Here is a 140,855-nt window from a genome sequence, read left to right on the forward strand (position 1 = left end):
ACCGTCATTAACTGAAACAGAATCAGCTGTGTAGGAGACGTAAAAGTGGGTAAGGAACAGCCAGGGCCGTTTCTAGACTATTTGGTGCCCAGGGCGAAGTTCAAAATTGCGCCCCCCCCCCCAAAAGGGGTGTGGCCTCTTAGAAAGGGGCGTGAACTTTGGAAGGTGGTGTGGCTTTGCGGAAAAAAACTACTTTACACCCCAGTTTCGCACAGACAATGGTCACCAAATGAAAAAATATGTTCTGATTCATGCCCCTTAAATTATTTATGTTTCCTCAAAAATACCACCAATACTTTAAGGCACATACCATTATGCCCATGATACATTATGCTTCACAGTATGATATCGATGCCATCATATACTATGGGTGAAAATGAGAGATTCAGAAAGTGAGAGATTTGGTAAGAAATCTCTAGTTTTTTTATAGCTGCAATCATTTACACTGCAAAATCAAACTGGTTTTGCAGTGTAAATGATTGACGCTTTAAAAACAATGGAGATTTCTTACCAAATCTCTCACTTTCTGAATCTCTCATCCTATTAATTTTCACCCAATGGCCCCTATTCTGATCTGATCACAGTACAATTTTTTTGGGGGAAATGTGCCAAACCAGGTGCACTGCAGGTAGGGCAGATGTAACATGTATAGAGAAAGTTAGATTTGTGTTATTTATTTTGTTTCTGTGCAGGGTAAATACTGGCTGCATTATTTTTTAACTGCACGTTAGATTTCAGTTTCAACACCCCACCCAAATCTAATTCTCTCTGCACAAGTTACATCTGCCCCACCCGCAGTGCACATGGTTTTGTCCATCTAAGAAGGATTTTGTCAGAAAGAATGAACTAGAATAACCCCCATTGTGAGAGATTTTGCTCAGAAGCCCCTTTCAGAATTACATCTTTCACAATATCCTCTAGTACAGTGGTTCTCAAAGTCGATTCTCAGGACCACACACAGTTCACGTTCTCCAGGTCACTCGACAGGTGCACTCATTACTTACACATTTAAACATATCCAGAGGTGCAGCTAATTATCTACTTGATTTGGTGAGGAGACATGCAAAACATGCACTTTGTGGGTTCAGGAGGACTGACTTTGACAACCTGTGCTCTAGTGTGTGGGGGCGTTAGAATGTCCTCATACCTTGAGAAGTGCCATATCCACTGCACTATGAAAGGCAATATTTCAAAATAAGGTCAAACTCTAAGAAAATTCAATCTGACAGGGACATAAGCGATGCTCATCACTATCACCTGGCGATTGATAACCAGCATGCTGTATAAATCTATATTTATAGGTGTCAGCGCCAATGTTCTCACCGGAGAATACTGGCCCTGACAGATTGCTCAGCACACATTGCTGCATGCTGAGCAGTCTTGCCTACACACAGGGAGATGCTAAAACGTTGTGAGAGATGCTAGATCGCTCAGCACACAGCGATGTGTCAGCACTGTGTGCTGAGCGATCTGTCGGGCCAGTGTTCTCTGGTGACATCAGCAATTACAGATTTATACAGCATGCTGGATATTAATCGCTGGGTGATAGTGATGTGTGAGGCCGTGCATCAATTTGGTCCCTACACACGGATGGATGCAAGGGCATTTTCAAGGCAATTTCTGGTGACAATGACATTGTAAATGGTGAGTGGAGCAGACAACACTGCGATCTAATGAGGAACAAGTTGTCCCACTCCCACTCTACCTCTTCTACACCCAGTGATCATATACACTAGCCCCATCCCCCCAAGTAACATACAGCACCAGCCCTACCCCTCCCCAACGAAATGCACTACTCCCTTACTACCGTAGTGCATGTCACTTGGGCGGGGTAACAGGGTGGGTGTTGTATGTCACTGGGGCTGGTAGTAGGGTGGGTACTGTATGTCACCCGGGGAGGGGAGGGGGAGCGGGTGTTTAGTATATATGATTGCGGGGGTAGGGGGGAGGCAGAAGGGGCTACCCCTTCTACCCCAGTGATCATATAAACAAAAAGCCTCCCGCCAAAACCTGACCTGACCCCCCCCCCCCACGCCACGCCACAGCAGTGAACACACTAATAGTCATAAACTCACCAACAAAGCACCAGGCTGCGGTGAGGCAGCAGCAGTGTGCAGAAAACAGCAGTAAGGTAGGGAATGGACAAAGAGCCTGAGGCTGAGTGACTCTGGAGCAAGAAGTAGAGGAGCCAGCAGCAGACTAAGTGCGCAGTAAAATATAAAATGGCGCCGGCGAAAAGACAAAATCCCTCACCCTCCCCTACCCCCTCTCCCCAAGGCCACAGCAGAAGCACAGTCATCATAATTAGTTACTTACATAAATTTAGTCAGCGTCAGCGTGTGGAGTGGGTCACCGTCTGCTGGCTGCTGGCTGTGTCCCTCCGCACTGCAGTGACAGCCTGCCTGCGCATAAGCGCGCGGGTACCTCCCTCCTCTGTCCCCTGCTTGGCTAACAGAGGAAGGGGGAGGCACTACCCGGCAGTCACCGCTCGGTGACACAGTGACCGAGCTCCGCCTCCACCGCCGGGTCCACTCTGCTGTGAGTGGTCTCCCCGGCTGAGGCTCCCCCTATGCCCGCCTCCGCTCCTAGTTCAGCCACCCAGACCACCAGTCGCCGCCCTGTGCGCCGCTCGGCGCTCACAGACAGCCACAGCCGCCTGTCAGTCTACACATTGTCATTGAGTGACAGGCGGCTGTGTCTGTGTGAGCGCCGAGCGGGGCACGTAAATAACACTCACACACTGTTTGCAGCAGGCAGGCTTGTAGCCGCTGCCCGGCGCCCGGCTGCTCTACACAGCTACAGCCAGAGCAGAGGCAGCATACAGGCGCCCAGACTGTCCTGGCAGCATTTAAAAAGCGGGGACGAGCCGTGCGGCGCCCCGGGCAGATGCACGGCTCGTCCCCCTGTAAAAACGGCCCTGGGAACAGCCAAACTACTACAAAGGTGAGGTTGTGGAAGAGTTTCATGTCACAGATCATACACCATGGGAGATTTGAGGTGTCCTGTTCAAGCTCTTTTAAAGTACAGAGAAACGGGCAACGTTGAGGAATTACACCGCAGTGGCCGGCCAAGGAAACTTCAGATGAAGCATAAGATGAAGACTGAGGTCATGCGTATTTCCTTTCAAAATGGGCAATGGGGCCATCAGGTCAGAACTAACAAACCAGTGAGACCCAAGGCCGACGTGGAGACCACAGGAAAAAAACAAACAAGAAAAACAGCGCAGATAAATGGATGATTGACAGTTATTTATAGTAAAGATAAAATTATTATTATAATCAATCGGATTGGTTATAATTCAATGCAAAAAACAATATATAAAATCTATTGACTAGTGTATTGGCTTGCAGTATAATTCACAATGACAGATAACCGAGCATCCCCGGTTCTTCAGTACCTGAATGATAAACTGCAATCAGTCCCCTGGATATGGAGGTGTATTGTGCGTATAATAGTCTGGCACCAAATTGCATCATAATTTGGTGCATGGTCAACCGATATCAATCAAAAACTTGTCCACCTTGTCAATGTTGACAAGGTTCCGGTCATCCTTTTGCTTGCGATTATCTTCTTTTACAGTCGATCTAGATGCTGACAACTTTTTTTTTAGGCATCTAACTAGATAATCTTCAGTGGTCAACCACGTTATTGTGGATCTAGACATCGCTGACCCGCTATACCGGAACCAGCTGGAGAGCGGTAAATAATGATTGCAGGCAATAGTGAGGCCTGGTGGAGGTTCCTTGCAAGTTTACAGCAAATGGAGTTGGGTATTTGGTCAGGATTAAGGACTTCAAAGTGGAGAAATACAGGTAGGCACTAATCCATCATGCAATACCATCAAGGAGGCAGCCGGTTGGCTCCAAGTTTATTCTGCAGCAGCACAATGACCCCAAACATAGAACCAATGTCATTAATTTCCCTTCGGATCATTCACTCTGAATTTTGTGAATTAAAAAAATATCCATTAACACTTCCTTTACACCTGTAATAAAAGTGCACATTCATCTGTACAAGCCCCGCATGGTCTATAATACCCATCATGCATCCAGAGGCCTACTCCCAAGTGGAAATGAGGTCACCACTGCGCTCCCACTGTCACACAAACCACCACCTAAGATCTAAGCATGTACCAGTCTTAAGAAGAGGACTGATTACATCTGTGACACATCCAACACGTCGCTGAACATTCCAGGCTCGTACCATATGCAATAGTTGAAGGCCACAACACGGTACTTCTGGTTTGCAATTCAAGCCATAGAAGTCCGTCACCCGCTACATACAAGCAAACCAGCCACAACGGCATAGAACAGAACAAGCCTCAGACACGTTAAGCCCACACAAAAACACCTGTATAAAAACACTACGAACGTTCTACTGAAGAGCATAATATACAAGACTTTAAAATAAATCTACGGGAAGACCTTGGACGTAGACTGGCATTACACCCCATACATTAAAGTAACCACCCACACAACAAAGACCACAAAAAAAATTTCAAACTGTAAATTACCACAAAAATAAGGCTCATCCAGCATTGTGTAAAAAAAATAAAAACAGAAAAAGGATGCACACAATGGGGTAATTCTGAGCTGCTCGCTAAGCTGCGTATATTCAGAGCAGGTTAACGCCGCCCCGCCAAATGCACGCCCTCTGGGCAGACGAATCCCCTCGCTACACTGCGAGCAAATGTGTACGCTTTCACGTTCTTTTGCAAGCGCCCGATGATAAATCATTTGCTTGTTACTCACCATGGAAGGACTTTTCCGCTTACTTTTCTTGTGCACGGTTTTCTGTGAATTGGGGGCGGGCCCTGTCGTCATGTGACATCATCCACCTGCCTCCGCTGACATGTTGGATTCTTCAGCAAGGTGTTCAAGAAGTCCTCATAAGAATGTTCTAGGCTTGGATCTTAGGTGGTTGTTTTTAATGCGGTTCATGTATAAGTGACCATCAGAGCAAGGTGAGGTCATTTCTGGGGGTGTGGATCGTATTGTCGACCAGAGTTCGGTCGACAGACATTATGTCGACACCATTCCGTCGACAGGCAGCAAGGTCAACATGGTTCTAGGTCAACATGGGTGAAGGTCGACATGGGATTTTTCACTGTTTTTGACCCGAATGTCGACACAGTCCTAGAATCCTGTCGACCTAGTTGCCTGTCGACCCAATGACTGTGGACATTACGACCGTATCCCCATTTTTGTTAGCGCCACATGGAGGGGTGGGCAAGAATACAGATGGGTTTGCACATTACTTACAGATGTCAAGTGTTTTGTAATAAACTCCATTCTAATACAATCAAACGGTTAAAACCCACATTTCCAAAATACATGCAGCCAAGCCGGAATAGTGACCAGTTCATGACCTGGCTCTTTATTGCATATAAAATAGTAATTTAAGAAAATATTAGACTTTATAGACCCTGAACATAGACTTAGGCAAATTTCATACTCTGAAGCTTACTGGAGGCCAAACAGAAGATTTAATAGGGGTGTTCTTATTGTAGTCTACGAGGGTTTCCCACCAGCCACTTATTGTGCAGTATCCTGTAGGTCACACACTTGAACAAGGTGTGTGACCTACAGGATACTGCACATCGCAACTTGTTGCAGTTTTGTGACCATTTTGACAGTGTCCGGTATTTACATGGCTGTAATATACAGCTCCGGCCTAGCAGCATAACTTATGTCAATACACAACTGATGAGCTTAAAAACAACTTTACGGACATTTGAGGGAGCGATTACAAACCATCTAAGAATTTATGGGGCGCATTAGAAGTCTGAAACCCCATTCTTGCAGACAATTGATCATAAGAAATTTTAAGTTATAAATCAAATATTGTGTCCGCTAAAGAGAAAGCCACAAAGGACGAAAAAAAAAAAAAAAAGTCTCCAGCTCTGATTTGTGTATGAATGGTCCTGAGCTGTCCACGGAAGACAATTGTCCAAATGTCGATGTCTCCTAGCGAGCCCAGCTCAAGTTGGTGGTCTCAAAAACAGCCAGAGAGTCTGGAGACCATTCTTATCCCAACTGCACGTTCGGTCAATGCTGAACAATCCGCTCATACCCACACCTCTATGAGGTCATCACTTTCCAAGCCAAGCTCCTCGGCCGTGCTCTTCTCTTTCAGCTTCTTCCCTTCGAACATGAAGCACACCTTTTTGGAAAGGCCCATGGCGGTTTTGTACTGATCCATCAGGGACTGCAGCGGTTCATTCTGGGAAGAACCGGTTCCGTTAAACACAAGATCACAGAAAGTCACCTATAGACAGCTAGGAGGCGACAGCCATTTTGTGGGCTGAACCAATATCTACAGTCTATGACTTAGCTAGGAAATAGTGGTCCGTGAATACGGGTCACTAAGTGTTTGACAGCACCGGTTCCACATCAATGGGTTGCACTCTTACAGCAGTCATTGGTTCAGGCCACAAAATGGTGGCCTCTACTATGTGGACACAGTCTTGTAACATTCCCAACACATGCAGCCCTCTTACCTTCCCGATGGTGAGACTGAGGTGGGACTCCCTGTCCTTGCCCTGGACCTTCAGACAGATCTGATCATCAGCTGCATCACCAGATCCCATCTCTCTGGAGGCAGAGAGGACCACGCAGTCTGGAAGCACAACGGGCACCACAAAATCATCAGCTATGACCAGAAGCTCAGATAATCCTCAGGTTCTTAAGGATATCCTTGAATAAGTCCAAAGCATTAAATAAAATTGATTGAGGCACTGATTAAGTCACCTGTGCTCGCACAAAGATAATCTTAAAACCTGGACTGTAATGAATGTTTGGGAAGCTCTGACCTAGACTACCAGAGCGTGGAGGGTATTCTGGTTGCTGCATTTCTGGGCATGTGCTTGTTGTCGTGCGGCCTCAACGAACAGCTTGTTAATCAGATGCACGCAAGCAACCTTGCAGGCGGGGGGCGGAGTGGGGTGTGGGCCTGCCACATTACCATATGGTAACACCCACCTGTGCATTCTCATGCTAATGACTCATGACGGACAGGCAGGGGGGCGGGCAGCTGAAATCACCGGATGTCAGCTGCCTGCCTACTTCCCCCCGAACAGACACACATCTGTAAGGTAGAAAAAAAGAGAACCACAGGCACGGCCAAAGCTGCTGTACAGGGAGTGTGTAATTCTCCCAATTATATGAAAAACAAGAGAAAGGGTATGTGTACAGCGCTAGGTTTAAATCTGAAAAAAGTATACACTACCACATGTAAATATAAATATAACATTTATTAATACAAAAAATAATTAGATGAGAGCTCTCATAATAAACCATATACAGTAAAATTATATATTAAAAACAATTCATATGATTGGACAGAGGCTCTCTGAGAATGGGCTCCACAATATATTGCACCAGCACGTTATATTTACCAGAGGGGGACTGGGAGATAATGGAGTGTCTCCTTGATGGTATAGCTGCATGGGATATGTCCTGATCCGGATAAATGTCCAGTGGGTCCTGGTGTCACGGCAGATATGTTGTAGGCAGTCCTTATGGTATGTGTATACCCGGCATGATATTGCTGGTGGCTGCTGAAACGTAGAAGTCCTGGAAACAAAAGTAAAACTGGTCCGGAGTAAAGTGCCGAGTTTGTTGCAGTCCTGGTATTGTGCAAAAAGGCAATGTGGTGCAGTGGAGAGATGCTGGAAGCTGCTCAACGCGTTTCGACGCTAACTCGCGTCTTCATCAGGAGCTTGGGTATGGGGTCTTGTCCAAGGACCCTGTATATATACCCTAAATTGATTGTTCCCATGATTACAGGTGTGAGAACTCCAATAATCATTATGTTAAATACTATTAAAAACACATATCAAATACATTGAAAACAAACATGTGGTAGGCATGCACAGGAGGAATGCACAGAAGTCTATTATACATAATAAGAGCAAAAAACGAGTTTTTGAAAAACAATATAATAGTCATGTGATCATGTCACATGATCGGGGCTGATCACATGACCCCGGAAGTGACATTTGCGATCTGTCTCAATGAGATTTAAGAATATATGGCACAGATGGTAGATAGCGTTTATGCACACAAGTGTAACAGTCATCTGAGAGACTATTGTCTAAGAGATTGTTTTCAGCCATGTATATAGCGAATATATTAATCTAGCCTCCGTGGTTGGCGGAGGTGTCCGGCTATTGCACTTCCGGCTGGCGGAAGTCTTCATGGTTGGCGGAAGTAGCCGCTCGGTTGGCTCTGATTGGAGCTGATGACATCAGGAATGTGCTGCGCGGTGATAGGAGCTCCTACACCACTTGTTGATTGGGTATGTTGTACCGGTGTATGGTTTCGCCGGAAATGACGATTTTGGATGGCGGAAGTCCAATCTCGTTTTGCACATTGGTTGGCATTATCGTTTTAGAAAACTTGAATATATTGGGAAAGACAGCATAAGCAACGGGATATCACAAAAAGCATATAACCAAACAATCAACGATTGCATAGAGAGAGTATAGTGGATGGGAGATCATATGACAGAGAGAGTATAGTGGATGGGAGATCATATGACAAAGAAAATCTCATTATAGATGTATAATGCATAATATATGCAAAGTGAGGTCTATGCCTTGTCTGCAAATATAGTATGAGACAGAGATACATGCAGTTTCATATACTGTTTTAATATATGTCCTGAGGGGTCACCCACAGTGATGTATTTAATATATATCATATACATTTAAGTACCAGACATATAAATAAACTAAGCTGTGAGATCCCCAGGCAGTCGATAGTATACATAGTTCTGTACAGCAAGGGCTGTGTATAATTCAAAGGGTGTGTATATTCCCAAGACAAAAGGGGAAAGAAGGATACTGAATCATAGTACACTATTTAGCTATAATGCCTCATTGAGGCCATCCGGATGTAAACTATTTAATTTAAGGTCCAGAAGACCTCTTGGCGACAAAGGGTCTTGTACCTATCCCCCCCCTCCCTCATAGAGGGGGGGATGTGTTCTAGCCCGATAATCTGCAGACCTCTAGGGTCATTTTTATGGAACTGAGAGAAGTGTCTGGAGAGGCTGTGGCTGGTCAGACCCTTAATGATGATATCGCGGTGTTCCATGAAGCGGGTTTTTAGTGGGCGTGTAGTCCGCCCTACATATTTCAGATTACAAGGACACATCAACAGATATATAACAAATTTAGTGTCACAATTAATACAATTTCTTTGTCTGTACCTGTAGGGTTCTATGGGTAACATGATTACATGTGGTACAGCGGTTTTTGCCACATTTATAGAACCCTGCAGGTACAGACCGAAGATGAATTAGTCTCAATAAGAAATTGTATTAATTGTGATACTAAATTTGTTATATATCTGTTGATGTGTCCTTGTAATCTGAAATATGTAGGGCGGACTACACGCCCACTAATAACCCGCTTTATGGAACACCGCAGCAACATCATTAAGGGTCTAACCAGCCACAGCCTCTCCAGACACTTCTCTCAGTTCCATAAAAATGACCCTAGAGGTCTGCAGATTATCGGGCTAGAACACATCCCCCCCTCTATGAGGGGGGGGGGGGGGGGGGGATAGGTACAAGACCCTTTGTCGCCAAGAGGTCTTCTGGACCTTTAAATTAAATAGTTTACATCCGGATGGCCTCAATGAGGCATTATAGCTAAATAGTGTAGTATGATTTAGTATCCTTTCCCCTTTTCTTTTTTTTTTTTTTTTTTTTCTTGGGAGTATGCACACCCTTTGAATTATACACAGCCCTTTCTGTACAGAATTATGTATACTATCGACTGCCTGGGGATCCCTCACAGCTTAGTTTATTTATATGTCTGGTACTTAAATGTATATGATATATATTAAATACATCATCACTGTGGGTGACCCCTCAGGACATATATTAAAACAGTATATGAAACTGCATGTATCTCTGTCTCATACGATACTTGCAGACAAAGTATAGACCTCACTTTGTCTGCATATATTATGCATTATACATCTATAATGAGATTTTCTTTGTCATATGATCTCCCATCCACTATACTCTCTCTATGCAATCGTTGATTGTATTGTTATATGCTTTTTGTGATATCCCTTTGCTTATGCTGTCTTTCCCAATATATTAATGTTTTCTAAAACGATAATGCCAACCAATGTGCAAAACGAGATTGGACTTCCGCCATCAAAAATCGTCATTTCCAGCGAAACCATACACCGGTACAACCTACCCAATCAACAAGTGGTGTAGGAGCGCCTATCACCGCGCAGCGCATTCCTGATGTCATCAGCTCCAATCAGAGCCAACCGAGCGGCTACTTCCGCCAACCATGAAGACTTCCGCCAGCCGGAAGTGCAATAGCCGGACACCTCCGCCAACCACGGAGGCTAGATTAATATATTCGCTATATACATGGCTGAAAACAATCTCTTAGACAATAGTCTCTCAGATGACTGTTACACTTGCGTGCATATACGCTATCTACCATCTGTGCCATATATTATTACATCTCATTGAGACAGATCGCAAATGTCACTTCCGGGGTCATGTGATCGGCCCCGATCATGTGACATGATCACATGACTATCATATTGTTTTTCAAAAACTCGTTTTTTGCTCTTATTATGTATAATAGACTTCTGTACATTCCTCCTGTGCATGCCTACCACATGTTTGTTTTCAATGTATTTGATATGTGTTTTTAATAGTATTTAACATAATGATTATTGGAGTTCCCACACCTGTAATCATGGGAACAATCAATTTAGGGTATATATACAGGGTCCTTGGACAAGACCCCATACCCAAGCTCCTGATGAAGATGTGAGTTAGCGTCGAAACGCGTTGAGCAGCTTCCAGCATCTCTCCACTGCACCACATTGCCTTTTTTGCACTATACCAGGACTGCACCAAACTCTGCACTTTACTCCGGACCAGTTTTACTTTTGTTTCCAGGACTTCTACCTTTCAGCAGCCACCAGCAATATCATGCCGGGTATACATATACCAGTGGTAGCCAACCCTAGCCCTCGAGAGCTACCAACACTTCACATTTTCCAGACAACCTAGCTGCTGCACAGCTGCACTCATTAATCACTGACACATTTTAAAAGATACACAGATGGAGCTTATTAGCTCACTTGTGATTCTGTGAGGAGACCTGCAAAACATGCACTGTTGGTAGCTCTCGAGGACTAGGGTTGGCTACCCCAGACATATACCATAAGGACTGCCTACAACAAATCTGCCTTGATACCTGGACCCACTGGGCATTTATCTGGATCAGGACATATCCCATGCAGCCATACCATCAAGGAGACACTCCATTATCTCCCAGTCCCCCTCTGGTAAATATAACGTGCTGGTGCAAAATATTGTGGAGCCCATTCTCATCAGAGTGCCTTTGTCCAATCATATTAATTGTTTTTAATATATAATTTTACTGTATATGGTTTATTATGAGAGCTCTCATCTAATTATTTTTTGTATTAATAAAGGTTATATTTACATGTGGTAGTGTATACTTTTTTCAGATTTAAACCTAGCGCTGTACACCTACCCTTTCTCTTGTTTTACACATCTGTAAGGTTCTGCTCTGAGGCAACCTTACAGATGCGTGAGGCCTTCACCATCATTCAAATGATGGGGGGGGGGGGCGCGGATTTAACTAACTAATGAATATTGACTGATTTTGAGATGAGATGATATGAATAGATTATTTGGTACTTATATGTTAGCTGGGCGCCCGTTACGTAGTAGTGTATTGAGAATACGTTGTCAGCGTAGCATAGCCGGGTGCCCGGCTAACATAAGTACCGATTATTTATTCATCTACATTTGTGTCCTGCACCCACTAAACAAATGAAGCTAAAAGATGATCATAGCTTACCAATAATGTCAGCCACTGATAGGTTTAGGGCTTTTGGGGTGTCCTGGGTATCGAGTTCTTTGTCCCCCTGCAGCAACATTATCTGCGACGAGTCAACTTCGAGGCGAGACGCCATAGACTCCACCAGACTCTGCAAGGGTTCTGTCTGCATAGGTACAGCATAAGTCATGTAACACTAACCATCCCAGTACACAGGGACAGTCACAACACCCCAAATCTGCCACGTTTAAGCTAAATACGCCAGGCCTGGATGATCTGATAGCCAGCATGCCCGCAGCCATGCGAAAAAATGTGGCTGCATCTGGCACGGGCTGTTCAGGAACATCTGATGTACTTAAATTCTTCCCCAACAAAAACCCTGGTACTTGTGCAGTTTCACGGCGGCAGGCTACGCTACATTTACAGCATTTACACTACGCCGATTCTGACAGGGACACTGACTACGCCGATTCTGACAGGGACACTGACTATGCTGGCCGCGGGAACACCACGCCGATTCTGACAGGGACACTGACTATGCTGGCCGCGGGAACACCACGCCGATTCTGACAGGGACACTGACTACGCCGATTCTGACAGGGACACTGACTATGCTGGCCGCGGGAACACCACGCCGATTCTGACAGGGACACTGACTATGCTGGCCGCGGGAACACCACGCCGATTCTCACAGGGACACTGACTGCGCCGATTCTGACAGGGACACTGACTGCGCCGATTCTGACAGGGACACTGACTGCGCAGATTCTGACAGGGACACTGACTGCGCAGATTCTGACAGGGACACTGACTGCGCAGATTCTGACAGGGACACTGACTGCGCAGATTCTGACAGGGACACTGACTGCGCAGATTCTGACAGGGACACTGACTGCGCAGATTCTGACAGGGACACTGACTGCGCAGATTCTGACAGGGACACTGACTGCGCAGATTCTGACAGGGACACTGACTATGCTGGCCGCGGGAACACCACGCCGATTCTGACAGGGACACTGACTGCGCCGATTCTGACAGGGACACTGACTGCGCCGATTCTGACAGGGACACTGACTGCGCCGATTCTGACAGGGACACTGACTGCGCCGATTCTGACAGGGACACTGACTGCGCCGATTCTGACAGGGACACTGACTGCGCCGATTCTGACAGGGACACTGACTGCGCCGATTCTGACAGGGACACTGACTGCGCCGATTCTGACAGGGACACTGACTGCGCCGATTCTGACAGGGACACTGACTGCGCCGATTCTGACAGGGACACTGACTGCGCCGATTCTGACAGGGACACTGACTGCGCCGATTCTGACAGGGACACTGACTGCGCCGATTCTGACAGGGACACTGACTGCGCCGATTCTGACAGGGACACTGACTGCGCCGATTCTGACAGGGACACTGACTGCGCCGATTCTGACAGGGACACTGACTGCGCCGATTCTGACAGGGACACTGACTGCGCCGATTCTGACAGGGACACTGACTGTGCCGATTCTGACAGGGACACTGACTGCGCCGATTCTGACAGGGACACTGACTGCGCCGATTCTGACAGGGACACTGACTGCGCCGATTCTGACAGGGACACTGACTGCGCCGATTCTGACAGGGACACTGACTATGCTGGCCGCGGGAACACCACGCCGATTCTCACAGGGACACTAACTGCGCCGATTCTGACAGGGACACTGACTGCGCCGATTCTGACAGGGACACTGACTGCGCCGATTCTGACAGGGACACTGACTGCGCCGATTCTGACAGGGACACTGACTGCGCCGATTCTGACAGGGACACTGACTGCGCCGATTCTGACAGGGACACTGACTGCGCCGATTCTGACAGGGACACTGACTGCGCCGATTCTGACAGGGACACTGACTGCGCCGATTCTGACAGGGACACTGACTGCGCCGATTCTGAAAGGGACACTGACTGCGCCGATTCTGACAGGGACACTGACTGCGCTGGCCGTGGGAAAACCATGCCGATTCTGACAGGGACACTGACTACGCCGATTCTGACAGGGACACTGACTACGCCGATTCTGACAGGGACACTGACTACGCCGATTCTGACAGGGACACTGACTACGCCGATTCTGACAGGGACACTGACTACGCCGATTCTGACAGGGACACTGACTACGCCGATTCTGACAGGGACACTGACTACGCTAACAGCGGGAACACTACGCTGATTCTGACAGGGACACTACGCTGACTACGTAACTGCTGCTGTGAAGCTACACAAGTACCAAAGCCCTCACGTGTTCTCAGATGAACTCACCGACTGGATGTTTAAGCGGTAGATTTGCCCTCTCCGCCGCACTTTAATGGTGAGCTCTGGTGCTGGACTGCTCCCGACCACAATCACTTCATTGTCATCGCTGATGGACTTGTGTAACGGGGACAGGACAGTGCCCAAATCCTTAAGACGAGCTTCCATCTCCCTGCCAAGGAGTAAGTGACTAGATGAGTAGAGCAGGCAGGAGACCTGGCTGCACAGGATGGGTGGGTGGATCAACAACAAAACCTCCATTATCCTGCTGCGCCGAAGTCTCATTTTCTTGGCTAGATCAACAATTCAATTTTTACCACTGGCAAGAAAGCTGGATGGAACCTAAACATTTACATATCTACCCACCTGCCAACCCTGAGCTAGATGGCTGCCCATGTAGACTCAATGTAAAAGTGAAGTTAGCCTACATACTGCTACCTTTGTCCACTCATGGCAAGTCAGCCCCTATTTCCAGTAGGTACCAGTCCAACGGATCTCTGAGGAATCCAGACCGATCTATTTACAAACCTAGACAGACTCCTTCAGGTACATAACTGATACAGGAGGCCAGGTCACTGGCCAAGGACATCATGTTCATACACAACAGGCACTTGTAGGCCTGTGTAACACCCAGCGGTACTGCTCACCGACCACCAACAAGATCTCTCAGACTGAGAGCTACATGGAGGTTGTGGACAGACTCAGAAGGGGATCCAGGTCATTTTGTAAGACTGGGATGTATTATGCTACCCCATAAATACAGAGAACATAGCTGTGGGAATGTATCCAACATCATGTGTAACTTGCCTGACAGGTGAGGAAAAGTTTACACCCCCCCCCCCCCCTCATTCAGCTGACCCCCTAATCCATGCACATGGCTGTAGCAGCCTGTGCATCTCCTGCAGTCCATAGAGGAGGTGGGGCAATACCAGGTAACTGGTGAGCGCATGGTATTTTAACTGGTTTGGAGGACTAGCCCGAAGCAGTGTCTTGGTCTGTAGTGCCGTTCCCAAGAGAAAGCTACCTAATACCTACCGAGCAATAAAGGTGTGAAAAGGGGTTAAAGTGGGTGGGACCGGGGTGGAACAGAGGTCCACCACATCTAATAGTAGGAGGAACTAGTTCCCCCTCCACCACAGCCCTGCACAGCAATGCCAATAGAAAGCCTGTACCAGCAGCTTCCATTTCTGGCATGGTGTATGCAATGTCATGCCATCAACAATTTATTATTGCTGTGGGCATGATGTGTAAGGGGCAATACTACAGTGGGCATTGTGTATTAGGCAAATCTACTGCATCCCATACATGGTTGAGGAGCACTACTGTGTAGCGTAACATGAACAAGGGACACTACTGTGTGACGTAATGGTAATAAGGGGCACTACTGTGTAAGGAGTACTAATATGTGGTGTAATATGAGGGGGTTTGCACTTGCACCCTGGCACTGGCCCGGGCTCACCTAATGTGGTATCAGGGGAAATGAGTTCCACCACCTCTCCAGGACCACTTAAAGCCCTGGGTGTGAAGGAGAAAAGTTAAGACCCTGTATTCGTCAATGCAGTAAGTGCATCCTGCTGAGCACTCACTACACCACCCTGCATGAGAACTATACTGCGGGAAATGTGGCAGCCTCTGATTTGTAACCGTACAAAGAGGTGTAAACCTGCCCAACGCTGCCATCTCCTCAGTGTATGTTACCTTAACGTCTTGTTCTTACGACCTTTCCTTACTGGCGTCTCCGGGGTGGGGGGTGGTGAAGGGGAGGAGTCACGGATCCTAGGAAAGAAATAATGATTAACACACCAGTGCAGAAGGGGAAATCAAGCCGAAAGACTGGGATCAGTGGTCACCTCTGACATGGGACATCTGATTTCTCGTTCTCCGCATCAGAGTCTGACAGATCGTACGTCCGTATTTTCGCCTTTGTGGGCTGTGGTTCGGGGGTCACTTCATTATCTAGGTCAGCTGGAGGTGGAGACATCACAATTATGTCCAAGAAACTTCCAAACACAAAACACTTTTTAAAGCAAAAAAAGTCTTGTGTGCAGGGTTCAATTAATCTTTTGCCACACTACAGATACACGGTGCATGCATAGCTTTCTCCAGTCCTACTCCATACCAGTCACCTGTCATCCACCAAATCAACTGACCACTCCGCCCCGAGCAGTCACCTGACCCCCGTCAGCCATTACTGCCTACTCTATACCACAATGACGGCAAATACCATCTATTGCCGCCTGCTCCACCACAAGTGCTCATAGCTCACCATCGCAGCCTTGCTTCATCTGAAGCTCCTTCTCCATTTCAGCCAAGGTACTGAGGCCATCTGAGAGCAACTTCAGAGAACTGTTCACCTGGAGGGAATGAGACAGGCGTAAGACAGATGCTGACCAACACCACAGTTAGATAGAATGCAGGAGGACAGTTTACACCTGTACCTAGACCTCACACCCAATCATATGTGCAATACAACCGGTTAGGGAGCCCAGGTGGAAACAGGCGGCTTGGCAACGGTTTAATCCACCTGCGCTCCACAATACCATTTATTACAAGATCAGAATGCATTATGAACATCCGGTAGCCAAGCATGGAATGGTGATGCAGAGAATAGCACCGGGACTGTTGTACACAGCAGTGTCAGACTGTACAGTACCTTGTTAGAGTACACCGTGGGCCCAATAGTAACAGTTCCAGGAAGAATCCGTCTACGTTTCGCTCTGTGTGGCACCACTACCGCTACGTCACTGTCGCTGCTGCTGCTGCCGCCATCACTCTGCGGGATACAGAAAGCCACAGTTGTCATAACATAACAATGGCCTACAATTATCATAGATCTGTACGGGGTTTTGTCTCCTCCCTGATCTCAGATCACCACTAAATCCATATTATACACCGATATCTCCAGACAAGTACTGGGAGCCTATTCAGTGTTACCATAGTGCAGATTCTATTAGGACACTTGTTATGTTCCTGGTAAAATGAAGACAGGGTTACAGTCCATATATAAATGGACGACGACCCCAAAACATATTTAAGTTATAAACTGTATAATTCGATTTTAAGGTGTAGATTTACAGCTTTAAATTTTGTATTCACATCCAAATTGGAAGAAGTTTAATCATTAGATATTTAATATGTATCCCCCTCTATTTCAAGTTATTGGACAATTGACTCAAAAGCTGCGTCATGGACAGATCTGGGCTGTTGTCTTCATAAGTTAAGAAAGCAAAAAGAACATGGGGGCGGGACTTCCGGGTGTCGGAGCTATGCTCCGTGTCCCGACACCTTAAAAAAAAAGGAAACATCACTTCTCCTTTGCCATCGATGTAGGGAAACCATCTGGTACTCCCACATCGAAGGCAAAAGTATTCGACATTGGCCTCAAACCATTGAAATAATCGATGGTCATCCCTAGTTGAGTTACAGTTGGAACGGATCGAAAACGGCCTGAATATGACTGTCGGGAAAAGGATTGAGTACCCCCCCCCCCCATAAAAACCATAGGTTCTGTTGACCTCAGCAAAATAAAGCTTGTCAATTCCCGGCCATTCTCGGCATAACAAGCCCGACTGCTTGTGAAGTCGGGCTCGTTCTGCCGAGATTCCCTGTTTAATGCTGTTGAGGAAGACAGCATTGAATAGGGCCCCGCCGCCATTTCCCCTGTCGGAAATGCCGGTGGGAGATTGAATCCGTATCCCTAAGACAGGGATACGGATATACGTTGCATCGTGATGTTTCACTACCATGCAGTGGTAGTGGCTTTACCATTCAATGGCGGCATTCCGATGTTTGTCGCCATCATGTTAAACATTCGTTGGTGTCAAAGGCAATATCGCAATGGACCAGAGAGTAGCTGCCAGGAGGAAGAGACAGGAGCCTTACCATGAAGTGGATTGTGCACTTAGAAAGTGCAGTATTGGTTCAATTATATTTGTTTATTTATTATGTTTAACCTTTTACTGACCACTTATCTTATTGAAATGTTTGCAAGTGCCTGTACTATAGACCATCTGTACTGTTAAACATCAATATTGTATTCCATATAGTATTCAGAGTATAAAAATATCAATTTTTAGGGCTATTACCGCTCCACATTGCAGTGCTTCTGCACATGCGTGGCTGTGTTTAAGATGTTTGCACATGCACCAATCATATTATTTATTTTGATGCAATGATCAGTGACCATCACATCGAAAGATTCGATGGTGGAAGCCCAGCCATCATTTGATGGTGGACTTCCGATGTCCATCCCTAGTGAGGAGACACTAGATTGGCCAACCTGGGCATGCAGTGTGTGGTAGAACCACAAGTCCCAGCATGGGCTCTATAACAGGACATGCCAGCACTGGTCATTCCACCACACCTGAGGAACAGAGAAGGTCAGCCATAAGCTCTGCCTCAGCGACCACAGGGGGAGGTCTACACCCCGACATCCTGGCCACTTACCCCACTGCTCTGCACAGGGCCTGTGGCACCTGCAGGATAGACGCCAGTGCCCCCACCAGCGATATTATACCAGCACCTGCCCCCCTTATTAGTATCATACCCTCCACCCCGCTATGCGGCCGCTCTATACTCACATCAACTACTGTTACTGATCCATGATCCGCCATCGCTTTCGTTTTATAGTCCCCGCCTAACACGTTCCCCGCTCATTGGCTGAGGCAACTGCCACTCACCGGCATCTCGCGGCTAATTGGCTGCTCTCTTCCAGACGCGCTTCTCGGGCCGGGCAGCGCAAGGAATGCCGGGAGTTGTAGTTCTGGGGAAGGGAAGCAGCGTGGAGAGAGACTGAGCGCACAGGCAAGGGACCAGGGTAAGGTAAGGGACGGGTCAGCTGCTGGATTGAGGAGAAGGGGAGGGGTGGTGCGAGCTGGGAGCTGTCACACTGGGTCTGGGTATAACAAGGCAGGATATAGAAGGAGGAGCCACAACATTGCATATTTGTATAGACATACACTAATGCAACAGAAACAGGAAATAATCTGGTACTTGTGTATTATCACGGTGCCCATTACGTAGTTTCCGTAGTGGTGTATTGAGAATACCAATACACCACTTTGTTGGCTACGTAAACAAAATAACTTTCAGGAGTTGTAATACACAATGGTTCATATCCCCAGTATCCACGTAACATACCTCCCAACTTCTGGCCGGAGGAAATAGGGACACTCGCGCGGCGTCCGAAAAGGGGGCGGGGCGTATGCAAATGAGGGCGCGGCTTATGCTAATTAGCCGCGACCTCATTTTCATACGAGAATATGCGCACAGCGTCTATTCTACTAGATTGGGGGGTCTCCCAACTGCCACCCCCCGCAGCGGGACAATGCCTGCCGCGGGTGGGACAGCGGGACAGTACCCGAAAATCGGGACTGTCCCTCTAAAATCGTGACAGTTGGGAGGTATGACGTAATACCCCCAGAGGCGTAGCCGGTGGAGCACAAGCTCCAGGCGCAGGATTATCACCTGGCGCCAGAGCCCTGCATCCTGCCACCGGCTCCCCCTCGCCCTACTCGCCCGCTCCCTGTGGTGTCACTCCGGCAATCAAACCCCCCCCCCCCCTCTGACCTCTGAAGCCGCGCAGAACGTCAGCTCTGACAGAGCATCAAGAGCGGCTCCAGCCTCCAAGGGTATGCGACTGAGGAAGGCCGCCACCCCCACAGTCAGTGATTCGGCCCCCAGCTGCATGCTCCAGTCACTGAGAGAGCCTCCATGGCAGCAGGTAAAGTGCTGCTGCTGCTGGGGCGCTCCACCGTTACGCAGGAGGTTCTTCATGTTATGCTGCTTCTCTGTGGCCAGCGCGAATTTCATGCAGCCCGGACCCAGGATATAGAGATAGTGGCCTGGAACAGTTCCATCTGATCAGCGGCAGTGGGGGAGTCTCCTCACTGCCGCTGATCAGATGGCTGCTATTATCTCTACATCCTGGGGCCAGGGCCAGGCTGCGTGAAAGTCGAGCTGGCCACAGAGAAGGCGGGGGCAGGATGCAGGAACTCCGCAGCTTAATTGTCTCTGTCACACCTGCTGTAATAGAGCAACTCAGTGCTCTGCTTGTGGCTGTGACCCTGAGCTGTTAGGAGATAGTGTGTGTGCAGGGCAGCGTGCAGGGAGGGGGCGGAGCGGCTGTCACTGTGTGGACCAGAGAGTCCTGACAGCCTCCGAACTCCGATATCCAGGAGTGTCAGATAACCAGTATGTGCACTCTGTGGGGGGAGATGTGGGGGCCTACTGAGAACCAACAGTGACTGGAGATCACTTATGAAATGTGCAGAGAACTCCTCTGCGGTTGCTGCTCAGCTGCCCCTTAGAGGACCCCTTGCTGGCTGGTCTTCCACAGCCACGTGTGTGAGTACAGAGCCTGCCGACTCCTAGTAGCAGCATGATGCACCCCAGTCCCAGCAAAGATTGAATACAAAGTCAATAAGTTGGAGGAGCTCCCCTGCCCCTGCTCCCTGACCCTACAGGTGGTCAGCACCCTGCACAGGTAATAGCATTTACTATTGAAAAACGTTACTTTTCTGCTGCAGCACTGATTCAATGTATACTTTAGTATATAGGGCATGGCCTGCTCTTAATACTGTGATTCGGTGCTGCAGTTTAGGACTTTAAACCGTGATTGAGGTCCCCAATTATCATGGGATGTGGTCAGCATCCCAACAGTCAGGATGCCAGCGTTCAGTATACCGACACAGGCATCTGAACTGCCTGAGCGGGGGCTAGCGCCATGACCTCAAAACGGATCAGGATGCTAACACTGGAATCCTAACAGCTAGCATCCTGATTGGTGAGTTTGCGGGGAGCAGTAGCAGGCAGTCAAGGAAGGGGGTTTAGTCTGGGAGGGGGAAGCTTGGGTTAGCCTACGGGGCGGCGGCTAGGTTTAGGCAGCGGGTTATTTTTAAACACTAGCAGGGAGGGATAGGGTTATGGTCAGGCTGCAGGGGGAGGGACCACCAGTCTTTCTCCCTTCTTTCTGCGCACACACACACCCCCCCTCCCCGAACACATATCGGGTGCAAACGTGTTTGTATTTTCCTGCGGGCCAGTCCTTATATATTTGGTGCATGGCAATGGGCAGTGTAACTGCATTAGCATAAAGTTGCAGATGCAACTGCTGCGAAAGTTACAAGAAAGGCTGCAACTTGGAAACCTACTCTATAAGTAGGCATCCTGCCCCCTTTCACAGACCCCACACCCTCAGCAGACTCCACCTCCATTAGGGCTGCTTTCATAAATTTCCGGGCTGGTTTTCCATCCCAATCCGCCCCTGTTCCACCCACACCCCCCCCCCCCCCCGCCCCAAAGCCAAAAATGAAAGCCCTGCACTCATCCTGTCACACACTGTGTAGGCTGGGTCTTGACGCTGTGAGCACAGGAAACAAGCAGCGCCGCAATGAGGGAGAACTGTCACCTGTCAACATGGATGATTTCTAGGTATGTGTATACACACACACACACACGAAAAATAGGAAGCCAGCACATCCAATTGAATGAAGCAAAATGTTTTATATAGAAAAGAGTTCAATGAACTCTTTTCTATATAAAAGATTTTGCTTCATTCAATTGGATGTGCTGGCTTCCTATTTTTCCTAAACCATTAACCTTTAAGTGGCCTTGGCACCCGCAAGATGATATTTAAGTGTGCAGTTTGCCTTTTCATCATTATATATATATATATATAGTCAAAAACAATCTGCACACTTGTATAAGCATTAGTGGGCGGGTGCACAGTCACATAAAAGTAACTAGCAATATTGACATGAGAAACTGGCACACCAGATATGCAAAAGTAGAAAAATTTATTTCATGAGGGCCTTTTCAAAAGGGCCAAATAAAGTCCATGCAGTGGGAGTAAATGAAAAAAATCACAAAAGTCACAAGAATATACTCAACACGATCCCCTGCAGGTCCGCCATGCGAGCATGGCGGACCTGCAGGGGATCGTGTTGAGTATATTCTTGTGACTTTTGTGATTTTTTTCATTTACTCCCACTGCATGGACTTTATTTGGCCCTTTTGAAAAGGCCCTCATGAAATAAATTTTTCTACTTTTGCATATCTGGTGTGCCAGTTTCTCATGTCAATATATATATATATATATATATATATATATATATATATATATATATATATATATATATATATATATATATAGATACTAGGTGATTCATCGCGCCCTACGGGCGCTCTTCACACCGTCGTAAGGGGCTGCGCCCCCTTAATTTGTGAACGTTTGTATATGAGAAATATGGTTAGAATTGTATGAAAGATGCCCTGTATTGCAACTTAGGTGTCCGCGAATCGCGGGAGGGGGGGTCGCGGAGGGTGCCGCGAATTGCAGGAGGGGGGGTCGCGGGGGGTGCCGCGAATTGCAGGAGGGGGGGTTGTGGGGGGGTGGATGCTGCGAATCGCGGGAGGGGAGGGATTGCAGAGAATCGCGGGAGGGGGGTCGCGGGGGTGGGTGCCGCGAATCGCGGGAGGGGGGGTTACGGGGCGGGGGTTGCGGCGAATCATGGGAGGGGGGGTCGCGGGGGTGTGCCGTGAATCACGGGAGGGGGGGTCACGGGGTGGGGTGCCGAGAATCGCGGGGGAGGTGTGTGTGTGTGTGCCGTGAATCGCGGGAGTGGGGGTTGTGGGGGGGGGGGTGTGACGCAAATCGCCACAAGAAAAAATCAACACAGAAAGGTCAACACATGTAAATGTTGACATAAGTGTGGCACTTCATTGGTGTCCATGTCGACACATGACAATGAATATGAAAATATTCAAAAACTGAAAAAAAACCTTCAAAAACTCATGTCAACCTTTTTCATTGTCGACCATAGCCATGTCAGTGTTTTCCATGTGCAATTTAATTCTGGAGCTGCCGCGAATCACGGGGGGTGCCGCGAATTGCGGGAGGGGGGGGGTCGCGGGTTGGGTGCCGCGAATCGCGGGAGGGCGGGGTTCACAGGGGTTCCGGTGGGGGGTTGCCGCGAATTGCGGGAGGTGGGGGGTCACGGGGGGTGCCGCGAATCGCGGGAGGGGGGGTTGCGGGGGGGTGTGACGTGAATCGCCACAAGAAAAAATCAACACAGAAAGGTCAACACATGTACTGTCAATGTTGACATAAGTGTGCCACTTCATTGCTGTCCATGTTGACACATGACAATGAATATGAAAACATTCAAAAAATGAAATAAATCTTCAAAAACTCATGTCAACCTTTTTCATTGTCGACCATAGCCGTCCCAGTGTTTTGCATGTGCCATTTAATCCTGGGGCTGCCGCGAATCGCGGGGGGTGCCGCGATTTGCGGGAGGGGGGGGGTTGCGGGGGGTGGGTGCCGCGAATCGCGGGAGAGCGGGGTTCATGGGGGTTCCGGTGGGGGGTTGCCGCGAATTGCGGGAGGGGTCGCGGGGGGGGGGGGTGCCGCGAATCGCCACAAGAAAAAAATCAACACAGAAAGGTCAACACATGTAAATGTTGACATAAGTGTGGCACTTCATTGGTTTCCATGTCGACACATGAGAATGAATATGAAAATATTCAAAAAATGACAAAAAAAACTTCAAAAACTCATGTCAACCTTTTTCATTGTCGACCATAGCCATGTCAGTGTTTTCCATGTGCAATTTAATTCTGGAGCTGCCGCGAATCACGGGGGGTGCCGTGAATTGCGGGAGGGGGGGTCGCGGGGGTGGGTGCCGCAAATCGCGGGAGGGCGGGGTTCACAGGGGTTCCGGTGGGGGGTTGCAGGAGGTGGGGGGGTCACTGGGGGTGCCGCGAATCGCGGGAGGGGGGGTTGCGGGGGGGTGTGACGCGAATCACCACAAGAAAAAATCAACACAGAAAGGTCAACACATGTAAATGTTGACATAAGTGTGCCACTTCATTGGTGTCCATGTCGACACATGACAATGAATATGAAAAAGTAAAAAATAAATCTTCAAAAACTCATGTCAACCTTTTTCATTGTCGACCATAGCCATGTCAGTGTTTTGCATGTGCCATTTAATCCTGGGGCTGCTGCGAATTGCGCGGGGGGGGGGGGTGCCGCGAATCGCGGGAGGGGGGTCGCAGGGGGGGTGCCGCCAATCGTGCAAGGGGGGGTCGCGGGGGGGGTTCTTTTTGCCGCGAATCGCGGGAGGGAGGTCGCGGGGGGGGGTGTTTTTTCCGCGAATCGGGGGGGGGGTCACGGGGGAGGGTTTGCCGCGATTCGCGGGAGGGGGGGGTCGCGGGGTGGTGGTTATGCCGCGAATTGCGAGAGGGGTCGTGGGGGGGGGGTCTTTTTGCAGCGAATCGCGGGAGGGGGGGTCGCGGGGGTGTTTTTGCTGCGAATCGCGGTAGGGGGGGTCGCGGGGGAGCGGGTGTTTTTTCCGCGAATCGCGGGAGGGGGGGGGAGCGGGGTGGGGTGGGGTTGCCGCAAGGAGGGGGGCGCTCACCTGGTGGCTGTGGAGTAGCAGTGCTGGGCAACATGGGAAGGCAGTGGGTGTCTGTGGGCTCACTGGGCTGGTTCTCTGTCACATACCTCCCAACATGACCCTCTCCAGGAGGGACACAATGCTCTGTTTCTAGACTTCCCCTTAATGTATGATTGCCATCACCTGTTTTAAACAGGTTAATTTCTCAGAAAGGTGTTCAGCACAGATGAAGGCAATCACACATTAAGAGGAAAGTCCAGGAACAGAGCGTTATAGACACAGACACCCACTTTGAGTGACAGATGTAGCCAAATATATAGGAGATATAGATAGAGATAGAGATAGAGAGATAGAGAGATAGAGAGATAGAGAGAGATAGAGAGAGATAGAGAGAGAGAGAGAGAGAGAGATAGAGATAGAGAGATAGAGAGAGAGATAGAGATAGAGAGATAGAGAGAGAGATAGAGATAGAGAGAGAGAGAGAGAGAGAGAGAGATAGAGAGATAGAGAGATAGAGAGAGAGAGAGAGAGAGAGAGAGAGATATATATACACACACACACATATACATATATATATATATATATATATATATATATATATATATATATATTTGTGTACAAATTGGGAGGGGGGCGCGAAACATGCCCTTGCTCCAGGCACCGTGGCACCTAGCTACACCACTGAATACCCCCAGTATCCAAGTGGGCGTGGAGTAAATTTTATAAAGTGTGGCGAGCGCAGCGATCCACCATGCCCGAAGCATGGCGAGCTCCGTCAGGGGACGCGATAACGCGTCCTCGCCATGCTTCGGGCTCAGTGGCTCGCCATACTTTATAAACTTAACTACATGCCCACGTGGATACTGGGGGTATGACGTGGATAGTGGGGATATGACGTTAGTGTGTGTATGGTGCTTTATACTTACATGTCCCCAGCGGCAGCATTGTGCTCCCCCTCCTGCGCTTGTCACTATGCCCCGCTGACCGGTCACTGTGCGCCGGTGCCAGATCCCCACTCCCCAATGTACGCAATTAGCATAGTGCCGCTGGGGGAGCAGGGAAACCATGTGATGCTCCCCCAGCAGCAGTACGCTGCATTACGTACATTGCTTGCACCATGTGCCGCTCTCCCATCCTACAGTCTCCCAGCCAGGTGTGTGCCGCTCAAGGCCCACCACCCACCGAGTAAGTATAAAGCACCATATTAGCAGGACGCCCGGCTAAGCTACGTTGTCACCTTAGCCTAGCCGGGCACCCTGCTAATACACAAGTACCGATAATCCGAATATATAACATTTAATGAGGATTATTTCAAGTCGCTGTGCATGAAACCAGCTGAAATGCAATTTACCAAACCAGCTACAATTTGATTGTATTGCACATATGAATCAATGCAACATGTCCTTGATGAGTCTATATACAATAAACTTTGGGAAGCGCGTGCATAGGGCCTGATTTTACCTTGGCGTCCAACTACTACAGCTATAAATATCTATGGTTCTGTAATGCTACCATTCACAATGCATATGGAAATTTCCCAGTCAATAGGCCATCACTCCACACATGAAAAAAAAAAAAGTCCACCACATTTTTCACTTTGGTTTAATGGTCGATATGGACGACTAATTAGCATAGCACATAAATGGGAATGTTGCATTGGCTCCACACTTTACCTTTTCCCAATTGTAGTCCACATGGGTGGTAAAGCATGAAAAAGTCCATAAAATGAAGGAAAAAAATCATAAAAAACTCATGTGGTCCATTTCACATGTCAACCTTTTGTTGCTGAACTGCTGCCTAAACCTATCATCCGGACACCATTTCTAATGCAGCCCAGCACACATTGCACTTCTTCTAAGGTTTGGGAATGCGGTAGCTGTGGATGGTGAAACCGATGGGCTGCAGCGCGGTCTGAACAGGTCACTTCTGGCTGCTCCATAGAAAAGAATAGACTGAGAGCACTGTTCCCATGCTCCCAGCCAATCCAGCCACTTCCCCTTTTGCGTCTATGGAGTGTTATCAAACGACTCACAATGCCGTGACTACACAAAGGGGAGCCCCATTATTTCATATGCCCCACACACATCACCACTAGAGGTGGGAAATAGCCCTGTGCTTCCGTCAAGGGGCTGGATGACATTTTGTTGTGTGGTGCAGTCTCTGTGGGGTTCCAGCCCTGGGCTTACCAATTTGTGGCTAGTTAACAATATTGAAGGGGGATGTTACTGTAAAAAGCCATAGATAGACACATGAAAAGGGTCGACATACCTGGTCGGCATGGCCCAAAGGTCAGTATTGGAAAGGTAGTTATGAAAAAGGTTGAGTTTTTCACAGAAGCATGGCGAAGGGACACAGAACGCTTCTACGGTGTCAATGATGACGCATGTCGACAGATGCAAAAATGTTAAAAAAACCTCGACCTTTTCATGTTGACCCATTGTTTGAATCGACCTATGGCCTGTTGACCCTATGGCCCATACCCCTTGTGCCTTCCCCCCTGATTTTCCAATGGCAAGAGGTCCAGGGGTAGTTACAGCATACCCTCCAACTGTACCGATTTTGCCGGTACAGTACCGTTTTTTAACAGTCTGTACCAGCAAAATCATTTTATACCGAATGTACCGTTTTTTTGAGATGAGAGACTTTATCCCACTGTACAGTCACACGGCCGTCTAGCCCCGCCCCGTTCGGTCTCCTCTCCAGCGACCGTCGCTGGCTGTCATGCTTTGCACTCCACAGGTCAACATGTCTCTCTTGCTATTCTTAAATAAAGTTTGTTTCTGTCCCTGGTTCGCAGTGTATGTTGGGAGATGTAGTTCTTGTCTGACCGGGACGCATTGCAGGACGGGACTCGTCACTCAGAGCTCTTGCCTGCCACAGGAAGACGCCAGGATCATTCTGCGGTCACCCTGGAAACAGGTTACCAGCGTTCTGTCATGTAACGGGACCTCATATAGCCACCGGGTAACCCCTTGTACATGTGATGCAGCAGCATAGTAACCGTTTGCTCTGGTGCTTTCTGTGCTGTTCCCATGTGTTGTGCTGCAGCACAGGTCCCGTCCCGTGCAATTGGAGGACAGGGCATATACTTTTCCAGCCACAGAGAGAGGCCCTGTTATCATAGATTTACAGCCATTTCCCTGATAACGGGTGTTTTAGCTTCAGATATGCAAGTAACACCTAAATGTAAAGGCAGCTATACACTTTGCCGAGGTATCACACACAATTAGGATTGCCCTCCTCTCTTCTCCTGCATTTTAAATACATATATGATCTGAAAAAATGCCCAGTATACAGTCGGAAAGGGGGCGTGACCACATCCCTTTATCCGTGGCCACGCCCCCTTACAGTATGTGTACCGATTTCTGCCCTAAAAATGTTGGAGGGTATGTTACAGTATGGACTGGGGGGGGGGGGGGGGGTAGACCCCAAGCATTTGGTTTCCATCAAATAGAACTAGCTGCTCCTTGCCTGGAGGCTCTGGTTGGTGTCTAGCTGCAGGCTGGTCTCTTGTTTTATAATAACTGTGTAGATTTCGCTCTGAGCAAGATCCTTCACATTATCCTCTAGTGTGTATGGGGTCTAAGACCTTCATCAGGAGACACAGACGCCACTTACAACTTGTGCCACTAGCAGGTAAGAAGCCTCATTTACCTACCGCCTCGTACCTTTGAGGTGAGGTCTGTGTGCAGGTACTGGATTCAGCCTGTGTAGCTTCCACCAGCGGTTGGGTCACAGGGACGTCCGGGGCATGCAGTGGTTCTGTGACCTCTTCCAGCAGATCCTCCACCAGAGTCTCCATCAGTGCGTCAGACGGAACCACACTCACATCAGTGCCCTTCTCTGCGTCTTCTGCCACAACTGTAACCACAGTATCCTTGGGAAGTTTCTTTGGGAGCTGGGAACAGTAGAAATTAGTCAGACTTCACTGAATTACAACATATAGGGGGGGGGGGTGTATCAAATGGCAGCCACCCCTGGTAGTACACGGACGACACCTCAGCTGTATTATGTACTGAGAATTGAGTTGCTAATGGTTACCTGCACCCTGCTGTAGTGCTTTAGTTACAGTTATGTATAATTCTACATACCCTGCATTGTTCTAATGTGTGCCCTATGTGCAGCGCTGCGTACCACTTATAAATATAATAATAAGCAGCAAGAGGGGCCCCCCGCATTCACTCTGCGCCCCCACACAGCAGGAGTGGCCCCGTATTCACTCTGCGCCCCCACACAGAAAGAGGGGCCCACTTTCACATAAAAGCATATGCATACAACTAAAATAACCCATTAAGAAGAAGTCCCAAATATCCATATAAAGTTGGATGATATTTGTAATGATTTTGTTGATTCCGACAAAATCTAAATCTTGTCCAGTGTGTACACACTATGGGGGTACTCAATGATGCTCGGATTGTTCCGCTTTTCTGCCGTTCCCCTTTGTTTAAAGAGGACTTTGCATCCGCGGAAAAGGCATTTTCTACTGACACGTGGATTTTTGCCAATTTTTCTGACCGTTCAAAAATCAGCACTTGGGGTAAATTTACTTACGGTTCTGAAAGTGAAAAGAGGTGATGTTGCCCACAGCAACCGACCCAATTCTAGCTATCATTTGAGGATGCAAATCTGTTTGGCTTCCAGAGGTAGAAACACACATTTACTAACAGATGCTTTTTTTACAATTATAAAATATTAGAACACATGTGTTTTAGCCCTGGAAGCCCATCATCATTTAAAATCGACCTTTATTAAATATACCCCCCTAGTGTGCATGTACCTGTGCTAGGGAACACATATGGTAAGCTCCACTCTTACCTCCAGGGCACAAGTACAGTCGGAGACCTTAGTGAAAAGTAAGCTTTACTTGGTCTTTCTGACTTAACCCATTGGTCAGTGTAGGCATTGGCAAATGCAGGGGGGGGGGGGGTGTTCCAGTTACCCGGCCACTTCATGCTGTGTGAGGGACAGAGCAGCTTCTTCTACCAAGTTTGCTGTGTGTGGATACTGGATATGTGTTCTCAATCAGTGTACTGGACCAGAGAACAGCTGCCTGGAAGAAGAGACAGGATCCTTACCATGAGGTGGGAGGATGTGAGCTTACAAAGTGCAGCACTGGTTCTATTATCTTTGTGTGTTTATTATGGGATGTGTAATGCTTTTCCGACCACTTATTTATATTGCGTAGATTTTTTTTTATACGGTTTGATCTGCAGTGCTAAATATTAATATTCTGTTTGATGACAGCGGAATGCACATTATTATTCCTAACATCTAGTACTGTTCAAAGATATGATCAGAGCCATGCAGGCTTCCCTGTGCAGTAATTATTGTGTGCGATATATATATATATTCCGGACACATATTGATTACACAGGTTCAGTGGCAGTTTAAAATCAGGTGAAATGGAGTCTTGAAGTCAGCCAGCCACAAAACCTGTGTAATTAATGTGTCCGGAATGAAAGGGATGAGGTTGTAATCCTTAGGGCTATTTCACGCACTCCGGCTCCTGCCAGGCGGCGAAAACCCCTTCCAGTGGCGTGATCCGGCTGCAACAGTGTGGCCGTCCCGTGTGAATGGACACAATAGTGTCCATTCACAACTAATGTGTGCGGCACGGCTCCCTGGCCGTGCAGGATTTCGCCGTCCGGCAGGAGCCGGAGTGTGTGAAACCGGCCTTTGGGTTACCACCTCATCCCTTTCATTCCCAGTAGCACACCCTCTTTCCATGGGTACAAGAATTTAAAAAATTGGCCCTTGGGAACCAGAGATATCTGACTTCAAAACAGTGGTCCCCATCCAAGCCTGTTAATTGCTCTTCCCAGTCAGATATTTCAGGTTCTGTCAAACGTAGAGTTTTTCTGAGGGTATATTCCAAAAGCTGGGACTCTCCCCCTTTGATGGACACTAGCAGCTTGTCTCTACTTTTCCCAGAACCAGAGATATCAGCCTTCCAGCAGCTGGTTACTGCTCCAGCTCCACACACCTGGTATGTAGTTTTATATGCTCGTTGGCAGATTTCTCTGCCTCCTGAACTCTGATCCCCTAGTCCCCAATACCATTTGGTAGGTGGGATTCTCTCGTTTTTAATTCCATTAAAATCTAAGAAATCTATTTCCGGGAACTGGAGATATCTGCAGTCAAGAAAGCTGTCCTCCCCCAGAAAATTATGAGTAATATGCCCACTCCACTATACACCCCTCCTCTGCATATTAAACATCCTCTACCACCCTGGAAGTTATGTATGAGGACCCCTTCATTCAGCCTAATGCCCCCTTCTCCCACCCCATATTTTATTATTATTTATATACATTTGGTCTATCTGGGTCATATACTGGGTCACCTAAGTGTCCATCTCCGTGCTTTGCTCCGCCCCTCTGGAAACCCCCTTCTGAAAATCCTGCGTTTGCCCCTGATTCCGGACACATATTAATTACACAGGTTCTGTGGCTGGCTGACTTCAAGACTCCATTTCACTTGGTTTTAAACTGCCACTGAACCTGTGTAATCAATATGTGTCCGGAATGAAAGGGATGAGGTGATAACACTACTAATCCTGACCACTATGTATTGGTGGAGATCTGGGTTTCCGATAACTCTGCAACAACCAGATACCAGATTCACAGGTTGGAGCAGAGTAGAGGGTCAGCAGAGCTGTGGAGGTGTCATAGGCGGACTTGGGTTTTGAGAATTATCAACAAAGCACACAACTAGTCCTCATTTCCAAAGCACAAATGCAGTACTCACTAGTGGCCACCAGGGGCGGTGACGTCCTAGGTCAGTGCAATTTTTTTTTTTCTGCTTGATGGGAAGTACTGTGTATTGTTTTATGTAATGGGCCCTGGCATGCTGTTATGTGGATGTTCCAGGTTCACATATAGTAATTATGGAATGCCGTCCTGGGTACGGAGTACTCACCATGGAGAATGTTCTAATTGGTTACTAGATCACATGACTAATGTCAGACACATGATCTGTATCAGCAGTTAGCACACATGCAGGTTTTATACACAAACACCTAGATTATTTGTATATCCTTATAACCTGTTTAAGGGGGAGATTCTCTAAACAAGAAATGCGGTAAAAACCCCGTTTTTACCGCATTTTGGGATGCTGTAAGCATCCCCGGCCGGGTTAACGCGGCGGGGGGCATCGCCAGAAAAATCTGGCGATGCCCCATAGAAGCCAATGGGCTTCTACCGCATCCCTCCGCCGCCCCGCATCGCCCCCTCCCCCCTCACCTGTGTCCGGGCAGCACAGTGACCTCCTCCCTGCACTGATCCTCTTCCGGGTGCAGGAAGGAGGAGAGCCCGGCGCAGCAGCAGCAGCGCCGGGTGTGTGAGGGAGGGGGGAGCCGCCGGGACCTGCTGGGACCCGGCGACTCCCACCGCAAAGGACAGCTCTTAACGCAAGAGCTGTCCTTTGCCTTAATTATCGCATATGTTACAACATATGCGATAATTAAGTATGCGATGGGCGGCGAAGGGGGGCGGAGATTCTTAGAGAATCTCCCCCATTATCAATAGTCACATACCTTAAAGCAGGGATTTTCAAACTCGGTCCTCAGGACCTCACAGTTGACTTTTTCCAGGTCACCCAGCAGCTGCACAGGTGCACTCATTACTCATTGACACATTTTAACAGATCCACAGGTGGAGCTAATTATTTCACTTGTGAGGCCTGCAAAACATGCACCATGTGGGGTCCTGAGGACCGTGTTTGAGAGCCTGTACCCTAAAGCAGTGGTTCTCAACTTAGGTCCTCAAGGACCCCCAACAGTGCACAGGCTCCAGGTCTCCACACAGAATCACAGGTGAACTATATAGCTCAGTCTGTGATCTTTTCAAATGTGTCAGTGAATAATGAGTGCACCTGTGCAACTGCCAGGGGGCCTGGAAAACGTGCATTGCGTGGGGTCCTGAGGACCGAGGTGGGGAACCTGTACACTAAAGAATCAGCCTGACGTCCCACTAATATCCTTACCAATAGTCTTCCAGGCAATATTTTGTGATTTATACAGGCAGTATACCACACCCATACCTCTTAGATTGTAAGCTCATCTAGGTTTACTTTGTTGTCTTGCATATTACCCCTATTAGCATCACCTCCCCGTACACTGCTAGGTACTTGTGTAGTATCACGGCTCCCACGATGTGCATCGTATAGGAAAAAAAATGCCATTTTTCACAGAATTCATTGACATGTGTTAAAATCATGTTAAATGCACCCCCAAAGGGCATTTGTTACTGTACCACCCCCACTATGAACGCCAACCCGAAGCGTGGCGAGAGCAGCGAGCCCGCGAGGGGCAGCAGTACGCGTCCTACGACCTTTTCATACCCCCACTATCCACGTCGGCGTGGAGTTGAGAATAGAAAGTGTGGCGAGTGCAGCGAGCCACCGAGCCCGAAGCGTGGCGAGCCCCGCGAGGGGACACGGATAGCTGTGAATCCCGCGAAAGGACACAGATAGATTTGAAGGTATCCGCGTCCCCTCGCGGGGCTCGCTATGCTTCGGGCTCGGTGGCTCGCTGCACTCTCCACACTTTCTATTCTCAACTCCACGCCGACGTGGATAGTGGGGGTATGAAAAGGTCGTAGGACGCGTACCGCTGCGCTCGCCACGCTTCGCGTTGGCGTTTATAGTGGGGGTGGTACAGTGTGAAAAATGACATTTGGGGTGCATTTAACATGTTTGCTACTAATTTAAATTAATTTGTGATCAAAAACGCATGCCATCGCATGGCATGCGATTTTTTTTATCACAAATGCATTAAAAAAACAGAAAAATCAGGAGCCGTGATACTACACTGTACCCACTGCTATATAACAGGCCAGCACATGATATATATAGAGGCGTGCATAACACTGACCTCTCCGGGACAGGTATTACAGCGCTCACCATGCTCTGGCTGGGACCCATGGGAGTAATGGGTCAGTAATACTGGTTTCACATTGCAAACCTGCTTTCAACCCGTTTTTGTAAACATGTCTTAAAATGGGTCAAAAGCCAGTTAAACCCCTTTCATATTGCATGTTGTAAACGGTATATTGCAGTTTCAATACCGTTTTTGTACCTTTCAGATTCAACTCGCGCTCGCCACGCTTCGGGGTGGTGTGGATAGTGGGGGGTGTGCTAAATCGCATCACATGCGATCGCGGGCAGGGGAAACTTGAAACTACAAAAGTACCATCGCATGTGATCGCATGCGATGCGATTTCCCTGCCACCGTGATATTACACAAGTACTGATTTTTTAACTTTTAGCCTAGAGTTTCCTGAACTCTGCCATTACAATCCAGGTTAAGGATTTCCATGCTTTAGCACAGCTGACTAAATGAGTACCTCAGTCAATTTGATTTAACCACCTGGATTCAAGCATGGATACAAGGGTGCACTGGCTCACAGGGGTGCTCCCATGGCTTGGGGCCCACCTCCTCAAAGGACCAGGTTCCAGACTGTGCACATTATCACAAATATATAACTTTATACTGCACAGGAACGTACTGTACCTCCCTACTTTGAAAATAGAAAATTGTGATCTGCCGCGCTTGTAGCGTAGCCAATAAGGGTGCAGGGCCTCATAGTACAACCCCATGTTGTCATCATTATGGATGGGGGGTGCCAAGCACTCCCAGAGCCGGTGGACAGCCCCCTGGCTTACCTCCCCAATGTAGGATGACGCACACATGCACCATATGCCCGGAGAGGAGACTGTCAGGGGGCAGGGCCTGATCTCCTCAAGCCCCATCCCCAGTACCGCTAAGGTGCCTATGGAATTATAATGATTGGCATTTAACCTAACTCTATATTACCCCTAGAAGTAAATCACGCTGACACATACTAAAAATAACGACACGGACAACAACTGCATAAGTTAAAAGGTCATGGATATTTATGTAAGTGGTATGACCCTATTGTAAAGGGATGGCTAGGAAAGCGCTTGAGACCAGCTCCGGTCAAAAGGTTAATCATGGCAGCGACTACAACGCCCCAATTTATAACCTGGGCGATGAAACGCTCCATCTATTTAAGGTGCAGCCCATGCTGTGACGGTCTTACCGACCCTTCTATGGCATGATGAGGACACTTCCGGGAAGTGGCCAATGTCCCCCGTGGAGGCAGGACTCACCAGCCGTCCTGTCATAGGGGGGCAATACCGCGCAGCGACCACCTGTGCCTCAAAATAGCGCCTTCCCGCCTATTTTAATTAAAGATTTTGTAAAGCCAAATTAGGTGATGGCCAATCGGCCGTGTAGCAATTGAGAGAGCAAGGGAAGGGAGGGTGGGATTCCAGACTCAGAGAGAGCAGCATTAACTGACTCCTCCTAATATACCCCTGCACAAGCTACCACCCCCTGGCTACCTAATTGGCTGAACCATCTATCAATCACATCTAAGCCTCTATGGGTAATATATAGATCTACAACAACTTTACAGACAATCACAAAATTGACAGGCTCTTAAATGTCCTCATGCCTATGCAGCCCTCGCTTAAATGCCACAATTCATGGGTCTATGAGGAGGCAAGGATAAAACTACACAATTATTATTTTAGCCCCACTCCACAAAAATACACAAATGGCGACAGGTCAACAGCAATCTGGGGAGGTCCGAGGGCATGCAGGAGGTTTGCTCACCCTTCCGGAAGGACCAGGAGGGGGACCTAATTTTCAGGAGTCTTTCGGCCATTCCAGGAGGGTAGACAAGTATGACATGCATGGCTACAGATATCTGACACTGCAAGCATATCCTTAATAGCTGTACTGTGACCACAGAGTTTGGAAAACTGTTTCAGGCAATTCTCCAACAAGAAAAAAACACCAGAGTTCCAATTTTCCTCCCACACCACCTACAGCGCCTGCCAACCCCATATAGCGGCATGTGGTAAAGCCATTCATTTACTCACAGGTTTTCTCTGCTTCCTCCGTTTGGCCATGTCTCTGCCTGCCTCACTCCCCCTCCACTGGCCTTGGCCGTGATCACTCACCCCTTTTATTAACTATCCCATAAGGATCCCTGTCTATGATTGGCTGGCCCGAGGAGCCCCGCCCCCAGTCACTGGCAGCCTGGAAAAGCAGGAACGGCTGACTCAGCTGTTATGTCGGGGGGGGGGGGGGGGGGGGTTATTATAAAATTGTATTTGCACAAATGTGTGTAGTTCACACCATGCTCCAGCACTCGAAGAATTAAATCACCTAATGCGCTTTTGTTACCGGCTGTAGGGACTTAAGCTGGTTACAAACTAGACAAGGGGTGGCCAGCCCGGTCCTCGTGATCTACCACCGGTCCACGTTTTCCAAATCACCTAGCTGGGGCACAGCTGTAGTCATTACAAACTGTCATATATCCCAGATCACCTAGCTGGGGCACAGGTGTAGTCATTACTGTCACATATCCCAGATCACCTAGCTGGGGCACAGGTGTAGTCATTACTGTCACATATCCCAGATCACCTAGCTGGTACACAGATGCATTAATTACTAACTGTCACATTCACAGACCACCTAGCTGATGCACAGTTGTAGTCATTACTAACTGTTATATTCCCCAGATCCCCTAGGTGGTTCACAGGTGTAGTCATTACTAAGTTTCACCTTCCCCAGATCCCCTAGCTGGTGCACAGGTGCAGTCATTACTAACTTTCACATTCCCTAGATCCCCTAGCTGGTGCACAGGTGTAGTCATTACTAACTCACATTCCCAGACCACCTATCTGGTGCACAGCTGTAGTCATCACTAACTGTCACATTCCCCAGAACACTTGGCTGGTGCTCAGGTGTAGTCATTACTAACTGTCACATTCCTCAGATTCCCTAGCTGGTGCACAGATATAGTCATTACTATCTGTCACATTCCCAGACCACCTAGCTGGTGCACAGCTGTAGTCATTACTAACTCACATTTGCCAGATCACCTAGCTGGTGCACAGGTGTAGTCATTACTAACTGTCACATTCCCCATATCCCCTAGCTGGTGCACGGGTGCAGTCATTATTAACTGTCAAATTCCCCAGACCACCTAGCTGGTGCACAGGTACAGTCATGACTAATTATCACATTCCCCAGATCACTTAGCTGGTGCACAGGTGCAGTCATTACTAACTCACATTTCTCAGACCACCTAACTGGTGCACAGATGCAGTCATTACTAACTGTCAAATTTCCCAGATTCCCTATCTGGTGCACAGGTGTAGTCATAACTAACTGTCACATTTCCAGACCACCTATCTGGTGCACAGCTGTAGTCATTACTAACTGTCACATTCCCCAGACCAAGTAGCTGGTGCACAGGTGTAGTCATTACTAACTCACATTCACAGACCACCTAGCTGATGCACAGTTGTAGTCATTACTAACTGTTATATTCCCCAGATCCCCTAGGTGGTTCACAGGTGTAGTCATTACTAAGTTTCACCTTCCCCAGATCCCCTAGCTGGTGCACAGGTGCAGTCATTACTAACTTTCACATTCCCTAGATCCCCTAGCTGGTGCACAGGTGTAGTCATTACTAACTCACATTCCCAGACCACCTATCTGGTGCACAGCTGTAGTCATCACTAACTGTCACATTCCCCAGAACACTTGGCTGGTGCTCAGGTGTAGTCATTACTAACTGTCACATTCCTCAGATTCCCTAGCTGGTGCACAGATATAGTCATTACTATCTGTCACATTCCCAGACCACCTAGCTGGTGCACAGCTGTAGTCATTACTAACTCACATTTGCCAGATCACCTAGCTGGTGCACAGGTGTAGTCATTACTAAATGTCACATTCCCCATATCCCCTAGCTGGTGCACGGGTGCAGTCATTATTAACTGTCAAATTCCCCAGACCACCTAGCTGGTGCACAGGTACAGTCATGACTAATTATCACATTCCCCAGATCACTTAGCTGGTGCACAGGTGCAGTCATTACTAACTCACATTTCTCAGACCACCTAACTGGTGCACAGATGCAGTCATTACTAACTGTCAAATTTCCCAGATTCCCTATCTGGTGCACAGGTGTAGTCATAACTAACTGTCACATTTCCAGACCACCTATCTGGTGCACAGCTGTAGTCATTACTAACTGTCACATTCCCCAGACCAAGTAGCTGGTGCACAGGTGTAGTCATTACTAACTCACATTCCCAGACCACCAAGCTGGTTCACAGGTACAGTCATTACTAATTGTCACCTTCCCCAGATGACCTAGCTGGTGCACAGCTGTAGTCATTACTAACTGTCACATTTCACAGACCACCTAGCCGGTGCACAGCTGTAGTCATTACTAACTGTCACATTTCCCAGACCACCTAGCTGGTGCACAGGTACAATCATTACTAACTGTCACATTCCCCAGACCGCTTAGCTGGTGCACAGGTGTAGTCATTACTAACTGTCATATTTCCCAGACCGGGGAGTTACCAACGTTGTGGTGAACTAGGCGCGTGATATAAGTCACTTCTCAATTTCCTAGTAGCGGCTGCTTGTTAGTGGTTATAGCGGACCACTAGAATTTTATACAACAGGAAAAAACAAACAAAGAAGCAGCGCTTGTATGTAAACACTAATTACAATGGATTAAATCGGCAAAATGTAACACATTTATTATATATAAAAAATGAAGGTACTTGTGTAATAGCACGGCGCCCACTAAGCAAATAGCTTAGTGGGCTATTCTGCGTAGTGAAATCGTATCGCATCGCATGCCATTATTGTATGGCATGCGATGCGATGAGATACGATTTTCCTATTTCATTTATTCACTGCTCTCTGTGTCAGTGAATAAATCAAAAAACTTGTATATGATCAAAAAATCAGGTCCGATATCGGACCCGATTTTACCTGTTATCATGGCATTTTATGTACTAAAAAAATCTTGTCAGATGAAAAATCGGGTGTCCCCCCCCCCCCCCCAATATTAACATCATCCCGAAGTGTGGCGAGGAGCGGCAGTACGCGTCCTCCGACCTTTTCATACCCCCACTATCCACGTCGGCATGGAGTTGATTTTACATAGTGTAGCGAGCGCAGCGAGGGGACGCGTAATACATGTAACATAATACTCGTCCCATCGCGGGGCTCGCTGCGCTCGCCACACTATATAAATTCAACTCCACGCCGACGTGGATAGTGGGGGTATGAAAAGGTCAGGCGGACGCGTTCCGCCGCCCCTCGCCACACTTCGGGATGACGTGGTTATAGGGGGGGACCTAAATAAATGACATTATATGTAATTTAATTGTATACCACATTAAATGCCATTATAACATTTAAAATCAGATCCGATATCGGATCCGATATCATACGATATTTCGGATCCGATACTGGATAGGATTTTTTTAGTACATAAAATGCCCTTATAACAGGTAAAATCGGGTCCGATATCGGATACGATTTTTCCATCGGACCCGATTTTTTGATCGTATACGAGTCTTTTGATTTATTCACTGACAGAGAGCAGTGAATAAATTACATAGGAAAATCGTATCGCATCGCATGCCATACAATAATGGCATGCGATGCGATACGATTTCATTACGTTAGCGTACGTAGGGAAAGTGGGCACAAGTACCAAAATTAAAAAGAACAAATATATCACAAGCAAATTTGACATAAGAAATAGTGATTTAAAAAGTACCCTCACTCTTTATATTAATGGCTTAGCTGGCTTTGGGAGTCGTCTTATAAGGGCTGTATTTTGGGCATAGTTTGTATAGTTGGTATCATCTGACAACAAATGTTTGAAACGGGTTTCCAAATAGGTCCAATTGTCCTCTCTATGATGCGGGTGGGCACTTGTGGTAGGTCGCCGCTGGAGTTGATAGTGGGGTGGCGTTAACAATGGGGGGGGGGGGGCATTTAACATAGGAATCAGACATCAGGGTGCCTGTACAATGTAAAATCAGCCATGATAATGGCATGCGATGTGACGCGATATAAAAATTGTACAGTCGCCCCTGAAAACCCTCAAATCGGTTCCCATCACATCCCTTAATTAGTGGTATGCGATGCGATGGGCGCCCTGATAATATACAAGTACCTAAAATAATCTTATTTTTATTATGCTAATAATTTTTATAGTCAAAACTTTGGAGTAAAAAGTCTATGGCAGGTGAGGCAGTGCCTCACCTACAGTGCCTCACCTGGCTACCTTTTCTGCACATCTCTTATCAAAACTCATCGAATCTCTAGCAGTGTATACTGTGTATATTGCTGGTATGTACTCCATGGCTCATATATTGTGTGCAAATCTGGCTCTGGTACTTGCCAGGGACTGTTGAGCCATTTACCTCACCGCACGTCTCTGCGCTGGGAGTGTAAGGGAAACCGCTGTGAGTGTCCGGGGAAACCGCTGGGAGTGTAAGGGAAACCACTATGAGTGTCTGAATTGGTCCGGAATGTAACTCATTATCTAGGGGTGTAAGGAAGTAATGCTAACCACAATGCCAACCTGGCTGCCCAACATTTCCACATTCTGCCGCGCACCATATAGGCCACTATGAGCTGCGGCAGTGCTTTTCAACATCACTGTGCCTTTGGCGGTTTTGGTCACTATATTAAATGCAAAACCAGGCATGTTACCATCCTAACATCTCCATCGCTGTTGTCAACTCGACAATCTACCCTACCCCACAAGCTCGCTGCGGGTGCCGGACGGCTCTCCGACAGTCGGGATTCCGACAGTCATTACTCCGACGTCGAAATCCCGACTGCTCCCTCGTGGGGGTCCATGACCCCCATAGAGGGAGAACAACCGTACCCGCAGCGTGGCGAGCGCCCAAGGGGCTTCATTGCGCTCCCCCCCTGTGCAGTCGGGATTCTGACATTGGAGTAATGACTGTCGGAATCCCGGCTGTCGGTGTGTTATACCACACCTGCTCGCTGCTTAGGGGTCATCCTCGACTCTGAACTGTCCTTTGTTCCCCACATTCAATTTGTCTCCAAATCATGTTACATGCATCTAAAAAACATCCAAAATACGACCGTATCTCACACAAGACACTACCAAATCTCTTATCCATGCACTCATTGTATCCCGCATTGATTATTGCAATAGTCTCCTAACTGGTCTTCCCAAGAACACTCTCACCACTGCAATCCATTCTAAATGCTGCTGCTAGGCTGATCTTCCTAGTTAAGACGCTCATCGTCTGCTGATCCGCTCTGCCAGTCCCTCCATTGGTTGTCTGTATCTTACCGTATTCAATATAAAACACTTCTACTTGCATATAAAGCTATTAACCATACTGCACTAGCTTATATCTCTGCACTTATCACAAAATATCTCCCATCTCGGCCACTCCGCTCTGCACAAGATCTGCGTCTCTCTTCTGCACAGATCACCAGCTCCCATTCACTATTACAGTACTTTCATCGGGCTGCTCCCACCCTATGGAATGCCCTTCCACGCACAATAAGACTGACCACCAGCCTCCAAACTTTCAAGCGTTCCCTGAAAACTCTCCTCCTCAGGCAAGCCTATCATATTTAAGTTCCAGAAGCATAACCCTCTGAGGTTCTTATGTATTATATAGCTTCCCTTCTGGACCTACAAGCTATGCTGTTACTGCCCCTTAAGATCCAGTGGCAAAAACATCTGAAGATGCAATGGAAATTCCTACTTGGTCAATTTAACCCTACGCATTTCACTTAAAGAGAGGCACGTCCCTCGGATCACTTTGCAGTTAAATAGGTCTACAGGCACCAAATGTCTGAAGTGTCTGCTGTCATGTAGATATTAATATCCTACCTGTGGTTTTGGAACAGGAATCGTCCCTCTAGGTTCCCTTTATGCTATTTTCCAGGCAGAAGCGAAATTACATTACCTGCATTGTTATTAGTCACAACCTAGCAGACGTACTCAGCCGGAGGATCCGCTCTGTTCATCGCCTTGGGTTGGGGCATTAGATGCCACCATGGTGTCTACAGCTTTCCCTCTCGTCCTCATCTTCTGCATAAAGACATCGAGAGGTAAGAGGACTATAGGGGGATGTGATGACTACTTCTGTTCAAGCTCTTCCTTTATGTCTCTGTGGTGGTTCATAGAATGTGACGGCAGATAAGGACCGTTTTGTCCATCCTGCCTGCCAATGTACATGTAGACCAGGGGTGGCCAAACCTGTCCTCAAGTTCTACCAACAATTAATGTGTGTCAGGCCACCCGTGGATCTATAGTAGGAATGAATGCAGCATGTTTGACAATGTGACAGTTAGTAATGACTGCACCTGTGCACCAGCTAGGGGGTCTGGGAAATGTGACAGTTAGTAATGACTGCACCTGTGCACCAGCTAGGTGATAAAAATGTGACAGTTAGTAATGACTACACCTGTGCACCAGCTAGGTGGTCTGGGAAATGACAGTTAGTAATGACTACACCTGTGCACCAGCTAGGTGATATCGGAAATGTGACAGTTAGTAATGACTGCACCTGTGCACCAGCTAGGTGGTCTGGGAAATGACAGTTAGTAATGACTGCACCTGTGCACCAGCTAGGTGATATCGGAAATGTGACAGTTAGTAATGACTGCACCTGTGCACCAGCTAGGTGGTCTGGGAAATGTGACAGTTAGTAATGACTGTACCTGTGCACCAGCTAGGAGGTGGTCGGGAAACGTGGACAGCTGGTAGATCTTGAGGACTGGTTTGGCCACCCCTGATGTAGACACTTACACTATTGTTATTTTTTTTTTGTGGGAGCTAATTAACCTACCAATATAAATTTGGATTGTGGGAGGACATTGGAGTACCTGGAGGAAACCCATGCATGTATGGAGAGAACATATAAACTCCACAAAGTTGAATTTGGGCTACCATCTGGTCCTGGCTCCTTATTTGGTTAATAGAGGGGAATTCTTATTCCTGGAGACTAATAATGCTGAGCTATCCCTGTCCCCCCAGGATCTCCCGACCAGCTGGTCTGGCAGTCCGGCGCGGTCACTGTGGAGCGTAAAGGTTCTGTGAAACTGAACTGCACCTTCTCGAAGACGCTTCATCCGCAGAAACCGTCACTCACGTGGATTAAACGGTACCGGAATGGGGTAGAGGTCCGAGTCTATCCGCCTGACAAGTACTCAGATCAGGAACGTTTCCAGGTGGACCCTGAGGGGTTTCAAAACCTCCTGGATGCAGGGATGCTAATAACAGATGTGAGAAGACAGGACTCAGGGCTGTACCTCTGCTGTATCACTACTCTACAGGGCAGCATGGCCAAGGAGTGCGGAGGAGGCACTTACCTCACCATCCAAGGTAACCCACCCCAGTGGCCAAATAGTGTGTATGGCAATGCCCACAAGCAGGGGCGGAACTAGTACTTTGTGGGCTGCACAGCAACATCTTAGAAGCCCCCCAACATTGTCACTACAATCCCCCCTGGAGGGAGGGGGGGGGGGGAGACAGAGGGCCAGGTGCTCTAAGCTCCAAAAGTGGTAAAATGGAGAGAGATAAACAACCAGACAATCAGCTACTGTCTGACATATTGCAAACACAGCCTGTGACATGGCAGGTAGGGGCTGATTGGCTGGCGGTTTATCACTCTCCATTTTATCACTTTGAAAAGGAGGGAATGAGAAAAAGTGTAGCGCGGGAGGAAGGAAAGGGTGCGAGCAGGAGAGATCTAGGACCTTATTCTGGTTCACACGCAAAGCTGCAAAATTCGCAGCTTTGTGTGTGCTTTTAACGCCGCCCGTACGAACGGTTGCCTCCCATGCATGCCGAATATCATGCAACCGTCAAATGATTTGTACAGCGCTCGCAAATATAAGACACCTCTCTTAGCATGGGAACGCCCATGAAATGCTGGACATTTATATGGGTGTGACCCCTCGCCGCCGCCCCGCGCTGCTAGGTGCAAACGGGATGGTGAACAAGCAGTTTGCCGAGCCTGCTCACACCAAGCGGCTGCACATGCTCAGAAATGTTTATGCGCAGTCGCTGAACATCGCTCCCCTGTGCGAACGCGCAGGGGAGCGATCGGACCAGAATAAGGTCCATAATGTCAGAGAGGGAAGGAGAGAGGAAGATGGAAGCAAGAGAGAGTGATAGTGGGTACACACGGTGAGATTTCCACTATATTCCTATTACAGAAGCAAAACCAGATCGGAATGGAATCGGAATCGAATGGGCATCGATCCGAATGCACACTCCCATGTAGCGTACATCAAATAGAAAAATTGTCCTGGCAGGCAAGGATATATAGTGTAGATAGAAAAGGAGCAGAAAAATCGGATAGAACAAGTCGAATCTAGATGGAATCTAAAACGAAATCTCACCATGTACAGTATCGCCATTTAAAGACTGTCAGAGAGAGAGAGTCAGGGATAGGGGGAGTGAGAGGGTGCCAGAGAAAAGGGGAAAGACATGGAGAGGTCAGTGAGAGAAACGGGGAGAGAGGGAGTGACAAAGGGTGTCAGGGAGAGACAGGCAACGAGAGAGAGGGTGTCAAGGAGAGAGAGAAAAAGAGAGAGAGTGACAGGTAGAGACCGGCAGAGAGAGAAAGAAGAAAGAGGTGGGGAGGAGAGAGAGAGAGAGAGGAAAAAGAAGGGGAAGAGATAACGGGAGAGAAAAAGAAAGGGAGATAGAGAGAGAGAGGGGGTGGAGGTGAGTTAGAGGAGGGAGAGGCAGGGAGAAGGTAGAGGTGGGGGAGAGAGAAGAAGGCAGAAGGGGGTGAGGAGGGGGGAGAGAGGGAGATAAGTGGGAAGGGGGAGGAAGAGGAGGGGGAGGGAGAGGAGAAGGGAGATGAGAGGGAATGGGGGAGGGAGAGGAGGGGAAGAGAGCGGGAAATGGGAAGGGAGATGGGGGAGGGAAGAGAAAGGGGAGAGAGAAGGGATTGGAGGGGAAGAGAAGGTAGAGCAGGGAGAAAGTGGAGGGGGAGGAGAGAGAAGGGTTTGAAAGGGTTGCGGCAAGCAGGGACTTGCTCTGCCCCTCCCCCCACCATACATACGAATCTGTGTACCTCCAACAGTGGCAGTGGTGGGTCTCCCTTTTGCCGGAGCCGGGTTTCCCGCTACTGCTCAATGGCTCCAGGTTTGACTCTCACTGGGTCCCTTCCTCCAGCAGAGTGGCATCGGGTCTCCATCTCACATGCAGCAGTGGGTCTCCTGCAGACCACCGCTGTGGGCCTTTTGTTTTATTGCACTGCTAAAAGGGGGCACAGGACAGGGAACACAGCCAGAGGCGGAACTACAGTACCATCGGTGCAGCAGGTGCAATGGGCCCCTATGGTCTAAGGGACCCACTGCTTCCCCTTTCACCCTCTACTTGTCGGCCACTGTTTTTCCCTGTCACACTCTGCCTCCCCCTGTCACCCACTTCTGTGCTGCATATTGTGGCCTAGGATTGGTGGGGGGCCACATTATATTTGTGCACCTGCGCCAACCACTCACAAGTACCGCCCCGGGACACAGCCACTGCTATTGGTCTTTTTTTTTTTTTTTTTACTTCAGGAGGGTGCAGGGGATTTCCTTATGGTTAGTAGGACGCAGTAACATGCACCAAATTACAAAACAATTACGTGGTTTGCGCAATTTTGGCCCCACCCCTTCTCAGTGCCACAATTGTTGTTTTTTTCATCTCAGCGGAGGAGGCCGGGGTGGATGACTTTATCTCTCTCCAAGCTTTGCTACAACCCCCCACCTTTGTCTTATCAGGCAAGGGGGCCTGTATATACAATATTTAGGGGCAGATTTATTAAGCTTGGAGAAGAGATAAACTGGAGATAAAGCGGAGAAAAGGTAAAAGGAGATGAAGCACCAGCCAATCAGCTGTGTTTGAAAAAGACAGTTGGGAGATGATTGGCTGGTGCTTTATCTCCTTTTACCTTTTCTCCACTTTATCTCCAGTTTATCTCTTCTCCAAGCTTAATAAATCTGCCCCTATATTTTATACTTGAAATCATGTGGAAACTGCAATTGCCATTTTATTTACGAATCTGGATATGTGCAATAGATATTACAGCGATCTCCAGGAAAAGGCCCATTTCCGTATCAGAGTGCAGTCAGCGACAGTGATCCTCACAGGCCCCGCCCCTGTAATAAGATTATCATCCCACAGATATACTGCATGTCCTGCACCAGACAGTGGTCGATTGGCTGATCAGTGACCTCTATTGTCTCTGTGACTGGCAGAAATCCGCCCTGTAGAGGACACCAGAAGGCCTTCTGCGGAAATGCTCTGTATATATAGTACTGTGCGTCCTTCCTACAATCATATAACATCCCGACCCCATAGTGTAAGCAGGAGAATTACCCCCATGGGGCAGTCAATCACAAAGCAATTCTGGGGGCAGCTGCTATATACCCCTGCCTGATGGAGCAGTCCATGGTCCGGGCAGTACGGATGGTGTAATGGTTAGCATTACTGCCTCACAGTGCTGAGGTCATGGGTTCCATCCCCACCATGTGTTATATATACGGGGCAGTACGGATGGTGTAATGGTTACATTACTGCCTCACAGTGCTGAGGTCATGGGTTCTATCCCCACCATGTGTTATATATATACGGGGCAGTACGGATGGTGTAATGGTTAGCATTACTGCCTCACAGCACTGAGGTCATGGGTTCCATCCCCACCATGTGTTATATATACGGGGCAGCACGGATGGTGTAATGGTTAGTATTACTGCCTCACAGCGCTGAGGTCATGGGTTCTATCCCCACCATGTGTTATATATACGGGGCAGCACGGATGGTGTAATGGTTAGTATTACTGCCTCACAGCGCTGAGGTCATGGGTTCTATCCCCACCATGTGTTATATATACGGGGCAGTACGGACGGTGTAATGGTTAGCATTACTGCCTCGCAGCGCTGAGGTCATGGGTTCTATCCCCACCATGTGTTATATATACGGGGCAGTACGGACGGTGTACTGGTTACATTACTGCCTCACAGCACCGAGGTCATGGGTTCTATTCCCACCATGTGTTATATATACGGGGCAGTACGGACGGTGTAATGGTTACATTACTGCCTCACAGCGCTGAGGTCATGGGTTCTATTCCCATGTGTTATATATACGGGGCAGTACAGACAGTGTAATGGTTAGCTTTACTGCCTCACAGCACTGAGGTCATGGGTTCTATCCCCACCATGTGTTATATATACGGAGCAGTATGGATGGTGTAATGGTTAGTATTACTGTCTCACAGCGCTGAGGTCATGGGTTCTATCCCCACCATGTGTTATATATACGGGGCAGTACGGACGGTGTAATGGTTAGCATTACTGCCTCGCAGCGCTGAGGTCATGGGTTCTATCCCCACCATGTGTTATATATACGGGGCAGTACGGACGGTGTACTGGTTACATTACTGCCTCACAGCACCGAGGTCATGGGTTCTATTCCCACCATGTGTTATATATACGGGGCAGTACAGACAGTGTAATGGTTACATTACTGCCTCACAGCACTGAGGTCATGGGTTCTATTCCCACCATGTGTTATATATACGGGGCAGTACGGACAGTGTAATGGTTAGCTTTACTGCCTCACAGCACTGAGGTCATGGGTTCTATCCCCACCATGTGTTATATATACGGAGCAGTATGGATGGTGTAATGGTTAGCATTACTGCCTCACAGTGCTGAGGTCATGGGTTCCATTCCCACCATGGCTCTAACTATGTGAAGTTTGTATATTCTCCATGTGCTTGCGTGGGTTTCCTCCGGGTGCTCCGGTTTCCTCCCACAGTCCAAAAATATACTGTTAGGCTAACTGGCTCCCAACAAAATTAACCCTAAACTGTCTGTGTGTGCGCGTGTACATGTGGTAGGGAATATAGGGGGTTATTCTAGTTCACTCTTCCTGACAAAATTCTTCTTAGATCGACAAAACCATATGCACTGCAGGTGGGGCAGATGTTACTTGTGCAGATAGAATTAGATTTGGGTGGGGTTTTACTTCAAAGTGAGATCTATATTGCAGTGTAAAAATAAAGCAGCCAGTATTTACCCTGCACAGAAACAAAATAACTCACCAAATCTAATTCTAATCTAATTCTCTCTGCACATTTTACATCTGCCCCCCTGCAGTGCACATGGTTTTGTCCATCTAAGAAGGATTTTGTCAGAAAGAGTGAACTAGAATAAGGCCCATAGAGTGTAAGCTCCACTGGGGCAGGGACTGATTGTTCAAATATTCTCTGTACAGCGCTGCGGAATATGTGTGCGCTATATGAGAAACTGGTAATAAATAAATCAGGGGCGGATTGGGGACTAAAAGTGGCCCTGGAAAATTTCTGAAAGTGGCCTCATGTGGGTGGCAACAAATCAATAAAAGGCGGAGCCAACATTACAGTAGGCGGGATTATTCCATCACTATACGTAGATACATCGTTGACAGGCAAAACTAATGCCACATTTTCGTAAAATATGTACAACAGGGATAGTGCGTGCCGCAGGCGCGCGCCGAAAATCCACACCGTAACGCCTATTACGTGTCACACACCCATTACACAGTATACCACATGCAACGATGGCCTGCCAGGCATGCTAGTGCCGGACCCCCGGCCCCCCCAACTAACGACTACACTACGGCACTATGGCTAGTGCCGTACAAGAACCATTGTTAGTGTTACCTATGATTTTAATGCTAGTCCACAAAGCAACTTACTGCTTTGTGGGAGATCCTGTAGAGAGGCAAGGAGAGCGCAGAGAGAGAGAGAGAGAGAGAGAGAGAGAAGGAGAGCGCAGAGAGAGAGACAAGGAGAGCACAGAGAGAGAGAGACAAGGAGAGCGCAGAGAGAGAGACAAGGAGAGCGCAGAGAGAGAGAGAAGAAGAAGAGCGCAGAAAGAGAGAGACAAGGAGAGCGCAGACAGAGAGAGAAGGAGAGCGCAGAGAGAGACAAGGAGAACACAGAGAGAGAGAAGGAGAGTGCAGAGAGAGAGACAAGGAGATTGCAGAGAGAGAGAGGCAAGGAGACCGCGGCAAGGAGAGCGCAAAGAGAGCGAGAGACAAGGAGAGCGCAGAGAGCGAGAGAAAAAAAGAGTGCAGACAAAGAGAGACAAGGAGAGCGCAGAGAAAGACAAGTAGAGTGCAGATAGAGAAAGAGAGACAAGGAGAGCACTGAGAGAGAGACAAGGAGAGCACAGAGAGAGAGAGACAAGGAGAGCGCAGAGAGACAGAGAGACACAAGGAAAGTGCTGTGAGAGAGAGACGAAGAGAGCATAGAGAGATGAAGAGAGCGCAGAGAGGGATAAGGAGAGCGCAGAGACAGAGAGACAAGGAGAGCGCAGAGAGAGAGACAAGGAGAGCGCAGAGTGAGAGAGACGAGGAGAGCGCAGAGAGAAAGAGACAAGGAGAGCGCAGAGAGAGAGAGACGAGGAGAGCACAGAGAGAGAGAGACGAAGAGAGCATAGAGAGAGAGACGAGGAGAGCGCAGAGAGAGAGAGCGCAGAGAAGGACAAGGAGAGCGCAGAGAGAGAGAGACAAAAATAGGTGAGAGAGAGAGAGAGGAGAGCAAAGTGAGAAAAAGAGACAGGGAGGAGATAGAGCAGAGAGGGAGAGAAAGAAAGAGAGGGAAGAGTGGGGGAAAGGGAGAGGAGAGAGTTGAAAATGGTATGTGTCTCCCCCCTCCCCCCTTCCTTCTTCACTTTCAATATACAAGGCAAATAGTGTACCTGGCAACAGCGGGTACCATAGAGGAGGCGGGTCCATTGGTGGAGGCAGAGGCGGCAGGTCCCGTAGAGGAGGCAGAGGCGGCAGGTCCTGTGGAAGAGGCAGGCAGAGGCGGCAGGTCCCGTAGAGGAGGCAGAGGCGGCAGGTCCTGTGGAAGAGGCAGGCAGAGGCGGCAGGTCCCGTGGGAGAGGCGGCTGGTTCTGTGTGGAGGGAGATCGGGCAGCAGTGGGTCATGTGGAGAAGACCATAGAAGATGAGGCCGCAAGTCAGGGGGGAGAGAGAAGGAGAGAACAGAGAGACGAGGAGAGCGCAGAGAGAGAGACGAGGAGAGCACAGAGAGAGAGACGAGGAGAGCACAGAGAGAGAGGCAAGGAAAGCACAGAGAGAGAGAGGCAAGGAGAGCACAGATAGAGAGAGGCAAGGAGAGCGCAGAGAGAGAGACAAGGAGAGAGCAGAGAGAGACAAGGAGAGCGCAGAGCGAGACAAGGAGAGCGCAGAGAGAGAGAGGCAAGGAGAGCGCAGAGAGAGAGACAAGGAGAGAGCAGAGAGAGACAAGGAGAGCGCAGAGAGAGACAAGGAGAGCGCAGAGAGAGAGAGGCAAGGAGAGCGCAGAGAGAGAGAGGCAAGGCGAGCGCAGAGAGAGAGAGACAAGGAGAACGCAGAGAGAGAGGCAAGGAGAGCTCAGAGAGAGGCAAGAAGAGCGCAGAAAGAGGCAAGGAGAGCGCAGAGAGAGACAAGGAGAGCGCAGAGAGAGAGAGGCAAGGAGAGCGCAGAGAGAGAGAGAGAGGCAAGGAGAGCGCAGAGAGAGAGAGACAAGGAGAACGCAGAGAGAGAGGCAAGGAGAGCTCAGAGAGAGGCAAGAAGAGCGCAGAGAGAGGCAAGGAGAGCGCAGAGAGAGAGAGACGAGGAGAGCGCAGAGAGAGACGAGGAGAGCGCAGAGAGAGAGATGAGGAGAGGGCAGAGAGAGACGAGGAGAGCACAGAGAGAGAGAGACGAGGAGAGCGCAGAAAGAGAGCTGAGGAGAGGGCAGAGAGAGACGAGGAGAGCACAGAGAGAGAGGGAGATGAGGAGAGCGCAGGGAGAGAGAGCACAGAGAGAGACAAGGAGAGTGCAGAGAGAGAGAGACAAGGTGAGCGCAGAGAGAGACGAGGAGAGGAGAGAGAGACAAAGAGAGGAGAGAGAGAGAGAGAGGGGAGAGCAAAGTGAGAAAAAGAGGAGGGGAGGAGATAGAGCAGAGGGAGAGAAAGAAAGAGAGGGAAGAATGGGGGAAAGGGAGAGGAAAGGGTTGAAAATGGTATGTGCCCCCCCCCCCCCTTTACTTCACTTTCAAAATAAGGCAAATAGTGTACCTGGAAAGGCTGGTGAGGTGGCGGGTCCATTGGTGGAGTTTGAGGTGGCAGGTCCCGTAGAGGCAGGAAGAGGCAGAGCCTCAGATAGAACAGCGGGAGGGAGGAGGCGGGGTCACTAGCTGTGACTGCAGCCACCCACCTCCAGTGACGCTGCCTGCCGCTGAGCGGCTGAGCAGCCCCTCAGCCCCTGTCACACTGTAGTTGTCAACTTGTCACTCAGTGTGTGCGCAACTGCTAGGCGGCATCCCGGCAGCAGCATTAGGAGAGGCTCAGAGCCTCAGATAGAAAAGTGTGTGTGTGTGGGGGGGGGGGGGGGGAGGCGGGGTCACTAGCTGTGACTGCAGCCACCCACCTCCAGTGACGCTGCCTGCGGCTGAGCAGCCCCTCAGCCCCTGTCACACTCACACTGTAGTTGTCAGTGTGTGCGCAACTGCTAGGCGGCATCCCGGCAGCAGCATTAGGAGAGGCTCAGAGCCTCAGAAAGAACAGCAGGCGGGAGGAGGCGGGACCACTAGCTGTGACAGCAGCCACCCACCTCCAGTGACGCTGCCTGCCGCTGAGCAGCCCCTCAGCCCGTCACACTGTAGTTGTCTGTGTGTGCGCAACTGCGCATGCGCGATATTCAGCGGCGGCGGCCTCACTAGTGTCGGCCTCCCGGGAAAGTTCCCGGTAGATATACTGGCCAATCCGCCCCTGAAATAAATGGTCCTTACATGCCCTTTTTCTTGATGTTGAATGAGTGTTCGTACATTGAGGGTTTTGCGCATGCATTATTTAATACTGGTTATAAGCCCTTCAGTATGAGGGCTTCTGCACAGTACTTTCACTTTGAGCTGTGACAGTTTTTCATACCTCCCAACCGTCCCGCTTATCGCAGGAATGTCCCTGTTTTTGGGACGTTCCCGCCTCCCTCCCACGGCCGGCAGTGTCCCACGGCGGGGGGTCAGTTGGGAGGGATTCAGTATTGAATCCCGGCGGTCGGGATCCCGGCGTTCAGAATCCAGACGCCGGAATCCCGACAGCCGAAATGCCGACAAGGGGGGGACGTGGATCGCCCCCCCTTGCGGGCTCGCTTCGCTCGCCACGCTATTTTATTCTCCCTCCAGGGGTGTCGTGGACACCCACGGAGGGAGAATGTGTCGGCATTTCGGCGGTCGGGATTCCGGCGTCGGGATTCTGAACGCCGGGATCCCGACCGCCGGGATCTTAACTGCATCCCGTTGGGAGACCCCCCCTGTTGTCCGTGAATAGATGCTGTGCGCATTCCTAAAGGGGTTGAGGGCATAGCCAGCGGCTCACGGAGCTGATGAGCATGCCCCCAGAGCAGCAAAAATGGGGGGCGTGGCCTCGTGGCAGTGTCGCGGGAATAGGCCACGCCCCATTTTCGGTGGCCCCCAAAAATTGGCCCGCATCCATGACGAAGAATGTTGGGAGGTATAATTTTTACGTTCACTTTGAGCTGTGACAGTTTTTAGCCCAGGGTTGCCTACACTGACAGTCTCCTCTCCGGGAGAAGACGGGATGAGGCTATGAGTGGGTGGGCCTGGTGGAATCCGGGAGGGTAGGCAACCCTGTTTTAGTCACAAACTCTCCACCCCACCCTCAGTCCCTATCTGCTCCTACCTCCAATCTCTGTCTTCACAGCTTCCTCTCTCCATATCCAGCAACTCTGAAACAGACCAGTGTCCCTGCAAAAATTGCTTTTACTTTCTGTTATGACTATGTATGGAATCATTCATATATATCCTTGCTGTAATCCGGTGGCATCACAACAATAGCCCCCACAAACCCTGCAGTGGCTTGGAGGTGTTGGGTGGTTTCTGGGCACTCGGGGTCTGTGGGGTCTATTGCCTGCACCTGCAAATACTTGTCTGCAGTCCTCTTGTGCCTGCCCCCGTTGAAAATGTCCTTCCCAAAATGGCCACCAGATCAGAGTGACATACTGTGCAGTGTGACATACTTTATCAGAATAAATATGGTGACAACTGATTTCTTGTTTTCTGCTTTCCTTCCAGCGACTTACTACGACAGTCTCATCGCTTGCTGCCCGTTAGGTGCTTTCATCGCCGTCCTGCTGGTCTTGCATGCTATGGTATATAAGCAGTGGGTAGAGTACCGGAAATTTGAAGATGAGAACAACGACAAGACGACGTACAGGATATGGATCTCGCTGTTGTTCTCTGGTTTCACTGACCTCCTGTTGGCTCTCCGACGCGGCTGCCGGCCGGCTGTACTCTGGGAGAACTGCGCACGCCGCCTGTAATATGTGTGATCACTGTAATAATAACACATTTAAAGGGAGATGTATCAAACCTCTTATTAAGGAGAAGTGAACCAATGACATTCTAGGTATTATTTCTCTAGTTTATTCAATAAAATAGCTGATTGGTGGCTCTGGGAAGGTCGACGTGGTCATTTCCAAGTGGACATAGAGTGAGAATATAATAGTGTGCCGAGCGTAGCGAGCCTTGCGCAGCGACGCGATACAGTTATACTTTTACTGTCCTGCAGCCCATAGGAAAAACCGCCACTGACATGACTTGAGAATTAGAATTTACAGCACAGTAACGTACTATTGTAGTGTATGTATATATAAACAATGTGGTCACAAGCCATAGGGCACCCCAAAACTAGGAAAGGTGAGTGCCGATGTTTAGTGTGTATATATATATATATATTTATATATATATATATATATATATATATATATATATATATATATGCACAGCACTGTATTGTTCTGCCTATAGTGTTACTAATGGTAACCTACTATTGTAGTGTATGTATATATATATATATATATATATATATATATATGCACAGCACTGTATTGATCTGCCTATAGTGTTACTAATGGTAACCTACTATTGTAGTGTATGTATATATATATATATATATATATATATATATGCACAGCACTGTATTGATCTGCCTATAGTGTTACTAATGGTAACCTACTATTGTAGTGTATGTATATGTATGTATATGTGTATATATATATATATATATATATATATATATATATATACACAGCGGATGTGCTAAATTGTGATATTTGATCCTGTCAATTCTTCACAATCCAAGTGGATACAAACTTCGGTACTTGTGTAGTTTCAAGGCGCCACCGCGCGCACAGTCAGTGTCAGAAACTTTGCAGATAGCCAGACTCTGTTTTTACTGTGCGCTTGCCGCTCTAGCTGTTCTCAGTGCAGCACGTGGCTGCTTTCCTTATGTAAGCTACGTTATCAGCGTAGCGCTGGGCAGCAGCAGCACACACTGCCCAGCGCTGACAGGTCACTTGTAGTTCCAAAGTGAAATAGGCAGTCCTGCACACCGCTGACAACGGGGACATGTAAACTGGACACCCCGGCAATTTAGACGCTAAAGCGTCTAAATCCGGACTCCCTGCAAACCACTAAGATGGGAGCATCTAAATTTAGACGCTAAAGCGTCTAAATTTAGTAGGGTCTAGGGGTACACTATTAAACCTGTTCACAATGACACTAGTCGACGTAACAGCTGTCGACCTTGTTGATTCCGCTATCCACGCCAACCCGAAGCGTGGCGAGCACAGCGAGCCCGCGAGGGGCGGCGGTACGCGTCCTACAACCTTTTCATACCCCTACTATCCACATCGGCGTGGAGTTGATTTTATAAAGTGCCCGAAGCATGGCGAGCGCACGCGGATACCTGTGAAGCCCGCGAGGGGACGCGGATACCTGTGAAGCCCGCGAGGGGACGCGGATACCTGTGAAGCCCGCGAGGGGACGCGGATACCTGTGAAGCCCGCGAGGGGACGCGGATACCTGTGAAGCCCGCGAGGGGACGCGGATACCTTTGAAGGTATCTGCGTCCCCTCGCGGGGCTCGCTGCGCTCGCCATGCTTCGGGCACTTTATAAAATCAACTCCACGCCGACGAGAATAGTGGGGGTATGAAAAGGTCGTAGGACGCGTACCGCCGCCCCTCGCGGGCTCGCTGTGCTCGCCACGCTTCGGGTTGGCGTGGATAGCGGAATTAACAAGGTCGACAGCTGTTACGTCGACTAGTGTCATTGTGAACAGGTTTAATAGTGTACCCCTAGACCCTACTAAATTTAGACGCTTTAGTGTCTAAATTTAGATGCCCCCATCTAGACGTCTAAATTGCCAGGGTGTCCAGTTCAGGGAGTCTCCGGATTTAGACGCTTTAGCGTCTAAATTGCCGGGTTGTCAGCGGTGCGCAGGACTGCCTATTTCACTGTGGAACTACAAGTACCAGAGTGACCTGTCAGCGCTGGGCTGCTGCCCAGCGCTACGCTGATAACGTAGCTTACATAAGGAAAGCAGCCACGCGCTGCGCTGACAACAGCTAGAGCGGCACGCGCACAGTAAACACAGAGCGTCTGGCAGGCTGCCAAGTTTCAAAGTTTGGTACTTGTTTCCTAGCACGGCCACACCGATTTACATCGGGGTGGTCGTGTCGGAAAAATCGGGTCGATCGCATCGCATGCGATTTGGTCGCATGCGATGCGATCGACGCGACCGACCGATTTTGGACCCGATTTTTTTTTTTAATGAAATGTAAATCGGGTCCCTGGGACCCGATTTTACATTGGATTCAATGTAAAATATTCCCAACCCCCCCAAATGTCACGGCGTACACCCCACCCCACGATAGACGCCAACCCGAAGCGTGGCGAGCGCAGCGAGCCCGCGAGGGGCGGCGGTGCGCGTCCTCCGACCTTTTCATTCCCCTACTATCCACGTCGGCGTGGAGTTGAGAATAGAATAGTGTGGCGAGCGCAGCGAGCCCCGCGAGGGGACGCGGATACCTTCACAGGTAAACGCGTCCCTTCGCGGACTTCACAGGTGTCCGCGTCGCCACGGACACCTGTGAAGCCCGCGAGGGGACGCGTATAACTGTGAAGGTATCCGCGTCCCCTCGCCACGCTTCGGGCTCGGTGGCTCACTGCGCTCGCCACACTATTATATTCTCAACTCCACGCCGACGTGGATAGTAGGGGAATGAAAAGGTCGGAGGACGCGCACCGCCGCCCCTCACGGGCTCGCTGCGCTCGCCACGCTTCGGGTTGGCGTCTATCGTGGGGTGACGACGGGGACATCTAAAATGTGAAATGGGTCATATTGGCCCATTTCACATTTTTCACATTTTTTCAGGATTTCAATGTTAAAAAATCTTTTAACATTGAAGCCTATGTAAAAATCGGGTGCATCGCGTCGGGACCTATGTTAATGGTCCCGACCGACGCGATGCCCCCGATATTTTATCTTTCCGGACAAGATTTCAATGTTAAAATATTTTTTAACATTGAAGCCTATGGGGAAATCGCGGGCATCGCGTCGGTCGCGTCGGGACCATTGTTAACGGTCCCGACCGACGCGATGCCCCCGATATTTTGTCCTAGCCGGCCAAATGGACCTGATTTCAAAGGAAATCGGGTCCATCTTATGGATCGTGTACCTTAACTAAAGGTACACGATCCATAAGATTTGTGGCCGTGCTAGGAAACAAGTACCCAAAGTTTCACTGTGCGCGCGGTGGCGCCGTGAAACTACACAAGTACCCAAACTTCAGCCATGACAGAGCTCCGGAATCGGTATGGATCATTAGGTCGATACCACTAGGTCAACATACTGAAAGGTCGACATGGGTCTATGTCGACATTGGACACGGTCAACAAGTCATTAGGTTGACACAAGCATTAGGTCAACATGGGCTAGGTCGACAGTCAAAAAAGTAACCATGGGGTTTTTACAGTTTTTTTACCCGAATGACGGCACAGTCGACATGTACACAGGATAAAGTGCACCGCTTCGCTCGCCATGCTTCGGGGGACGGTGCCTCGCTGCGCTCGGCACACTATTTTATTCTCCCACCACACCCTAGTGGATGGTTCGGCATGAAATACCGCCTGTCGGCACATGTCGGCTCAAAAAACAGTGAAAAACCTCATGTCGACCATTTGACTGTTGACCTAGCCCATGTCGACCTAATGTTTGTGTTGACCTAATGATCTTTCGACCTTGTCCCATGTCAACCTAGACCCATGTCGACCTAATGGTGTCAACCAAATGACCGTATCCCTTCCGGAATAATAAAATGTTATTTTTTCTTCCTATGTAAATTCCTTGTACTTACAGTGTATTCTACTTTATCACTATGAAGTCTGTCACCATTTGTCAGCTATACTGTAATAGATTGGGGGTTTCTCTCTCTGATAGCTGTGATAAGTAGATTGTAAGCCTGCGAGCAGGGCCCTCCTACCTCTATGTCAGCTATACTAATCTGTATGAAAAGACACCTTCTGTAATAGATTGGGGGTTTCTGTCTCTGATAGCTGTGATAAATAGATTGTAAGCCTGCGAGCAGGGCCCTCCTACCTCTATGTCAGCTATACTGATCTGTATGAAAAGACACCTTCTGTAATAGATTGGGGGTTTCTCTCTGATAGCTCTGATAAGTAGATTGTAAAGGCCCCCATACACTAGCCGATTTTGGTCAGATTTCGGCCAGATCAGTCGGATCTGGCCGAAATCGGACCAAAATCGGCTAGTTTTGATGTCCCCTCAGATCCGATGCGCGGTCCCGTGCGCATCGGATCTGCGTCGGGTGGTCGGACCTGCTGCACGTCCGACCACCAGACTTGGGACCTAGTGGGGCGGCGCGGCGGTGGGGGGAGCAGGGGGGGCTCCCGGCTCCCTCTGCCCGGCTCTATGCTGCCTGTGTCCCCCGCAGCGTCCCCAGCCCCCCCTGCTCCCACCAGCAGCCCTGCTCTGTAGCCCCCCCCCCCCCTGCTCCCCGGGTTTTTTACATGTGATAAATCGAGACGATTTATCACATGTAAAAAATGGCACATCAAGTGCCAATCTAATCAAGCTCCCCCGGGGAGCAGCCGGGGAAGCTCAGGGGGAAGTCGGGGGCGACTTGTCCTAAGGACAAGTCGCCCTAGTGTATGGGGGCCTTAAGCCTGCGAGCAGGGCCCTCCTACCTCTATGTCAGCTATACTGATCTGTATGAAAAGACGCCTTCTGTAATAGATTGGGGGTTTCTGTCTCTGATAGCTGTGATAAGTAGATTGTAAGCCTGCGAGCAGGGCCCTCCTACCTCTATGTCAGTTTGTTTCAACCCAGTTTGTTTAATCCAATTGTAAGGCGCAATGGAATATAAATAAATATAAACTGTAAATAAATAAATAAACTGCCGGTGTCTGGACGACGCTCCGGGTCCTTACCTGTCCTCCGCTGAGGAACTATAGAAGTAACATCACGTTTTATGGGCGTAACGCTGGTTTCTGTCCCCTTCGGACACATGCGAGAGGCTCTTACCTGCTCGCTAAGCAGAGAACATGAGCTGGTCTGAATCAGGCCCTTTATGTTACTGCTGCAGCGGATGGTCTTACCACTGATACGCATCATGTCCCTGCCCCCGTCATGTGTGTGTGGTTCAAAGGGTCGATGGTGTCTAGGTCAACAGTAACACATCGACAGGAAAAAGGTAGACATGAAAAGATAGACACAAGTTTTCCGTGGTTTTTGTTGTCAATGTTGATGCCTACCGACATGCACCCCCGATTAGAGAAGTGTGTACCCCAGTAACGCTCTCCATACTTGGGGCACTCTACCGTTCCCAGCTGTAGGCCACGTGGATCGTAAACCATGAAGAAGTCCAACAAAACAAACAGATTGTGAAAACGCATGTCGACACAACCATTAGGATGTTGACTTTTTGTCAATGTCAACCTAGTGCATGTCAACTCTATGATGTCGACCTACTGTAGACATTGGGGGTTATTCTGGTTGATTCACAAGGCTGCGAATTCGCTGCCTTGCCAGTCCACCAAACCCCGCCTTGTGAATGGTTGGCTGGCGCCACCTATTTGCAGGGGCGACTCACTGGCAGGGGCTTGTGCATGGACGTTACACAGTAACATCCATCCGCAGGGCAGGGGAACCTCCTACATCTTTCGATGGTCACCAACCATCGGAAGTTGTGGAAGGTGCCCGCGTGTAAAGTGACTTTCAAGTCACCTACATGGCGTGCACGCTGGGAAGGAAATCACCGGATGTCAGGTGCCCACGTCATGGCCTCGTAAACATGAGAATGCCCGGCGTTCTCATGGGAACGCCAATGAAACGCTGGGCGTTCCCATATGCTAATGGTGCCACCAGCCGCCCCGCACCCCTCTCTGCCCGCTGTCCTGGGTTCTTGGACCCGGGGAACAGTCTGTTCGCTGTGGGTGCACGCACCCTGCGTACGCACATGCACAGAAATGCGCCCAGCGCCACCATCGGTGCAACCAGAATAAGGCCCATTGTCTGTGAGCTGTACCACACCCAGCGTACATAGGATACAGCTGGGAGATGGCCAGCAGATATTTATTCCACTCAGCCAGAAATCTACTTTCACTTTCACTAGCGCTGGATACACAGAGGAGCTGCTGAGATCTGAGATTTAAAGGACAAAGATCAGCCATGGAGCGAGCGGGATGGGTCCTTCTTCTCGTCTTCTGCCACACGTGTGAGTGTCACATATGTATCATGCATGTATGTGTTACTGTATATATAGCCCTGTGCCCGGGTGTCTGCAGCTCCCCCTCCCTCCCTCATATTCCAGTCTCCCTGCTCTCTGACTCCAGTAACATGTCTGACTGCTTCTCCTTCCCACTGACCTGTAGCCTGTGTCTGCAGCTGTTTGCAGATATCAGTTACCTCCTAATTTCTCTACATGTGTGTGTATATGCCAGGCACGCCCATCCTGTGACTGCATCACCTTTCCAGAGGCATGCTTAGACTTGTAGTTCTGCTATAGCCAGGGCACCCCGGCTTGCCTAGGGATGGCCATGAAAGGGTTAACGACCGGTGCCAAGAGACCGACATTCTGCTCGTGCTACAAAGTGGGCAGTGGCTGTGCGGAGCTGTGGGGCTCTGACACTGGGGGGGGGGGAGAATGTATGAAGCCTTAACAAGTGATAAATTGGAGAGTGATAAAGGATATGGAGATTAATGGGCTGTGCATTTGCGGCCTGAGCATGCGCAAACCCTCCGGGCGATCACAGTCAGTGATTGGGCTGTTTGCAAGTGGATTGACATCTGGGGGCATTTGTAGGCGGCACCGTTTTCTGGGAGTGGCGCCTATAAATGCAGACAGGCCTGGTAGTGGGAGGGGAGGGCCGCTGACGTCAGAAGCGGCATCCATCTCCCAGCGGTGAACGCAGTGCGGGGTAAGTTTAGACTTATGGGCGGCTGCGAAACTATTTGATTGCTAACGTATTAGGAGCCGTGGACGGGGGGCGACTCTGGCAGGGTGGCTTTTACCTGATCGCTGGGCTCCGAATATACACAACCCAACGATCAGGTCTGAATAAGACCCAAAGGGCCTTATTTTAGTTCACTCTTTCTGACAAAATCCTTCTTAGATGGACAAAACCATGCGCACTGCAGGGGGGCATATGTAAAATTTGCAGATAATTAGATTTGGGTGAGTTATTTTGTTTCTGTGCAGGGTATATACTGACTGCTTTATTTTTACACTGCAATATAGATCTCACTTTGAAGTAAAACCCCACCCAAATCTAATTCTCTCTGCACAAGTAACATCTGCCCCACCTGCAGTGCACATGGTTTTGTCCATCTAAGAAGGATTTTGTCAGAAAGAGTGAACTAGAATAAGGCCCAAAGTACCAACCAATCACTTTCTAACTGTCATGTTACAGGATGTGTTTGGAAAAATAGCAGTTAGGCTACGATTGGTTCTTTCTTTCCATTGACTTTATCTCTCACTAAAGCTTAGTGCATAAAACCCATAGTCCCTGCCTCCAACAGGCATCTTCATGGGCACCAGGAACAGTCTGATGCTGGTTGATGTAGTGGGTACAGATGTACTAAGCCTGCTGAAGTGATAAAGTGGAAGGTGATAAAGCAGCAGCCAATCAGCTCCTAACTGCCATGTGACAAGTTGTGTTTGAAAAGGGACAGTTAGGAACTGATTGTGCGTTATCACCGGAAGCTTTATCACTTTACCAGACTTAATACATCTGCCAGACCCTACTTGCCTACCCTTCCGGAATGGCTGGGAGGATCCCGCAAATCGGGCCACCCTCCTGGCCCCCCGGGAAGGTGGGCAAGTCTCCCGAATCCCCCCGCAGCACCAGCACCCCCCTTATCCACTGCATTAAATTTCCAGAGTTTTGCAGGTGCACAGGTGGGGCTAAAATTACGCAAATCGCGATGCTGACATCGTTTGATGATGTCATCATCATCCCGCCCCCTGACAAGTAGCCTCGTCCTGCCCCCTTTCACTCCTCTCTGGTCTTCTCCCGGAGAGGAGTGTACAGAAGTTGGCAGGTATGACCCTAGGGCAGGTATACAGTCCTCCTGGGGTACTGGAGGCTGTAACAGGGGCCTAAGGCTGCTGTCGCCAGGGCTGAGTGACGGAGGAGAGTGAGGGGGGTCTTACGTTAATCCATCAGGAGACCATTGTCATGAGGAACAAGACATAACTGTGTCATTGATGCAGCAGCAGAATCTGCAGCTCCTTTGTGTAATTCTACCAGGCAGTGGGTAGGGGGAGAGGATGGGGCCTACCACGGTGGGATTCCGGATGTGGGAGGGAGCGTGTAGGGATTGCTATTCCATGATGTACTAGATGTGGAATGTGCAGGGAGATCGGGAAGGGTCTGCACTGTCATATATATAGGAACGGATGCATTGTATACATGGATTGTGCGCATTGTATACATGGATTGTACGCATTGTATACAAATGTGCCAATGGCGCACAACAGTGTGAATAATATAGAGCCCGACACATTTATAACCCACCTACTATACATTTACAACAGAAGAGCTGGGGTGTGAGTGCGGTGGGGTGTAGAGCGAGGGCGTATTCTCACAAAGGCACCTGCGCCAACCTGACCGATTTGTGTATGGCATGAGCAAGTGGCCGCTGATAACTGACTGCAAGCCGAGCTTACACACCTAGGCAGAGGCATCACTGGTACTGGTGACACCAGTTTCGCACCACCCAAAAAGGGATTCAGTATTGAATCCCGGCGGTCGGGATCCCGACGTTCAGAATCCCGACGCCGGAATCCCGACAGCCGAAATGGCGACAAGGGGGGGACGTGGATCGCCCCCCCTTGCGGGCTCGCTGCACTCGCCACGCAGCGGGCCCGGTGCCTCGCTACGCTCGGCACGCTATTTTATTCTCCCTCCAGGGGTGTCGTGGACACCCCAGGAGGGAGAAAGTGTCGGCATTTTGGCGGTCGGGATTCCGGCGTCGGGATTCTGAACGCCGGGATCCCGACCGCCGGGATCTTAACTGCATCCCCCCCAAAAGGGGCATGGTCACATATTCACACTGAAGGTGCTGGGCGTGGTCTATCTGAAAAGGGGTGTGGCTTTACAGCAGCCCACGATTTTATCACTCTGGGAGGCGTGTCCTTTGTCCCCGGAGATGCTGGTTGCCCCTGGAGACTGGGCTGTGTGTGGTGCCGTCTCTTCTTCTATGACAGGAGCTGGGTGTGCTGTGGATGCTGCAGATATCAGCTGCATACTTACCTACCACCCTGGAATGGCCGCGGTGCACCTGAAAATCAGGTGGTGGTGAAACGCGTCATCATGACCCCGCCCCTTGCTTGGCAATACATGTGATCTCAGCGTTGTGCTGCAGCGGCAGGTCCGCGATGATACAATTTACACACACACTGCTCTGCCCCAACACACTGCTCCGCCTCCAAGCTGGACACTGCTCCGCCTCCAAGCTTGCATCCTCCTCCCGGCAGGGGCTCCCGACATATCGACATGTATGATCAGCAAGGAGTATAGGTCAAAGGGTCGACACTGTGAAAGTCGACATACATTCGGTTGACATGGCTAAGGTTGACAGGGTTGGAAGGTCGACACAAGCATTAGGTCGAGAATTGTGAGTTCAAAAGTCAAAATGTGGACATGAGTTTTTTGACCTAGCGAACGTGGGCCCTTATTCTGGTTCACTCTTAGAGGCAAATTCCTTCTCAGATGGACAAAACCATGTGCACTGCAGGTGGGGCAGATGTAACATGTACAGAGAGAGTAATACCCCTTTCACACTGCAGCTATAACGCGGTAAATTGCCAATTTTTAACCGTTTCAAAACGGTTATAGCTGCAGTGTGAAAGTGCCAGTTTCAAATTACCGGTTCAAGAGAACCGGTAATTCAAAACGTTTAAAAAGCAGAGTCCTACACGGTTCAGACCCATTTTTTCTGCAGTGTGAACGGGTCTGAACCGGTATTTTGGACCCTACACACTGGACTCCCCTGGTACCTGGCCAGTGTAAACTCGCGCCCCCCCTCGCACCTGCAGCATCTCCCACACCCTCCACAGGTAAAGCGGCATCTCCCACACCCTCCCCAGGTACCTGGGGAGACAGCAGAAGACAGCGTTGACGGCTGGGGTCACGGAGGGGAAGTCCGCCTGAAAAGGCTCCCCCGCGGCGAACAGCCGGTTCCCACGTCGCCCCCTGACTGCGGCCGGTTCCACGGTAGTCTCTATCAGAGAGGCGTGGGTGAGGGTGGCCCGGGGACCCGAGCATCGGCCGCTCCGGGAGCGCTCCTAACAGGCCTCCACAAATCATCACAGCTGCCCGGCCACAGCTCCCGCAGGTCGGAGCGGAGGGGGTGAAGGCAGCAGCCGTACAGCAAGATGCTGCTGAAGGCGGGTGAGTGGGGCTTCTGCCCGGGGAAGGGGAGGGAGGTAGGTACGGCGGCGGTGGGCCGCTGCTTTGGCTGCCGCCTCCGGGTCACCCCCTGAGCAATGCAGCTCTAATGCCCAGCATTGGGGTAGCTTTGCTTGGTGTGCTTGAGTGCGCAGTGTGCGCTGGCAAGCACCAGGGGAGGAATGGCATATTACTGTTTAATTACCGTGTACCTTTCACAATGGGTTCAATGTGAAAGGTACAAAAACGGTAATTAACCAGTAATATACCGTTTACAACCTGCAATGTGAAGGGGGTTAAACTTGCTCTGACTCGGTTAAAGAAACGTTTAAAAAACCGGGTCAGAGCAGGTTGTGCAATGTGAAAGCAGTATTAGATTTGGGTGAGTTATTTTGTTTCTGTGCAGGGTAAATACTGGTTACTTTATTTTTACACTGCAATATACTGTAGATCTCACTTTGCTGAAAAACCCCACCCAAATATAAAGGGGGGTACACACGGAGCGATCCTTCTAAGCGATTTTGACTAAAAACTGTGGCCAAAATTGCATAGAAGGTTAGTAAAGATCGCTGTCACTCTGTCTTTGACAAAATTGCTTAGTCAAAATTGATGGTGCGTTTAATAAAATCGCTTACTTAAAGTTACTTACTAGCAAAAATCTCTCCATGTGTACACCCCATAACTCTCTGCACGTTACATCTGCCCCCCTGCAGTGCACATGGTTTTGTCCATTTGTGAAGGAATTTGCCTAAGAGAGTGAACCAGAATAAGACCCTGTGTCCCTCAGCAAGTATGTGGTGCCTCCTAAATGCTGAGGATACAGTCCTTAGATATTGGGGGTTCCCCCGATTTCCCATAATCTCACTATAATAAATACACTCCTTCAATTGCAGCATGTGCAGAATGAGCACAAACTGTGAGATTACAGGCCTGGCGTTACTGTGAGATTACAGGCCTGGTGTTACTGTGAGATTACAGGCCTGGTGTTACTGTGAGATTACAGGCCTGGTGTTCCTGTTACTATGAGATTACAGGCCCAGTGTTACTGTGAGATTATAGGCCTGGTGTTACTGTGATTTACTGTGAGATTACAGGCCTGGTGTTACTGTGAGATTACAGGCCTGGTGTTACTGTTATTGTGAGTTTACAGGCCCGGTGTTACTGTGAGTTTACAGACCCGGTGTTACTATGAGTTACTGTGAGATTTCAGGCCTGGTGTTCCTATGAGTTACTGTGAGATTACAGGCCTGGTGTTACTGTGAGATTACAGGCCTGGTGTTACTGTGAGATTACAGTGCTGGCGTTACTATGAGTTACAGGTGAGATTACAGGTCTGGCGTTACTGTGAGTTACTGTGAGATTACAGACCTGGTGTTACTATGAGTTACTGTGAGATTACAGACCTGGCGTTACTGTGAGATTACAGGCCTGGTGTTACTGTGAGATTACAGGCCCAGTGTTACTGTGAGATTATAGGCCTGGTGTTACTGTGATTTACTGTGAGATTACAGGCCTGGTGTTACTGTTATTGTGAGTTTACAGGCCCGGTGTTACTGTGAGTTTACAGACCCGGTGTTACTATGAGTTACTGTGAGATTTCAGGCCTGGTGTTCCTATGAGTTACTGTGAGATTACAGGCCTGGTGTTACTGTGAGATTACAGGCCTGGTGTTACTGTGAGATTACAGTGCTGGCGTTACTATGAGTTACAGGTGAGATTACAGGTCTGGCGTTACTGTGAGTTACTGTGAGATTACAGACCTGGGGCGAAATGTAATAGGGTGCGATTTTTTAGACAAAAAATCGCACCAAATCGCACCTTTAAAAATCGCATTTTTTGCCGCGAATTCGCATATGTAATGAGATGCGCATTTGCGGCAAAAAATGCGATTTGCCGCGATTTCGGGCGATTTTTAGTCATGAAAATGTGCGCATTTTCATAAATGCGATTTTGTGCAAAAAAAAAAAAAGTAAAAAAAAAAACGGCGTGGGGTCCCCCTCCTAAGCATAACCAGCCCCGGGCTCATTGAGCCGGACCTGGTTCCAAAAATACGGGGGACAAAAAGCATAGGGGTCCCCCGTATTTCTGAAACCAGCCCAGGACTCTTGGACCGGTCCTGGTTCCAAAAATACGGGGGACAAAAAATCTGGGGGTCCCCCGTATTTTGAAACCAGCACCGGGCTCCAACAGCCCGCGGTGTCATGCCACAGCCGGGGGACACTTTTTATACAAGGTCCCCCGGCCAAAACATGAGCACCGTGGCTGGTCAGCCTTGGACGGGGTACCTGGAGTAGTGGGGACCCCCCCAATAAAGGCCCCCCCCGGCGTTACATTGCTTTATACCGGAGAACTACAAGTGCCAGCAGACCTCCCCCGCATGCTGGGACTTGGAGAACCACAAGTCCCAGCATGCGGGGCATTAATGGGCCCGCTGGGACTTGTAGTCCACCTGTAAAAAAATGTTTATAAAAAACACACACACAGAGAAGTAAAAGTTTTTTACACACACTCACCTCACTTTTACACCAGCGTTACTTACCATTCCTGGATCCAGCGCTGGTCTGGCTGCTTCACAGCCGGCTCCCCCCGCACTGACAGGCAGCGGGGAGAACCGGCTTTCTCCGTTGCCTCTAACAGCTTCTGTAGCGCTGTTCCAGCGCTACAGAAGCTGAGAGCGCGATTGGCCGATACGTCTCCATGGAGACGCATAGCTCAGTCCTGATTGGCTGAGCTATGCGTCTCCATGGAGACGCATAGCTCAGCCAATCGCGCTCTCAGCCTCTGTAGCACTGGGACAGCGCTACAGAAGCTGTTAGAGGCAACGGAGAAAGCCGGTTCTCCCCGCTGCCTGTCAGTGCGGGGGGAGCCGGCTGTGAAGCAGCCAGACCAGCGCTGGATCCAGGAATGGTAAGTAACGCTGGTGTAAAAGTGAGGTGTGTGTGTGTGTAATAAACTTTTACTTCTCTGTGTGTGTGTTTTTTATAAACATTCTTTTTACAGGTGGACTACAAGTCCCAGCGGGCCCATTAATGCCCCGCATGCAGGGACTTGTGGTTCTCCAAGTCCCAGCATGCGGGGGAGGTCTGCTGGCACTTGTAGTTCTACGGTATAAAGCAATGTAACGTATGATCGATTTAACCCTATCAGGCCGGCTGTGAGTTACTGTGAGATTACAGACCTGGTGTTACTGTAATTTACTGTGAGATTACAGGCTTTGTGTTACTATGAGTTACTGTGAGATTACAGACCTGGCGTTACTGTGAGTTTCTGTGAGATTACAGACCTGGCGTTACTGTGAGTTTCTGTGAGATTACAGACCTGGCGTAAAGGCCCCTATACATTAGGCCGACTTGTCCTAGGGACAAGTCGGACCCAATTTACCTGCGAGCCGCCCGGCAGCTCCCCGGGAGGCTCACATACAATTTGGCACTTGATGTGCCATTTTTTACATGGGATAAATCGCATGCGATTTATCCCATGTAAAAAAAACCCCGGGGAGCTGCAGGGCGGTGAGGAGTAGTGGGGGCGGGCAGCGGCGGCGGTGGTGGGGGCGGGTAGCGGCGGCCAGCGGTGGTGGGGGCGGGCGGCGGGTGCGGTGAGCGCTGCTGACCTGGCCGGGCAGTGTACTTACACATAGCAGCAGCGGGGACGGGACGCGTAGTGGCGGCTATTAGATTTTTAAAATATTTGTCAAATGACCGGCCGCTCTCTGATTGGCCGGAGAGCTCTCAGCCAATCAGAGAGCGGCCGGTCATTTGACAAGTATTTTAAAAATATAATAGCCGCCACTGCACTGCCCATCCCCGCTGCTGCTATGTATGAATGGGCAGCCTGTGATTGGCTGAGCGCTCTCTCAGCCAATTGCTGACTGGCTGAGAGAGCGCTCAGCCAATCACAGGCCGCCCATTCATTGTATGGCCTTTTTTTTTTTTATTCCGTACTGACAGCTCCCGCCGGCTCCCCCTGCCCGGCTCTATGCCGCCTGTGTCCCCCGTAGCGTCCCCAGCCCCCCCTGCTCCCTCTACCGCCGCGCCGCCCCACTAGGTCCCAAGTCGGGTGGTCGGACGTGCAGCAGGTCCGACCACCCGACGCAGATCCGATGCGCACGGGACCGCGCATCGGACCTGAGGGGACATCAAAACTAGCCGATTTTGGTCCGATTTCGGCCAGATCCCCGGCTGATCTGGCTGAAATCTGACCAAAATCGGCTAGTGTATGGGGGCCTTTACTGTGAGTTACTGTGAGATTACAGGCCTGGTGTTATTATGAGTTACTGTGAGATTACAGGCCTGGTGTTACTGTGAGTTAATGTGATATTACAGGCCTGGTGTTACTGTTACTGTGAGATTACAGGCCTGGCGTTACTGTGAGATTACAGGCCTGGGGTTACTATAAATTACTGTAAAATTACAGGCCTGGTGTTACTGTGGGTTACTGTGAGATTACAGGCCTGGTGTTACTGTGAGTTACTGTGATAGAAGGAACAAGGATTTGGTTACATTTTAACTTCACCGTGTGGGAACTTGATCCTGATGCACATTTATCTGGCATTCTAGTAATATATTGGCGCTGGGGAGTGATAGGGGGAAGGGAGGAGGGGGGGACCTTGGCAGGTATATACACTGTACTGTACAAGGAAGGAAATAGCTGCATTGATAGGACCGCTTAGAAATCTTTATCTACCAACTCTGTTAAGGCGCCTAGAGAATTATGCTGCTTTATCTTATACCTTTATCTAACACTTAAGCCTAGAAATAACTCACACTGACACCTTAAAACTATAAATAAGACACGGACACCAACTGCGTAAGTTTAAAGGTCATCTAGAATATTTATTGTAAAGATGGTATGACCCTAATTGTTTAGGGATGGCAAGAAGAAGCACTTGAGACCAGCACCCTCAAAACGCGGATGCCACTCATGGCGGCGACCAGGTCGCCCCACTCACTGGCATCACTCAACAAACTGTGTGTACAGCCCGCTCCGCAGCGGCATGCCACGCCCCTCCTAGGGCCAGACGCGGGCACTTCCAGGAAGTGTCCAGCGCCCCACCGCGTTGAGTCGGGACTAGCCTACCTTCTTGGCAGAGGGGCGGGCCATACCCCACGGAGACCACCTGACACCACACCTGAGTGCTGGTCGAGAGCGCTCAACCGCCACTGCCTTGGCACCACTACCCAGCCGGGTCAACCTGTGCAACAAGGCCCGCCACCCCAAAACAACTAACTACGCCCTAACTATACTAAACACACAAGAATATCCTGCAGGAAAATTGCCATACCGGGGTCCGATAAATGAACCCCGTCCGGCCTATACAGACTCGGGTTATCTTTCACAATAGTGGGATGCCTGACTGCTTTACCTCCCTTCGCCACTATGTATCTAGATACATCGTGGTTCACCTTCTTTCTGGCCTTCTCAACGGCCTCTATGCTCCGACACCCCCGCCATGTGAAGCGAGGAACTATGTCCGACCAAACCAACAATACACCGGGCCAGCGCGCCTGTATCCTCGCCATGTCCGTCTCAATTTGGATTGTCAGCGCAATGCCGGTCCGCCTGACCAAATCATTGCCTCCCAGGTGTATGACTAACACGTCGGGTCTGCCCAATCTTCGGGCTTTGGAGACCAGTAGGTCCCACAGGCCATCCCACTGAAAACCCCTAATGCCGAGCCACTGTACCTCCCGGGCCCGAGACAGCTCCGGGGCCGTGACCGCCAAAGGGTGCCTAGCAGCCCAATATATATAGGAGTGCCCCACTAACCAAACCCTGCCCAGAGTCATTAAGGGAGGGGGGGAGCTGAAAAAGAGAAAACCTAAGGTTAGCATATAACATTATACTGTAAAACACAACCGAAATGCATTGACTATAGACCCGAGTGAAGGGGAAAAATCTTAAAAAACCTCTGGTGGACTGTTGGGGGAAGCCAATTGTAATTAAGTCCCCTGCAGAGGAAAAAGTAAAAAAATTCCCTTCACACCGTCGATTCCAAAACGCTAACCGTTCCAAAACCGATTGTAAACAATATGTTTTCGGGCCAGCGCAACAGGCGCTAATTACAATTTATCTAACCTTACGTATTTCTTATAGGAGGACGACTTCCACCTCCCCACCGCCTGAACGGAGGAGGGCGGAAGCCCTGCAGCAGCCGCGCAAGTCGCGGCCCCAATTCGGAACGAATGCGTTCCATACTCCTTCTCGGGGAGACCTAAAGCTGCGACACACCTCCGAAACACAGCCGCAAACTGGAATCGGGTAAGTGGCCACACCTCCTTGTGTGCCAGGAACTGTGCCGCGGTGCCCGGTCCGCCCGAGACATACTCCTCAGCCAAAGATACAGGACATATAGCCTTATTGCTGTGCGCTCTTAATGTTATCCAGACGCCCTTACCCGCCTGGTCTGTCTTGGATTTCCCTATCTTGCATAGTATCCGCCCCTCGCGGAAAACTACATTCTCTTTGAGGAGCCCTGAAAGCGCGCGTTTGTTAGCGGCCACTAACTCGCTTACCCGAAAGGCTCCAAAAAATGCAAAGGAAAATGCTACCTTGAAGAGCGCTGCCTCAAATACATTCTCAGCTATCGTATTTAAACACTGCATGAGTTCCCCCAGCATGCGCTCGTCAATTGGGCGACGGGAATCTGGAACCCCCGGCTGTGCCCTAGCCCACCCCTTCAATGCTTTAGCCAGTATGAAAGACCTAGTGGGATCGGGTTCACCTAGCAATTTGGAATGGAAAGCTATCCCTGCCAAAGCCGCCGCCATAGCCGACTTTGATCTACCTTTTTTATGATGCTCCCAGACGAAGGCTAGTAACCGGTCCTCGACCGACTTACCACAGGCCTCCGGTGAAACCCGAAAAGCTGACAAATCCCTCCAAGCCGCCCCGTAAGCTCTACGTGTGGAAGGGGCCAAAGATAGCAGGGCCAGGGACTTCATGCCGACTCTATGACCTGCCATACAAAAGGGGGACAGCTGAGCCCTGTGATAGCAGCCTCTGGTGCCAGCTCGCGAAATCTCTCGAACTGGAACCTCGAGAGTGCATCTGCTATGCTGTTGTCGACTCCCGGAACATGTCGGGCTCTAAAGTGAATATTGTGTTGCAGACAGTGCAAGACTAGGTGTCTCAGCAGGCGCAACGCCTCTGGTGATGTGGCCCGCTGGTTATTAATCGCATGGACCACCCCTAGGTTGTCGCACCAGAACACTATGTTCCTGTCCGCCAACTGGCTGGCCCACAACTCGACCGCCACAATGATGGGAAAAAGTTCCAGCAGTAATAGATTGACCGTGAAACCACAGTCAATCCAGGACTGTGGCCATGGTGCGCAGCACCATTCGCCCTGCAAGTAGGCCCCGAATCCCGTGGAGCCTGCAGCGTCCGTGTAGAGCTGTAGCTCTAAGCTGGAGGCTGGGTCCGCCGGCCACAGCAGCTCCCTGTTGAAATGCTCAAGTAAACTCGACCAGACTGTTAGGTCTCCCTTTATCTCTTGCCCGAGCCTAACTGTGTGGTGAGGGTCTCTTACCCCCGCTGTGGCCCTTTCCAGCTTTCTGCAGAAAACCCTACCCATCGGAATGATGCGGCAAGTGAAATTGAAGGATCCGAGCAGGGACTGAATCAGCCGCAACCGGGCTTATTGAGGAGTGCCGGCGGAAGGGGATTCCACCGGCACTCCTTAATAAGCGCCTGTAGCTTCGCTACCTTATCCTCTGGCAATCTGCAACATCCACCCTCGGAGTCTATTTCAATACCCAAATATGACAACACCCTGGTGGGACCCTCTGTCTTGTCGGCTGCTATGGGGACCCCTAAAGCCGTCAGCATGTCCTTGGCCCCTTCTAGGATGCGTCGACATGTGTCGTCCTCTCCTGGTCCCACAAAGAGAAAATCATCTAAATAATGAGCTACACCGTTGCAGCCCGTGCCTTCCTGTATGCACCAATGCAGGAAGGTGCTGAATTTCTCGAAGTAGGAACAGGAGACTGAGCACCCCATCGGCAGGCATTTGTCTATAAAGATGCCCCCTTCCAGCCTGAAACCCATAAAACGGAAAGAGTCGGGGTGCAAAGGGAGCAGTCGGAAAGCGGACTCTGTCTAATTTCGCCATGAGTGCCCCCTGTCCAAAACCCTTCACAATATCCAGTACTTCGTCGAAGAGCTGGTATTGCACGCTACACTGGGATTCCGGAATGGCATCGTTGATGGACCTTCCTGGGGGGTGAGACAGGTGCTGTATTAACCTATACTTCCCCGGCGTCTTCTTGGGAACCACGCCCAAAGGGGAAAAGCACATGCGGGGTAAGGGTTCGGCGGCAAACGGGCCTGCCATCCTTCCCAGTTCTATCTCGGCATACACCTTCTGTCTCACAACCCCAGGGAAATCCCTCGCCGATTTGAGGTTCTTATGGGATATCACCAAAACTGACTCTGAAATAGGTAATTGAAAACCAAACTTAAAACCGCTATATAAGAACTGAGCCGCCTCCCTATCGGGGTAAGAGGCTAGGCGGCGAGCCAACTCGTCCAGCACTATGGGGGAGGGTGCCTTACTTGTTGCTAGGCCCTGCATCACCTTGCTCCTGCGCCCTCCCAGACTTACAAGATTTGCCCGAGTGCCCCGCCCCGCACCAACGGCATTCATGCCTGTAGCGGCACTTTGCGCCCCTCTCGCACTTGCCGTCGTTGAAGGCGAAACATCTACCCTTGCCTGAAGACTTTGCCCCCGGCTTCCCCCCGAGAAAGGGCTTCCTGCCAGATGTTTCCGTGGATGGCTGGCCTTTTCCTATCACCTCTAGCCATATCTCCACGTGTTTGCACCCTATGGGCATGTTTGTGGACCCCTCATGCGCCCGACGGAACTTCTCATCGTAGTCCCGCCAGGCCCCGTTTCTATAATTAATGAATGTTTCGTTTACCAGAAACAGGTAACGAAGAACATTCAGATGCTCCTCTGGCCTGGTGCTAAGGTAGCACGAGGAGAAGATGAGAAAACCCCTGAGCCAATTATGGAAGCTTTTGAAGGCGAGCTCCCCATTGGCTGAGGATTTCTTGGCCTTATCGAAATCTTTTTTCATGTCGGCCGTTAATGTAAAAAGGTCCACAAACTTACCCTTCTTAATCCTCTCCTTAACTCCCCTACGAAGACCCCGGGAAATGGCCGTATTTGAGCAGTGAACCTTGTCCCCAGCCGTGTCTGTAATGGGAGCGGGCGCGTCTTTCTGCTTGCCCTTTGTGCCTCTAACCCTCTTTGCTACTGCGCGTGCAACCAATTTAGCAAGCTTGCGCGGGCGCCCGGACTGCTCCTCGTCCCCGCTGCTAGCGGTGGAATGGTAAGATGAGGATTCACACAATGAATTGTCAGTGTTCTCACCCTCCGTGGACTCAGCCCCTTCCTCGGGATCTGCCGCCGCCTCTTGTGTCACAGGTGGGTCGGAAAGTCTGGGCCTCGACGTCCCGCCGGACTGTTCGGCGCCCCCAGAGACACCTGTGGAGTCCCTGCCACTGGTGGTTGCTGTGGCGGTCGGGGTAGATGACCTTGGTGTCGACCCGGCTCCTCGCAAAATCCCCTGGACGGCACTCTGCGTTGACCTCGTGGCCCCCATGGCCCTGTCTGTACCTGCTGATGTTTCGGGAGACAAAGGCAAGGCATTTCCCCTAGAGCCTGAAGGAGCGGAAAACTCTGTATCGCCCCTGGGTGCCCGCCCCCCTTCAGCACTCCCTGCGGGTGAAAACTGAGGCTGTGGAGGGGCGAAGTTCGGTTGCCGTGCATTTGCGTGGGGATGACCCGCGCTTTGATAAGGGTGCTGCAGCCCTGACGCCCAGGTAGCTGTGGGCTGTTGGGGGAACATAGGCCAAGCAGAACCGTAAGGCACCTGTGGTGTCCCACTGCTGTGCTGGAAGTATGGGAAGCTGGGAGATTGGCCCCAGGTAGGCTGGTGTGCCAAATGGTGCTGCGCTGGTGGGTACCCCGTGTGGCCGGCTGTTACTGGTGTGGGGAAAGGCCAGGCTGCGGGGGGCTGCTGGAAATGCTGGAACCCGGAATGAAAGGTCGCGGGGCCAAACCCCTGTGTCCCTTGCTGCAAGGGTGCTGGTGGGGCGAACATACCCTGTGGCGCCTGGGCTTGAGCCAAGCCTTGGGGCCACGCTGCCTGCTGCCTTGGGGCGAAACTGCCAGGGAGCCGGGGATCTGCTGTGTGTGCCAGGAAAGCCTGCAGGGTGACTATGGGTGGACCCCTGAGGATTGCAGGCAGCCTGGCCGGGCCCCCTGTAATGACCTGCATGGGGCTGACACTGGGTGCTGGTGGAGTTGAGGCACCCCGGCTGCCTGCATAAGGCAGCGCATATACCGGTGTGCCTAGCGCTGTAGGAGGGGTACTCCTACCCCCCTGCTCCGCCTCATGGTGACGCTGTGCCACGTGATCTCCCTCCCTCGTACCGGTGGAGCCCGCTGCCTGGAAAAAGGGTTCAGCCAGCGCCTCAGCCGAGGTGCCTGGCATCCCCCCACGTGGTGGTGTGTCGATGTATCCCCCAGCCGCGCTAGACGCGGCCTGGGGATCAAAGCGGGCGGCTGCCGGGGAGCGCGTGACCCCCGTGACGGACGCGCCGCTGCTGCTGGGACTGACCGCTGAAAGGGGAACAATTCCGCGCTGTAGCGGAGGGGACAGAGGGCGCCCAGAGCCACGCTGGGGCTCCGTGGACGCCCTGTACTGGGCCGCAGCTGGTGTTTTACCACCCCCACGCCCGGCTACAGTGGTCAGGGGGCGGGCGGCGTCAGCCAGCCAACGGGGGGGGGGGGAGCGCTGCGCTTAGGACGCACAGACATTTCAAAGCGGAATGGAACTAAGAGGATGGGCAAAACAAGTGTAACACTTAGCTTAGTGTCCCTGCGCTTGTTCAACAGGAGTGTCCCAGCCGAAATCCAGACTCAAAGAGGAAGTCCTTCCTGTCTGCTTGCCTATAAGTACCCCTCTCTAAGCTGCCGCCCCCCAGCTACCTGATAGGGCAGATCTAACTGCCACTCACTATTTGCCTCCGGCCTTGTCCTAATGTTTACAACTTTATTTATTTCTGCAAATTCACAGGCTCTTAATTACACTCGGGCCTATGCGGCCCTTGTTACATCTTCATGCTTCATATACTTTATTTTAAATATTATATTAAATAAATAAGCCAATAATGAAATAAAAATGGGTGCATAAGTATAAAAATATACCCGCATTCTGCACATGGGGCCTGATTCAGTGTGCAAGCACTTAAACTGCGGTCACATTGTGAAAAAATGTGACGGTGGTCTAATGGTGGGCGGGGGATGCTGACAGGGCGGTGATTCAGCGTTATCCGAAAGTGCATTGCCCTGTGCTGGACGGGCCCCACGTGCTACCACCGGCAGTTGTGGTTCTGTGACTAATCACTACCGCTGGAGCTGAATCAGGCCCATTGCACACAATGTAGAATTAGCATTTCCAGATGTATCAGCATAAACTATCTGCATCAATATAAAACAATGTATCATAAGCCATCGAGGATTTTATTCACCTGAATCAATAACACGGTAGCGTGTATTATACCCTTTCACACCAGAAAATGCAGGGACCCACCCAGGAATATGGCCCAGGAATCATGCCGGGCCATTCCCGGGTTGGCCCCTTTCACACCAGAAAAGTCCCTGCATTCTCTGGTGTGTGAAGGGGGCGGGGAGGAGGCCGGCAGGAGGTGGGAAGGAGGCGGGCAATCGGAGGGATGGCGGTGGAGGCGGGCAGGAGGTGTGTAGAATACTCACCCCGGTTGCTGGTCCTCTGTGCAGGCCAGGGATCCACACGGGCGGCGAGCGCAAATGATGGGACAGCCGGCTAATGAAGATGACGCAGCTCTCCGGCGCCCTCACTGCCGCCGGAGAGCTGCGTCATCTTCATCCGCCGCCTGTTCCGTCATTTGCACCCGCCACCTGTGTGATCCCCGGCCGGACAGCACACCGAGGACCGGCAACCCGGGTAAGTATCCCCTACCCCATTCACACCGGCCAGGTCCCCGGGTTAAACCCGGGAACAACCCTGCTCCATAGCAGGGTTGAAATCCCGGCAATTTTGCTGGTGTGAATGGGGTATTAGACAAAACCTTGGCCACGGGTATCCTGATGGCTGACAGACAATGTCTAGGTCAACATGAAAACGTCAATGTGTACACCTTGTGTACACCGTCAACACTGCCCCCCATAGCAGGGATTCCACTATCCCACCAGGGTAAGGGAGCGCAAGGTGGAGGCAGTTCCCCTAGGGGGGAAGCTGCTCTCCATTTACATTAGGCTCCATTATATCAGTGGAGGAAGTCCAGCTCAGGGGGAGGCGGCGCTGGCCTGTGGCCCCTCCCCCTCAGCTTTAGGCACCAGTTCACCTCACTGCTGCGCTCCTATTAGCTGCAGATTTATGCCAGCAGCTCCTCAAACGGAAGCTGGCAGCCATTTCCAGAGCGCTGTGCAGACTCCTGGATCGCTGAGCGCTACTCCCTGTAAAAACCGTCGCCTGCTGACAGGTTTTTACAGCACTCACTGTCCTACCCAGCCTCTGGCTCATAGTGTACTGGACATAGTGCCATACACAGTAGTTTGTGTGGGCTAATAATCTGCTGTATGTATGTGTGACTATATGTCCTAATTTCTGCTGTGTTTTCTCTTGTGTATAACTCTATACTGTGCATTACTCTGTCACTGTATCACTAAAGGCCCCCATACACTAGCCGATTTTGGTCAGATTTAGGCCAGATCAGTCGGATCTGGCCTAAATTGGACCAAAATCGGATAGTTTGGATGTCCCCTCAGATCCGATGCGCGGTCCCGTGCGCATCGGATCTGCGTCGGGTGGTCGGACCTGTTGCACGTCCGACCACCCGACTTGGGACCTTGTGGGGCGGTGCGGCGGTGGAGGGAGCAGGGGGGGCTGGGGACGCTGCGAGGGACACAGGCGGCATAGAGCCGGGCGGGGGGAGCCGGGAGCTGTCAGCACTGAATAAAAAAAAAAAGCCCATACAATGAATGGGCGGCCTGTGATTGGCTGAGCGCTCTCTCAGCCAGTCAGCAATTGGCTGAGAGAGCGCTCAGCCAATCACAGGCTGCCCATTCATTGTATACAGTAGGCTTTTTTTTCAAGCACTGACAGCTCCCGGCTCCCTCTGCCCGGCTCTATGCCGTCTGTGTCCCCCGCAGCGTCTGTGTCACCCGCAGCGTCTGTGTCCCCCGCAGCGTCCCCAGCCCCCCTGCTTCCACCAGCAGCCCCCCCCCCCCTGCTCCCTGGGTTTTTTACATGTGATAAATCGAGACGATTTATCACATGTAAAAAATCTAATCAAGCTCCCCCGGATAGCAGCCTGTGAAGCTCAGGGGGAAGTCGGGGGCGACTTGTCCTAAGGACAAGTCGCCCTAGTGTATGGGGGCCTTAAGACAGGTGTACTGGGAGAGCAGTAGTGCTAGTCACACTCGTAGCGGGTCACAGGGAATAGGGCCTCACGTGTGACCGGGGTTCCAAATTACCTGCTAGCATGATCAGAAACACCAGCAGGCAGAGTCTCCATTACTGCGTTCATGCACAGCTGGACTATCTGACCAGGACAGTGGGCAGGATGGCCTGTGTGCTAAATGCCATGTTCCTGCAGGCCCTCCATCAGCCCCCACAGGCTCAACAGCCTCCTTGGGTGGAATTTATTCAGCTTCTTGGTACATTAGTGGAAAAGCTGACACCCATCACGGGTCCCGCTCCCACACCACCACCACCTATAGTGCAAGTGACCCCAACATAAGTAAATTCATTGTCTGACACAATGCTATCACTGATGCAGTCCCTGGCGGCCCAAAAGGCTCTACCAGCTTCTGCGCAGGGTTCAAAATGGCCTAAAAAGCCAGCGTCTTCGCAGTTGACCTTGATGACGGACACCACTGAGTCATCGGGGTGGAGGCTGAGGAAGATGAGGCAGAAACCTTAGAAGGAGAGCCTGACACAGGGGAGGTAACGGCCACTACCATAAATGTTACTAAACTCATAACTGCCATACGGGCAGTACTCCTATCTGAAGAGGAGGAAACGGCACCAGTGGCACAAAAGGATGATCGGGATCGGCGGGATCCCGGGATTTGGCCTCAAAATGTCCGGGATTTCAGTCTAATGCCGGGCAGCTTCTGTGCACCCGCTCAGAAGCTGCCCGGCTGTTCCCGACCCCGGCGTGCGGCCTGCGCAGCTTCCTGCTACAGATGACCGCTCCTAGCCTCCCCTCCTGCCCAGCTAGTGCTGCCGCTACCTGCCCTGAGGCACCAGGCAAGCACCACCGCAGCTCTGCTGTCTGCCCCGCTCCCTCCCCCCTATGTAAGTAAATCTGCGGGGCGGCACCAGCACCCCCCGCATCGCTGCTCTGCCCCGCTCCTGGCTGCCACGCACCCGCTCGCCCATGTAGGGGTGCACAGGGCATGATTTTCTTTTAGGGATGCCAATCCTGGGATACCGAGAATCCCAGGATTGAGCATTTTTCAATCCTGGAATCTGGGATTGAAAAAATGCCCCGGGATTGGCATCCCTAGCCGCTAGGTACCCTCCCCCCGTTGGAGAATTGCAAGTTATGGGAGAACCCACTGCCGAAGGACTCCCGCCTTGTTAAATAAAATTGTAGCCTCCCTGGAAGCAGCCTTCCATCAATTTCTAGTACTACTCAACCAAAGGTTAGTACTTTTCGTCCTTCAGGACAAAGTAAGGGACAGGTGTTCAGCAGACAGGCAGGACAAGCCAAGTCAAGACAGCCCAGGGTGACTAGACAAGCAGCCCCTAAGCCTGAAAAGCATGCCGCATAATGGTGCAGGCCTCCCTCTGGGGCCGACTTCTCTTCTAGCAGAAAGGCACAGGACAACATCCGATGCCTAGGTGAGAGAAACAATGACCCATGTGTATGCTGTGTCCTTCAAAGGATGCCCCCTCAACAGTTTTTTTTTTCTGACAAACCTGCCAAAAGATACAATGTAGAGGGCCTGCCTACGACAGGTAGTGGACTCCCTGTTACAATCCAGAGGGATTGTGCCAGTGACTCAACAACAACTAGGCCAAGGGTATTACTTCGACCCTGTTCTTGTTACCGAAACCAAATGGATCATTCAGACCCATACTAAACTTAATGTCCCTGAACAAGTTTGTAAAGGTGTCCAAATTTAGCATGGAAATACCAAGGACCATTGTCTTGGCAATGGAAACACGGGATTACATGGTGTCCCTGGATATTCAGGATGCATACCTACATGTCCCCATTTCTTAGTCTTACCAATGTTTCCAGCGATTCGCCATGCCACCACAACACTCTCAGTTCCAGGCCCACCTGTTTGGGTTGACTATGGCACCAAGAATCTTTACGAAGGTTATGGCAGTCATGACAGCCTCCCTGAGACGTCTGCGAGTCAGGGTGCTCCCGTATCTGGATGATCTCTTGATCCTTGCCCGTTCACAAGAAAGACTACTAGAACACCAACGGCTGACCAAGGAATTTCTATAGATTCACGGATCACTGCAATTTCATTCACGCCCACTACAGAGCCAGGTGGGATGGGTGTCCTCAGTCCAAAGACTTCTGGACAATGAGTCTCATGGTCGTCACTGTGGCTCGACGAGACTCACCTTCAGTTGGGAAGACCCTTTTGGATTCCGCAGTGGGTGCTCCTCATCACAGACGCAAGTCTGTAGGGTTGAGGAGCCATAGTAGAATCCCGGTCCTTGCAAAGAAAATGATTCCAGGCGGAATCCAGATAGTTGATAAACATCCTGGAGCTAAGAGCAGTCTTCAATGCACTCCAGTTGGCACAGCATCTGCTGCAGGGCAGGCCGGATCAGATCCAGTCAGACAACGCCACAGTGTCATACATAAACCACCAAGAAGGCACAAAATGTATAAAGGCCATGAGGGAAGTATCCAGGATCCTCCAGTTGGTCGAGTGCCACATGCCAGCCATCTCAGCGGTGTTCTGATTGGGAGGCCGACTTCCTAAGTCATCAGGACGTTCACTTGGGAGAGTAGTCACTGCACCCCAAGGTGTTTCATCAGATAACTAAAAGATGGGGAAATCCGGACGTGGATCTGATAGCGTCTTGATACAACAACAAGGTGCTGCTGTTCGGCTCCAGAGCCAGGGACCCACAGGCGGCATTCACAAATGCTCTGTCCATACCGAGGGACTTGAATCTTTCATATGCTTATGTGCCAGTGTCACTTCTTCCTCCTCAGGTACTCCAGAAGTTAAAACAAGAAGGGGGAAGCCCGATTCTAGTGGCATCTGCTTGGCCCAGGAGACATTGGTTCTCAGATCTGATTTATCTGTCAGCTGCTCCTCCTTTCCTGTTACCGCTGTGACAGGATTTGCCCAGTCAAGGAGAATGTCTGCACCCAGACCTGAAGAGGTTGGCTTTGACAGTGTGGCTCTTGAGACAGCCATCTTAAAATGGAAGGGCTTCTAAGAAAAGGTTGCAAAGACAATGATTCAGGCCCGGAAGCCGTCTTCGGCATGAATATACTATAGGGTGTGGCACACCTATTTTTCTGGTTGCAAGGCTAGAGCTTATGACACCAAATATTTTAAAGTGGCGAGACTGCTAGCCTTTCTCCAGAGTGGTCTGGATAAGGATTTGCATTTGGCATCCATTAGAGTTCAGGTCTCTGCGTTGTCAGTCTGGTTTACAATTGGCTACATTACTGGATGTCTGCATGTTCTTGCATGGGGTTCTTTGGATTCAACCCCCATATACCCCTCCCATGGCTCCTTGGGATGTCTTCTGGAAGCTCTCTCAGAACCACCATTTGAGCCCTTAACTTCGATGTAGTTAAAGTGGCTCGCTGCCAAGATATTTTTTTCTGATGGCTATCGCCTCAGCTAGGAGGCTACCAGATTTGGGGGCTTTGTTCTGTCCTTCCCCGTTTCTGGTGTTCCATCAGGACAAAACCTTCATACCTTCCTAATACCGCTTTCAGATGCAAATGTAGGGTCGCACTGGGACTTTGAAATGGTTCAGTCCTGGTGCGACCCTGCATTTGCGGTCTGTTCGGATCGCCTCTGCGAACCGGCATGTTCGCTGACATCATGTGGGGGCGCGGCAGAGCATCGGCACATCATCGGAGGCGGGGGAGGATGCAGTGCTTAGATATGGTTTTGCTCCAAGTGCTGCCTCCTCCATAGTGTGAATGGGAAATGGGTCGCTCGACATGTTTAAGCCGTTCTCACTGCACAGCAACACGGCAACGAACCCGTAAGAACTCTGCTGTAACCGGTAACCCTTTTCACATCACACTAACTACCAGGTCGAACTGGCAAGAAACCGGCTTGTACCCGGTAATTCGGTACGATGTGAAAAGGGTATAAGGTGGTGTTGAAGTTTCATATGAATCAGGAAATAGTGGTTCCGGCCCTATGTTCCTCGAGTCTGTCCAAAAAAGAGAAATCTCTGGACTTTGTACGGCCCTTAAGATTTACTAACAGTGTATGGAATTGATCAGACGTTCGGATTCCTTATTCGTACTATACGGTTTCCACAAAAGAGGGTGGCCAAAAGAGGATGGCTATTCCTGCAGTATCTGCTGCAGGCTGACTCCTCGTCTTCCTGGGTGAAAGTCTATCCTGATCTTCCTGCTGGTCGTCTACTGCTTCACCATATCCGTCCACGGAGATCCTCTGCCGCCAATTAGGACAAGGACAAGGTTAACCCCCCAAAGGGTGTCATCTTCCTCCTAGCTTCCTGACGGTCAATACCCATGGCCAGCATCCCTGGTTCTGGCAGCTACGACCTCATTCAGCACAAGATTCCAACTGGACTTCATCTCATTTCCATTCCTTCTTTATCATCATCCAATCTTCAAATTATCCAATCATCCAATCTTCAAATCATCCAATCTTCAAATCATCCAATCTCCCAATCATCTTCAACCTTATTATTATTATTATTATTATTATTATTGTTGTCAATATCTACAGTTATTTCATTGTGCCATCCTCCATATCTTTATTAAAAAGGTTTAATTTTATTCAATTGCTTCACTCCATTCTGTCGTTCATGCAATAGCCCTACATTAAAGCAGGTACTTGTGAGTTATCCGGGCTGCCGATTTTTTCATCGCGCCCGAAATCGTGGGCATCGCGTCGGTCGTGGCCGTTATAAGGAGCCGCGACGCGATGCCCGCGATTTCCCATAGACAGTAATGTTAAAAGACACGATGGACACGATTTCCGACCCGATTTCCCATAGACAGTAATGTTAAAAGACGCGATGGACCCGATTTCCCATAGACAACAATGTTAAAATAAAATGACAATGTGAAATTGGCCAATATGGGCATTTCACATTGGATATGTTTTAAAAAAAAATGTTTCATGGCCCCCCACCACCGTTAACGCCACCCCGCAGCGTGGCGAGCGCAGCGAGCCCGCGAGGGGCGGCGGTACGTGTCCTCCGACCTTTTCATACCCCTACTATCCACTAGGGCGTGGAGTGAGAATAGAATAGTGTGGCGAGCCCCGCGAGGGGACGCGGACACCTGTGAAGCCCGCAAGGGCACGCGGATACCTGTGAAGGTATCTGCGTCCCCTCGCGGGGCTCGCTGCGCTCGCCACGCTTCGGGCTCGGTGGCTCGCTGCGCTCGCCACACTATTCTATTCTCACTCCACGCCCTAGTGGATAGTAGGGGTATGAAAAAGTCGGAGGACGCGTACCGCCGCCCCTCGTGGGCTCGCTGCGCTCGCCACGCTTCGGGTTGGCGTCAATAGCGGGGTGGCGTTAACGGTGGTGGGGGGCCATGAAACATTTTTTTTTAAAACATATCCAATGTGAAATGGCCATATTGGCCAATTTCACATTGTCATTTTATTTTAACATTGCTGTCTATGGGAAATCGTGTCCATCGCGTCTTTTAACATTGCTGTCTATGGGAAATCGGGTCCATCGCGTCTTTTAACATTACTGTCTATGGGAAATCGGGTCCATCGTGTCTTTTAACATTACTGTCTATGGGAAATCGCGGGCATCGCGTCGCGGCCCCTTATAACGGCCACGACCGACGCGATGCCCCCGATTTGGGCTAAATCGCGGGCATCGCGTTGGTCGGGTGTCCTTAAGTTAAGGACAAAATCGGCAGCCCGGATAACTCACAAGGGGCGGGATGCTATATAGCAGAAATGCGGTAAAAACCCCGTTTTCGGGGTTTCTACCGCATTTCTATATGCTATATGGCGCCTCCGCAGTGTCAGCGCTGCGGAGGGAATCGCCAGCTAAAGCTGGCGAATCCCTGCAGAAGCCTATGGGCTTCTTACCGCAGCGCTGTTTGAGGGATCCGTCACGGATCCCTCCCAGCATGCCCTGCGGCCGGCGCCGGGGTCTGCGCATGCGCAGATGGACTCCCGGGTCACAGACCCGGAAGTCCAGTGCCGGCACCGCATCGCAAGGGACAGCTCTTACCGCAAGAGCTGTCCCTTGCATGAATAACGGCATATGTTATAGCATATGCCGTTATTAAAAATGCGATGTCCGGCGAAGGGGGGCCGCGGATGTTATAACATCCCGCCCAAGTACCTTAAAGCACCCAGCCTCCGTTACACTCCGGCTGGTGCTTCAGCCAGCTCACAAAACCTGACACCCGATGTTAACCGTTAACCTAGAAACCCTGAAGAAGAAAACGGGAGTTATGGTAAAACTCCCTTTCTTCAAGGTTCCTCGGCCACAGGGCACCCAGCCTGGTACGCCTGATGTATGTGGGGCTTGCAATTTTAGTTGTTGGTCCCCTTTCCTCTTGTATGAGTAAATGTATACCATGCCTGTACTTCGTCTTCTGTACTTCTCTGCTTCCTGCTGGGGCTTGTTAACTAAACTAAGTGACCTAGCATGGAGGCAGGGTTACAGAGGAGAGGAGCCAGTCATGATGGAAAGCCTAAAGCTTTGGAGAATTGGTGCCCGGTCCTCTGGATCTGTCTACAACCCTCGATGTTATCCCTGTGGGCCCAGGAACCTTGAAGAAGGGAGATAACCGAAGGTAGGTTTTACCATAACTCCCGTTTTCACAATGACTGTCAGATAAATGTCAGGCGTGTGTCTGGCAGGTGACCTACTGTATGTTCTGTGCAGCAGAGGAGCTTATGGGTAGCGTGAAATATGGCCTTTGATCCCTTTTGAAACTAAACACAGGCAATGAAGCGTAATAATGATTTTGGATCGGTCATAAAAGATTTTATCGGTTTCAAACCCAAATAACCAGTTCAGGGAATAAGTCCTGAGAGATTATGAAATGTGTTATGGAGATGTCCATTAGTTAATATTTAAAGAATCCTATGTCATTAGCCCGACGTCGGGATCCCAACTGTCCGGACTCACATGGTGAGCGCTACACTCGCCACCTATTCTATTGTCCCTCTATGGGGGTCGTGGACCCCCACGAGGGAAAAAAGTAGGTGGCCGTCGGGAACCCGGCTGTCTGTGTTTTGACAGTCGGGATCCCGACGTCGGGTAAATGCCTGTCGGGATCCCGACTGTCGGGACCCCGTCCGGCACCCCTTGGCTCTTCCTAACCTCCTCCCTAATGTCCCAGAGATAGGGTTGTGTGAGTACCTAGAGTAACGCCAAAGGCGGGGTCTAGGAGCAGCTGCTGGGGGAATAAATGACTGAGAAAGGTTGTGGGCGACAGGCATTATTAGGTTGACACATGAAATAGGTCAACAGGCCACAGATCGAAAGGGTCAGAAGGTCGACCCAAGCATTAGGTCGACAATGGGAAGGTCAAAATGAATTTTTCACAAGGGTACAATCCAGCTGCAATAAAATAAAATAACCTACAACTACGTAAAATACCAATAAAAAACCCTGTGAGGGCATCTAACTACTTCCACCCACATCTAACATCACATCCTGGTCACAAAACAGAAGTGGATCTAGACACAGCCCATACTGTACTGTCTATGTTATGATGTGCACAACTAGACCATTGTGTTGGTAACTCCTTTGCCCCTCTGGTGTCTCCTGGCAGGTTCTGGACTCGAGGTCACCGTTCCGACTTCTCAATCTGCTATTTTCCAAACTCAGACTCTCCTGCCATGCACGTTCCGTGTGGCTAGTCCTTCGGTGAATCCCCAGCTCTTGGCCGTATTCTGGCACTTGGAAAACAAGGAGCTGCTGAGATATGACAACAAGGAGAAGGTCTCCAGTCCAGGAGTGTCCATGGATGACCAGGAAGTCAAGCGGGGAAACGCCTCGCTGTCCATTTACAATGTGACCATCTCTAACCAGGGGACGTACAAGTGCTTAGTGATTTACAGTCCTGACAGACAACAGAAGGAGATACAGCTCAATATTCTGGGTAAGTGTCATTCAGCGGTGTTAACCTGCTCACTGTGAGTTCTGAGCTACATATAGGGCAATATTATTGTTTAATCCCCATTTTCCCATTGGTTTTATGCTGCTAACTAGGAAGCTAAGTACTAATTATATATACTTGCCAGTCCCTGATTTACTTGAAATGGTATTTTGGCACTTGGCAGACATATTTGCGTTTGAAGCTCTGTATTCTAGGAGCAGAGGAGATAAATGTACAAAGATGACCGAGCTTAGACACAAAGACCATATAAGGGTTGTCCAAGTATAATAAAGTTCCACAACAGAAGTCGAAACGCATTGACCATGTGCAGCTGTATTTGTTAATCTCTAAAGAGCATGTATTAGGCGGCTGAGTCTGAACCTTGTTGATGGAAATATACATTAGGCGTGAACCTAGTACAGTCTGTCTTGCTGCTGAAGAACTATAATATAATATTATAACTACTGTATGATCATCATTTTTTTTCTCTTTTCTTTCTCTTTCTCTCTCATTTTTTCTCTCTCTCTTTTCTCTCTCTCTCTCTCGCTCTCTCCTTTTCTCTCTCTCTCCTTTTCTCTCTCTCCTTTTCTCTCTCTCCTTTTCTCTCTCTCTTCCAGCTGCCCCAGAGGTGAAGATAAAGAAGAAGGCTCTTCGTCAGGATGAGAGCAGTCTGGTGGAATGTTCTATCACTGATTTCTTCCCAAAAGATATCACAGTGACGTGGCTCAGGGACGGTCAGGCTCTGACCGGATCCGTATTGAAGACATTCCAGATGAACGCAGACGGGACCTATAACGTAAACAGCTCAGTGACCATCACCCCCTCTCAGGCCAAGGGCAATCCTGTCATCACCTGCAAGGTGGACCATGCGTCTCTCCGCGGTCCTCTCCAAGATGGCTTCAGAGTGGAGTATGGAGGTGAGTGCAGCCTTGTGGACTGTCCACACGATGATATCTGACACACAAAAAAACATGAAAAACTCATGTCAAGCTTTTCATGTGTCCATCATTTCGATGCCGGCCTTTTGCTTGTAACGACCTTGTGCCTGTCGACTGGTGTTGACCTGTTGACTGTCAACCCTTTATACCATAATCATCAGGCCCAATTTGTTTCCATGGAAGTTATTTCCAAATCCGTAATATCCAGGGGTTAAAGTGAGGGGGACGACGACGACGACTGAGTTCCACCACCTCTAATGGTGAAGTAGAACACTTTACCATTATATGTAACTGGCACTACTGGGGACATGATATGTAACTGGCACTACTTGGGGCCAGATATTTAACTGGCACTACTGGGGACATGATATGTATCTGCCACTACTGGGGACATGATATGTAACTGGCACTACTGGGGACATGATATGTAACTGGCACTACTGGGGACATGATATGTATCTGCCACTACTGGGGACATGATATGTAACTGGCACTACTGGGGACATGATATGTAACTGGCACTACTGGGGACATGATATGTAACTGGCACTACTGGGGACATGATATGTATCTGCCACTACTGGGGACATGATCTGTAACTGGCACTACTGGGGACATGATATGTATCTGCCACTACTGGGGACATGATATGTAACTGGCACTACTGAGGACACGATATGTAACTGGCACTACTGGGGACATGATATGTAACTGGCACTACTGAGGACACGATATGTAACTGGCACTACTGGGGGACATGATATGTAACTGGCACTACTGGGGACATGATATGTATCTGCCACTACTGGGGACATGATATGTAACTGGCACTACTGGGGACATGATATGTATCTGCCACTACTGGGGACATGATATGTAACTGGCACTACTGGGGACATGATATGTAACTGGCACTACTGGGGACATGATATGTAACTGGCACTACTGGGGGACATGATATGTAACTGGCACTACTGGGGACATGATATGTATCTGCCACTACTGGGGACATGATATGTATCTGCCACTACTGGGGACATGATATGTAACTGGCACTACTGAGGACACGATATGTAACTGGCACTACTGAGGACATGATATGTAACTGGCACTACTGGGGACATGATATGTAACTGGCACTACTGGGGACATGATATGTAACTGGCACTACTGGGGACATGATATGTAACTGGCACTACTGGGGACATGATATGTAACTGGCACTACTGGGGACATGATATGTATCTGCCACTACTGGGGACATGATATGTATCTGCCACTACTGGGGACATGATATGTAACTGGCACTACTGGGGACATGATATGTAACTGGCACTACTGGGGACATGATATGTAACTGGTACTACTGGGGACATGATATGTATCTGCCACTACTGGGGACATGATATGTAACTGGCACTACTGGGGACATGATATGTAACTGGCACTACTGGGGACATGATATGTATCTGCCACTACTGGGGACATGATATGTATCTGCCACTACTGGGGACATGATATGTAACTGGCACTACTGGGGACATGATATGTAACTGGCACTACTGGGGACATGATATGTAACTGGTACTACTGGGGACATGATATGTATCTGCCACTACTGGGGACATGATATGTAACTGGCACTACTGGGGACATGATATGTATCTGCCACTACTGGGGACATGATATGTAACTGGCACTACTGAGGACATGATACTGTATGTAACTGGCACTACTGAGGACATGATACTGTATGTAACTGGCACTACTGAGGACATAATACTGTAGAAATACATGTACAAATGCTCACCTCGACCCCCTGCAGTTTGCCTACCGAGCAAACAGAAGTGTCGAGGATGCAGTCAACCTAGGGCTGCACCACATTCTACAGCACCTGCACAGTCCAGGCACCTATGCAAGGATACTATTTGTTGATTTCAGCTCGGCATTCAACACTATCATCCCTGACATCCTGGAGCCAAAACTCAGTTCAGTAGGAGTCCCAGAACCTACATGCTCCTGGATCACTGACTTCCTGACTGAAAGGAAACAGGCGGTGAAAGCAGGCGCATTCATGTCAAACACATGCACAATTAGCACCGGTGCCCCTCAAGGATGTGTCCTCTCCCCCCTGCTCTTCTCCCTCTACACAAACGACTGCACCTCAGCAGAACAGTCAGTAATAATTATAAAATTTGCAGACGACACAACGGTTATCGGTCTAATCATGGATGGAAACGAGTCGGCATACAGACGGGAGGTGGATCGGCTAACTAAATGGTGTTGCGGAAACAACCTTGACCTCAACCCACTCAAAACGGTGGAGATGGTGGTGGACTTCAGAAGGAAACCAAATGCCATGCACCCACTCATAATATCTGACAGAGTAGTGTCGAGGGTCGACTCCTTCAAATTCCTAGGAACAAAGATTTCCTGCGACCTCAAATGGGGTCCCAACATCATTACAACTGTCAAGAAGGCTCAGCAGCGGTTGTTCTTCCTGAGGCAACTCAAGAAATGCAACATCCCGCAGGAGCTGCTGCTCATCTTCTACACTGCCATAGTAGAGTCTGTCCTTTGCTCCTCGATCACAATCTCGTTCGGAGGAGCAAACGAGAATGACAGACGAAGGTTGCAAAGAGTGGTGAGGATGGCAGAAAAGATCATTGGGGCGGAGCTCCCCACTGTCCAAGAACTATACCTACCCAGGGTCAATAAGCGTGCAGGAAAGATCTTGGCGGACAAGCTACACCCTGGCCACAACCTGTTTGAACCCCTTCCGTCAGGCAGATGTTTTAGGTCCATTCCAGCAAAGACGACAAGAACTACAAAAGGCTTCTTCCCAATAGCTGTCCACCAACTAAACCGTATTGAACATACCAAATACTTAATACTAACTCGAACTGTTCTAGATATATGTGAAATGTATGTGATGTATGTTTATGCCTCTCTTCCCACCCCCTTTGTGTTCCCTGATTGATGCTGCACTGTTACCACAAAAAATACCAAGCATACGCAAGTATACCTGGCCAATAAAGATGATTCTGATGTAACTGGCACTACTGCGGACATGATATGTAACTGGCACTACTGAGGACATAATACTGTATGTAACTGGCACTACTGAGGACATGATACTGTATGTAACTGGCACTACTGAGGACATGATACTGTATGTAACTGGCACTACTGAGGACATAATACTGTATGTAACTGGCACTATTGAGGACATGATATGTAACTGGCACTACTGGGGACATGATATGTAACTGGCACTATATATCTGCAAGAAAATTATTGCTTGCTATTCAAATTCAAGTGCAATTCCCCCCAGCCAGTGGAGCAAGTCTAAAAAAAAGACTTAGCGGGACTGTGTATGCATGCCGAATGGGTGTGGCCACATGCCACATGGGGCGTAGCCAATGAAAATATGGACATGATACATGGAACACTGGGAGGACACCTGCGAATGAAGGCATGCCCCTGCCTGCCTCCCATGACGTCAGCGCCTGCCCCGAATTCACACAAGAACGGGCGAGATAAAAGTCCAGGCCTACTTTATCTATGAAGAGAGGAGAAATCATTTGATCGTTCGCCAGGCAGCGAAAATACGCAGCTTAGTGAGCAACCCCGAATTACCTCCTAAATGAGCTGTGTGGCCACATATATGCTTGGAAAATCTACATTAAAGTGCTGTACAAAGGAAATGTGTTATTAACTAAGTATGACGCTTAACATGCACAATATATACTGACCAATCAGCAACGAGCTTTCATTGGTTTGCACAATTCCATCATTTAGAAATTACGGTTCTTGTGAATTATCCGGGCTGCCGATTTTGTCCTTAAGTTTAGTTAACTTAAGGACACCCGACCGACGCGATGCCCGCGATTTAGCCCCAAATCGGGGGCATCGCGTCGGTCGTGGCCGTTATAAGGGGCCGCGACGCGATGCCCACGATTTTCCATAGACAGTAATGTTAAAAGACACGATGGACCCGATTTCCCATAGACAGTAATGTTAAAAGACACGATGGACCCGATTTCCCATAGACAGCAATGTTAAAATAAAATGACAATGTGAAATTGGCCAATATGGGCATTTCACATTGGATATGTTTTAAAAAAAAAATGTTTCATGGCCCCCCACCACCGTTAATGCCACCCCGCTATTGACGCCAACCCGAAGCGTGGCGAGCGCAGCGAGCCCGCGAGGGGCGGCGGTACGCGTCCTCCGACCTTTTCATACCCCTACTATCCACGTCGGCGCGGAGTTGAGAATAGAATAGAGTGGCGAGCGTAGCGAGCCCCGCGAGGGGACGCGGATACCTTCATAGGTATCCGCGTCCCCTTGCGGGCTTCACAGGTGTCCGCGTCCCCTCGCGGGGCTCGCTGCGCTCGCCACGCTTCGGGCTCGGTGGCTCGCTGCGCTCGCCACACTATTCTATTCTCAACTCCACGCCGACGTGGATATTAGGGGTATGAAAAGGTCGGAGGACGCGTACCGCCGTCCCTCGCGGGCTCGCTGCGCTCGCCACGCTTCGGGTTGGCGTCAATAGCGGGGTGGCGTTAACGGTGGTGGGGGGCCATGAAACTTTTTTTTTAAAACATATCCAATGTGAAATGGCCATATTGGCCAATTTCACATTGTCATTTCATTTTAACATTGCTGTCTATGGGCAATCGGGTCCATCGCGTCTTTTAACATTACTGTCTATGGGAAATCGTGGGCATCGCGTCGCGGCCCCTTATAACGGCCACGACCGACGCGATGCCCCCGATTTCGGGCGCGATGAAAAAATCGGCAGCCCGGATAACTCACAAGTACCGAAATGACATACGTAATCCTGGTACAAGAGGTCCTGTAAATCTAACCCTGTGCTATGTATACAGTAACACTAAGCTGGTTGGACCACTATGATATAATGGTTCCTATAGCCTTGGCTCAGTTATTTCACAACTTCATTTCTGCTAAATAAAGTTACAGGGAATTTGAATTCCAGCCGCCTGAACTTGACTCTTCCCACAATTCTTTAGAAGTTGAATCCCAAATTGAATACTGGATTTGGCGCATCCTTTGTAAAACATGACAATAACAGCCCTAGGGGGGTTACATTTATTAAAACTTTTAAAAATGATCAGATTCTGTCAATCATACACACTGTACAATTTTTTCGACCAATTTGGTTGAAAGACATTTCCATTGAACCCAGTGTCCTGGACGAAAGATATTGATGACAGATGAACGACGAATGATGATGCGCATACCCGCCAGTTGTTCATCCAGATTGTTCGTCAACTGTGCATGCAGCTCAATTTGGATATCTTTCACAAAGAGCCGATAAACTGTAGCTAGATCTTTCGTCTGTCGTCTGTCGTCAATGTCTTTCATCAACATCTTTCGTCCAGGACAATGGGTTCAATGGAAATGTCTTTCAACTAAATTGGTCAAATAATTGTACCGTCTGTATGCACTTTTATAGAATCTGATTGGTTGATATGGGCAACATCACCTTTTTTTCAGTTTTAGAAGCGTTAAGAGATTTACCCCAAATAATGCATTTTCAAAATAACATAGAAAATGCTTAATAAAAATAAATTGTTATTGCTAATAATTATGCACATAGCAATGTTAAGGCGTAACTCCTGCCCCGGCATCAGCCACAATGTGCACATGATAACAGAAAGAGAGGCACCACCACATCGAGTATCATGTTGTAGCATCTGTTCCTTATTATCTAACATGTTTCTGCAGCTGCTCCCTCTGTGAGAGTCATATCTGCAAAGACCCCCGGCAATGAGGAGCAGATATATGTGTGTGAGGCCAGGGGGTATTACCCAGAAGCCATGGCGATAAGCTGGTTGTTGGATGGGAAGAGAATGGAGCCGCCCAGAGGAAGCGTCAATGGTATTTTCAATAAAGAGATCTATTATCGGGTTCTGATGGACAGTGACAAGCGGCCAAGTGAGATCTCTTGTGAGGTCCGACATGAGACGTTGGACAGCCCTATCACTGAGATGCTGGAAGTCAAACTAAACAGTAAGTAACTCTGTGATACTGTCACCGCCTCTGGCCTGTTTCACTTCACAATTGTTTGGCATGAAGATATAATTGTATATAGCAGTGGTGGATCCTGGGGTGGGGCTGCAGCACAGTCCGAAATTCAAATAGGGGAGCCGCACCCACTGCCAGTGAGCCAGTTTGGCAGCAGCAGATTGGATGCTGGAGATTGCAGGAATCTGTCATGCTGCAACACCTAAGCAGGGGCAGAGCAGCACCAGATGGTGAACCTAAATAATTGCTGTTCAATTCAGAAGATCTTGATCACAAATAGATAGCTATCTATTTGTGATCAAGATCTTCTGAATCGAACAGCAATTATTTATGTTCACCATTTGTATATTTGCGATACCCTAATAAGGGCTTGTTTTATTTCTGTACATTGTACGTAGATTTGTACGTTTTATATTAAATATCAAATGTTCAAATCTGTATTGATTGTATACTAGCGCACTCTGATACTCCCCCCCCTTTTTTTCCATTTCTATTGTTTGGGTCTTGTCTAACAGAAGACCCTTCAGAGGTGCTGCTCCTATTCCATTTGGCTTAGGCCGTGGCGGCCACCACACGGAAGGAGTTAATCCTCTGTGCTGCGACACCATCTTGGACAAGGGGCGCTTGGCGCCAAATTAAAAAATTTTTTTTATTCACATTGTGTATGGGCGCCGTGGCCCCGCTCTATCTCCGGCAACCCCAGCGCCATCCAGCTGTAACCCCATCCTCCAGTGGAGAGGGAATGTGGCATGGTCGAGCGGTGTGCTGGGAGATGCTGCAACCAGGATGCTGTCCCGGGCTGCAGCGCTACAGAAGCCCATGCTACACGGCGGTGCGCTGGGAACTGCTGCTGCCAAGAGTTCGGGCACGGAAGGTTGGAAGCCGGCTTCTCAGCACAGCCAGTCCAGTGTTAAGGAGCCCCTGCAGCTGGGCTGCAGGGCTCAAGGGAGACCAGAGCTGGGCAAAATGGGTTAAATAAAGATATTTTAAATGTATTAATATATGTGAAGCACTGAGCTGGGACTGAAGGTCCGCAGCTGCAGTGTTATGTGGTTTCGGAAGCGTCTGCTGAGCACAGGCTGTGTATGATGTATAAAGTGTAATTTAAATGTATTTTAAATGTGAAAATGCACTTTGAAAATGACTTAAGGAAGGAATCCTTGTGATAAGGAAATTAGATGCTAATTTTGGTTTCCTCCTGAATGTCTGTGAGTGGCCACTGCACAGCAGGTAGTAGGCTTTGTGTCTGTAGTTCCTGTGTAAAGGTGTTAGTAGTACATCACTTGTGTATGTGATGTGTCACTAAATCCATGCCATCCTGTGTGCGAGATGTTGGTAATGCACAGACATTTGTGTTTCTTTATGTAAACATGTCCAGGAGATAATCAAATGATCTCCACCTTTCCTGGAAGTTATATATTCTAAGGAAATTGGACTCGGTTCAATACACACATTCCAGCAGGTAGTACTCAGGTGCCAGCGTTTGGGCCTGAGGAGGGAACGGTGGTTCCAGGCGTCACCTAAGTAGGAGCCTGGTGGTGGCAGCAGTGATATCCACACCCACTGCGTAGTGGGCGGAGTCAGTGACGGGTGGTTACTGACGATAACAGGGAATCGGTTATTGGCCAGGTCCCGTGAGACCAGGAACCGCCATCTGTGGACCCGAAGGGCATAGCCAGAGCGTAAGGGCAGGCGTCCGGTCACAGGGAGCATTTGATCTCACATGCTCTCCAGCTGTGGTAGAACTACAAGTCCCAGCATGCACTACCAGACATTGGATTGTAATGGTGGGATATACTGGGACTTGTAGTCCCACCATGATTGAAGAAGCACAGTTTGAAGCTCTAGAATACAGTAACGGATATATAACTGCATATTCTCTCCTCTCTGTGCCCACAGCTGACTGTAGGAGAGCATGTCATGCCGGCCTCACCGTCTTCTTCCTGGTATTAGCATTGCTGGCGTTTGGAGCTATGGCGGCTTCCTGGTATCTCATCACCAAGAAGAAATGTGAGATGATTATATTATATAATACTTTACTTTGTATATACAGATGTATCCTTCCGCTTTAAACAGCCAATCTTGTATGGCATGAATCAGTAGTGCCGGGTTTAATTTTTTGCGACTTGAATAATGGAGAGAATAATAGACACAAGCAGCAGCAGTCACACATTGAATATAGACATCCACACATCATTTCACTCTGCAGAAGCTGCTTGTGCATCATTATAATCAGCAAAAGCTGCTTGTGCATCATAATCATCAGAAGCTGCTTGTGCATCCTATTTAACAGAAAAAGTCACAAAAACAATTCCTGGCGCTACAGTCACATGGAAATGACGCGTTATGTATAATACGACTTCTATTGCATAGACAACAGACGTATATGGACACCACTGTAATTATTTTAAAACTTTGAAATACCACATTTTAATCTCACAACATACTGCAGTATAAATGCAGGAATTGCATTAAGCACCATCTACTTCTCCTGCTTAGAGTAGAGAGCTAATTTCCATTAATCAGTTACTTGTATCTGTCTTGTGAAATCTATACAGTTATACATAGTATCTGATTGGCTGCCAGTGGCTTACTATCCCCCCCCCCCCTCCCACCCACACATACTTCCATAGCTTAATCCAACAACTTCCATAGTCCCTATCTGTAACCCACCCAGCCTTACTCTAAACTCACACCCAGCCTAACTCTTACCTCCCGCAGCCTAAACCCCAACCACCCATACCAAAGCCTGACCCTATTGTTGACCTTCTGACATTGTCCAGATTTTACATGCTGACATTTTAGTTGTTAGCATGTTACCTGTCGACATTTCAACAATGGCAACGTAATAAATGGAGACATTGTGGTGTCAACACTGTGGAGGTGAAACTAAGATGTGTGTTCCTCTCTTCAGTTGATTTAAAGCTGTTCTGTATGAGTCCCATCCACGTGGAGCCATTTAGGACCAATGATGAGCAGGTGACCCTGTACTGTGTGGCCTCTAACTGCACAGCGAACGTAGCTGTGGCCTGGACCGTGAAAGAGAAAGGCGGGGAGAAGATGACAATATCAGACCCTCGGACACATAATGATGGAGAGAAGGCGCCATTGCTCTCCGGCGATTACACTGTTAGGACAGACCAGTCTGCGTGCTCATTGGACAAGCTGTGCAACGTTCTCACCGCGTTGAGATTTAAACGTCCTAAATCTGAACGCAAAGACCTGGAGGTCACCTGCAGGTTCTGCTGTGATGGGATCAAAGAGGAGAGGAGTTGGGAATGCAGCTGGACATTAAGTAAGAAGACCAGTCACATTTTCTAAAGGTTTATTTCTGTAAGAGTTCTGTTACCTGTGATGGTACGGCCATTGGGCAGACGTAGGTGGTTTGTTACATGGCCCCTCAAAAACACTTTTACAACCAAGCGGCACAGTTCCATTTTCACCTCCCCACCTAATAAGTAAATACTTAATGGGAAGTGAGGGTACCCAGCCTAGCATCTGCTCCTGTTACTCCCAAGCACACAACTCTACATTTTCATGGCAGGTTCTTAGGACACCTTCCATCAGTTACATTACATATATACACACTAGGTGATTCATCGCACCCTACGGGCGCTCTTCACACCGGCGTAAGGGGCTGCGCCCCCTTAATTTGTGAACGTTTGTATTGTGAGAAATATGGTTAGAATTGTATGAAAGATGCCTGTATTGCAACTTGAGTTATAGGTGAAATGTCTTAAATAGAGAGCATATGATGTGGAAGGGGGTGTGTATTGTTTTGTTTAATTAAAAAGCGGTTACAGAGTAAGATGTACATTGATAGAGGGAGGGTACAGTGACATTTGTGGGGGGGGGAGTGGTGCGTGTGTGTGTTGTTGAGGTGTGTGTGTGTGCAATAGTATAGTAGGGTGTTTTTGAGTCAGCGGCTCCCCACTGGCGGAGGTCACGACACAGGAAAACAGGAGGCTGGGTAGTGATAGGGGTGTGTGGGCATAAGGGGGACTAAAGAGGAGGGTGGGGGACACTGTGCAGCTTCTGCCAGTGGGTGAGGGTCCAGCGTGGCAGCACAGGAGTACAGGACGGTGCCCCTGAGTCAGTGTCTCCTCCTACTGGGTGGGAGTTAGGGTGCATGAGAGCAGGAGGCTGGGCTATGAGGCATGATAGGGGTATGTGGGCAACACAGCATCAGCGACTCCCCAGTGGTGGAAGTTACGGTTCAGGAGAGCAGGAAGCTGGGTAGTGATAGGGGTGTGTGGGCATACGGGGGACTAAAGAGGAGGGTGGGGGACACTGTGCAGCTTCTGCCAGTGGGTGAGGGTCCAGCGTGGCAGCACAGGAGTACAGGACGGTGGCCCTAAGTCAGTGTCTCCTCCTACTGGGTTAGAGTTAGGGTGCATGAGAGCAGGAGGCTGGGCTATGAGGCATGATAGGGGTATGTGGGCAACACAGCGTCAGCGACTCCCCAGTGGTGGAAGTTACGATTCAGGAGAGCAGGAAGCTGGGTAGTGATAGGGGTGTGTGGGCATACGGGAGACTAAAGAGGAGGGTGGGGGACACTGTGCAGCTTCTGCTAGTGGATGGGGGTCCAGCGTGGCAGCACAGGAGTACAGGACGGTGGCCCTGAGTCAGTGTCTCCTCCTACTGGGTGGGAGTTAAGGTGCATGAGAGCAGGAGGCTGGGTGGTAAAGCATGATAAAGGAATGTGGGCAACACAGGGTGAGCGGGTCCCCACTGGCGGAAGTTAAGGGGCAGGAGAACAGGAGGCAGGGCAGTGATAGAGGTGTATGGGCATGAGGGTTAGTAAAGGTTTCGCTGTTGCAGAGTAGGGATGAGCATTGGTGCAGACGCCATCGATGGTTGGCATTGATGGCGATTTTGCACCCTGCCATCGATAGTAGTAACATATTACTTGGATAACCATCGATTGTTGTAGTTATCGATGGTCATCCATTATATCTGACTGAATAGGCCGTGGGTCAATCAGACCTCGGTGGCGGGTCTTCCGGGTGTGGGGGGGCGGAGCTATGCTCCGAGGGGGGCGTGGGGGGGTCCTGAATCGCGGGAGGGGGGGTTGTGGGAGGCCGCAAATCACGGGAGGGGGGTGCGGGGGGTGCCGTGAATCGTGGGAGGGGGGTCCGCGAATTGCGGGAGGGGGTCTGCAAATCAAAGGAGGGGGGGTGTGAATCGCGGGAGGTGCCGTGGGGGTCCGTGAATTGCGGGAAGGGGTCCGCAAATCGCGGGAGGGGGGCGCAGGGGTGCCGCGGGGGGAGGGGTTTGCCATGAATCGCGGGAGGGGGCTAGAATCGCGTGAGGGGGGCGCGAATCACGGGAGGGGGGTGCCGTGATTCGTGGGAGGGGGGTCCGCGAATTGCGGGAGGGGGTCTGCAAATCATGGGAGGGGGGGTGTTAATCGCGGGAGGTGCCGTGGGGGTCCGTGAATTGCGGGAGGGGGTCCGCAAATCGCGGGAGGGGGGCGCAGGGGTGCCGCGGGGGGGGGGGGTTTGCCATTGAATCGCGGGAGGGGGCGCGCATTGCGTGAGGGGGGCTAGAATCGCGTGAGGGGGGCGCGAATCAAGGGAGGGGGGTCCGCAAATCGCAGGAGGGGGGGTGCCGTGCAAGAGGGGGGTGCAGGGATCTGCGATTAGCGGGAGGGGGGGCGGGGGTCCGCAAATCGCGGGAGGGGCGCAGGGGGCTTGAATTGCGGGAAGGGGGGTCCGCAAATTGCGGGAGGTGGGTTGTGGGGGTCCTTGAATCGCGGGAGGGGCGCGGGGGGTGCCGTGAATAAAGGGAGGGGGACGCGGGGTGGGGTCGGGTTGTGGGGGGCCGCAAATCGCGAGAGGGGGGGTGCGGAGGGTGCTGTGAATCGCGGGAGGGGGGCGTAAATCGTGGGAGGGGGGTCCGCAAATCGCGGGTGGGGGTGCGGGAGGGGGGTGTGAATCGTGGTAGGGGGTCGCGGGAGGTGCCGTGGGGGTCCGTGAATCCCGGGAAGGGGGCGCGGGGGAGGTGCCGTGAATGGCGGGAGGGGGTGGGGGTTCGCAAATCGCAGGGGGGGCTAGAATCGCTTGAGGGGGGTGCGAATCGCAGGAGGGGGGGTCGTGGGGGGCCGCAAATCGCAGGAGGGGGCTGGGGTTCACAAATCACGGGAGGGGGGCACAGCGAATCGTGGGAGGGAGGCGTGGCGAATCGCGGGAGGGGGGGTCTTTTCCTTAGGGGGGGCGGGTTTGTGTATAACGATGGGCGGGAACATTATACACATAGAACACTGGTCTTTTCCCTAGGGGGGCGGGTTTGTGTATGCCGCTGGGAGGTAACATTATATACACAGGGGATGAGTGACAGATCTGGCTAAATATATATACACATGGGTCTGCATGTTCTTGGTGAATCAGGTGAGGGTGAAAGGGGTTCCGGCACCAGTGTGAGGCAATGAAGGCCCGGCATGTGTAAGGAGATGGAGGCTTCTGCTGCGGTGAGGTTGGGTCCTATTTTCCATATTAATAGCAAAATCCTGGAATTGGACACCCCGATCCTGCCATTTTTAGTACAAAATCCTGGGATCCCGCCAACCCCATGATTGGAATCCCTATGTGTATTATTATTACTAAGGGTCTGCACAGATTTACAAAGTGCAGATACAGTGCAAACATTAGGAGGATACACACAGATACTGTATCCTAAAATATGCTAATTCAGCGGGAGGTAGGGGGCATCATTTGTGTTCCAGGAACCCCGCTTCCCCACAGCCTGGCCTGCGGCCATTACATGCAGTGCGGGATGCTGGCTGAAATCGAAATTTTTTTTTAAAGGGGCAAACCCGTGCCTTGTAAGAGATTGCCCCTTTAAAAAAAATGGCTGATTCCGACGGCATACCACACTGCCACCGAACTCAGCCGGCATTACATTCCGCCCCTTGTGTTTCTCCCTGCGGTTAATGAGCGCTTGCTGTTTATGTGTGCATCCCTGGGAGGGGTCAGAGCTCATACCGGCTGCCATTACATTTACACCTGATTGACATCATGGGTGACATTCTATGCTATGCGCTAAATGCGCATGTTTTATTTGCGCACCACATCGCCGCAAATCGCCTATTTTAAATTCGCATTTTTCAGTCAAAATGCGCATATTTAATGTGATGCGCATTGGAGGCTGAAAAGTGCGAAGAGGGGCGATTTGCAGCGAAGTGGTGCGCTGTATTTAGTCCTGAAAATGTGCGATTTTCATGTCTGAAAATCGCACATTTGCAGGACAGCGCAAAGTGTCAAAAAAAAAAAACGAGCGCGGGGTCCCCCGCCCGAGTATAACCAGCCCCGGGCTCACTAAGCCGGTGCTGGTGACATAAAATCAGGGTCCCCGACAAATAGGGGTCCCCTTGATTTTATGAAACCAGCACCAGGCTCAAGGTCCGGCGCTGGTTCCCAAAATACGGGGGACAAAATGACTAGGGGTCCCCCGTATTTTAAGAACCAGCACCGGACACAACCACCCAGCAGGGTAATGCCACAGCCGGGGGAAACTTATTATATAAGCTCTTGCGGCCAAAGCATTAACCCCCTGGCTGGTCAGCATGGGCAGGGGTCCTGGGGAAGTGGGGACCCCCCCAATGAAGGGGTCCCCCCCCTCCAGGACTTACCAGCCCATGCTGATAGTCCGGGGCTATCCCCGATGCCCCTGGGCGGTGGGCATGGGGCTGATGACTTGTGTAAAAAAAAGAATTAAAACTATTGTTTTATACTGGCGAACTATGAGTCCCAGCAAGCCTACCCCGCATGCTGGGACTTGGGAAACCACAAGTCCCAGCATGCGGGGCATTAAAGGGCCCGCTGGCACTTGTAGTTCTGCAGTGCAAAAAATAGTTCACAAAATCACACTGACACACTGTAAAATAAAACTTTAATACACACAAAACACACACACACTGATACTTACCTACCTTGAGCCCGTAGGTCGTTCCCTGGATCCTGGGTCCGTCCTCCGGGGCTCCAGCAGAAGAGTCCGGTTCCGGGGCCTTGGTCCTGGTTCCGGGGCTGGTCCTGGGGTTCCGGGGCTCCTGGGCTGCAGAATCCGGGGTCCGGGATCCGAGGTAGTCCACAGGGGTACCTAAGGAAGCAAATCCAACTCACCTGGTCCCCGGCGGCGACCTCGGACTCCTCTCCGGTGACTGCGCTGCTTCCATCTGGTACCCGGCTTGCAGGACTTTGACCGGCGCTGAGATGTTTCCTCCTCGGCGTCTCTGCACAGAATGATTTCTTGGCCAATCAGGAGCCGAGAAAGTCGGCTCCTGATTGGCCAGAAATCATTCTGAATACAGACGCCGAGGAAGTAACATCTCAGCGCATCTAGAGCAGAGATGTTTCCTCCTCGGCGTCTCTAATTAGAATGATTTCTGGCCAATCAGGAGCCGACTTTCTCGGCTCCTGATTGGCCAAGAAATCATTCTGTGCAGAGACGCCGAGGAGGAAACATCTCAGCGCCGGTCAAAGTCCTGCAAGCCGGGTACCAGATGGGAGCAGCGCAGTCACCGGAGAGGAGTCCGAGGTCGCCGCCGGGGACCAGGTGAGTTGGATTTGCTTCCTTAGGTACCCCTGTGGACTACCTCGGATCCCGGACCCCGGATTCTGCAGCCCAGGAGCCCCGGAACCCCAGGACCAGCCCCGGAACCAGGACCAAGTTCACGGAACCGGACTCTTCTGCCCTGGAGACCCAGGATCCAGGGACCGACCTACAGGCTCAAGGTAGGTAAGTATCAGTGTGTGTGTGTTTTGTGTGTATTAAAGTTTTATTTTACAGTGTGTCAGTGTGATTTTGTGAACTATTTTTTGCACTGCAGAACTACAAGTGCCAGCGGGCCCTTTAATGCCCTGCATGCTGGGACTTGTGGTTCCCCAAGTCCCAGCATGCGGGGTAGGCTTGCTAGGACTCATAGTTCGCCAGTATAAAACAATAGTTTTAATTCTTTTTTTTACACAAGTCATCAGCCCGATGCCCACCGCCCAGGGGCATCGGGGACAGCCCCGGACTATCAGCATGGGCTGGTAAGTCCTGGAGGGGGGGGACCCCTTCATTGGGGGGGTCCCCACTTCCCCAGGACCCCTGCCCATGCTGACCAGCCAGGGGGTTAATGCTTTGGCCGCGGGAGCTTATATAATAAGTTTCCCCCGGCTGTGGCATTACCCTGCTGGCTGGTTGTGTCCGGTGCTGGTTCTTAAAATACGGGGGACCCCTAGTCATTTTGTCCCCCGTATTTTGGGAACCAGCGCCGGACCTTGAGCCTGGTGCTGGTTTCATAAAATCAAGGGGACCCCTATTTGTCGGGGACCCTGATTTTATGTCACCAGCACCGGCTTAGTGAGCCCGGGGCTGGTTATACTCGGGCGGGGGACCCCGCGCTCGTTTTTTTTTTTTTTAACCCTTTGTTTTATTTTTTTCAGCAGAACCCTGCACAGAACATTGCGAATGATCTGTGCAGGGTTCTGGCTAATTCGCCTAACAGACCCTGGTCTGAAATAAGTGCGATAATTAGTCACCTAAAAAATGCGATGTGCAAATGCGCATTGCATTAAATAAGCGACTTGTATAGTTTTCTATACGAAAACATCTGGATGCGTTAAAAATGCGAATTTATCTCGCATTTTTATTCAGCATACCTTAACGCACATAATATGCGATTTCAGTCCCTGAGCGCATCCCATTAAATTAACGATTTAATGGGAAAATGCGATATCGCCATTTTGTGGTCTAATTACCGCAAAAAAACGATAATCGCACAGCATAGAATGTCACCCCATTTTTCTGTCAGCAGTCGGTTTTATTATATAGACAACCCAATGCATCACATTGTAATATGAGTGACGTGGAGACAGAAAACAGTAACAAGCCTCCTTATCTCTTCACAGCAGTCACCGACCATTGGGTCAAACAGTCAATAAGCTATGATGTACTTTTATTTGCAGAAGAGCCAAAGATGTCAGCCCCTATAGTGCTGTCCCTGTGTGACTCCGGGGATGTCCTGTGCTCTGTGACTCTGGAGAAGTTTTATCCCGGAGACATCCAGATAACATGGAGCTGCGGGGTTGGACATTACCAGGAGCTGGATACAGCTAATACCAGTATTATAGAACATAATGACTACACATTTACTGCTGTGAGTGAATGCAGAGTCCCCGGACATCTCTTTAAGGACCCAGGATTCAGAGTCCGTGTGATGTGGACACATGAGTCTATGGAGGAGGCGGAGTCCCGGGAAGTGTCTGCAACAGGTAACGTCACTGAGTGTTGTCCAGCGGTCACATCCTGGAGCATGCTGTCGCTCATGGGATGAGTCAGGATATCACTGCACTTACAGATGACGATTGGGGGGCGGGTTACCAACGATACACGGGAGCGCGCACTGTTAATGATATAGGGCGTACACATTAGCCAGTATGTACAATAATATTATTATCATGCATATGGTTTAAAACAATTGCATGACGTGTTTCCAGCTGAGTTATTATATTTTATTGGATGCTCTGCAGTTTATTTAGTGATTTGCTATTGTTCCATATTTTTTGTTACAGACCTTCCTTGGCGCCCAGTGATGGATGATATCATAACACCCCCATTACTACACAGCACAGAGGTCAAACTGCAGTGCACAATCTCGGGGTTCTACCCGCCGGGTGACCTGGGGGTGACGTGGATGAGGAGAGAAGCTGGGAAGCAGGAACTGTACGAGGTGTCTCCCAGTGACCGATACAAGATCCCAGTAATGGAGATCACACAGCAGCCTGATCACACCTACACCTGCACAGCCAGTCTGATCGTAGCTGTGTCTGTGGTAACAGAGCAAGGGTCAGAGTTCATCTGCCGGGTGACGCACCCCACTCTGGTGACCCCCCTGGAGAAGAGGACCGGAGAGCTCAGGGTGACAGGTGGGTCTGAATATTTATAAGAAAAATGTAATCATGTAACTTACAGGGTCTTTATGGCAGATTTTATGAAAAATAGTAATTTTAAAGATATTACAATGACCCCATTAATGGGAATCACGGACGGTGTAATGGGCAGCATTACTGCCTCACTGAGGTCATGGGTTCAAATCCCACCATGGCCCTAACTGTGTGGAGTTAGTATATTCTCCCCATGCTTCCTCTGGGTATTTTGATTTCCTCACACAATTCAAATATATACTGGTAGTGTGAATGTGTGTATACATGTCGAAAGAGGACACCCCCCCGACCTCATGAATGTTGATGTAATGAAGGTATATCAGCGGCTTCCAGATGCCTGCCCAGTTGGCCTTGAGAAAGCTCACTGCGAAACGCGTGTTGGCGTTTCACATGAGTGGGAGGGGGGGCATACTGGGTCCTACTCTGATAATTGGATGTATTGTATTTTGAATGTGTAGCTTCATGTATTAAGTGTTAGGCTGGAAGGCTGGGTGTAGAACGTCAGGCGTGAGCCCGTAGCCGGGACCGCCGGTCAGGACGGCCACAGCGAATCCTACACTCTCTCTGTTGGGTTCCTCTGGCAGATGACTGGCCACTGCGAGAGCTAGTGTTCACCTGTGGCCGCCGCGTCCGAAGGAGCGAGTTATGCCCGCTCCAGCCCCAATGCAGCTAGGTCTTATGTTGGGACAAGTGGCTAGCGATCGTCAGAGGTAACACAAAAGGTGACTCTAACTACAGGGCCTAACTGAAATAACACACCCTGACTGCCGGCACCAAGCCAAGGACAGGGACGCGACCCAGTTGCAAACACAAGGGAGATAACACGGGGAATCACCACCATGCAATATAATACAAAACCAAAAGAATTCCCCAAAACGACAGAGGAATATAACAGGAGAAATGCCCTGCCTACTTCTAATCTCCATCAGGTGGCCGAGCGCGCGACTCCCGGCGTCCCCTGTTACCAGGCAACCGCTGGGCGGCTGCAGGGGAACACCGGGAGCTCATACTGTGACGCCCGCGCCGGGCGGAAGTGATGTCACCCCGCCGGGCGGAAGTGACCGCCGGACACTCGGCTGAGCCGGGCGGAAGTGCAGTGTGCACCTCCTGTGCACCCGCCCCCGGCCGCCGAGGGTCAGAGACGGTAACATTAAGCCTCAGTGGCGCGCTTGTCTGTACCTGCCAGCTGCAGCTGTCCGCCGCACATCACACAGCGATGGCACACACTGTTACAGGCTGCAGTATAGACTGAGATACGCTGCGGTGTTGATCACGCCTCACCCAGTATATAACAGGCATATGGCAGCGAGAAACCTAAATTGAGTTCCAACACGGGGTGACAGGACTGTGAGTGTTACAAATATTATTATTCACATTACCAACTTGGCACGCACCACACATTATATAAGCGCTTTATCGCGACCAGACATATAAACCCCCGCCACATCAGGAATGTTATTTCCTTTTTAGAAATAGTATTTTCTAGTCTATCCATGTTGTATGATTGCTTTTATATTATTGCAATATTTTAAATTTGAACATTAAAAGTTACATTTTATTTATACATTTCTTGTGCACTGCCTAAAAGACAATCTCCCCCCCCCCCCCCTGAATTAATCTACCTATTGTCTTGCGGTAGCATACCTCAACATTATATGGACTGAGTCCTTAAACTGACAAGGAGGTAACCTAAACCAATGAATTTGACCTGACTTCCCAGTGCGATCGATTACTCTCGCTTTCTTTTCCATGTTATTTTACTTGTGTTGAACTTTTGTCACTGTTGAATTGTAGTCTATGGGCTACATATATCACAATTTACCAGGAGAGTGATTGTTCAGATCCCTCCCTGGTAACAGCAACTGGTTCTCCTCTTGGTATTCAAGCTTCAACACAATGGGGTAGATTTATTAAGCTCGGTGAAGTGATAAAGGTGGAAATTTACTAATATGAAAAACCTAGTTTTTCGTATTAGTATTTTCCCTACGACTTCATACGACTGTTTCAGTCGTATGCAAAGTCGTGTTCCGGAGGGGAAATTACAAAGCAGTCATATACGACTGCTTTGTAACCCTCCGATGTCGTATTCATTCGTATTAGCTGGCCATATATACGGCCGCTAATACAAATTTTTCTAGCAGTCTGCACGGATCAGTCAGATCCGTGCAGGCTGCAGAGTGTAAAAAAAAAATTTGAAAAATAAATAAATATTTAAAAAAAACGGCGTGGGGTCCCCCCCACAGCCGAAACCAGCACCAGGCTGACAGAGCCTGGAGCCGGTAATTAAAAATCAGGGAACCCGACAAATAGGGGTTCCCTGATTTTTAACAACCAGCCCCAGGCTCCTGCTCTGGGGCTGGTTCCCAAAATATGGGGGACAAAATGAGTAGGGGTCCCCCGTATTTTAAGAACCAGCCCCAGGCAAAACCAGCCAGCAGGGTAATGCCACAGCCGGGGGGAGACTTTTTATACAAGTCCTCCCGGCCAAAGCATTCAGCCCTCTGGCCAGTCAACCTGGCCAGGGGTCCTGGGGGAGTGGGGACCCCCCCAATGAAGGGGTCCCCCCCCCTACAGGACTTACCTGACCAGGCTGAAGCCTGGTGCTGTCCCCGATGCCCCTGGGCGGTGGGCATCGGGCTGATTCAAGTGTAAAAAGAAGATTAAACTATTGTTTTTTACTGTGGCACTACAAGTGCCAGCAAGCCTCCCCAGCAAGCTAGGACTTGGAGAACCACAAGTCCCAGCCTGCTGGGCATTAAAGGGCCCGCTGGCACTTGTAGTTCCACAGTTAATAAAATAGTACACAAAACACACTGACACAAATTTTAAATAAAAGTTTAATACACACATCACACACACACTGATACTTACCTATCTTGATCCCGTCGGTAGGTCGCTGGCTCCGGTGTCGGCGGCTCCGGGGTCAGCGTCCTGTCTGAAGAAAATCCATGGTGGACCTGTGGAAGGAAATCCTACTCACCAGGTCCTCCATGGATGGTCTTGTGTCTTCTGTCTTCTTTTCCAGGGCTTATTTCTTTATCTTCTTTCTTCTTCTTTACGCTGCCGGCAGCTCCCGGGACTTTCAGAGCTTCAGAGATGTTTCCTCCTCGACGTCTGGACTAAGAATGAATTCTAACCAATCAGGAGCCGACTTTACTGGCTCCTGATTGGCTGCTAGGCGGCTCCTGATTGGCTAGAATTCATTCTTAGTCCAGACGTCGAGGAGGAAACATCTCTGAAGCTCTGAAAGTCCCGGGAGCCGGCAGCGTAAAGAAGAAGAAACAACATAAAGAAATAAGCCCTGGAAAAGAAGACAGAAGACACAAGACCATCCATGGAGGACCTGGTGAGTAGGATTTCCTTCCACAGGTCCACCATGGATTTTCTTCAGACAGGACGCCGACCCCGGAGCCGCCGACACCGGAGCTGCCGACCTACCGACGGGATCAAGATAGGTAAGTATCAGTGTGTGTGTGATGTGTTTATTAAACTTTTATTTAAAATTTGTGTCAGTGTGTTTTGTGTACTATTTTTTTAACTGTGGAACTACAAGTGCCAGCGGGCCCTTTAATGCCCAGCAGGCTGGGACTTGTGGTTCTCCAAGTCCCAGCTTGCTGGCACTTGTAGTGCCACAGTAAAAAACAATAGTTTAATCTTTTTTTTACACTTGAATCAGCCCGATGCCCACCGTCCAGGGGCATCGGGGACAGCACCAGGCTTCAGCCTGGTCAGGTAAGTCCTGGAGTGGGGGGACCCCTTCATTGGGGGGTCCCCACTCCCCCAGGGCCCCTGGCCAGGCTGACTGGTCAGTAGGGATGAATGCTTTGGCCGGGGGGGACTTGCATAAAAAGTCTCCCCCCGGCTGTGGCATTACCCTGCTGGCTGGTTTTGCCTGGGGCTGGTTCTTAAAATACGGGAGACCCCTACTCATTTTGTCCCCCGTATTTTGGGAACCAGCCCCAGAGCAGGAGCCTGGGGCTGGTTGTTAAAAATCAGGGAACCCCTATTTGTGGGGTTCCCCGATTTTTAATTACCGGCTCCAGGCTCTGTCAGCCTGGTGCTGGTTTCGGCTGTGGGGGGGGACCCCACGCCGTTTTTTTATTTATTTATTTTATTTATTTTTACACCGCAGCCTGCATAGATCTGACTGATCCATGCAGGCTAAAACGAGAGGAAAATGGTGTTCTATTTTTCTGCCTTATTTAATATACGGCTGCTTAGTAAATCAGGAACCACCATTCTTTTGAATGGTGATTCCTGTCGTATCCTATCGATGGTGTAGACATTCGTATTTGTAAATACAAATACGAATGTTCCATCCCTAGGACTACGATTTGTTGTATTTTGGGGATAGAAAATCCCGAAAATACAAATTCGTAAAAAAAAGGTGTATTTCTCCCTACGAATACACCTTTTTTCTACGAATCCATATTAGTAAATTTCCCCCAAAGTGTCTGGTTTTTATCACCGGCCAATAAGCTCCTACCTGTCGTTTTTCAAACCAAGCCTGTAACTTCACAGTTAGGAGCCGATTGGCCAGTGATAAAAACCAGACAATTTATCACTTCACCAAGTAAATCTACCCCAATGTTCTCCTGTACATCTGCTCCACTCTCCTTTCCATGATACTGACTTGGACCAAATCTACCCAACACTGGTTTACCTGGGTTACTTCCTTTCCAGCAGTTCCTGAGCTGCCCTCTGATTGGCTAGTTTCTTCCTTTTCATCTTTACCAGGAGTATGGTGGAAATGATAGTGAAGTTCCTGTATGGATTTGTCTTGGTGTGGTGCACCAATGAAAGGAATGGAGTCCTAAAATCTAACTTTTAATTGATTTCATATTAAAACAAGCGAAATATAAAACACATATAACAAATACAGATGGGGAAGGTATTAATAAAAATGCATGTGCGAGCGTGCCGCGTGTGTCCAATTTTGTATTTATTTGTGGTATTTTTCACAAGTGTAGACCAGCCTCCTCTGTACAAATTTTGCCCGTCAGGGTATAATTTATTTCTGCAGTCATTCACTGCTAGGTATTTGTATCAATTTGTTACAGAGAAGAAATGTATTGCCATTCGTACAGAATGTTACTTTTGTATCGTTCAAGGAGAAACTGAAAGTGCATGTATTACCAAGCCTCTATGAGAGTCTCCAGTCCTCTTAGCTGGTTTAGCGTAAGTGGGAGACCAGGACCTAAATGTGTGTTATTATTATTCACACTGATGTTCACAAAATCACAATTAATTGGCACATAGGCTCAATTTTATCACAGTGCTATCTCTTTATTGGTGAATGTTTGTTTAGGTCTCTGTGCAAATGCTGATTGTAATTGCTGCACTAATTTATATTATCTTGCAGCGAGTGACTGGATAGCAGGGATAATGGTATTTTCTCAGCATGTAAATGTATATATTTTTACATAGGAGCCTGAGCTCAGAGAGTACCAGGGAGCGCTGATTTATCACAAATTAACACTTGATTGGCACATGGGCTCAATATTATCACAGTGCTACCTCTAATGTTCAAATGCTGATTATATTACTACAAGAATTTGTATTGTCTCGCAGTACGTGGCTGGACAATCTTAATTGTGTCAGCAGTGATGATTTTATATTCTCTATGGCTGGCAAGCTATAATCTCTTATATATTTGGCTACATCTGTCACTCAAAGTGTGTCTGAAGCTGTAACGCTGGGTGGAGCCTCTGACTCACATGACTGACTCACACGACAGAGAACCAGCCCAGTGAGCCCACCCTCTGCCTCTCCATGTTACACAGCAAAGACACAGCTACTCACCAGACACTCCAGGTGAGCGCCCCACACCTCCATACCTCCCAACATGATCCTCTCCAGGAGGGACAGAATGCTCTGTTTGTGGACTTCCATCTTAATTTATGATTGTCATCACCTGTTTTAAACAGGGTAATTGATAAGAAAGGTGTTTAAGCACAGGTGATGGTTATCCATAAATTAAGAAGAAAGTCCAGAAACAGAGCAATGTGTCTCTCCCCCCTCCCCATTCACGGCAACCCCACGATTAAATGGCACATGCAAAACACTGACACGGCTATGGTCGACAATGAAAAAGGTTGACATGAGTTTTTGAAGATTTATTTTTCTTTTTTGAATGTTTTCATATTCATTCTCATGTGTCGACATGGACACCAATGAAGTGCCACACTTATGTCAACATTTACAAGTGTTGACCTTTCTGTGTTGATTTTTTTTACAGTGACAACTATGTGCACGTCAACCTACACATCAACCAATTCTTTGTATAATATAGAACACCTGTTCTGTTTTACTGTAGGTGTTTTAAGTCAGATCTTTTACTGCTACTATTACTGTTTATGTAAATGCATTCTGAATTACAGCAACATCCTACCATCCTTCTACAAGAATATATAACCAACTAGGTGATTTATCGCGCCCCGTGCCCCCCCCCCCCCCCGCAATTCACGGACCCCCCGCGCACCCCCCCACGATTCACGCCCCCTCCCACGATTCACGTCACCCCCCGCACACCCCCCCTCCCGCAATTCGCAACCCCCCTCCCGCAATTCACGCCCCCTCCCACGCTTTGCGGACCCCCGCCCTCTCCCGCGATTCACGGGCACCTGCGCCCCCTCCCTCCCTTGATCCACGGCACCCCCCACGCCCCTCCGAGAATTCACGGCACCCCTAAGCCCCTCTTTAGTCCCCCATATACTCACACACCCCTATCACTACCCAGCTTCCTGCTCTCCTGAACCGTAACTTCCACCACTGGGGAGTCGCTGACGCTGTTTTGGCCACATGCCCCTATCATGCCTCATAGCCCAGCCTCCTGCTCTCATGTACCCTAACTCCCACCCAGTAGGAGGAGACACTGACTCAGGGCCACCATCCTGTACTCCTGTACTGCCACACTGGACCCTCACCCACTGGCATAAGCTGCACAGTATCTCCCACCCTCCTCTTTAGTCCCCCTTATGCCCACACACCCCTATCACTACCCAGCCTCCTGTTTTCCTGTGTCGTGGCCTCCGCCAGTGGGGAGCCGCTGACTCAAAAACACCCTACTATACTATTGCACACACACACACAACTAAACAACATGCACACACAGCCCCCCCCCCCCCCACACCCACAAATGTCACTGTACCATCCACACTATCAATGTACATCTTACTCTGTAACTGCTTTTTAATTAAACAAAACAATACACACCCCCTTCCACATCATATGCTCTCTATTTAACACATTTCACCTATAACTCAAGTTGCAATACAGGCATCTTACATACAATTCTAACCATCTTTCTCATATACAAATGTTCACAAATTAAGGGGGCGCAGCCCCTTACGACGGTGTGAAGAGCGCCCGTAGGGTGCGATGAATCACCTAGTGTTATATATGATGCCAGATAGTTCTCCAAATTAGCGCTCCTGACTACTGTCTCTATTGCGATAACTATGCAGTGTACATTCCTATGACAACAAGCTGAGAGTTATTTCAATACGGCTTATTCATACAGCAACTGACATGCTCCTCTATAACTGAGTAGGTACGAATGGTTAGCCCTGAAAAGGGCTGAGTCTGGTCGGATTATAGTGGTGTATGGTCACATATATTGCTGCAACACGCGGTAAGCAGACACTCGCACGGCTGGAGGTGCCGATCGCGCGTTTTCGCTTATCCGCTTCTTCAGGGCAAGCCGCCCTGCAGTTTCCGGAAGATTTAAAAAGGTTCTCATGTTATGGGCATCAGCCAATCAGGATCAATGTGCGGTAAGTCCCGCCCTGCTGCTGCCCGGTGATTGGTCTTTTGCTCCCATCATTCTCCTGTGGGAATTCACATAGGATGATTGTATTTTCTCCATAGTATAATGTAAACTCAGTGTTATTATCCAAAAAATGTGGGCGTTGGAAATGCCCAAATGGGATCAGAGTTCCAATTATCAATTGAGTAATGTGGAGTTTCTGTCCACAGTTTTTATAAAAAAATAATAATAATTAATAAAAATAAAAATTTTCACCGGGCAGCAGCAGGGCGGGACTTATCGCACATTGAACCTGATTGGCTGATGCCCATAACATGAGACCCTTTTTAAATCTTCCGGAAACTGCAGGGCGGCTTGCCCTGAAGAAGCGGATAAGCGAAAACGCGCGATCGGCACCTCCAGCCGTGCGAGCGTCTGCTTACCGCGTGTTGCAGCAATATATGTGACCATACACCACTATAATCCGACCAGACTCAGCCCTTTTCAGGGCTAACCATTCGTACCTACTCAGTTATAGAGGAGCATGTCAGTTGCTGTATGAATAAGCCTTATTGAAATAACTCTCAGCTTGTTGTCATAGGAATGTACACTGCATAGTTATCACAATAGAGACAGTAGTCAGGGGTGCTAATTTGGAGAACTATCTGGCATCATATATAATATTATAACCTGCCAGACATAGAGAATATAAAATCATCACTGCTGACACAATTAAGATTGTCCACGGTGTTTAGCCTAAATGAGGGGGGTAAGGGGGAGGGTGGGAGGTTTAATAGCTAAGACACTAGGGTTTCGGGTTTCACAAACAAACACAGTAAGAAGAAGCAAGTCCTAACAGGTGTGATGCCCACACATCTTTTTATACTTTGTGGGCTTGACTTGCGAGTAAGAATTGCACAGACCGCACTTTTTTTTTTTTTTTTTTTTTTTATTCCCTGAAACGGATAATGAACAAGGGCATAAGTCACCTAGTAATCTTAGGTTGAACCGGGTTATCATATAAACGAAGAAGAAGAGAAGAGTAAAGGAAAGTGGAGGGGGTAAGCAAGGATAAGGAGGGAAAAGGAATGGATAAAGGGAAGAAAAAGAAGAGAGAAAGGGTAGAAAGAAAAAGGAAAAGATGAAGGAAGAGGAAATTAAATAAAAAAACTGGTCGGTAGGGGAAGGCTCGAGGGATCGCTCCAGATAAAGAATTTACTATAAGATTTGATTCAACAGAATCTAACAAGGAAGAAAGGTCAAGGGAGAACGGGTAGGGCTAGAGAGGACAGACTTTGTGTGTGGGGTATGTCTTGGGGGGCTGGGGGAGGGGGGGTTTTTGTATTATGTATTGTGATTTCTTTTTTTATGTCATTCGTAATATATTGCTGTACATACTGAAATGTGTCTATAACCATTTATCGATATTGTGATGAACAATGTGAGATTTGTACGGCTACTGTCAGCCAGTTTTTCTAAAATTACGAAATCAAAAAACAATAAATAAAGACTTAATTAAAAAAAAAAAAGATTGTCCAGCCACGTACTGCGAGACAATACAAATTCTTGTAGTAATATAATCAGCATTTGAACATTAGAGGTAGCACTGTGGTAACATTGAGCCCATGTGCCAATCAAGTGTTAATTTGTGATAAATCAGCGCTCCCTGGTACTCTCTGAGCTCAGGCTCCTATGTAAAAATATATACATTTACATGCTGAGAAAATACCATTATCCCTGCTATCCAGTCACTCGCAGCAAGATAATATAAATCAGTGCAGCAATTACAATCAGCATTTGCACAGAGACCTAAACAAACATTCACCAATAAAGAGATAGCACTGTGATAAAATCGAGCCTATGTGCCAATTAATTGTGATTTTGTGAACATCAGTGTGAATAATAATAACACACATTTAGGTCCTGGTCTCCCACTTACGCTAAACCAGCTAAGAGGACTGGAGACTCTCATAGAGGCTTGGTAATACATGCACTTTCAGTTTCTCCTTGAACGATACAAAAGTAACATTCTGTACGAATGGCAATACATTTCTTCTCTGTAACAAATTGATACAAATACCTAGCAGTGAATGACTGCAGAAATAAATTATACCCTGACGGGCAAAATTTGTACAGAGGAGGCTGGTCTACACTTGTGAAAAATACCACAAATAAATACAAAATTGGACACACGCGGCACGCTCGCACATGCATTTTTATTAATACCTTCCCCATCTGTATTTGTTATATGTGTTTTATATTTCGCTTGTTTTAATACAAAATCAATTAAAAGTTAGATTTTAGGACTCCATTCCTTTCATTGGTGCACCACACCAAGACAAATCCTTTTTCTTCTAAATTTTACCAGATACAAGGCTGTTATAATAATAAACAGGGGGTCACTCCTATATCCAACCAATAAAACTCAAGGATACACGATCTTGTGCGATTGTACCCAAACCCCATTAAGTTCCTGTAAGGTTAGGTTTCCTATAGACACTATAGTGAAATTATATTATCTTGATGAAAATCAAATTCTCCATGCTCCAATCCATGGTGGCCCCCTTACATACCCACATCACCAGCCTGCCACCCTCTACTCCCTAACACACCCACACCAACATGCCACCCTCTAGCCCAAGGGTGGCCAAACCTGTCCTCAAGATCTACCAACAAGTCATGTATATCAGGCCACCTGTGTGTCTATAGTAGGAATGAATGCAGCAAGTTTGAAAATATGACAGTCAGAAATGACTACAGCTGTGCACCAGCTAGGAGATTTGGAAAGAATGGACCATTGGTAGATCTCAAGGACCTGTTTGGCCAGCCCTGCTCTAGCTCCTAACACACCCACAATATCTCACCCTCTATCATATCCCGGTCACAGGTGGACCCGCAGGCTTGCTGGCCCACTGGGAATCTTCCCATATTTTTCACCCCTTTTGCCAATCTAACCCTGCTTCCATCCGCACCCCTTCCTTGCCATTATACAGTACTTCTCCCCTTACTCTACTGCCCCAGTGCTGCAGCGCCCATGTACAGTTCGAACCTAATCACATTCCTTATTAAGTCATCATGCAAATTACCTAATTTTAGGTACAATTTTATAATAATTTTATATTCATTTTATAATAAAGCTATAATAGTTAATCTTGAATTGCGGTTTATTCTCTGGTAACACTAGTATAACACGTTATTTCTAGAGGTTCCACATATTCACATGATATTAATAAATGACACAAACATTTCAGGGGTTCCGGTTGTGAGGAACGTTCTCCAGGATGGCGGATACATTATACTGGAAGTGGACAGTTATTACCCAGAAGACCTTGGAGTAACCTGGAAACGAGCTGGCAGTGGCCAATATAAAAGGATCCCAGACACTGATATTGACAATAGTTCATGTGAAAGCAGCGACGGCACGTTCCGGATCATCAGCATCTGTGAGGCCATGAAGACGCGTGACCTAATGTCTCTGAGTGACCGGTATTTTAAGGCCTCTGTGAAACATGTAGCGCTGAAGTCTCCGGAAGAGCTCTTCTTCTTACGTCGCTCAGGTACAGTAGTGTATTGTTTGCTATATGTTACACTCATCATCATTATATACACAGACTTCTTCCCATGCCACTATGACACTGGTCTCCATATCTGTGTGTGCTCACCACACTGGAGATAGTACTGCACATGCCCAACACCAGGATACAATTCCTAGGTCGACAAGGGGAAGGTTGACAAGCTTTAGGTTGACATGACTGAAAGTCAAAATGGGGTTAGGTCGACATGGTCATTAGGTCAATAGAAGCATTAGGCCGACATGGGGAAGGTCGACAGTCAAAAGGTAGACATGGGGGGGTTTCACCTTTTGTTGAGCCGGCATGTGCCGACAGGCGGTATTTCATACCCTACCATCTACTAGGGCGTAGTGGGAGAATAAAACAGTGTGCCCGAAGCATGGTGAGCGCAGCGGGACACGGTGCTAATTTACGGTGTCCATGTTGACTGTGTCGACAATCAGTTAAAAAAACATGAGTAACTCCATGTCGACCTTCCCCATGTCAGCATAATGCTTGTGTCAACCTAATTATCCTACCAACCTAACCCCATGTTGACCTTCAGTAATGTCGAACTTCAATGGTCAACCTAATGTTTGTAGACCTAATGCTTGTCTATCCTATGATGATCCATACCCCAACACCATCTTGTTAATGTGTGCAGTGACATACTGGGAGGTGGATGTCTCCCCCTTCACTCCAGAGAGATTCTGCATGACCTTGCCTTATATCGCTCTTCCAGTATCATGCCCGCTACCCAGCCCTTGTGTACAGGACCGAGCTGTGTGTTGCGTACAGGACCCAGCTGTGTGTTGCGTACAGGACCCAGCTGTGTGTTGCGTACAGGACCCAGCTGTGTGTTGCGTACAGGACCCAGCTGTGTGTTGTGTACATGCCACAGCTGTGTGTTGCTTACAGGCCCCAGCTGTGTGTTGCGTACAGGCCCCAGCTGTGTCTTGCGTACAGGCCCCAGCTGTGTGTTGTGTACATGCCACAGCTGTGTGTTGCGTACAGGCCCCAGCTGTGTCTTGCGTACAGGCCCCAGCTGTGTGTTGTGTACATGCCACAGCTGTGTGTTGCTTACAGGCCCCAGCTGTGTGTTGCTTACATGCCCCAGCTGTGTGTTGCGTACAGGCCCCAGCTGTGTGTTGCGTTCAGGCCCCAGCTGTGTCTTGCATACAGGCCCCAGCTGTTTGCTATGAGTACAGCTGTCCCTACCATCCCAATAAACCACACTACTGGTTAAGTCATTGGACTGCTAATTGGGTCAAATACATCCCAATAAAGGGTATAAAAATGGGGAAGGGATTGTACAATTTGTTTACGATTGTTTTATGTACTGTATTTATTTTTTATTTTTTGGGGGGAGGTGGGGGTTTAATATAGAACACACACTTACATAGGTTCAAGTTCAGAAAACTGAATACAGCTGAATTTTGTGAATCCGAACCGAGTCGCATTCCTGATCTCTTGAGGGAACCAGGATAAACCTCATCATTCACAAATCTGATCTTTCCAAGGTTTGGAATTATTATTTTTTAATAAAGTAATTTTTATTAAATAATCAGCATCCTATAAACCGGCCCTACAAATATCCAAAATACATAGAGATGGAATAATATTCAATACATACACATGGAACTAGAGACAACCAACATACACATACCAACAGTCAATACAGATGTTCAAATAACAGTGAACAACATAGATGAGTGCAGAAAGTCCCAATCCTACCATAGCACATTCAAATATTCTGATGTTTATTTATTTATTATTTATTACCAGTGTCTTATATAGCGCACACACATTCCACAGCGCTGTACAGAGAATATGTGAACACTCACATCAGTCCCTGCCCCAGTGGAGCTTACAATCAATATTCCCTACCACATATACACACACACACAGACACTCTAGGGTTAATTTGTTAGGAGCCAGTTAGCCTTCCAGTATATTTTTAGATTGATGTTCTGATGGATTGTACCTAGAACCTGCTGTTTATATAAACTTCTTATAGAAAAAAAACTTAACAATCTAGCACTTAAACAAACTAAGCTATATAAAAATTACATAAGAAATGTCACTCTCAGAATATCAACTGACCAACAGAAGTATTAGAAGAAGAAAAAAAAGATTGACAGAAAAACACAGAGTACAATACGTGGAATGGACGCATAGGCCGACTCCAGCCATCTGGTCCATATATGGTCAAACTCAGAGCCTGCTTTATGGACAAAATACATACAACGCTCGTGTTCCACAGTGACATTCACTAGGGAAACCCACTCTGAAAAACTGGTCCTGAGGAAGCCATCCAGGAGAGAGCCAGACAGACCTTAGCAAAAGTGCACACAGATTGATAGCGTATCGGACACTTTATTTATCTATTTCGTCATCTGCTATAACTCCCGGGCTACAGAATTTTGATGTGAGTATGGTAAGTGGAATACCAGTATGAGACACAACAGATTTTACCTGGACCCAGAATGACTGTACCACAGAACAGTCCCATAATAAGTGCCAGAAGCTCCCTTGGGCAGTGCCACACTTGGGACTGAAATTAGCATTTTTAAACCCATAATTCAGCTTTTGGATTCGTTTATGGATTCCAAAAAAATTCAGATCCAAAACTGTCTGGAGGAGATGCTTGGGGTTCAAACTTGCTAAATCTAGTACATAGACCATCACAATTCTAACCTTCATGCTAGTACCCTACCCTAACTCTCACCCTAAACATTAACTGTTATACCTTATCCCTGGTCTTAATACCCTAACAACCCTTACCCAACCCTCATTACAAACCTCTCGTTTACCATAACCTCTAACCCTAATATCTTAGCCTACATTGCTAAAACAACCCTAGTATACTATACCTAAACCCCACACACCTAGCCCAACTGCCCCCAAATAACTCAAATACCCTAAAACCTAATCCAACACTAATACCATATCCCTAATACCCTAACTAAAACTACTAAACAAACCCTAATACTCTAACCCTAAAGGGCAAACTGGATGGGCCATTGTTTCTTTTCTACCATCAAATTCTATGTTTCCATGATAAAGAAATAGCTACAGCCATGCTGCAAAATGTAATGCCTGACTTACTTCCTAGTTCTGGCACTGGAGTCAAAAATCCAACATTAACAACCGACACAGTTAGTGCAAAATCTAAGAAAACATTATTACAAGAAAAAGTGAGACATTCTAAAAGTTCTACTTCAAGTGTTAATTATTGTCACAAGATAGGTCACAAAGCAATTGTCAGCAGAAAACCGTGAATCCAAAGCAAACCCAGACATGTAATGACAAAGATGATTCAGCCCTTAGTGTCAGAGACAACCACAGAAAGGATTCTTTGTATAGTGATACAACAAGCCATTTTTTTATGAGAAAGTGTTCACTGAGTTAACTGAGTGTGACCCTATAACAACAAAGTCTAGGTCAACTACTAATGGTCGACAGTGACTAAAGGTGACCTACTGACCATTCTATATTGATAATATATCTAAGAAAAAGATATATATAAAATTCTGATGTATAAAATCACTTTGTATTAACAATTATCAAAGGATATATGCTGATTCAGACCTTCTCACTGGGCTACGAGTGTTGGGAATATCCTTCATCCCCCTTCAGTTATATTATGTTTAGTGACTTTATACTTTTTTTTTTTAAACAGGAAAATTTTATTTGAAATCCGCAGAAGGAGAAACACGCCTGCAGGAAGGTGATCGGAAGAAAATGGCCAAGTCTACCTCCAACCAACCCAAATCAGCGGGAGGAGCAGAGGCGTCTGATAACAGCCCAGTCTGATAGACCAGCATTAATATTACTACAGTATATTAGTACTAATAGAGGACTGGTAGCAATGGATACCCATGATGACATCATAATCGCATCATCTGCATTGAAGAGTCCGTTCTTCGTAGATAAAACATAACAAATGCAAATGAAACACAAATAGGCCAATTCTCCAAAATGAACTCGGTTATGGCACCAAAAAACAAACAAACAAATTTAAATAAGGTTATTTTCACCAAAAATAAACATATTTGGCTAAATCAGCATGTACAAACCACGCGCTAAAGAAACGTCACACATAGATGCAATGCGAACCTAACCAGGCTTCCAAGATGGGCAACGGTGTAAATGGTAGACTGTGTCTTGTAGTCAATGGGGCGATACCAAAAAGCCAGGTTCCAAGCTACCCCATAGTCTAGTACGGCTTGCAGCCTCCATCCGTCCATAACCCTTATCTTACAAACCTCGTGCTAGATGTTGACCACCACCTCATTGCAAGGGAGAACTTTTCAATGGATGGTAATTTAATTCCACCTGAAATATAGATGGAGGACTCCTTACATGTTGATGAACTTTACTGAACGAAAGCCTATTCCCATTATATGGAATACATGAAATGACCAGGAATCCGATCTTCTGACGGCACCACTAACACTTCTGGTGAAAGGTTGACCATGAGGACAATGATGGTGTCTAAACACCAGGACTGGGATAAACTCCCTATAAAAGCTCTGGTTCCTCCCACATATATTGGTGCTAGTCTGTTGTAAGTTTTGTTCCTACCTTATATAGGAAATACAGCAGGTAAGACTGGTTTACCTAAATTAGGGTTGCGAGATAAAATTTGGAATTGGATTAAAATCTGGTTGCACAATCGGGGACAGAAAGTGGTGGTAATGGCATACATTCCAGCTGGGGTAAGGTCCAAAGTGGAGTCCTGCAAGGTTCAATATTGTGACCCACCTTGTTTAATATATTCATTAATGATATAGGAAGTGACAGTGAGTAAAATTGCAATATTTGCAAAAGACATGAAATTGAGTAAAGAAATTAACTCAGGAGAGGATGGAAAGGTGGTCGGAATGGTGGAAAATGCAGTTTAACGTTGTTAAATGTAAAATAATTAATTATGGGAACAAAAATGACGGGTTCGGTCCATGTATCCACTCTAGCTGTGGTACACTGCTGGGCAATGCTTGTGTATCTGCGAGCAAAAGGCGGTGTGCCGGCTCGTGAGTCGGGGAGCTCCGTCGTGACCCTTGTGGCTATTGGGCGGGCGGGCAGATTTCAATGACCAGCTCATGGGTGGAAGAACTCCACCGTAACTTCTGCAGCCTGCCTGGGTGGCGGGGAAGTTTTAGGCACTGTGGAGGCCTACCTCACCGCTAGCCACAGTTTGAGAAGGGAGAATCCTCTGCCACTGGGGATTATTTTGGTTCACTCCTTCTGACAAATTCCTTCTTAGATGGACAAAACCATGTGCACTGCAGGTGGGGTAGATGTTACTTGTGCAGCGAGAGTTAGATTTGGGTGGGGTTTTACTTCAAAGTGAGATCTATATTGCAGTGTAGAAATAAAGCAGCCAGTATTTACCCTCCACAGAAACAAAACAACTCACCCCCCCCTGCAGTGCACATGGTTTTGTCCATCTAAGAAGGAATTTGCCAGAAGGAGTGAACCAGAATAACCCCCACTGTCTCCCTGTGCTGTACGATGTCACAAGCGAGGCTAGGTGCAGGGTTGTTGTGGGTGCTTGCTGAGGGCTTTATTGGCTGTGAATAGACAGCGGGTGATTGGTCAGGGGGAAGTGTCCTGTCTGGCTTCCTAAACGCGTTTCTCAATAAGTGGATGTATTATATAAGAGAGACCTGTACTATCATGAACCAGGGAAGTTAGAACACCATAAAGCACTGGGAATTCCCCTGCTCCAGTGCTGTCTCCGCCCCCTGTCCGCCCCCGGCCCTCCCTCCCCGCAGCTTATGGTCCAGCGAGTGTGTAACTCACCAAAGCCGTTCGGTGCCGGGGTTTGCAATTGTGCAGAAATGCGTATGCACAAACCCCGCCCATCGGGGCTGGGGCCGAATTCGGATCACACCGAGTGACCCTGAATCGGCCCCTTTGTCTAACATTCCAAACCTGATGTTTGTGTACCCGTATGGGGTAACAGGGGTGCGCTGCTTGCCCGATATTCTCCAGACAGGGTGCGCTCCCTATGCCGACAGTCACTAGGTCAACACACGGAAAAGGTCAAAATGGTCAAAAGGTCAACACAAGTATTGTGCACAAGGTTGACATGAACAAGGGAAACATGAGTTTTTCCCTTTTTTTGTAAAGTTGGTTTTTCATACAAGTGGGCATAGAGGGGCTGATTCAGGACCGTGCGCAGCGATCTGAATTCAAATGTTGCTGCTACTGAGCCAACCTGAATTAGGCCCTTTATCCCTAGACATGTCATTAACGTGTACGTGTGTTCTTGTTCTGTATGTGAGCGCTTACTGCACATGTTACATATGTTACATAGTAGTTAAGGCTGAATAAAGACGTGCGTCCTCGGTTATACGTGCGCGATCTATGTGCTTCTTCCCTTATATAACTGACATCTGATTTCATTATATACAGATGGTAATTGTTATTTGTACCCCTGGATGTTTGTGCCAAATAGATGTTTGTCCAACCGTATTTTAAAATAATTTATTGTCTCTGCCGACACCACCTCTCCATCGGCCGACAGCACTTCTCCATCTGCCGACACCACCTCTCCATCTGCCGACACCACCTCTCCATCTGCCGACACCACCTCTCCATCTGCTGACACCACCGCTCCAGGAAGAGAGTTCTGCAATTTTACTGCCCCCACCATAAAAAGTTTTTCTTTTCAGGGTATGAAATCTTCTTTCCTCTAGTCTAAAATCATGCCCACGTGTCCTAGAGTCCTTCCTCAAAGCAAAGGGGGTGCCTGACAGTTCCTTATATTGGCCCCTGATATATTTGTACATCTTAAGCATGTCCCCCCTTAAACATCTCTTTTCCAGCTTAATAATTACATTTCTCCAACCCTTTCCTTAGCTATGTTGCTCTTCTTTGGACTTTTTCCATGGTGTCTGTTTCGTAGTCAGGGGACCAGAGTTGTACTACATATTCTAGGTGCGGTCGGACCAATGCTTTATAAAGGGTCATAATTACCTTTGTGTCCCTAGGGACACATATAGACGTGGGTAAGAGATAATACAGATGTGTTACAGTAAGCTATACTAGGCAGTATTTGGCACAGGTATATCATGTACGCCCCCTCCCCACATACAGTAGGGGACCTTCCTGGGCACATTTCACATATTGTACGCGGTCCTTTAACATGTGATATATCCTATGCGATATCAGCCAAGCCCGCCCGACACGGATGTGATCTGGCAGATCCCTCCTGCAGCTGGTGCGGCTCCCTCCTGCAGCTGGTGCGGCTCCCTCCTGCAGCTGGCGCGGCTCCCTCCTGCAGCTGGTGCGGCTCCCTCCTGCAGCTGGCGCGGCTCCCTCCTGCAGCTGGCGCGGCTCCCTCCTGCAGCTGGTGCGGCTCGCAGGCTGCGGTACAATGCGCACAGAACCGCGCATCACATTGGACCTGCTGTACAATACATGTGATTTGGACGCATTTTATGCAATTGATGGCCGCAATCACATAAAAAAGTGTCCAAGCTCCCTGGAAAACACTTATTTTATGAAGATGATTAATCTGTATTGTCTGATTATATTTACTGTATGTTTATATTATTTGTTGGTTACTTGTATAATAAAGTATAAAGATAATGTATCTCAATCCATTGGTTACTTGTTCATTTCAGAGACCATACAATACATCATACAGACTACAGATGTGCACAGGTCAGCCCGAGCATGAGTATTCCAGATGTGCACAGACCCACCCAAGCATGAGTGTGGCAGATGTACACAGGTCCGCCCGAGCATGTGTGGCAGATGTGCACAGGTCCGCCCGAGCATGAGTGTGGCAGATGTGCACAAGTCCGCCCGAGCATGAGTGTGGCAGATGTGCACAAGTCCGCCCGAGCATGAGTGTGCCAGATGTGCACAGACCCACCCCAGCATGAGTGTGGCAGATGTGTACAGGTCCGCCCCAGCAAGAGTGTGGCAGATGTACACAGGTCCGCCCGAGCATGTGTGGCAGATGTGCACAGGTCCGCCCGAGCATGTGTGGCAGATGGGTACAGGTCCGCCCGAACATGAGTGTGGCAGATGTGCACAGGTCCGTCCGAGCATGAGTTTGGAAGATTGGTTAACGTGGGTTGGTTAGGTGTGGGGGTGCACTGGTTGAGTGAGGAGGAATGGATGTGTGTGCATTGTGGGTGGGGGATGGGCAGGCACAGGGTTGGTGTGAGTAAGGGACTGGGTTTGGGTGTGCTGTGGATGGGGGAGAGGCTGGTGTGCTGTGGATGGGGGACTGTCAGGTGCGAGGGTGCATTCCACATACATACATACATACATAATACATACTGTACCTACATGATGTGTTGACCACCCCACTCCTTAACTCATATGGGAAGAGCAAGGACAAAAAAACACAGGAGCAGAATTTACATGCCACCTCCATCGCTGTGCACCTGGCGCGAGGTCCATGCTGATGTTGGCGGTGGGGCACTGTAGCTTTGGGTGAGGGGGTGTCACTGTAAATGCCGGCTGTGGTCCGATGCTGCTGCTGCTAGTAGTGGCCACTGCTGCGTGTTGTTGGAAGGCAGGAGTGGTTGTGACCAGCGGCTGTTTATGCCCTGTAGCCACTACCGCTGTCTCAGTTACAGAGGGGAATGGCGGGGGGGGGGGGGGGGGGAATTGGCTGGGCAGGGAGGGGTTTAATTACAGAGGTGAGGGGCTGTTATTCCCTGCAGCTGCTGCTACTGTCCACGGGAGGCAGGGGGTTGAGTATTTAAGGTGCTGCTGTCCCCGCTGCGTTGGTTTGTGTGTGTGTGTGTGGGGGGGGGGGGCAGAGGTAGATTAAGGCTCTGGAGGTCCCGGGATACTTAAGACTGGGGGACCATAAGATCTAAAATAAAATCTAAACCATAAGATCTAAAAATAAAAATCATAATACAAATAAATATATATTACACACACAAAAACATATAGCTGCACCTATCCATCGCCACCCCCTCCATCTTTCCTTCCCCGTCATCCTCTTTGTCCCCTCGTCACCACTGCACCTTTCCGTCTCCCCATCACCCCTACCCCCTATGACCTCTACACCTCTCCCCCTCGTAACCACTGCACCTCTACATCCCCACCCTTGCATCTCTCTGTCCCTACCCATGCACCTCTCAGTCTCCCCTGTCACTTCTGCATCCCTCTGTCACTACTGCACCTCTTAGTCCCCTTATCACCGATACACCCCTTTGTCCCCGGTAACTGCTGCACATCTCTGTCCCCAAGTCACCCCTGCACCTCTCCATTCCCCCATCATCCTCTCTGTATCACCGTCACTTGGTCCATCCCACCTACACCTCCCTGTCAAAGCTTTACGTATCCGTTCTCATCACTGCTGCACATCTCCATACCCCAGTCAACTTATCGGCCCCCCTACACCTCTCCGTTTCCCCATCACCGCTTGATCTTCTCTGTTCCCCCATTACCGCTGCACCAATCCATTCATCCATCATCCCTATAACTCTGTAGGGTACAATGGTATTCCAATAGTATTAAAATATAACTCATAAAAAAAAAAACTTGCGGGGCGGGTGGCAAGTGATGGGCGTGTGGCAAGTGATGGGCATGTGGCAGGGCAACGGACAGTTGGTTAACAGATGATGGGCGGGCAGTATCTCAATGGCATTGTCACGGCTGGGCGGGTGGCAGATAATGGCCAGGCAGATGGCAGGTAATGGCCAGGCAGACGGCAGGTAATGGCCTGGCATGTGGCTGGTGATGGCACAGGCTGTAACAGAAAATATTTCAGAAGCCAGCCGTCTCTGCTCAAGCTGGCTGTGCAGCACTGGCGGCTGTGGTGGGGGTCAGTGTGGGGGAGCTGCGCCACGGATCAGATTGCTAATAAGATCTGATCCGCGGCTGTTGGAGGGTGGCCCTTTTAGAGAGGCGTCAGGGGCGTCAGAATGTTTTTTGGTTGGGGGGGGGTGAAGATTAAATCTCAGTTTAGTGCAGGTTAAGGTTAGGTGAGGTTAGGGTTAGGCTGTGTTAGGGGTGGAGTGAGTTAAAATCCAAAACCACCCACACCTACCTATACACATGAACATTTACTTTCACACACACGCACACACACACACACACACACACACACACACACACACACACACACACACACACACAGTGTCTCTGCCATGAGTTACACTCACCATTCAGGGTGGCTCAAGCTGATGCAGGTAGTGACTGCTCATGCTGCTGGCACTCACTGTACACTAGAAATGGCTAGTGAATCACTGTCCCGACTCAGTGACTCGAATCATTAAGCTGCCTGCGTGATTCGAGACACTCACTGTTGCAAGAGTCAAGACAGCAGCAGCAGGGCCGCCGACAGTGGGGTGCCATGGGTACAGCTGTGCCGGGCCCCGGCCTCTGGAGGGGCCCGGGCAGCTGCACACAGTGGCATGGTACCACCCCCCGCACCCGCACAATGCATCCACCACCCGGCGCCCCCCAGCCAGGCACGCACAATACACAGTGCAGCCTGCAGAGCGCCGAGCCTGGGATACAGAAGGGCTCGGCGCTCTGCGGGCTGCACTGTGCACTGAGTGCTCCTAGTCCCGACCATGAAGGAGGGAGAAGATGCCGCGCCGCCGCTGCTGGAGGGAGATGTTGCACCGCTGCTGCTGGAAATTAATAGTAATTGGGGGTAGGGGGAGGCGGGTGCCGGCGCGCGCGGGGGGGTGTCGCTGCGGGCCCGGGCCCTGAGCAACAGCATTATAGCATAGCAGGCTCAGCCCCTCCTCTCTAAGTTGTCAGGCTCAGCAGGAGGAAGGGGAGTGCAGTAACAGCTGAGTCCAAGTCAAGTCTGTGCTGTCTGTGAGCCGTGCACTGTCTCTCTGTGCCTGCAAAATCCATATGAGTCATGAGCCCAGCCACTGTCTTACTTCCTGTCTGCCAGCACACTGAGGGGCTGAGACTAGGGATGGCCATCGACCATCGATGATGAGAAAACATTGATGGTTTATGGCCGATGTCAAAAAGTTTTGACATCGATGGGGGAGAACCAGATAGTTTCCCACCATCGATGTCAGGCTTAACTTAATTGTTTCGTTTTTCTTTTTTCATCGAGGGGCCGGGACATGGAGCATAGCTCTGCCCCCGACACCTGTGAAGCCCCGCCTCTGTATTTTGATTGTCCCAGAGGCCAATCTTTCAAAGCAAATGGATGACCATCGATATGTAAAAACATTGATGGTCAGCCAATGCATACTTGCCATGCACTGTCTCTATGTGCCTGAAAATACATATGAGTCACCAGCCCAGCCACTGTCTTACTTCCTGTCTGCCAGCACACTGAGGGACAGAGCCTCTGCAACTCCCTGAATGTGCTGTGTGCTGTGCACTGTCTCTCTCTGCCTGCAAAACCAAATGAGTTGTGTCTTGTGAGCCGAGTTACTGACTCAACACACTTCACAGAGCTGAGTCTTGTGTCTCAACTCATTTCAATGAATCGTTTTGTGCATGACTGCTGTACACTGTACAGTACAGTGCCGTGTAGCTCCGCCCCCTTTTCGGACCTTCAGCTCACTGCAGCAAGGGCTGCTGGAAAATGTAGCTGCACTACAGTGCACCCAGCTCCTCGACAGGGTGAAGCTCAGCAGGAGGGGGAGGGGGGGGGGGGTGTCCTGCTGCCGCTGCGGGGGTTCAGTGTGTCCGGACTCCTGAGCTGACCAGTATATTAGGCCAGATCTGTCGGTCTGCAACATCTAATGAATAAGTTACTGTGGCTCCACACAGCATGTGTACTCTGTATTCGAGCGCTGCGGAACCCTTGTGGCCATAGGCGTGCGCAGCCCATTTCCTTAGGGGGTGCACCATTGGAGGGGCGTGTTCATCACGCCTACTGGGCGTTCCCATTACACATGTTCGTAATGATCCATATTCACATTACACAGCACAAACTGACCCTAGTCACATTATACAGGGGTTCCACTTGCTAAGCAGCAAAAGATTGCTACTTAGTGAACGATCCTGAATCAGGCCCCTTGTTCCCCTCACTGCATTCTCACACACAGCGCACTACTCCCTCACAGTATACAGTATGTCACACACATACCTCCCAACTGTCACGCTTACCGCGGGAACGTCCCGATATTCGGGGACGTTCCCGCGTCCCGCCCGGGGCCGCCATTGTCCCACGGTGGGGGGGGACAGTTGGGAGCCCCCCCAGCTTGCCGAGAATAGACGCTGTGTGCATGCGCACAGCGTCTATTCAGCGCCGACGAGCTGTGAAAACGGGGGCGTGGCCGGAGTTCGTGTCACCCCGTGAGGCCACGCCCTTTTCGCGGCTTCGCCGCGCGAACGTCCCGACCTCCCAACTTCAAAAGTTGGGAGGTATGCACACACAACCTTATTCACTTGTACCCAGTCTCTGCACACATTACCTGCAGGCTTCATCCAGGAGTTCACTAGGTAGGCTGCAGCTTCACTAGTCCGTCTCCACTCTCCACCCGAGCACAGGACATGTCAGGGGCGTGGCCTAATCACGGACCTTCGTGGCCACGCCCCCTTTTAAAAAACTCGTGCTGAAGGAGCACAGCCACTGCAGCCAGACCAGCGCAGGTACTGCTAGACACTAGACAGCGAGGGGGGGGGGAACTGTGTCATTAGAGGTGCTGCAATTGTGCGGGGGGTGCCGGTCATTAGGAGGTGCCTGTGCACCCCTGGCACCCCCTGTGCGCACGCCTATGCTTGTGGCGCCATATAAATAAAGGATAATAATAATAATAATACACCTAAATGTAAATCACAACCTGTCCTGTAAGCTCCTGACTATAAAAAACAATTTGTGTTACAGACGGAGGCCTCTGGGACAGGATTAGGTGCAGTCCTTCCCCCAGAATAATGGCGATTCCTAGTCGTATTCTGTTGATGGCGTATATTAGATTCATATTCGTAAATACGAATGTGCCATTAATACGAATACAAATTCACCTATTTTCTGCATATATGAATAATAATATTTTCCCATACGAATATGCCTATTTTATGCGTATTTTCATTAGTAAATTTCCCCCAATGAGAGCATGGATCACAGTTTTTGCGGTGTCTGGTGTACGGTACGGACACATATTGGATGTTTTTTAGATGCAGGTAACACGATTTAGAGACAGATTGAATGTGAGGAATAAAGGACAGGTCAGAGTCGGGGATGACCCCCAGGGGTCATGATAGATTGACTTTAGGTTGACAGTCATAACGTCGACCACTATTGCTCATCAGTCAGAATGCCGACAGTCAAAAGGTCGACAGGGTGAAACGGTCCACATGGAAAAGGTTGACATGAAAAGGTTGACATGAATTTTTTGCTAAATTTTCAGCCATGTGCCGACAGGCGGTATTTCCTGCCCTATCATCCACTACGGCATGGAAGGAGAAGAAACCGAGCCCAAAGCATGCCAAGCGCAGCATGCCCGAAGCATGGCGAGGGGACATGGCAGAGGCGTAACTAATAATTGTGCGTCCCCCTGCCAAAAAAAAAAAACAAGCAGCGGGGAGCCGTGGCGCGCTCGCGGGGGGGGATTGAGGAGAGAGAGAGTGTGTGTGTGTGTATGTGTGTGTTTGTGTGCGTGTGTATTTTACCTTGAGCCGCATCCGTCCGCGCCGGGTCCCGGCTCTCCCGGCTACTGCTGCTAACGAAAGTGACACTTGGAAAATGAAAAACTGTCTGCGGTATGGGGGCAGCCATTTTCCAAGTGTCACTTTTTGTATCAGTGAGAGCAGCGCTGCGGCAATAGCCGGGAGAGCTGGGACCCGGACGGTGCACACAGGCACAGAGCCGGCCTTAGGCATAGGCAAACTAGGCAATTGCCTAGGGCATTTGGAATGCCTAGGGGCATCAGCAGCTTCTGCTGATTAAAATGATATGCAGCATGCCTATATTCTGTGTGAGTGAGGCTGTATCTGCATATGAAATAGTGTATTCATTGAAATCACTGTAACATAGCATTCCGTATGCGGGTACAGCCACAGTCGCACACAGAATATAGGCATGCTGCATATCATTTTAATCATTGGAAGCTCCTTGTGTGTGCTGATCATAACGATGCAAATAAGACGAATTTTCAGCAAAAAAGGCACCCAACGTTAGCAGAATTGGCCAGGAGCTGTATGGCTTATTGAGTCAAGATGTATGAGGAAACATCTGTATCCAAGCAGAGTGCTGTCTGCGGGTGGGTTGGTTGTGCAATAGTGTTCGGCATATGTGTAAGAGGCATTATGTGTGCCATGTATAAATGCATTAATAATGTACGACATGTGTAACAGGCATTATGTGTGTCATGTGTATAAGGGCATTAATAATGTGCAACATATGTGTAAGGGGCATTATGTGTGTCATGTATAAATGCATTAATAATGTGCGACATATGTGTGTCATGTGTATAAGGGCATTAATAATTTGCAACATATGAGTAATGGGCATTATGTGTGTCATGTGTATAAGGGCATTAATAATTTGCAACATATATGTATGGGGCATTACAGTATGTGTGTCATTGTGTGTATGAAGGGCATTAATAAAGGTTGGCATAATAATGTGTAAGGGGCATTATGGTTATAAGGACATTAATAATGTGTGTCATGTATAAGGGGCATTACTGTGTGGTATTATCAGGGGTGCCGAGCGAAAGGGGTAGGGGTACAAATTACCCAGGCCAAAGTCTGATGGAAGGGCCCAGTGCCCCAGGCCCCCTCCCCTTAAGTGACAGCAGCAGCTGAAGCTCTTCTCCTCTGCCCAGCACACACTGCTTTGTGCTGGGTTGCAGTGTGGCCATGGAGGTGCTTAAAATACAATATTTTCTCAGGATTTTTTTCTAAGGGTATAATGTGAATAATGTAAGGAGTAATGTACATAAGGTAAAGTGTTACTACTGTGTGATGTAACGTGAATAAGGGACACCATCACATGATATAATGTGAATAAAGTTGCACTACTGTGTGGCATAATTTGAATTGGGTGGTACTATTGTGTGGCCATGCCCCTTCCCAGCAAGAACACACCCCGAATGTGTGCGCTGTTTCTTTTTAAAATATTGCGGGTAGGAGCACCAAAATGATGACTGCTATGATGAGGGTTGATGGTGCTGGGAAAGGGGAGCAGGGTCAGATGCGGAACTAGTGGCGGTGCTAGGGGGCACCAGACAAAATCTTGCCTAGGGCATCATTTAGGCTAGGGCCGGCTCTGCACAGGCAGCCAGACAGTGATTGTCGTCCCGCAGCCCCCCCCCCCGGCGCCCACATACCCTCAGCGCCTCCCCGCCACGGCGGGGGCTGCTGGACGATAGTTACGCCTCTGGGACATGGCACGGTACTTGTGGAGTATCACGGCTCCCATCGTATGGCATCGTATGCCATATGTAGTGGCATACGATGGCATACGATGCGATGCGATGTTTTACCGATTTTTGAGCATTTTTGCTCAAAAATCGTATGGCATCGCATGGCATCATATGCCATATGTAGTGGCATACGATGTCATACGATGCGATACGATGTTTTACCGATTTTTGAGCATTTTTGCTCAAAAATCGTATGCCATCGCATGGCATCGTATGCCATATGTAGTGGCATACGATGTCATACGATGCGATACGATGTTTTACCGATTTTTGAGCAAAAATGGTCAAAAATCGGTAAAACATCGGATAACATCGTATGCCATATGTAGTGGCATACGATGTCATACGATGCGATACGATGTTTTACCGATTTTTGAGCAAAAATGGTGAAAAATCGGTAAAACATCGCATGGCATTGTATGCCATCGATGCGATACGATGTTTTACCGATTTTTGAGCCATTTTAGCTCAAAAATCGTATGCGATCGCATCGGATGCCATACGATGGCATCCGATGCGATGCGATGGCACCCGATTTTGCACTGAAATGCATCAGAATGCATTGAAATGTGTATTAAAGTAGTGAAATGCCCCCAAATGCCATTTTTCATAGTGCACCACCCCCACTATCAACGTCAACCCGAAGCGTGGCGAGCGCAGCGAGCCCGCGAGGGGCGGCGGTACGCGTCCTACGACCTTTTCATACCCCCACTATCCACGTCGGCGTGGAGTTGAGAATAGAATAGTGTGGCGTGCGCAGCGAGCCACCGTGCCCGAAGCGTGGCGAGCGCAGCGGATACCTGTAAAGCCCGCGAGGAGACGCGTATAGCTGTGAAGGTATCCGCGTCCCCTCGCGGGGCTCGCTGCGCTCGCCACGCTTCGGGCTCGGTGGCTCGCTGCGCTCGCCACACTATTCTATTCTCAACTCCACGCCGACGTGGATAGTGGGGGTATGAAAAGGTCGTAGGACGCGTACCGCCGCCCCTCGCGGGCTCGCTGCGCTCGCCACGCTTCGGGTTGACGTTGATAGTGGGGTTGGTGCACTATGAAAAATGGCATTTGGGGGCATTTCACTACTTTAATACACATTTCAATGCATTCTGATGCATTTCAGTGCAAAATCGGGTGCCATCGCATCGCATCGGATGCCATCGTATGGCATCCGATGCGATCGCATACGATTTTTGAGCTAAAATGGCTCAAAAATCGGTAAAACATCGTATCGCATCGATGGCATACGATGCCATGCGATGTTTTACCGGTTTTTCACCATTTTTGCTCAAAAATCGGTAAAACATCGTATGGCATCCGATGCGATCGCATACGATTTTTGAGCTAAAATGGCTCAAAAATCGGTAAAACATCGTATCGCATCGATGGCATACGATGCCATGCGATGTTTTACCGATTTTTCACCATTTTTGCTCAAAAATCGGTAAAACATCGTATCGCATCATATGACATCGTATGCCACTACATATGGCATACGATGTTATCCGATGTTTTACCGATTTTTCACCATTTTTGCTCAAAAATCTGTAAAACATCGTATCGCATCGTATGACATCGTATGCCACTACATATGGCATACGATGTTATCCGATGTTTTACCGATTTTTGACCATTTTTGCTCAAAAATCGGTAAAACATCGTATCGCATCGTATGACATCGTATGCCACTACATATGGCATACGATGTTATGCGATGGCATACGATTTTTGAGCTAAAATAGTCAAAAATCGGTAAAACATCGCATCGCATCGTATGACATCGTATGCCACATGCGATGCGATGCGATGCGATTTTTAGCATACTATCTGCATACGATGCAGGTCGTGGGAGCCGTGATACTCCACAAGTACCCATGGCACACTTAGGTCGACATAGACACCCCAAAAACACATAAGAAAATCATGCCAACCTTTTCCATGTCAACATTTTCACCATGTTGACATTTCGGCTGTTGACTTTTTGACCCTGTCGACCTTTTCACTGTCGACCTTTGGAGTCTATCTTCCTTGTGACTGTCGACCATTAGTTGTCTACCATATGACTGTAGACCTACACAATGTAGATCTAATATACCATAACCGACACCTAGGCAGCGAGCTTGTGCAAACACAACACATACTAACCAAAGCTCAAAGAGATAAAAACCAAAGCTCCGTGATAATGCGGTATACCCTGGCTAAGTGTCCTGTCTGTCCCACTACCACACCTCCATGTACGCTGCCTTATATCACTGACATCCTCTGTTTCCTATTATACAACTGTTCCTCGCCCCCACTCGGCCTCCTTTCCCCCTCACATTCCTGGGCTCTGTAACCCCCCTCCCTCTGTAGTAATAAGACACGTGACTTACTGGAAGGACTGCTCTGTGATAGCGCATAGTGTATAAGCCTCATCGGTGCCTTATCAGAGGGTTTCATGATAAAGCAACAATAGCAGAGTAATCTCTTTTATATTTGGCTACATCTGTCACTAGTGTGTGTGTGTCTATAACGCTGGGTGGAGCCTCTGACTCCACCCGCACACACTCACTCACATTGGCCCTTATTCTGATCGGTGCGGATTTCTCCGCATGCGGTCGTACCGCCGATGTTTTTGGACTGCGCATGTGCAGAGGTCACTCTGCGCATTTGCAAGCGGTTTCGCCGCACGTATTCTTTATACGCCGCACAGGGGGCGGAGAGGGGCGTGTAGGGCTACTTAGCCTCATTAACCTATGCATACGCCCCGCGTTTCATGGGCGTTCCCATGCAAACGCGGGGCGTATGCATGGTAATGAAGCCGTGACGCTTGTGTAGGGGGCGGGCATCTGACATCGCCGGATGTCAGCTGCCCGCCCCCATACATGATTTCATACGGACAAGTGTCCGTGTGGTCTAGGGTGGCGGGAGCTGGTGGAGCGTGCGGCCCTGCATTCGATGTTCGGCGACCATCGAATGCAGGGGCTGCTCCCAAGATGGAGGAGGCGTATCCCCGTCCACTTTCATGTGGACCGCCACATATCCGCGTACGGACGGAGGTGGCGATCCGTATGGAAGGCGGGGATTCGCCTGCACGGTCCTGGCCGCATATTCTGATCGGGCCGCACCGATCAGAATAAGGGCCCTAGTGACAGAGAACCAGCCCATTGAGCCCACAGTGCCAGACACCCTCTGCCTCCCCATGTTGCCCAGCAAAGATACTGCTACTCCACAGCAGGGATTAATGTGGACCAGGAAAGTTGGTGGAACTCCACTCCCCTAACACTGACACCCCCCCCCCCCCCCTCCTCATTAGGCAGAGCCCAGACCAGTGCCAGGGAATTTGTGCCCTACCTCCCAAAAAGGGATAATGGTCCCACAAGGAAGGGGTGTAATCAAAGAATAGTAACTAGTAATTACACAACAAAGTAGCACAATCATACACATATTACACCGCATGTAGTGCTCTTGAGTCATATTATATCACACAGTAGTGCCCCTTATACACATAGGTGGGAATTTACTAAGAATACGAATGCAAAAAGTTGCATTCGTATTCTTAATACGAATGAATACGACTGCATTCCTCGTATGCTTTGTCGTGTTCCAGAGGGGGATTTACAAAGCAGTCATATACGACTGCTTTGTAACCCTCCAATGTTGTATTAATTCTTATTAATGGCCATATATACGGCCGCTAATACGAATTAGTGTAGGCAGCCTGCACAGATCAGTCAGATCCGTGCAGGCTGCAAGGTGTAAAAAAAAATTGTAAAATAAATAAATATAAAAAAAAAAAAACAGCATGGGGTCCCCCCCACAGCTGTAACCAGCACCAGGCTGACAGAGCCGGGGCCGGTAATTAAAAATCAGGGAGCCCGACAAATAGGGGTTCCCTGATTTTTAACAACCAGCCCCAGGCTCCAGGTCTGGTTCCCAAAATACGGGGGGACAAAATGACTTGGGGTCCCCCGTATTTTAAGAACCAGGCCAAACCAGCCAGCCGGGTAATGCCACAGCCGGGGGGAGACTTTTTTACAAGTCCGCCCGGCCAAAGCATTAACCCTACCGACCAGTCAGCCTGGCCAGGGGCCCTGGGGGATGGGGACCCCCCCAATAAAGGGGTCCCCCCCTCCAGGACTTACCTGACCAGGCTGAAGCCTGGTGCTGTCCCCGGTGGCCCTGTGCGGTGGCCACCGGGCTAATAAAATGGTGTAAAAAAAAAGAAACTAAAAGAAACTATTGTTTAAAACTGTGGAACTATGAGTCCCAGCAAGCCTCCCCCGTAAGCTGGGACTTGGAGAACCAGAAGTCCCAAACAGAGGGGCATTAAAGGGCCTGCTGGCACTTGTAGTTCCACAGTTAAAAAAATAGTGAAATAAATACACACTGACACACCAGAATAATAAAACTTTAATAGATACATTACACACATACTGATACTTACCTATCTTGATCCCGTAGGTAGGTCCCAGGGTCTTGATCCTGGTCCCGGATCCATGTCGGCATTCTTCTCCATGTCGATGTCCATGTCGGCGTCGTCCGTGTCGTCGGCGTCCGGTCCGGGGTCCGAAGAAATCCATGGGGAAGGAAATCCTACTCACCCAGGACCTCCATGGATCTGAAGTCTTGATCCGCCGTAGTCCTGGGCTTCTTCAAGCTGCCGGCGATTCCTGGAGCTCCCCACGTCGCACTGAGAGGCGCAGGGATCTGACTGATCCGTGCAGGTTTCTGCCAAATACGACAGGAAAATAATGTGTATTTTCCTGCCGTATTTTCGTGGCTGTTTCACGCCAATTAGCAGCAGTATCAATACGGCTGCTTAGTAAATCAGGAACCACCATTCTTTTGAATGGTGATTCCTGTCGTATTCTATCGATGGTGTAGACATTTATAAATACGAATGTCCCATCATTAAGAATATGAAAATACGATTTTTTTCCACAATTTTTTTTTAGTAAATTTCCCCCATAATGTCCACAGTTGTGCTGCTTATACACATCTGTCTCTGTCACTCCAGCAGCTCTGTGCTCTGTGTCCCTCCAGCAGCTTCCCCACCTCTGTGTCCCTTCAGCCCCCTCTCATCTTGTCTTCAGCATGCACAGAGCCTGCTCTTCTTAGTAGCTCTTCTTCACTTCAGTGGTGGTGATGGCATGACATCACATACTGTATGCTGTGCCAGAAGATGAAGGCGCTGGGTCAGGCTTTTCTGTTGGAATTACTGTTTAGGGCTGTGGTAGAGGCGGAACTCAGTTCCACCCAGTTCCCCCTCACTTTAACCCCTGCTCCACAGCCACCAGGTGAGCGCCCCCCACCGCCCCCCCCCCCACGAGCCCCCCTCCCGCAATTCGCGGCCAAAAAACCCCCTCCCCGATTCGCAGCACCCCCCGCGACCCCCCCTCCCGCGATTTGCGGCACCACCAAAACCCCCCCGCGCGCAACTACCCCCTCCAACGGTTCGCGGCAACACCCACCCCCACAACCGCCCCTCCCGCGATTCACGGCACACCCTGCGACCTCCCCTCCCGCGATTCGCGGCCCCCGCCCCCCCTTCCCGCGATTTGCGGCAACCACCCCGTGACCCCCCCTCCCGTGATTCGTGGCATCCACCCCCCACCCCCCCGCGACCCCCCCTCCCGCAATCACCTGCGCCCCCCCTCCAGCAATTCTGTCCCCCTCCCTCCCTTGATTCATGGCACCCCCCCACCCCTCCCGCAATTCACGGCACCCCTGCGTCCCTCTTTAGTCCCCCGTATGCCCACACACCCCTATCACTACCAAGCTTCCTGCTCTCCTGAACAGTAACTTCCACCACTGGGGAGTCGCTGATGCTGTGTTGCCCACATACCCCTATCATGCCTCATAGCCCAGCCACCTGCTCTCATGCACCCTAACTCCCACCCAGTAGGAGGAGACACTGACTCAGGGCCACCGTCCGGTACTGCCACGCTGGACCCTCACCCACTGGCAGAAGCTGCACAGTGTCCCCCACCCTCCTCTTTAGTCCCCCTTATGCCCACACACCCCTATCACTACCCAGCCTCCTGTTTTCCTGTGTCGTGACCTCCACCAGTGGGGAGCCGCTGACTCAAAAACACCCTACTATACTATTGCACACACACACACACCTAAACACAGGGGCGTAACTAGTACTTAGTGGGCCCCATAGCAAAATCTTGAAAGGGGCCCCCTCCCCATTGTCACTACAATACCCCTTATGGGGGCAGGAGAGTGATGGGAATGGAGCGACAAAGGGGTCTATGTAATTGAACGCACTGTGAATAACGATCACCGTTCCATGCCATTTTGCTGATGGGGATGCACGAGTGAGGTGCTCGCACGTCCCAGTTAGCCACTCCGCCCTCCGCCAATCTGCACCAGCACATGCAATCTGGCAATGCTGCAGGTTGGCTGACAGTGGCTCCATCGCAAAAAGATAAAGGTGACACGGAGGTGGACTGAGAGAGAAGGGTGAGAAATAGAGTGGGCAGAGATAGAAAGAGAGGAGAAGGGGAGAGAAGGGTGAAGGAGGAGGGGGGAGTAGAGGACAAGAGGGAGAGGGAGTAGAGGATGAAAAGGGGAAGGTGTACAAGATGCTAGGGGGGGATAGAGAAGGGGAGGTAGAGGAGGAGAGGCCAGAGGGGGGAAGAATGGAGGGCAGGGGATTACAAACTTGTGGCAGCCATCATTTGTCCCTCCTAATCCTCCCCACCTCCCCCAAGTACAGGGAGGACTGTATAGCTGTGTGTACCTCTCTGTCCAAGCGAGCAGTGCAGAAAATCAGGGATCCTTCTCACTGACACCTACAGTGCAGGCTTCCTTTCACTGCTACCACACTGTCATAATGTACCTGTTGCATTGGTCCCCTGCTCCCACCAGCGCCGCTCCCCATCTCCTGGTGGTGCCAGTCTCTTGCTCCCCCTGTGCAGGTCCCCTGTGCCGTGCCTCTGCTCCTGACATCGCCATCCCGCTGCTTCCAGTCGCACCAGTCTCCTGCTCCTGCAAGTGCTGGTCCCCTGCTCACTGCCGCACCAGTCTTCCGCTCCGCCCGGCACTGGTCTCCTGTGCCCGACAGCAGCATCCCCATGCTTTCAGCCGCGCTCCTGTCTGCGCTGGTCCCATGTGCCGTGACAGGTCGGGCGCGCCAGTCTCCCGCGCTGCTGGTCTCCTGGTCTCCTCCTACAGCCAGCTGGCCATCATCTGCCGCTTAGGGTTAAGTGCTTCACCGCTGAAGGGGGTATGCGCAGCGCACAACACTATTTAAATAAAATAATCGAATGGGTGCAGGGGATTGCTTTGGGGCCCCCTCAAGCCTCCGGGGCCCATAGCAGCTGCACCCCCTGCACCCTGTGTAGTTACGCCTCTGCCTAAACAACATGCACACACAGCCCCCCACACCCACAAATGTCACTGTACCATCCACACTATCAATGTACATCTTATGTAGGGTACACACCAGGACGACCACCGTCGTATACGACCGATAGACGACCATGGAACGATTTCCCTTGGACTTCCCTGGAGCTCCCAGGCAGTCCCCAGCAAACGATTAGCAAAAATTGTGTTTTTTTGCGGTACGATCTCGATCCGATACCGATGCGCCCGTGATGGTCGTTAAGACGGTCGGATCGCTGGTTTTTGTTTTTTTGCAAGAACACATGCGACCGTCGTCAGATTGGCCTTTGAAATTTGAATGAAGGGGCTGGACTAGCAGAGGGGGATAGGAATAGCAGCAGCCATTTTAAACCAGTGTATTTCTGCTTTGTTACTAGTGAGGCTTGGTTTATACCTGCTGAACGCTGGACATAGCTATTTACACATTACTTTGTTTTGCCTGCCATTACAAAGGGGGACATTTACCAAAATGGATTCGTAGAAAAAAGGTGTATTCGTAGGCAGAAATACACCTTTTTTTTTACGAATTTGTATTTTCAGGATTTACAATCCCAAAAATACAACAATTCGTATTCCTAAAGATGGAACATTCGTATTTGTATTTACAAATATGAATGTCCTACACCATCGATAGGATATGACAGAAATCACCATTCAAAAGAATGGTGATTCCTGATTTACTAAGCAGCCGTATGGATAATACGGCTGCTAAGTGGTGTAAAACATCCACGCAAATACGACAGGAAAATACACCCTGCTTTCCCTGTCGTATTTGCTTTAAGCCTGCACGGATCAGTCAGATCCGTGCAGGCTTTAGTGTAAAAAAATAGAAAAATAAAATAAAAAATAAAACGGCGTGGGGTCCCCCCCACAGCCATAACCAGCACCAGGCGGACGGAGCCGGGGCCGGTAATTAAAAATCAGGGAACCCGACAAATAGGGGTTCCCCGATTTTTAACAACCAGCCCCAGGCTCCTGCTCTGGGGCTGGTTCCCAAAATACGGGGGACAAAATGACTAGGGGTCCCCCGTATTTTAAGAACCAGCCCCAGGCAAAACCAGCCAGCAGGGTAATGCCACAGCCGGGGGGAGACTTTTTATGCAAGTCCCCCCGGCCAAAGCATTCATCCCTACTGACCAGTCAGCCTGGCCAGGGGCCCTGGGGGAGTGGGGACCCCCCAATGAAGGGGTCCCCCCCTCCAGGACTTACTTAACCAGGCTGAAGCCTGGTACTGTCCCCGATGCCCCTGGGCGGTGGGCATCGGGCTGATTATGGTGTAAAAAAAAAGATAAAACTATTGTTTTTTACTGTGGCACTACAAGTGCCAGCAAGCTGGGACTTGGAGAACCACAAGTCCCAGCCTGCTGGGCATTAAAGGGCCCGCTGGCACTTGTAGTTCCACAGTTAAAAAAATAGTGCACAAAACACACTGACACACATTTGAAATAAAAGTTTAATACACACATCACAAACACACTGATACTTACCTATCTTGATCCCGTCGGTAGGTCGCTGGCTCCGGTGTCGGCGGCTCCGGTGTCGGCGGCTCCAGTGTCGGCGGCTCCGGGTCGGCGGCTCCGAGGTCGGCGTCCTGTCTGAAGAAAATCCATTTTGGACCTGTGGAAGTAAATCCTACTCACCAGGTCCTCCATGGATGGTCTTCTGTCTTCTCTCTTCTTTTCCAGGACTTTATTCTTTCTCTTCTGTCTTCTGTCTTCTTCTTTGTTTACGCTGCCGGCTGTCGGGACTTTCAGAGCTGGAGAGATGTTGCCTCCTCGATGTCTGGACTAAGAATGAATTCTAGCCAATCAGGAGCCGCCTAGTGGCCAATCAGGAGCCAGTAAAGTCCTGGAGGGGGGGGACCCCTTCATTGGGGGGGTCCCCACTCCTCTAGGGCCCCTGGCCAGGCTGACTGGTCGGTAGGGATGAATGCTTTGGCATTGCATAAAAAGTCTCCCCCCGGCTGTGGCATTACCCTGCTGGCTGGTTTTGCCTGGGGCTGGTTCTTAAAATACGGGGGACCCCTAGTCATTTTGTCCCCCGTATTTTGGGAACCAGCCCCAGAGCAGGAGCCTGGGGCTGGTTGTTAAAAATCAGGGAACCCCTATTTGTCGGGTTCCCTGATTTTTAATTACCGGCTCCAGGCTCTGTCAGCCTGGTGCTGGTTTCGGCTGTGGGGGGGACCCCACGCCGATTTTTTTTCCATTTATTTATTTTTTAAAAAAATTTTTACACTCTGCAGCCTGCACGGATCTGACTGATCCCTGCAGACTGCTAGAAATAATTCGTATTAGCAGCCGTATATACGGCCCCTAATACGAATTGTTACACCATCGGAGGGTTACAAAGCAGTCGTATCTGACTGCTTTGTAATTTCCCCTCCGGAATACGACTTTGCATACGACTAAAACAGTCATATGCAGTCGGAGGGGAAATACCAATACGAAAAACTAGGTCTGGGGTTGCAGGTGGGTAGTCACCAAGCTGTAAAAAAATTGAACATGTTTAATAATCAATTATATTTACTTCTAATTTCAGTTCCCTACCAGCGTGAATGAATGAAAAGTCATCGCAGAGGAGTTTGAACAGCGATGGAACTTTCCAAATTGCGGTGGAGCCATTGATGGCAAACATGTCCGCATAGCCCAGCCTATCAATAGTGGTTCCTACTACTTTAATTACATGGGCTATTTTAGCATTGTACTAATGGCTGTGGTGAATGCGAACTATGAGTTTATCTTCCTGGATGTAGGAAGGAATGGCCGTGCATCGGATGGTGGCACTTTCAAGGACACAAAGTTCTACGAAAGGCTCATAGCGAACACCCTTCACTTGCCGTCTGTCCAGGAAACTAAACAGGGGCTTAACTTTGTGTTTGTGGCAGACGAGGCTTTTGGCCTGCACGAGCATGTCATGAAGCCATATGCCTTGAAAAAGCTGAAAAACCAGCTAAACGCTTGCGTTGGCTAGTACCTACTGTCTGATATGCATGTTAGCTTAAATTGTTGATATTTGTGATGTTAGCTTAATAGGGCGCTACAAGACCACCTAGGTGTTGAAAATAACACCCAAGGTGAAGCAGGTAGAAACAACCTCACATAGGCTGTTGTTGGCTATAGAAGTGACTAATAGGGGATAATTCAAATCCCACTCTTTAGCATGAAATGGCTACCTGAGCGCTCCAAACACAAATTGAGTAACCCCAAGACATTGTGAAATCTTACATCATCTAACCACTTACATCTTGGTTATTTGCTCCAAAAGTGTGTTGATATGAGAAATAATAAAACTTTATTTTCCTTTTTATGTTTCCCTTGTGAGCCCCAATAAAATCAGCAGACCACTGTATATAACCAAGTCTGAGACGAAGTCCAATCAATTTTGGTTAACCACCAGTAGGTGGCACCAAAAGATAAGTAATAAAGACAATCACAGCAAACTATTATATTTAAAACTGTTATGGTTAACCACCAGTAGGTGGCACCAAGGGACTGTCCACCAATAAAGGTGTCAGACAGGAACAGTTTGATCATTATCTCTGTGACCCCACTTCAGGGAATATGATGAAGTATTAATGGGGTACTCACATAAGTGGTAATAAAAGGAAAACCGTACATACCAATAGCAGCAAAACCCACATATAAGGGTATCTCTTTGTGTATAACACTACATCACTAGCTACTAATTTGACAGGCATTTTTCAGGCAGGATTCAAGTGTATTTTTTAAAAAACACTATATTTCCTACTTTTTGAGCACATAGTGTGTACATGTTTGTATGTCCTAATATATTTTAACCTCTAATTTTTCGCTGTATTCCCTAATAAGTCTATTGTGGGATTATTAATCATAACTAATTAAAAGCTATATTTTATGACTCGATTCTTTTAGTGCGTTCCCCTGAGAGCAGTCCTTTTCCTCTTCTTGTCCTTAACATGAAGCCATATGCGCAAAGGGGTCTGACTCATGACAAAAGGATCTTTAACTACAGGCTATCCAGGGCACGGCGTGTTGTGGAAAATGCTTTTGGCATCCTGGCTAGCCGGTTTCGCATTTTCCACACTGCCATTAACCTGAGGGTGGACAAAATTGACTGGGTTGTCACGGCGTGCTGTGTCCTGCACAAATTGCTCCGCAGAAAAGCCACACAGCAAAGGGCTACAGGCACAGCACTCCAAGAAGACCAAGATCTGCCAGAGGAGGTAGTGCAGATATCCTCCTTGCAAACCCCAACACAACACTACACAGGGAGTGCACGAGCCAAACAGGTGAGGGAAGAGTACATGGCCTACTTTAATGGGGAGGGGGCTGTGGATTGGCAGGAGGAATCAATTAGATAGCCAAAAAAATAGACTCACCGATGCAGCTTGGTTTTCCTGTTTG

The 140,855-nt window shown here is 49.2% G+C and overlaps 3 protein-coding genes across 5 annotated transcripts; 2 read left to right on the top strand and 1 right to left on the bottom strand.

Moving 5' to 3' along the window:
* Window positions 1-5,347: 5,347 nt before the first annotated feature.
* LOC146019880 (NFATC2-interacting protein-like) lies at window positions 5,348-50,632 on the bottom strand. Of its 3 annotated transcripts, XM_083152513.1 has the most exons (11): window positions 50,512-50,632; window positions 49,165-49,362; window positions 28,219-28,458; window positions 16,814-16,933; window positions 16,427-16,514; window positions 16,011-16,125; window positions 15,859-15,936; window positions 14,170-14,332; window positions 11,879-12,023; window positions 6,500-6,618; window positions 5,348-6,222 (listed from the first exon to the last, which is right to left on the bottom strand). In XM_083152513.1, exons 1-11 carry the CDS (start codon window positions 50,539-50,541, stop codon window positions 6,067-6,069), a joined length of 1,452 nt encoding a protein of 483 aa, XP_083008639.1. In that variant the 5' UTR covers window positions 50,542-50,632; the 3' UTR covers window positions 5,348-6,066. The 3 variants fall into 3 exon arrangements, with proteins under 3 accessions (XP_083008639.1, XP_083008641.1, XP_083008642.1); XM_083152515.1 differs by lacking the exons at window positions 49,165-49,362; window positions 50,512-50,632 and adding an exon at window positions 35,466-35,517; XM_083152516.1 differs by lacking the exons at window positions 28,219-28,458; window positions 49,165-49,362; window positions 50,512-50,632 and adding an exon at window positions 18,741-18,844.
* Window positions 41,075-52,896, top strand: LOC146019881 (uncharacterized). Its single transcript, XM_083152517.1, has 3 exons — window positions 41,075-41,520; window positions 42,449-42,796; window positions 52,527-52,896. Exons 1-3 carry the CDS (start codon window positions 41,466-41,468, stop codon window positions 52,772-52,774), a joined length of 651 nt encoding a protein of 216 aa, XP_083008643.1. The 5' UTR covers window positions 41,075-41,465; the 3' UTR covers window positions 52,775-52,896.
* Window positions 52,897-58,907: 6,011 nt separating this feature from the next.
* Window positions 58,908-121,382, top strand: LOC146019882 (uncharacterized). Its single transcript, XM_083152518.1, has 10 exons — window positions 58,908-59,030; window positions 84,226-84,555; window positions 85,170-85,469; window positions 91,245-91,529; window positions 93,444-93,554; window positions 94,459-94,839; window positions 101,495-101,800; window positions 102,101-102,454; window positions 113,471-113,776; window positions 117,453-121,382. Exons 1-10 carry the CDS (start codon window positions 58,985-58,987, stop codon window positions 117,584-117,586), a joined length of 2,553 nt encoding a protein of 850 aa, XP_083008644.1. The 5' UTR covers window positions 58,908-58,984; the 3' UTR covers window positions 117,587-121,382.
* Window positions 121,383-140,855: the final 19,473 nt, after the last annotated feature.

This window comes from Crinia signifera, chromosome 7, assembly GCF_055691185.1.
Source record: "Crinia signifera chromosome 7, ASM5569118v1, whole genome shotgun sequence".
Taxonomy (NCBI): domain Eukaryota; kingdom Metazoa; phylum Chordata; class Amphibia; order Anura; family Myobatrachidae; genus Crinia; species Crinia signifera.

Coding starts and splice junctions, on each gene's coding strand:
- LOC146019882 (XM_083152518.1), top strand. CDS start 58,985: ATGGAGCGAGCGGGATGGGTCCTTCTTCTCGTCTTCTGCCACACGT. Junction 93,555..94,458: donor TCTCATCACCAAGAAGAAAT/GTGAGATGATTA, acceptor TCCTCTCTTCAG/TTGATTTAAAGCTGTTCTGT. Junction 102,455..113,470: donor CGGAGAGCTCAGGGTGACAG/GTGGGTCTGAAT, acceptor CAAACATTTCAG/GGGTTCCGGTTGTGAGGAAC.
- LOC146019881 (XM_083152517.1), top strand. CDS start 41,466: ATGGTGTCTACAGCTTTCCCTCTCGTCCTCATCTTCTGCATAAAGACA. Junction 41,521..42,448: donor CTGCATAAAGACATCGAGAG/GTAAGAGGACTA, acceptor CTGTCCCCCCAG/GATCTCCCGACCAGCTGGTC. Junction 42,797..52,526: donor CACTTACCTCACCATCCAAG/GTAACCCACCCC, acceptor CTTTCCTTCCAG/CGACTTACTACGACAGTCTC.
- LOC146019880 (XM_083152513.1), bottom strand. CDS start 50,541: ATGGACCCGCCACCTCACCAGCCTTTCCAG. Junction 15,937..16,010: donor TCAGATGTCCCATGTCAGAG/GTGACCACTGAT, acceptor TTTCTTTCCTAG/GATCCGTGACTCCTCCCCTT. Junction 12,024..14,169: donor ACCGCTTAAACATCCAGTCG/GTGAGTTCATCT, acceptor GTACCTATGCAG/ACAGAACCCTTGCAGAGTCT.